The sequence below is a fragment of the Leptodactylus fuscus genome, chromosome 7 (assembly GCF_031893055.1).
Source record: "Leptodactylus fuscus isolate aLepFus1 chromosome 7, aLepFus1.hap2, whole genome shotgun sequence".
Taxonomy (NCBI): Eukaryota; Metazoa; Chordata; class Amphibia; order Anura; family Leptodactylidae; genus Leptodactylus; species Leptodactylus fuscus.
The window spans coordinates 66346300-66490478 of NC_134271.1; the positions used below are offsets into that span (position 1 = coordinate 66346300).

General features: G+C 42.7%; 5 protein-coding genes across 8 annotated transcripts; 2 read left to right on the forward strand and 3 right to left on the reverse strand.

Moving 5' to 3' along the window:
- Positions 1–16114: 16114 nt before the first annotated feature.
- PDCD5 (programmed cell death 5) lies at positions 16115–25314 on the reverse strand. The gene is made up of 6 exons (XM_075280622.1): positions 25152–25314; positions 24712–24752; positions 21747–21808; positions 19358–19449; positions 18896–18967; positions 16115–16573 (listed from the first exon to the last, which is right to left on the reverse strand). The coding sequence occupies exons 1-6, from the start codon at positions 25215–25217 to the stop codon at positions 16529–16531; spliced, it is 378 nt and encodes a 125-aa protein (XP_075136723.1). The 5' UTR covers positions 25218–25314; the 3' UTR covers positions 16115–16528.
- A 6197-nt stretch (positions 25315–31511) lies between these two features.
- DNAJA2 (DnaJ heat shock protein family (Hsp40) member A2) lies at positions 31512–46841 on the forward strand. Of its 2 annotated transcripts, XR_012717240.1 has the most exons (10): positions 31512–31689; positions 36867–36926; positions 39796–40016; positions 40106–40186; positions 42217–42350; positions 42753–42949; positions 43170–43314; positions 43406–43533; positions 44179–44710; positions 44741–46841. XR_012717240.1 is itself a non-coding variant. In XM_075282061.1 (9 exons), exons 1-9 carry the CDS (start codon positions 31612–31614, stop codon positions 44365–44367), a joined length of 1233 nt encoding a protein of 410 aa, XP_075138162.1. In that variant the 5' UTR covers positions 31512–31611; the 3' UTR covers positions 44368–46841. The 2 variants fall into 2 exon arrangements, 1 of the variants encoding a protein (XP_075138162.1); XM_075282061.1 differs by having other exon boundaries at positions 44179–46841.
- Positions 46842–52848: 6007 nt separating this feature from the next.
- On the reverse strand, positions 52849–62621 carry LOC142213660 (borealin-2-like). Its single transcript, XM_075282063.1, has 10 exons — positions 62483–62621; positions 60374–60502; positions 58933–58976; positions 58783–58843; positions 58628–58713; positions 58217–58284; positions 55751–55837; positions 55559–55676; positions 54347–54433; positions 52849–52911 (listed from the first exon to the last, which is right to left on the reverse strand). Exons 1-10 carry the CDS (start codon positions 62619–62621, stop codon positions 52849–52851), a joined length of 882 nt encoding a protein of 293 aa, XP_075138164.1.
- An 11588-nt stretch (positions 62622–74209) lies between these two features.
- On the reverse strand, positions 74210–87108 carry GPT2 (glutamic--pyruvic transaminase 2). Its single transcript, XM_075282056.1, has 11 exons — positions 86840–87108; positions 83763–83852; positions 83570–83678; positions 83162–83295; positions 82531–82774; positions 80943–81022; positions 80187–80323; positions 77446–77620; positions 77198–77353; positions 75069–75181; positions 74210–74588 (listed from the first exon to the last, which is right to left on the reverse strand). The coding sequence occupies exons 1-11, from the start codon at positions 87059–87061 to the stop codon at positions 74498–74500; spliced, it is 1551 nt and encodes a 516-aa protein (XP_075138157.1). The 5' UTR covers positions 87062–87108; the 3' UTR covers positions 74210–74497.
- A 6321-nt stretch (positions 87109–93429) lies between these two features.
- On the forward strand, positions 93430–113942 carry C7H16orf87 (chromosome 7 C16orf87 homolog). 3 transcript variants are annotated; one of them, XM_075282064.1, is made up of 5 exons: positions 93430–93550; positions 106047–106143; positions 107168–107350; positions 108512–108625; positions 113447–113942. In XM_075282064.1, the coding sequence occupies exons 1-5, from the start codon at positions 93485–93487 to the stop codon at positions 113563–113565; spliced, it is 579 nt and encodes a 192-aa protein (XP_075138165.1). In that variant the 5' UTR covers positions 93430–93484; the 3' UTR covers positions 113566–113942. The 3 variants fall into 3 exon arrangements, with proteins under 3 accessions (XP_075138165.1, XP_075138167.1, XP_075138168.1); XM_075282066.1 differs by having other exon boundaries at positions 108515–108625; XM_075282067.1 differs by lacking the exon at positions 108512–108625.
- Positions 113943–144179: the final 30237 nt, after the last annotated feature.

Sequence of the window (144179 nt, forward strand, 5' to 3'; positions counted from 1 at the left end):
GCAGCATCATTCTAGAGACCAGGAATGGCATATAGCATCCCAAATGTAATCACTACCGGTATTGCTAGCATAGCATCTTTTAGATACCATTCATTAACTCTTTAAAGACTGCCAATTTGTGCATTTTTTTTTTCTTTCCCCTAACGACCTTCCAAGAACTTTTTTTTTTTTTTTCGGTTCACAGAGTCAAATGATGGTTTGTAGGTTAACCCCTTAGCGACCTTTGACGTACTATTACCTCATGGGCGCTAGGTACTTAGCGCACCATGAGGTAATACTACGGCAAGGCAATTCCGCCCGCTCACCAGCTGAGCGGGTGGAATCGGAACTGGGTGATAGCTGTTACCAACAGCTATCACCCTTTTCCATAACCTCTGGTCGGTGCTTTTACCGATCGGAGGCTTTAACTCTTAGTTTGCGATGGTCAAACATGACCTCCGCAAACAAAGGGTTGCATAATCTTTTAATTCATAATCTTTTAAATTATTAGAACACAACTGGCTGCAGTAGGAAGGGAATATTTAAACTGTGCGAACGGATATCAGGGGACACCCCAGATTTACAGCTTATGAGGGAAGATATTGCAGAAGTGACCCCCAGAGTGACTCCCCCAATCATAGGAGCTACTGGGACATAGTAGGAAATTTGGTGTTTGCAATGTTCTCCGCACAGCTTACATATTCCCTCTTCACCATCCGCTGTGCAGTCACTTCTGGGACTGATACTGACTACACCCCCTGATTAATTATTTGAGGGGTGTAGTTTTCAAAATGGGGTCACCTCTTGGGGAATTCCAGTTTACTGGCACCTCCAGGGCTCTGCAAAAACAACATGGCCCCCAGAAAGTCCCTCTAAATCTGTACCCCAAAAGCTAAAAAGCGCAGGGCTCCTTCCCTTCTGAGCCCTGCTGTGTGCCCAAGCAGCAGTTTACACCCACATATATAATTTTTTGCCCCTCGGGATGGCCCCTTAATAGTTTTAGGAGTGCAGGTCTCTGACAACACAAAATGTGTGCAAAGTATTGGGCACCGAAATGGCATATTTATTTAAAAATTTCAATTTTCAGGAAGCATTTTTAGTCTCAAAATCATAATACCCCTTGATACATTCCTTGACGGGTGTAGTTTCTAAAATGGGGTCACTTTTGAGGCGTTTCCATTGTATTGATACTTTAGGGGCTCTGCAAATGCGACATGGCAACGCCGCACCAGAAAACTATTCCAGCAACATCTGCCCTCCAAAAACCAAATAGCGCTCTTTCTATTCCCCCTACGCCCAACAGCAGCACAACTGGGGTATTCCTGCCCCTATGAGCTGTTAGGACAGGTGGAATTTTTAATTACCTAACAGCTTTGACCTCTATAAGAGGCCGGAAAAACAACTCCCCCTTGTGTTTTTTTTCTGTCCTCTGGGACAGGACAGGTGGTAGGGGGAGAGGTGTTCTGGCCTCTTACAGGGGTCGGGGCTCCCTCTCCCCCCCTGGATTACCTTACCTTCGGCACCTTTTGCTTTTTTCTTCCTTGTCCCGCGCTGTCCCTGCTGTCGCTTCCTGCTCCGGCGTGCGTGCGCGTGGAGCCGAAGGGGGGGAACCTGAGTGGTGCCGGCCGCTGGGTGGAACTTTTCTGTTGCGCATGCGCGGTAGGTTGCGGCCCGGAGTAGGCCGTGGCCGGGATTATTTGAGTTTCGGCGGTCTCCTAGGCCACTAATTGGACTTTAGAGCATATCCCCCCCCCCCCCCCTAAGACTACAACGGGGGGGACCCCATTTTTGTAGTGTGTTTGTGAGGGGTGGGGCTTCTGGATTCTGGCCCCTCCCCTTCCTACTGACAGTGCTATTTAAACCCCCCCACCTCATCCTTGCTTGTCGCTTCGGTTACAGGCACCTACTCAAGCACCCTGTGTCAGAGTAGTGATTGCGGATTGCTATTGCTTTGTTGAAACAAAGTTCCTGCTACGTATAGGTCTGGTGGAGGGGGAGGGAGTGGGTGGTTCACCTGCTGATTTAAGGATATTGATTGTCTGTTTCTTCCTTTTCTAGAATGTCATCTTCATCCTCTTCCGCCCTCCCTCCTAGGAGAAAGAGTGCGTCAAAGAGGAAGCATCTGGCCTGTGCCAAATGCAGGATCCCGCTACCAGATTCCTGTGAATACAGGTTTTGCCAGGGGTGGAGAGCTCCTCCCTCTGAAGCCACCCCCATTCGAGAGGTAGTGTTGTGGGTCAAAGACTTCGTGTTCCACTCCATGAGAAAGGTGGAGGACACAGTTTCCCACCTGGCGAAGAGGCCCCCGCCTAGAGTCATCTGAGCCCTCTTCCCCCCCCAGGAAAAGCTTCATATCAGGGAGGTGGACTCCTCTTCCGAAGACGCAGAGGATGCGGAGAAGGAAATATTCCCTCTGGAGAGGATGCCTAGGCTATTTAAAATCATTAAGCCTAGAGATTGAGAGGCTGGCGAGGGGCCGAGCCACAGGTCACAGACCTTCAGGGGCAGCTCGGACCTAATCCGTACCATGGAGGGGGAATAGAGACGTCCCGAGAGGGCGTTCATCCCTTCCAAGAGATTTAGAACGCTATTCCCTACCGCTGAATCCCAGCAGGGGGCCCCCAGCAGGGGGCCAGCAAGCTGTCCTGGACTGGCTTAGCGCCGAGCAGTGGATTGGGCAGGCTGCTGGAGCAGCGCTGCTCCAACGGCCTCCCCTCACGCTCAGGCAGAGAGCAGGTCCTCTCCCTGTCTGCGAATGCCGCTAAGCTCCGCCCCCTCCTCCCGTGGGGGGCTTTCTGTCGTTCGCCTCGGGCGGCGAAAGGGGCAGGTTCACCCCTGCCCTTACTAAACTCTCCCCTCTACAATTTATTCTGAATGCAGCGGCCAGGCTCATCTATCAGGCTAGACACTACAGCGATGCCTCCGGTCTGTGTCGGTCTCTACATTGGCTGCCTATTCATTATAGAATAAAATATAAACTTATCACCCTCATCCACAAGGCTCTCCATAATGCCGTACCTCCATACATTTCCTCCCTCATCTCTGTCTACCGCCCAACCCGTGTTCTCCGTTCACTCAATGACCTAACACATCCTCTATTATCAGAACCTCCCACGCTCGTATACAAGACTTGTTCCGAGTTGCACCACTTCTCTGGAATGCTCTACCCTGGACAATCAGATTAACTCCCAATTTCTACAGTTTCAAACGCAAACTAAAGACACATCTTTTCAGAGAGGCCTATCACAATTTCTAACGTAAACCCTTCCGTACTATAATTAGAATCCCCAAAATTTAACCTTCCTCTTTCCCCGCTCCCACATTACCCCACATGATATGATGCCTTTTCAGGCTAACTTTATTTGTCCAAGCTCCACCCACATGTTACAGGACACCACTAGTGATGGCTCATAAAGTTTTGTTTTGTGTAATGACAGTCACCTCTATTACAAAATTGTCTGAATACTGTATAAGCAATGCCGCCCCTGCTACCTCTTGTGTCACTGTTATGGTCAGCAGGGTTTATTAAAAAAAAACAAAAAAAAAAAAAAAAAAAAACTAAACCCTACGGAGCCCACTGGGCTTCTGACTGCTAACACCTAAGTGTGAATACTGTCTGACAGTTGAAGTCACTGCTAGCTAAATTAAATCAGCAGCTGTGCTCTGTTGCCATTCACAGAGTCCTGTGCAGTCAGAGCAGCCGCTTCAAATAAACACTGGCTAGCCAGAACTCCTGGACTAGCCAGAGACCAACAAACCCGGTGTGCTTCTAGTTCCACCCAACCCCCTAGAGCAACTACAGTCAGCAACCTGTCAGTGTGAATACTGACTGATACAGCAAAGACCTAATGAACTTTCACACAACTCACACACACAAGGCAGCATGCTGCCCAACTACCAATGGCATTGCTGTCTCTGGGGAAATTACTAACTAGGGCCACTAAATATTTTACAGGCTGGAACCCAAGCACCACACACACATCAATTCAGGTTATCAGATTTAGTATGAAATTTGATTTTGATTGTGATCTTAGAGCGCCGGGTGTCCAGACCAGCCCCCCCTTATATAGGCAAGGGGCGGTCACCAGCAAATAGCCCAGCTGCCCAATCCGAGCGTCCATTGGTCGATACACCAGTCCATCAAAGACTCGACCACACCCAGCTGTTGCAAGGCAGGTTAACCCCTGCAACCCTGGACTGTGCAGAGGAACAGGCAGCGACGCCCATCTTATGGCCGCAGCTTCTGCACAATCCTAACAGTCACCCCCTCTACCTCATAGATTGTAAGCGAGCAGGGCCCTCAGTCCCATTGTCTGAAATGACGTTCTTTGTTATGTATCTGTCTGTATTTGAACCCTACAAATTGTACAGTGCTCGGAATATGTTGGCGCTATATAAATAAAATTTATTATTATTATTATATTAACCGGTTAAGGACCAGGCCCAAAAGTATGTTAAAGACCAGGCCTCTTTTTTCAAAACTGACATGTGTCACTTTAAATGGCAATAACTTTGAGACGCTTTAACTTACACAAATGAATTTGAGATTGTTTTCTTGTAACACATTATACTTCATGTTAGTGGTAAACACTAATCAATATTTTTGCATTTATTTATAAAAAAACTAGGAAATTTGATGGAAATTTGAAAAAAATTGCAATTTTCAAAATGTGAAATTATCTGCTTTTCAGGCAGATAGTCATACCATCCAAATACATGAATAAATATTATCTCCCATATCTCTGCTTTATATTGGCATCATATTTTGATTGTCTTTTAATTTATTTTGGACGTCACAAGGCTTACAAGTGTAACAGCAATTTTCCAGATTTACAAGAAAATTCTCCAAACCAATTTTTTAGGGACCACTTCAGTTCTGAAAGTAATTATAAAGGCCTGTATAATAGAAACCCCCATAAATTACCCCATTTTCAAAACTGCACCCCTCAAATTATTCAAAACAGCATTTGGGATGTTTGTTAACCCTTTAAGCATTTCATAAGAATAAAAATAATATGGCAGTGAAATTTAGACATTTCATTTTTTTTCACTAATACATTCATTTAGACCCAAAATTAACACATTCACAAAGGGTTGAAGGAGAAAATGCATCTGACAGTTTATTGTGCAATTTCTCCCGTGCACAGAAATACCCCACATGTGGGTGTAAACTGATTTTTGGGCACACGGCAGTGCATGGAAGGGAAGGAGCGACACTGGGTGTTTGAACAGCAGATTTTGCTGGAATAATTTTCAGCGCCATGCCTTATTTGCAGAGACCCTAGAGTACCAAAACAATGGAAACCCCCCAAAAGTGACCCCATTTTAGAATCCACACCCCTCACAGAATTCATCAAGAGGTATAGTCAGCATTTAGACCCTACAGTTGTTTCACAGATTTTACTAACATTGGGATGTGTAAATGAAAAATTACTAAAATGTCACTTTATCTCCAAAGTTTTCATTTTCACAAGGGGATAAAGGAGTAAAAGCCCCCCACAGTTTGTTAAACAATTTCTCCTGAACACGGCAATACCCCATATGTGGCTATAATCTGCTGTATGGGAACATGGCGGGGCTCAGAATGGAAGGAGCGCTATTTGGCTTTTGGATGGCAGATTTTGCTGGAATAATTTTAGGTGCCATGTCGCATTAGCAGAGCCCCTAGAGTACCAATACAGTGGAAACCCCCTAAAAGTGACCCCATTTGGGAAACTATACCCCCCACAGAACATATTAAAGGGTAGAGTGAGCATTTTGACCCTACAGCTGTTTCACAGATTTTATTAACATTGGGCCATGAAAATGAAAAATTACTTTTTTTCCAACAAACTGTCAATTTAGCCCCAAATTTTTAATTTTCACAAGAGGATAAAGGAGAAAAAGCTCCCTAAAGTTCGTTACACAAATTCTGCTGAACACAGAAATGCCCCATATGTGGTCATAATCTGCTGTATGGGAACATGGCGGGGCTCAGAATGGAAAGAGGGCTATTTGGCTTTTGGAGGGCAGATTTTGCTGGAATATTTTTCAGGTCCCATGTCGCATTTGCAGAGCCCCTAAAGTACCAATACAGTGGAAACCCCCTATAAGTGACCCCATTTTGGAAACTACACCCCTCATAGAATTTGTCTAGGGGTAGAGTGAGTATTTTGGCCTCACAGGTGTTTCACAGATTTTATTAACATTGGGACGTGAAAATGAAAAATTACTTTTTTTCCCAATAAATCGTCCATTTAGCGCCATAGTTTTAATTTTGCAAATAGTTTAAGAATTAAAAGCCCCCCACAGTTTGTTACACAATTTCTTCTGAACACGGCAATACCCCATATGTGGCCAAAATCTGCTGTATGGGTACATGCCGGGGCTCAGAATGGAAAGAGCGCTATTTGGATTTTGGAGGGCATATGTTGCTGGAATAGTTTTGAGGTGCCATGTCGCATTTGCAGAGCCCCTAAAGTATCAATACAATGGAAACCCCTCAAAAGTGACCCCATTTTAGAAACTACACCTGTCAAGGAATGTATCAAGGGGTATTATCATTTTGAGCCTAAAATGCTTCCCAAAAATTAATGTACAAAATGAAAATTGAAATTTTTAAAAATATGCCATTTCGGTGCCCAATACGTTGCACCCACTTTGTGTTGTCAGAGACCTGCACTCCTAAAACTATTAAGTGGGCCATCCCGGGGGTCAAAAAATTATATATGTGGGTGTAAACTGCTGCTTGGGCACACAGCAGGGCTCAGAAGGGAAGGACCACTGTGCGTTTTAGCTTTTGGGGTACAGATTTAGAGGGACCCTCTGGGCGCCATGATGTTTTTGTAGAGCCCTGGAGGTTCCAGTAAACTGGAATTCACCAAGAAGTGACCCCATTTTGTAGGGGCAATTTTAGGGTCTCTGCAAATGTGACGTGGTGTCCAAAAACGAAGAATCTAAATCTTCACTCCAAAAGCACATATTGCTCCTTCACATCTGCACCCTGCTGGGTACCCAAATAGCAGTGTATGCCCACATGTATGACACTGGTGTACCCCGGATAACGTACTTAATGCCATATGTGGGTAGAAATGGCTGTTTGGGCACAGCCGGGGACAGAAGGAAAGGAGCGCTATATTGGTTTTTGGAGCACACCATGCCACTTTTGCAAAGCCCCTGAATTGCCAATAAAGTGGAATCCGCAGACATGTCACCCTATTTTGGACACTACCCCACTGATGGGATTTATCAAGTGGTGTAGCGAGAATTTTTAACCCTTGAGTGTTGCATTTATTTAGTTTCCAGAAATGAAATCGCAACTGATAGAGAAGTTAAAAATGAAAATTTTACAGATTTGCCATTTCAGTGTGCAACATGTTGTGCCCGACTTATGTCAGCAGAGACACTCCAAAAACTGTTAAACGGGTATCCCAGGCACAACAGCTTTTAGAGCGTTCATCTCTGATACAAGGTGGGCACAACATATTACGCACTGAAAGGACGTATTCCTGGAAAAATGGTCATTTTCACCTCTCACAATCCACTACAGTTATAGTTATATATATAAAGTTATAGCAACACTTGGGGGTTAAAAATGCTGTCTGTACCCCTGGATAAATCCTTCAGGGGTGTAGTTTCCAAAATAAGGTAATTTATCAGGGGATTCCAAATTACTGGCGTTTCAGCTCTACAAAAGTGTCATGGCATCCAAAAACCAAACCGTCTGTGCTCCAAAAACCAAATGACCCTTCTTCCCTTCTGTGTCCGGCTGTGCCCTAGTATCAGTTTATACCCACATATGACATTATGTCCGTTATCCGGGGGTACACCAGTGTCATACATGTGTCATACATGTGTCATACATGTGTCATAAACTGCAGTTTGGACGTACAGCAGGGTGCAGAAGGGAAGGAGCGCTATGCGGCTTTTGGAGCACAGATTCAGATGTTTGGTATCTGGACGCCATGTCATGTTTGTAGAGCCTGTAAGGTACCAGAAAAGTGGATTCCATGGGGTACCAGGAGTGACCCCATTTTGAAAACTGCACCCCTCAAAGAATTTATCAGGGGGTGTAGTGAGTATTAGTATCCCGGACGTGACTGCACAGCGGATGGCGAAGAGGGAATATATAAGCTGTGCGGAGGACATTGCAAACACCAAATTCCCTACTATGTCCCCGTAGCTCCTATGATTGGGGGAGTCACTCTGGGGGTCACTTTAGGGGTCACTTCTGGTGTCTGTTCCCTCATAAGCTGTAAATCTGGGGTGTCCCCTGATATCCGCTCACACAGCTTATATATTCCCTACATGACGCACCCAGTTGTGTTCTAATAATTTGGCGATTTTTGAGGGTTTTTGTCTTCACATTGTGAGATGCTATATTTTCTTTATGTTTCTGGTGACGTGGCCATATAAGGGCTTATTCTTTGCGGGATGAGATGCATTTCGTAATGACACCATTTTTGGGTGTCTACATCTTATTGAATACATTTTATTAACCCTTTTTTGCTGGATTTAAAAAAAAAAATCAATCCTGGCATTGAGTTTTACTTTTTTAATTTTGCGCCATGCAGCGTACAGTATAAGTAACATGTTCCCTTTATTCTGCGGGTCGGTACGGTTACGGCGATACCTCATTTATAGTATTTTTTTATGTGTTACTAGTTCTGCAGAGGAAAAACACATTTGGGGACATAAATCAATGTTTTTTGCATCGCATCTTCTAAGAGGTGTAACATTTTTATTTTTCGGTTGACAGAGTTGGTTGAGGGCTTATTTTTTGCGGGACAACCTGCGCTTTTTATTGGTACTGTTGTCGGATGCATATGACTTTTTGATCACTTTTTATAGCATATTTTGTATGGTGAGATGGCGAAAAATCATTACTTCCGGCGAGTTTTTTCCGGTTTTTTTTTTCCGGCGTTCGCCGTGTACATTAAATATTATTTCAGTTTTATTGTACAGATTGTTACGGACGCGACAATACCAAATATGCATTGTTTTTATTACTTTTGAGTTCTTTTTTTATATAATTCATTTTCTATTGAGAAAAAGGGATTTTTGGGCTTTATAACTTTATTAATTTTTTTCATACACTTCATTTTATTTTTTTACATTTTTTTTTACTTTTTCATGTGTCCATTTAGGACACTTCAATCAGCAATACTTTGCTGATATAGAATGCCATGTGAGACACAGCCTGCAGGTGTCCCACATGGCATTCCGTAGCAGGATGTCAGGCTGTGTAGACGCACAGCCTGACATCAGAAGGTCCTGGCAGGATCACCAGGTATGTGGGGGCTCCGGGCAGTCTGGGGTCACTGGCCAGACCCCAGACTACCTTTTACTGCTATCGGCACCCTCCGATCTCGCCGCGGGGGGTGCCGATCTGATTTAATTGTCGGCGGATGCCTTTCGATCGCGCCGTGATGTTTCACGGCGCGATCGAAAAGGTTAAAACTTCCAGTCGGACTCAGTTCCGACTGGACGTTATGGAGGAAGGGGTTAGGTGTTAGTAACACCTAACCCCTGTCCCCCCCGCACCCCTCCCCCCGCCAGAAAGGTACCTAAAGGCCGGACGTATTTCGGCAATAGTCCGGTCTTTAGGTACCAGCACATGAGGCCGTAAATTTACGTACGGCGGTCCTCATGTGGTTAATGTCTACATTCAACAATGGTACGTTGCCTAGCAACCATTGTTTAGTGACCATTGCTTAGCAACCATGGTCCATTGTCCATATTCAACAATGGTCCATTGTGAATCAACAAGGGTCCATTGTCCAAATACCTAACAATGGCCCGTTACTAGGCGACAGTGTTCCATTGTCTACATTCAACAATGGTCCGCTCCCTAGAGGTGCCAAAGCATCCAAACCAACTCTGTCAAGATGGATCAAGGAAGCCATTATCTGCTCCCTACGTGCTCAAGATCTTCCGGTACCAGGCTTTGCCCGTGCCCATGCCACCCGAGCAGTGGCAACATCTTGGGCCGAAAGGCTGTCCCTTTCCTTAGAGCAGCTGTGTGCCGCGGCATCCTGGAGTTTGCATCTAACATTTGTCAAGCATTATAGACTGGATTGGCGAACGACGGATTCTACAGCGTTTGGACACTCTGTGTTGGCATCAGCCTGCCAGGATCACCCATCCTAGGGTAAAAGCTATACTTGCTAAATCCCCAGTTGTGCTGCTGTTGGGCGTAGGAGGAATGAAAGATTATGAATGATAATCTGTTTTCCCTTAGCCCAAACAACAGCACAAGGCTCCCTCCCTATGCTGTATTTTGTACTATGTTGTACTATTTTATATTATTTCTATGAAATATACGCTGTACTTTATACTTGCTACTAACATAAGGGGGAGTTGGTCTTCCGGCCTCTTATAGAGGTCAAAGCTGTTAGGTAATTAAAAATTCCACCTGTCCTAACAGCTCATAGGGGCAGGAATACCCCAGTTGTGCTGCTGTTTGGGCTCAGGGAAAACAGATTATCATTCATAATCTTTCATTCTGAGCCCCACCATGTACCCATACAGCAGATTATGATCACATGTAGGGTATTGCTGTGTTCAGGAGAAATTGTGTAACAAACTGTCGGGGGCTTTTAATTCTTTGCAAAAAATTTAAAATATGCCAAACTACTTGCAAAAATTTAAAATATGGTGCTAAATGGACAATTTTTATTGGAAAAAAAGGAATTTTTAATTTTTACGTCCCGATGTTAATAAAATCTGTGAAACAGCTGTGAGGTCAAAATGCTGACTCTACCCCTAGATAAATTCTATGAGGGGTGTAGTTTCCAAAATGGGTCCATTACCCCACATGATATGATGCCTTTTCAGGCTAACTTTATTTGTCCAAGCTCCACCCACATGTTACAGGACACCACTTCAGCTGTATTGATAATCTAGGTGGCTCTACAAATGCAATATGGCCCCTAAAAAAATATTGCAGCAAAATCTGTCCTTCAAAAGCCAAATAGCGCTCTGTCCATTCTGAGCCCCGCCATGTTCCCATACAGCAGATTATGACCACATATGGGGTATTGCAGTCTTCAGGAGAAATTGCTTAAACTGTGGGGGGCTTTTACTCCTTTAACCCCTTGTAAAAAAAAAAAAAAAAAAGAAAACTTTGGGGATAAAGTGACATTTTAGTTATTTTTCATTTACATATTCCAATGTTCGTAAAATCTGTGAAACAGCTGTAGGGTCTAAATGCTGACTATCCCCCTTGATGAATTCTGTGAGGCGTGTAGTTTATAAAATGGAGTCACTTTTGGGGGGCTTCCATTGTTTTGGTACTTCAGGGCACTGCAAATGAGACATGGCGAATTAAAGCTATTCCAGCAAAATCTGCTGTTTAAAAGCCCAGTGTCCCTCCTTCCCTTTCGTGCACTGCCGTGTGCCCAAAACTGAGTTTATAGCCATGTGTGAGGGATTTCTGTGCACGGGAGAAATTGCACAATAAACTGCCAGATGCATTTTCTACTTTAACCCTTTGTAAATGTGTTAATTTTAGGTCTAAATTAGTGAAAAAAAGTTAAATGTCTAAATTTCACCTCCATATTATTTTTATTCTTATGAAATGCTTAAAGGGTTAAGAAATATCCCAAATACTGTTTTGCATTATTTGAGGGGTGTAGTTTTGAAAATGTGGTGATTTGGGGGTGTTTCTATTATATAGGCCTTTAGTAATTATCCTTTCAGAACTGAAGGGGTCCCTAAACCATTAGTTTGGGGAATTTTCTTGTAAATCTGGAAAATCGCTGATAGGGTGCATGCACACTACGTAACGCCGGGCGTGTATGAGAGCCGTACACGCCGGCGTTACAGCAGGGCTGCCGAACACTTCCCATTCACTTCAATGGGAGCGCTCGCAAACGCCGCTGTTACGAGCGCTCCCATTGAAGTGAATGGGAAGTGTTCGGCAGCCCTGCTGTAACGCCGGCGTGTACGGCTCTCATACACGCCCGGCGTTACGTAGTGTGCATGCACCCTTAGGGTGCGTTCACATTACTGATACGCTGCCTGATTCTGAATGTTAAACACCTTCAGAATCAGCGGCGTATAAAGCAGTTCCCATTCATTTCAATGGGAGCCGGCATACGAGCGCTCCCCATTGAAATGAATGGGCTGCTTTTTTCACTACGAGAGCTCCCATTGAAGTGAATGGAAAGTACTCGCGTGTACGGCTCAGCATGAGCAGAGCTTACCGTACACGCGAGCACTTTCCATTCACTTCAAAGGGAGCGCTCCTAGTGAAAAAAGCAGCCCATTCATTTCAATGGGGAGCGCTCGTATGCCGGCTCCCATTGAAATGAATGGGAACTGCTTTATACGCGCTGATTCTGAACGTGTTTTAACCCCTTCCCGACATGCGCCGTAATAGTACGGCGCGTGTCGGGTCTGTAACTATGGCGACCGCCCGGGAGCCGGGCGGCCGTCATAGCCGCCGGGTGTCTACTGCTTTAAGCAGTAGACAACCGGCTCTAATGCCTCCGATCGGTCCGGGCATTAACCCCTCCGGCGCTGCTGTCAAAGGCGCCGGAGGCGCCATTTTCCCGGCGGCACATGGGCGCCGCCATTTTGGCAGGGATCGCCGGCTCCTGGAGCATGCTCCAGGGCTGACCCCCCGTTGCCATGACAGCCGGGAGCCTTGTTAAAGGCTCCCAGCCGGTCTGCAAATTCTCTCTTTTACAGGCTGGTGTATACAGCCTGCAAAAGAGATGATGATTTTTTGCAATGCATTGCAATGCATTAGCATTGTAATGCATTGCATTAGTGATCAGACCCCCTGGGGTTCAACACCCCTAGGGGGTCTAATAAATGCAAAAAAAAAAAAAAAAGTTAAAAATATAAAAAAATATAAAAAGTATTAAAAGTTCAAATCACCCCCCTTTCCCTAGAACACATATAAAAGTAGTTAAAAACTGTGAAACATATACATGTTAGGTATCCCCGCGTCCGAAATCGCCCGCTCTACAAATCTATAAAAATATTTTTCCTGTTCGGTAAACGCCGTAGCAGGAAAAATAGTCAAAAGTGCCAAACCGCCGTTTTTTCACTGTTTTAATTCTGATAAAAATTTGAATAAAAAGTGATCAAAGCAATAACATTTCCCGAAAATGGTAGAACTAAAAAGTACACCCGACCCCGCAAAAAAAAGACGCCCTATGCATCCCCGTACACCTATGTATAAAAAAGTTACGGCCGTCGGAATATGGCGACTTTTAGAAAAAAAATTTTTTAACACCGTTTTGGAATTTTTTTTTAGGGGTCAAAATGTAAATAAAACCATATAAATTTGGTATCCCTGGAACCGTACCGAAACACACAATATAGGGGACATGTCATTTTGGCTGCACAGTGAACGCCGTAAAACCAAAGCCCGTAAGAAAGTCGCAGAAATGCATTTTTTCTTCAAATCCACCCCATTCTGAATTTTTTTTCCTGCTTCCGAGTACATTATATAGAATAATTAATGGTGGCATCATGAAGAAAAAATTGTCCCGCAAAAATTAAGACCTCATATGACTCTGGGAGCGGAGAAATAAAAAAAGTTATGGGGTTTAGAAGGAGGGGAGTCAAAAACGAAAAACGAAAATCAAAAAATGCCATCGGCGGGAAGGGGTTAAAGTTCAGATTCAGGCAGCGTATCAGTAGTGTGAATGCACCCTTACACTTGTAAGCCTTGTGACGTCCAAAATAAATTAAAAGACAATCAAAAGATGATGCCAATATAAAGCAGAGATATGGAAGATAATATTTATTCATGTATTTGGGTGGTATGACTGCCTGAAAAGCAGAGAATTTCACATTTTGAAAATTGCAATTTTTTCTAAATTTCCATCAAATTTCCTATTTTTTTTTTATAAATAAATACAAAAATATTGATTAGTGTTTACCACTAACATGAAGTACAATGTGTTACGAGAAAAAACAATCTCAAAATCACTTTTGTAAGTTAAAGTGTCTCAAAGTTATTGCAATTTAAAGTGACATCAGATTTGAAAAAAACAGGCCTGGTCCTTAACGTACATTTGGGCTGTCTCTAAGGGCTTAAATTGTACTTTGTAATGGCATCATTCATTATCTTGGGTTTAATTTTTATGGCGTTTACTCTGGTATAATTGATAAATTACATATATTCTGTAGGTCACGACTATACCAAATTTATATAGTAATTTTAATACTACAGGATAAACTGATTAACCTATAAATTAAACTCCCTGTACCCACCTAACTTCTGATTTACATAAATTTAAAAAAAAATAAATAAATAAAAATCGATAATTACCCATATCCCTGGAGTCTGACAATCCAGTGACATTCCGTTTTACAACTTCCGAAATGGAATGTCACCATCACTCTTCCCCCTCCCCTACATTACTTACCAAACCTTCCTGTGTCCAGAGAATGGGTCCTCACCCTCTTTCCATCTTCTAACACTGGACGGAATAGCTTAGCCTGGCAGACGGTGGGAAGGGCTAGTAAATGCGTGGGATCGCTAGTGAGTGGGAGGGGCTAGTCTTAGTGACACAGGCAGAGTAGGAGGGGCAAGGCTATTGAGCCAGCGGGTTTTGTAACTGGGGGGGGGGGGGGGGAGAGTTAGTGCAGCAGCTTACACGGGAAGCAGCACAGCATGTAGATACAGCATGTAAACAAAGGGGGGAGGGAAAATGCAGCAGCAACCAGACACACTCAGAAATCACTCCGATAACTGCTTAAAGGTATATCGCTGTACTTATTAAACCCATAAGTAACATTCCTATAAAAAAAAAAAAAAAAATCTGCCCAGAAGACCTCTTTAAGGCTGAGGCCCCACATTGCGGAAACGCAGCTTTTTTTGTTGCAGATATTGGTGCTTTTTTTTGAGCCAAAGTCAGGAGTGGTTTGAGAAGAAGGGAGAAGTATAAGAACTTTTATAGAGTTCCCATTCCTTTTATAGCCATTTTTGGCTTTGACTCAAAAAACCGGGCCAGAAACGCCACATTAAAGCACTGCGGGAACACATTGTGGTTCTTCCCGCAGCGCTTTGAACAGAAAGTTCACTGAGTTTTCCTCAGCGGACTCTCTGTTACAATTATATCTACGGGAAAGCTGACGGCGTTTCCGTAGATATAATTGACATGCTGCGATTTTCAAAACCATGACCGTTTGTCCGCACTCCATTTTTTTTTTTCCTGCAAAGTGGGCATAGGATTCACATGTATCCGATGCACTTTGCAAGTACTGTAAAACGCCGCAATTTTTCCCCTGGCGTTTCCGGCCCGTGGGGCCCCGGCCTAAAACCTGTAACTTTTTTTTTTTAATTTTTTTTTTATTGATATCAATTTGAAGAATGTTTGACCACATTTTGTACATATTTTGTTTTTGAAAAATATTTCCATTCTTTAAATTTATTTTTAAGCCCCCCCAGAGTATAAGCAGAGCCCCAGGAAAGATGATGAAACATAAAAAAAAAAAAAATTACTAACCTCTCCTGTGCTCCAAAGCACATCCCTGCTGTCTTGAGTGCTTATCCCTGATGTAAGATACCATTAATAGGACTTCACGGCTCACATAAGCGTCAGATATAATGATGCCGACATGACCCCTGAAAACTAATTAGCGGTCACTGACATCAAGCAGAAGCACTGAAGAGAACAGAGCTGCTCCGGAGCACAGGAGTGGTGAGTAATGTTTATGTTTGATCACCTCTCTTGGGGCTCCGCTTATACTCTGGGGTCTGAAGAAACTCCACAATATAATAGCTAGTGCGTTAGGGAGATAGCTCCCTCTTCTGGATGGTTTTCTTCCGTTTTGGCTTCCATTCCACTTATCCACACTAAACCCGACACACTGAAGAAGGTCTTGATGACCGAAATGTTTGTGTATGGATATAATAAATTTTGCACCTAGGAAGTATATACATTGAGTGACGGAAATTCTTTTTCTATGTATCATGGCTGTGAGAGGCCTTTCCTGTGCACCAGAAAATTAGACCGATTGACGGCTCATTACTACCAAGAACAACAACAATGTTATGTGGTTTGGAAGGCAAAGAGTCAGAAGCTAAAATTTAAAAAATGCCTATGGTGGAAAGGGGTAAAAGGGGTCAGACGAGAGATTCCCTTCATGCAGCATTTCCTATGGTTGCATACCCTACAAATTTCCAGAATAATACAGCACAAAATTTTTTTATTTTGCAAGTTTGAGAGGAGCAAGGATGCCACAGTCAGAAATCACTGTCACATCTATCCCCTCTGGTACACAACAATTTCAGGGTTCTTAGAGTTGATACAATTTATCTTCGTAAACAGTCCAAATAATTTAATTTTTAAAAAGAGATAATACTTTAGTAAGTGCAGGGGATGTAACATTGGGTGCTGTGATAACAGTGATTCGGTTAGTCCTTATAGCAGCCCAAAATTAACACATTATACAATTGGTCAATTATGGGGAATAAAAAAACAAACCAAAAAACACATCATCGTTGGGGTCTCCCACAGAGACAAGTTTCATTTAGTTCAGTGCTTTCCAACGTAAATCAAGTGCCTCGGGTGTAGACGCAGAATTTGTACCAAGCCAGTCATCCTCAGTCGTCATCCTCATCTGAATCCATCACTCTCCTCCTGTTAAACTGCGGTGAGAAAAAAAAAAGCCACTATCAGACTGGCTTTAATGCCCTGCCCCCTACATTACCTCTCCTTGAGCATAAAGTCATTTCACCCCAGCCTGTGCACAAGAGAACAGCAGACAGATATTTACACATTTTCTGATATATGTTGCCCCATGGGGTACAAGAGCGTCTAGGTAAAAATTTACGTTCTATAGACATTGGAGAGAACTTGTGAGATATTAGAACATTTCTCCTCCCTCATCACAGTTGTCAAACATTAGTGTTGAGTGAGTAGTACTCGATCGAACACCTCACCAGCATAGCAATGCGTGTAATCGGCCAAACACCAAGTAGTTAAACGCATTGAATATTTGAAGCGTTTAACCCCTTGGTGTTCGGCCGATTACATGCATTCCTATGCCGGCGAGGTATTCAATCAAATACTACTCGCTCAACACTATCAGACATTAGATCAGGATACGGAACATTAGAAAAAGTTTCACTTTTTTCTTTATGTAGATTGTGAGCCCCATATAGGGATCACAATGTACAATTTTTTTTTTTTTCCTATCAGTAAGTCTTTATAGAATGGGAGGAAATCCACACAAGCATGGGGAGAACATACAAACTCCTTGCAGATGTTGTTCCTAGCAAGATTCAAACTCAGGACTCCAGCACTGCAAGGCTAACCACTGAGCCACTGTGTTGCCCCCGAAAAAGTTTCACATTATCCCAAATGTAACCAATGTGAGCAGCTTGCTAAGAAAACCTCCAGGGAAGACAAATTCAGGAGGGTAGATTTACCAACTCTGACCAATTTTTGAAACCGTGACTACACAGTCTAAAAAGGTTTCATATCTTTATGTTGGCTTTCTAATTTGTCAATTCTGTTGCCATGCCCCTTGTCAGACAAGACACAGTGGCCTTAAGTTACAGTGTATATGTAGACAGGTAGACTGAAAATAAGGGCGGGTTTACACATGCACCCGGTCTCTGCTTTGTGGTTTTCAGTCTTCTGCCCAAGAAAATGGCCAGGAGACGGAAACCCGGCAGTCAGTTTTCAAACCAATTCACTTGAATGGATTTGCAAAGTGACTGCCCGTGAGTGTCTTGTGCCTCTCCGCTGCAGAACCATTTTTTTTTTTTTTTTTTAAACCAGACACAAAGTCCTGCATGTTCGACTGTGTCTGGTTAAAAGAAAAAACAGGTTTCGCTGCAGAGGCGCACAAGACGCTCACGGGCAGTCACTTTGCAAATCCATTCAAGTGAATTGGTTTGAAAACTGACTGCCGGGTTTCCGTCTCCTGTCCAGTTTCTTGGGCAGAAGACTGAAACCCACAAAGCGGAGACCGGGTGCATGTGTAAAGCCGCCCTAAGCCAGAATTATCATAGTGGCCGATACTGGAGAGAAGGGCAGAGTAACAGGAAACATATTGACCCAGATTTACTTGACAGTTTAATTGACAGTACATATTTAGATATTTTGCAAACACGCCAGATTATCAGTGACTGATACATCTTCAGGACTGTTTAGTCTGCATTTATACCGTCTTTTAGTTAGCTTACTTTGTACTACATCTTTTCTACACTATTTTGGGTTAAATGTGCCACACTCCCTTTTTGATGATCTATACCCATATGTCTAGTATATCGACAACTTCTAGCTCAAGCTAGATTCACCACATTGTGTCAAAGATGCTCCATGTTTACACCAGTGTCTAATCTTATCCACAAAAGTAAATCGGGGCAATGCAAGGACAAGCGATTTGCTGCAGATGATCTTTATCCCGTATAGAAGAAGCAAGGAGTTGGACAGCTGATCAGCAGCACTATAGGGGACGTTTACACTTGTGCCCTGTGTCAGTCCGCCGGGTTTCCGTTCTAAGCCCCGGAGACACTGCATAAGGGACGGCTTCTCGGAGGTCAGTTTTAAAACCCATTCACTTGAATGGGGTTTTAAGACAAATCGCCGGTGTCTGCATGCAGCCTCTCCGCACGGAAACATTTTTTTTTTTTTTTTGGCCGCGACAGTTTTGGAAATCGCATGTCTGCAGCGCATATTTTTTTGCATGGTAGTCGCTGGAAACCCATCCACCTTGCTGCGATTGTAAAACACCTTTTTTATGTGGAGTTTATGCCACGTGGGACCCGGCCTTAGGCTAGATTAAGAGGTTGTTTAAAAAAAAAAAAAAAAAAACCCAGGAGGGGCTACAAAAGGAATGGGAAATATAAAGGAAGTTCTTAGCCTTCTCCTTTCTGCTCAGTCCTAAAATCTACACCATGACGGACTAACAAACCTAACCCCCAATGGGTCTACTCAAAGCATTCAGCTAAACCACTTACCGTTACAGTTGTCTTTTTTTCTGTCTGTTGACTCACTTTCTCCAAAATCTCTATTAGTCCTTGTTCAGAAAGCTGAAAAGTAAAATAGTAGTGTGATATGCCAGCTATGCATATTAACAATAAATAGGCCCCTCCCAAGTTTCCACAATTCAACCAGCTACAACTGACAGAAAAGGCATTCCTAATTTATTCAGTGAGATCACACAAGGACAATAAGACTTTAAAAAAGTAGAAATCCATATTCATGTCTTATTACAATCTGTTAACAGCTAACCTTATTGTTAAAGAGCAAAAGCTAACTGAAAAAGTAAAGCCATCAAAAATGTGATATATTCCATAAATGCTGGATTTCCCACATCTACATTATCAATGTTGATAATCTAGAGGGTTGTAGTACCATTGGTTGGTAGGATTCTCAAGGTAAGTAAACTAGAAGGGGATAACATGGAAACACACACCCACCTTGCCACCTAGTTGCCCAAATCTTGCCATCTGTATAAGGTAGTTTTCCACAGCTTTGGCTTTTTCAGGCTTTACTAGCGCCAAGTTATTTACTGTGTAATAGAAAGTTATACGACATTCATTACAGGGATCTGAATTATTAACATAAGAAAACTCACATTCCCAATACTTGTGACCAGACAAATAATCTTTATGTTGTATTAATCCATATTGTAAAGAGAATCTATCTTGGGGGGTAAAATTACGGTTTTTGTTTGTTTTTTTTAATCAAGAAATAAAAATAGGGGTGGAGCCTTTTCTAAGCATGCGTCTTTTATTCAAACTTGCTTGACTCGCCACAAGGGTTAGGATCTGAGCTTCCCTTAGACCTCTCCCATCATGCTTGACCCCATACACCGTACAGTCAGAAGATCTCACCAGTTGTCACTATATGTTGAATTTATATACTAGTTGTAAATAAAATACATGTGTAACTGTTGTACTATAATACTATATACAGTAAACAGGGCAGTCTTAAGTTTTTGAGATGTTAAAGGCGTATATCTGGGACTTAGGTCATCGATGAATGACCCATGAGGATCAGCTGTCTGAAGTCAGACATGGCCTGATCGCAGCCTAGTTTCATTTAAGTAAATGAGCAGAGTTGTAATACCAAGCACTACAGCTGCACAAATGCACTGTGCTGTACTTGGCAAGTACTGAAGAGACTGCAGCGCTCAAACAATACTGCAGCCTCTTCAAACTGCTGATCGGCCAGGGGCCTGGGTGTCAGACCCCTGCTGATTTTTAACTGATTAATAAGCCCTTGAAAACCCTTTTTTTGTAATCTGTTTATATTATAGAAGAAAAAAAACAAACAAAAAAAACCCCAACACATTCATACCCCCATGATGGGCCCTCTATAACCTGTTTAAGAGACAGTATCCCTAAAGATTCTTTTTCTTTCAAAATAGCCATATGAGGGCTGCTTGTTTGCATTAGGAGTTATATTTATTATTAGAGGGGTTGTCCCATCACAAGGATCCTATCTATACGGCTAGTTTATGTGGATTTAAGACTTTTCCTAAATACATTACTTTATCAAAACTGCTTTGTTTGGCCGCTATCTTAATTTATTCACTTCATTGTTTACACTCAATTTCTATGGCACTTGGGATTATCTGCTCAAATGTCAAGTGATGTAGCTGCCTGCTCTCAGGGGGGAGGGAGGGGCTGGGAGCAGCTCCGCTACTTAAATGACACAGATAGGTGAGAGCTCAGGATTTCTGAGCTCTTATCAGTCGGTTTAATTGAATTTGGATGATAAGGGCTGAGATAGGGAGTTACCTCTGTATGTAATGCAAACTGACTCAAATCCAGCTCTGCTACATCAGTTTCACACTGTGGTAATTAATTTACAACCAATCCCGTGCAAGTGAAACCCCCCACACTTATGCGCCGAGAGAAGCAGGAAATGAAGAGAGTACAACAGCCTGCAGGTTAGCGAACAAGCGTCATGGGAATACCCCTTTAATTAATATATTAATTTTACCATTTTGGGTACCGAACACATCGATTAACATTTGTTTTTTGTTCAGCGGGATGGGTGGCTAATTTTTTAATGCCTTTATTTTAAGATATAAGTAACTGTAATTTTATTCTAAACTTATGGGTTTTTTTAAAGCACTTAATTGTATAGATGCTTGGAACAGACATTTCTTTTGTGCAGTATATTGCAAAGTATTACTCCTGACTTTACTTATTGCATTCACTCTCCACTGTATGCAAGCTGTCTCGGTTTATAATAAGTTCTTTAGAGGGGGAGGCGAGGAAAAGGATAGAAAGAGAGATATGAGGCCATTGACATCATTACATTTGTCAGTTCTATCAAGAGAAGGCTGGATAACAATTCCTGACAATCCAACTGTGTTGGAAAAACACAAGGTCTCTCTATATTGCTGAGGTCTCTCAGTTTGACATGCTCTCCTTTTTCTCCTTCTCACTTCTCCATGCAGTTCTCTTGTATAGATTTGATCAATAATAGAAAGAGCCAAATACGTAAAGAAACGGGGACTTTTGTAATTTAAAGTATATTACAAACTTTATTATCTTCAGCTGAACTCTACATTTATAGAAAAAAAAAAAACAACCTTTTTTCTTAAGCTTTAATTTTAAAATGATTGAACCAGCACCCTCAGGTCACGCAGTCTCCTCTCCTGCTTTGACCAGTAGTTACCTGTGGTATGGGGGTCTAGCAGAGAAAAGAAGAGTGAAGGCAGAGCAACCCAGGGCCAGTGCTATTTCCAATCACATTACCATGAGTGAGGATTTATTAAAACCCCCCACAAAAACAAAAAAACAGCAAGCAAGTAAAATAAAACTTTCCTGTGAGGGTTAAGCAGATACTTACATCTAGCCCGGGCAGCCTGGCTCAGTACCTGAGATAAGATGCTATTCCTCATATCTTCCTCTCTGTAATAAGAGAGCAATAATTCAAAGGGACATCAATTATAATCCCCTTGTCAGCTAGCTACAGTTAATTTTTACAATCTTTTGCTCTTTTTATATACTTTAATAGTGGCACATTCTATTAACACACAAGGCTTGACTACGTTAAAGGGGTTGTCCAGGCAAAATTCGGCGACCCCTTCAAATTTTAAATCAGCCAGGGGCAGTATAAAAAACAACAACAAAAAAAAACAAAAACAGTCACCTGTCCTTGATGCTTCAGTGTCCCGGTTCTTCTGCCCTGGCGCCTACTCCTGGGTCTCTTCCAGTATTCCACTGAAGTTGATGATTTTCTCAAAAGGACACTGGAGCATCGGGAATATGTGAATTTTTTTTTTCTTTAAAGTCCCCAGTTGACTTAAAACGTAAAAGCATTGCCCATTTTTGCCTGGACAACTCTTTTAACTGCTCTACCTAGCCCTATAAATACCTTAAAGTGAATCAAGCACCACCAAAATCAGTTCTAAAATACCAATATAGATTTAGGCTGGGCCCCACATTACAGAAAAATACCTGCAGCAGAAATGCTGCCATTTCCTTAACAGTCACGATTTTGGAAATCGCAGCACATCCATAATACCTACTACAGTTTATAAAGGCCTCCCTCTCCCAGGGAAAACAGACAAGATCAGTTAAAGGGTTTGTCCAAGAATCTTAGTACTTGGACATGAGCCCAGGAAAGGTGAAACAGAAAACAAAGTCATACTCACCTGTCCATCTTGTGCCGAAAAAAATTAAGAGGGTTTTTTTTTTTTTTTTTTACGTTTCACCTTCCCTGACTTCCTGCCCAAGTACTAAAATTTCTTGACAACCCCTTTAATAAAGTATATTGTGAAATTTATTAACGTAACAAGTACTGTTAGTTGTTTGAAAGTTTAGACACACTTGAAAAACAGTGCAGTCCAGGATTTAAGGATCTCAACAATATTGTTTATGGTAGAAGCTTAAATGACATAAGGACATTTCATTCCATTATTATCTGCTAATTACATTATCACTTCCTGTTTACTGGGCACTAATACAATAATTGCAATTTAAAAATGTGCAAATGGAATAACCTGAATTAAAACCTAATAATAAAATGGTCACTGTGCATAGTAAGTGACATTCTGATCATACCTAAAGATAGTCCAGGAGATGCTCCATTTCCCTGAAAAATATATTTTTATAAATATGCGAATTAAACTCAAGTGCAATGGGGCTTTGTCTTCAGGCTTGCATTTCAATCCCTGTACACCTGATTGACAGCCTCTTCCTATCTTACAACTATGAAGCTGCTTGTTGAATTCCTATAGGTGCACCTCACACTTCTCAGCAGGGGCCATTTGAAGGATTTACCACACCCCATTACACATGAACTTCATTTGCATATTTCCAAGAATATTTTTTTTTTCTAGGAAATTGTGTATATTATAATGCACCTTACAATAAACTATGGGTACGTTCAAGTGGCGGGGGGAGGGGAGAAGAGAGAAGAGAAAAAAAAAAAAGCTAGCGGGGAAAAAAAAGCAAGCGGATCCCATTGAAATGGGTGGGAGCCTTTTCCGTATCAAAATCCACCTGCAAAAAACTCCATGTGGACTAGCCTTATAATTGTTTTGACAACAAGTTTCTTAGTGGCAGACTCCCTTTAAAAGGTAGATATACCAGGTGTGCTACTATAGAGGTGTCTACAGTCGCCATAACAGTAGATAGCAGCATCCTAATACATGAATAGCATGTAAGGGACTGTGCCCCACATGGCATAAATACTGCGGTTTGTCTGCGGCAAAAATGCCTAAGGGAAAAAAATAAAAACTACAGCCACAGCAAAGTGGGTTGGATTCTAGCAAAACCCATCCCATTTGCAGGAAAATAAGCAGCAGATATGCTGTAACTTCCAAATCTGTTGCCATTTTGGAAATCACAGCATGTCAATTATGCTTACAGAAATGCTGATGGTTTCCCTATCATTATAATTGAAGCAGAAAGTCCAAAACTTTCTGTGCAAGACACTGTGGGAGGAACCGTGATGCGTTGCCAGCATGTTTTTTCCAACAGCGCTTTTTTTTTTTTTACAGAAGGACAGTACATGGGGCTTTAGCCTCAAGGGGAGTGCTGTGTATACATGAGTCCCCCTGCGAACTTCCGGTTGGCACATGCGCAATGGAAGGGCGGCAAGAAGACTTCCTGTTCCTTAGTGAATTAACCAGGGCTGGGTATGTACTTCAGGGTATGGTCCTCGGGTTACGACGAGCCTGCTGCAGAACCTCATTTTCTGAATGCTATACAGTGTATAGCATTCGGCAAATGAAGGCTGATTGTGTAGCAGGCTCGTCCTTGCTACGAGCAGGTAAGTATGCTGTTACCAGTTGACTTTTTCTCATTGAAATGAATAGACCAGCGTTGATTGGCCAGTTGCCAGTGATTTGGCCAATCAACGCTGGTTCTGCCAGAGGCTCGTCTGAGGAGGCGGAGTCTAACATCGGACTATTCATTCCAATGAGAAAAACTCTTGCCTGCCCGTGGCAAGGACGTGCCTGCTGCAGAATCAGTGTTCATTTGCCGAATGCTATACATATATATAGCATTCGGCAAATAAATATATATACTGTATAGCATTTAGCAAATGAGGTTCTGCAGCAGGCTCGTCGTAACCACGAAACAGTATGCCTATACCCCTGCTAGACATGGCAAACTCTCAAAACCGGAAAGAGATCTTCGACCGGAAATAGGAAGGGCGGGACTTAATCCTTTGTTATTGTTGTCAAAGGGGGACTCATGTATACTCACACCTAAAAATACAATCAGCTGCACCTAGAATTACAAGGAGGGCTCAGTCAGCTGCTGAGATTGTAGTAGCACACAACTCCCTCATACAAGATTACCTTTGTTTGGCTTCTTGCTGAGCCTGTTCACCCCCTGCATCCTAAAGACAGAAAAAGGAGAATTGTAAGAAACAAGAGAATTGCCAAGTAACACATTGATCTGGAGTGAGGCCACAAGATAGGGAGTATATAGGTTTGTGAGGTGTAAACCAGGGAGTATACAACTGATGCAATCTAGACAATATATTGTAGGTGCAGTGTTAGCTTATACATAGATTTGTTCTTGGGAAGGAAAGGTTTGTAGACGGAGACTTGTAGATTTTAGGAGGAATGGCCCATGGGGGGGGGGGGGGAGAGAGAGAATTTTTCACCTAAGCACATTGACGGCTGCATATCATAGAATAAAATACTGCAGGACATTACAAACAGCGATACATTTTACTACATCCCCATTATAGTGGCCTAGAGCTGCACATGCTGGCTCGTGTCTGCCATCTCACCCCTTGTCTTCCCTGCAGCTCTGCCATCCGCTGCTTCCTTATCGCTTCCAACTCAGGGTCCGCCATCTCCGCCCGAAAATCGCTTCACATAAGCCTCCCACCCGTTACCGTCTGCGTCTTACGTCACCACGGCGCTGACCTCACCCGTACTATGAGAGCACGCTAAACGAGCCCTACAGACATTAATGGTAGATCGGAGATGCCGGCTCTCAGTGATTCAGCATCAGGGATCGATTCATAACCCTGTTTCCATAGAAACCCATATTTATAGCATGTACTATGGAGAATTCCAGATACTAGCGAATTTTCCAAAGAAGAAAACAATGATCAGAACGTAACACAAGTGAAGATTCCCTGGAGTTAGGCCAGAATATGCCAACCACAGAATGTTATCAAGGCAGTTTCCAAAATCCACAGTACTAAAACTCCTATATAAATATATAAATAAAATTATTTATACAAACACACATCTCTCTCTCTCTCTCTCCTAAATTTACATTATTATTTAATGATGGCTCTGCCCATTCTCATTAATTTTCCATGTGCCCGCACACAGTATAATCCTCCTACAGTCACCTGTAAATTATATGTTCCCCCACTATCTCTCCCCCAGTTTCATATACACCCTTCATCTGCCCCCAGTTTCATGTCCCCCCTCCATCTCTGCCGCCAGTTTCATGCCCCCTCCATCTCGGTCCCCAGATTCATGTCCCCTCCATCTATGCCCCCAGATTAATGTCCTCTCCATCTATGCCCCCAGATTAATGTCCTCTCCATCTCTGCCCCCAGATTCATGTCCCCCCATCTCTTCCCCCAGATTCATGTCCCCACATCTCTGCCCCCAGATTCATGTCCCCACATCTCTTCCCCCAGATTCATGTCCCCACATCTCTGCCCCCAGATTCATGTCCCCACATCTCTGCCCCCAGATTCATGTCCCCACATCTCTGCCCCCAGATTCATGTCCTCTCCATCTCTGCCCCCAGATTCATGTCCCCCTTATCTCTGCCCCCAGATTCATGTCCCCACATCTCTGCCCCCAGTGTCATGCCGTCCTCTCCTTCATCTGCCCCCAGTTTCACGTTCCACCACCACATTACACTTACCTTCTCCTTCGTTCCCCCGCTGCTCTCTGCGTGCCTCTCTCTCTCTCACTGGCGCACAGTTGTAGACGCGATGTGACGTCATCACATCGCGTCTACAAGCCAGTAGGCGGCGTTCAACGGCGAAGCAAGGAGCTGACCTGTGTCAGCTCCTTGCTTCAGCTGCGTATGTGTTCAACTCAGATCTGCGCCCAGATCTGAGTTGAAATCGGGACATACCTCCCTCCAACCAGGACCGTGGGATATGTCACCGGAATCGTGAATGTCCCGCGGAAATCGGGACGGTTGGGAGGTATGCATCCACACTGTCCCCATAACATGCAGAGCCACAGCACTCCTATAACAGTGTAAGGCTAGGTTCATACTAGCGACTCTGTTATTTTCCGTTCTCCATTCTGCTTGAAAAATGCAGAGAGAAAAGTGCTGCAAGCAGGACTTTTCTCTCCGATTTTTTCAGGTCCAAATCCGGCGGGTCTACGGGTTTACCGCAGGTAGCCTCTTTTTAAGCAGATTAGGTTTTTGTGTTTTGGATCCCCAAACAGACCTGAAGAAAGGAAAGCGGAATGCTAGTCTGAACCTAGCATCAGCAACGTCCCATATCATAAACACCCACAGTGCCTCCCTAACCTAGACAGCCACAATGCCCCATAACATAAACAGGGGTACTATATCTATTAAAGGGAGTCTGTCAGCAGGAAAATAAATATTAAAGGGGTTGTCCCATGAAAAGCATCCTATCTATACTGCTAGTTTATGTGGATTTAAGACTTTTCCTAAATACATTGATTTATCAAAACTGCTTTGTTTGGCCGCTATCTTAATTTATTCACTTCATTGTTTACACTCAATTTCTATGGCAACTTGGCTTATGTGCTCAGTTCCCAAGTGATGTAGTTGCAGGCTCTCAGGGAGGAGCAGCAGCTGTGAGCTGTTTATGTCTGACAAGTAACTGAGCTCCTCAGATAGGGGAGGGGGGAGGTGAAAGCTCTGGCATTTCTGATTCTGGTTTAATTGAATTTGGCTGATAAGGGCTGAGATAAGGAGTCTGTTACCTCTATATGTAATGCAAGCTGACTCAAATCCAGCTCTGCTACATCAGCTTCATACTGTGGTAATGCATTTGCAACCAATCTCTCACTACTGACTGCAAACATAGCAGATAGCAGAGCAAGTGAAACCCCGCCCAGCAATGTGCCGAGAAAACCAGGAAGTGAACAGAGCACAGAGCCTGCAGGTTGGTGAACAAGGGTTATGGGAATACCCCTTTAAACTAAAGACAGTATCTTATATGGTGGCTTCTACACTTTCTAATTATGTCTTTTTTTATTCTGCATTGCATTGCATTACAAATTAGCTGAAAAGGGCTTTAGGAGCATGTCCTCTCCTGCTAGGGCATTATTCTCTGCACCAGATAACCCTAATTGCAGAGTAAATGTGACAAAGTAGGAGATGTCACTCAAGCAATGGGGGCAGGATCAGAGAGTGAATTCTTGGTGGCAGAGGACATGCTACTAAAACGATTTTCACCTAATCTGCATAAGAATAAAATGCTGATTTTACTGAAAATTGAGCTGCCATGCAGAATAGGAAAGACATTCTTGGAAAGTGTAGAAGCAGCCCTACAAGGTCTGATACTGATTTTACTGCCAACAGACTTCCTTTAACAATAACAACCAAAGTGACCCCATAACAGTGACAGCGACAGTTCCCCCACAACATTGATAGTCATAACGCCCCATAACATAAACAAGCACAATACGTCTATTAACAGTGAGGCCCGGTTCACAACTGGACATGGGTTTCCATTCGGGGAGTCCGCTTGGGGACCCCCTGAATGGAAACCTATTCCACATAAAAAAGTGATTACCTAATGAAACCCGCAGACCCCATAGACTATAATGGGGTCCGTGTGGTTTCCACATGAAAAATGCGGAGAGAAAAGTGCTGATGCAGATGTGAACTGAGCCTGACTTCAACAGTGCCCACATAATATAAACTGCCATGGTGCTCCTATAACAAACAGTGACAGCAGTGTCGCCTTAACAAAAACAGTCACAGTGCGTCTATTAACAGTGACTTCCACAGTGCCCCACAACGTAGACTGCCATAGCACTCCTATAATAGAGACAGCTGTGCCCCACAACAAAATCAGTCACAGTGTATCTATTAAAGGGGCTCTATCAGCAAAATCATGCTGATAGAGCCCCACATATGCGTGAATAGCCTTTAAAAAGGCTATTCAGGCACCGTAAATGTTATATTAAACTACCCCCCCGTTTTAAAATAATAACCTAAAAAAGAATGTGCTCTACTTACCGAACATGCACGCTGGGCGGGCATTCAGGGTGTGTCTTCATCTTCATCCCCGCCTCTTCTTCCTCCGATGTCCTCCGGTCCCATCCTCCTCCGGCGCTCGATAGCGAACACTGATATAAAAAAAATAGCCTGGGCGCATGCGCAGTAGCCGTAGAAGAAGCCGCATGCTACTGCGCATGCGCCCAGGCTATTTTTTTTTATATCAGTGTCCGTTCGCGAGCAAGGTCAAGACATGCGGTTGTAGGGACACGGAATTTAGTAGAAGTCCACAGTCCTTTATTTTTCATGTTTTGTAGCCAGCATACTGTTTTGAGGGTATCTGTAACCAAAATACTGTTATGAGGATACCTATCTCTGACACGCTATTATGGGGTTCCAGTGAATGATATACTGTTATGTGGATACCTGTGTCTGACACACTATTATGGAGATCTAGTGGATGACACACTATTATGGGGTTCCTCCGGATGGCATACCGTTATTAGGGAACCTGTCTCTGACACACTATTATGAGGATCTAGTGAATGACATATGGTTATGGGGATACCTTCCTCTGACAAGTTATTATGGGGATCTAGTGAATTACACACTGTTATGGGGTTCCTGTGGATGACATAATGGGGGTATATGTAACTTACACATTGTTATGGAGATACCTGTGTTAGACACACTATTATGGAGTTTCCGTGGATGACATACTGTTATGGGGATACCTGTGTCTGCCTTCATTTCTAAACTCCTGGAGAACTTTGTCTTTTCCTGCCCAATCCACTGTCTCTCTATTAACTCACTTCTGCACCTTTACAATCGGCTTTTTGTGCAATATACTCTACAGAAACGGCCCTTACAAACGTCTCCAATCAGTGGCGTAACTAGGGATGGCGGGGCCCCGTGGCGAACTTTTGACATGCCCCCCTGCCCCCCCCCCCCGACGACCTCGACTGACCCCCTCCTATGCATTCATGCGCGCTCTATTATGCCCCATAGTGGCCCCTGCACATAGTATTATCCCCCATAGTGGCCCCTGCACACAGTATTATCCCCCATAGTATCCCCTGCACACAGTATTATCCCCAATAATGGCCCCTGCACACAGTATTATCCCCAATAATGGCCCCTGCACACAGTATTATCCCCCATAGTATCCCCTGCACACAGTATTATCCCCAATAATGGCCCCTGCACACAGTATTATCCCCAATAATGGCCCCTACACACAGTATTATCCCCAATAATGGCCCCTGCACACAGTATTATCCCCCATAGTGGCTCCTGCACACAGTATTATGTCCCACTGTGGACACCCATAAACAATTATTATACTCTGGGGTCTGAAAAGACCCCAGAGTATAATAATCGGAGACCCGGGGCAATAAAAACATAAAAAACAACTGTTTCTTACCTGTCCCCCGGCTCCTACGCTGTCGTCCTCCGCTGCCGTCCTTCTTCAATGACGTCGGCCGTCACATGACCCGAGACGCAGGCCTGGTTCATGTGACATCAGACAACTAGGAAGGAGGCCTGGCAGGATCGTGGAGAGGTAAGTAACAGTGTTTTTTATGTTTCTTACCTCTCCCGGTCCGCCAATCATTATACTCGGGGGTCCGAAAAGAACCCCCGAGTATAATGATAGCAGCAGTAGCGGCTGTCACCAGGCCCCTAATGTCCCGGGCCCTGTGGCAGCTGCCTCTGCTGCTATGGCGGTAGTTACGCCACTGTCTCCAATGATCTCCTGACGGCTAAATCTAAAGGGAACTATTCACTACTTATTTTTCTGGATCTCTCAGCAGTATTGGACACTGTAGACCACCATCTCCTCCTCACTATGCTCCGCTCTATTGGCCTCAGGGACACCGCTCTCTCTTGATTTTCTATCTTCTCATTTAGTGTATCATTCACTGGTGCTATTTCTTCTCCTATTTCGCTTGCTGTTGGAGTTCCTCAGGAATTGGATGTAGGCCCCTCCTTTACTCTCTCCACAACCCCTATTGGACAATCCATTAGCAGATTTGGCTCTCAATATCATCTTTATGCTGATGACACCCAGCTATACTGTATATCTTATCCCGTGACATCACCCTTGCACTACTATAGAACACCAGTGACTGTATCTCTGCTTTCTCTAACATCATGTCCTCTCATCATCTGAAATTGAATCTTTCAAAAACCGAACCTCTTCTGTTCCCTCAATCCACTAACTGATCTAACGCTGGGTTCACACCAGCGTCTGGACTCCATTATCAGGTTTCCGTATTCTGCATGCAAATACAGCAGCTTCAAAACTGCCCTAAAATCACATCTGTTTAGGTAGGCTTATCCCATGACCTGATCACATTGTTCTACACCTCTGCACACTAATAGACCCCCCAATCGGAATACTGAACACGTTAAAAAGCAGTGAGCAATGAAAACACACAGACCCCCATAGACTATAATGGGGTCTATGTGTTTTTCACTCAGTGTCCACATGAATCATGCTGCTTGAAGTAATTTTCTCTCCACATGATTTGTGAGGACGCTGCGCGGAAAACACACAGACCCCATTATAGTCTATGGGGTCCGTGTGCTTTTATTGCTCACAGCTTTATAAAACGTTCAATATTCGGTTTGGGGGGGGTCCACAAGCGGACTCCCCTAACGTAATACCAAACACAGGTGTGAACCGGGCCTAAGTTATTATTTATTATTATAATAATTTTTATGTCTGACATATTATTATGGGGTTCCTATGGATGACATACTGTTATTAGGGTACCTGTGTCTGACACACTATTATGAGGCTCTAGTTCATATAGTACATATATCATCCACTTTCCTATCAGGGACATACAGGGGGTAAAGTACACTTTCCCCTCCATAACCCATATACACTCTACTGCGGGGAATCTAGAGCCGCAGGCAAGGGGTGGGCGGTGCTTGAGTGACGTCAACGCCTCACGTGGTGTCGTGACGTCGTGTTCCTCGTTTCCGGCCTCTTTCTGCCCTCGTTCCCCTGGTCTGTCTTCACCCGTCCCCGCAGCAGCTTCCCCAGATACCTGGCCATGTCTAACGTCGCCGACACTAAGCTGTATGACCTGCTCGGGGTTCAGCCCGGCGCCAGCGAAAATGAACTGAAGAAGGTGAGTGAGGGGTCGCCTAGGAAGACGAGGCCTAAATACCGGCCCCGGGGTGAAACAAGGGGGGGTGGCGCGGGGGTATCGGTATAGGCCTGTAGGAAGCAGCCGGAGTTGTGGCGAGGGTATATAAGCCGGCGGAGGGGATGGACGATGGCGGAGGTCATCCACAGGCCGCAGCTCCTCCTCTGTTGTTTAGGCTGATACTATTACTCAGCTGCTTCTGGCCTGTGCCCCGGGTAATGCACACATACGGCCATATTGTACCGGCGTCTGAGCTCCCTGCTCGTCCCCTCCATACTCTGCTCCCGCACCCCCAACTCTGTGAGAACTTCATCAACCCCAGGTCTTCAATGGAACTTATTACTGTTCCTTAAAACCTCCCTACATATTGTCTCAGACTGTACCCACTAAGCACATTCAGGTTTCCATATCTCTGAGTGTACCTCTAAATCTTTACCGCCCTTACATTGCATCCTAAGGCACATTTATTCCCCAAACATGGCGTCTACTGTACCCCAAATCTGAACTGACACCCTTTAATTCATGAGGGCTTCGCATATCTTTGTAGTATTACACTAAACTAATATGACCTATCAAATTTGACCTAATGTCACTAAATTGTACCCCAAATGGAAACCAATCTCGAAGTGTCTCCTTGCCCCACATAGTGCACCAAGTTATCAGTGTTCACACAGGCGGTTTATGTTAATTTCTGCGCAAGTGAATCTCTTGTGTCTGACCTTTGCTCTTTAACCCCCCCAAAACCTCATCATCTCCTTTACAGGCCCCCTGGCTCTAACTGGATCCACTTGTCAACAGATATTCTCTTTTACTGCTTCCTCTATACCATGTTGTATTATGTTACTAGATCTTGTCCAGAATTGCAGATCCTATCTTATGAGATGCAAACTGTTCCATTAGGGGGCCATATAGCTACTATATAGCCCCTACCCCATTCCAAACCAGAGTTGGTTATATTTGTGGAGTGTTGCAGTGATAAGGTGATTAGTCTATCACAGGGGGCAGCAAGCTTCACCACTCCAGCTGCTGTGAAACTACAACTCCCAACATACTTCGCTCACTTTCATGGGAGGTCCAAGAACAGCAAAACAAGTATTCATGCTGGGAGTTGTAGTTTTACAACAACTGGGGTGCCGAAGATGCCTACCCCTGATCTATCAGATCGATGGATATAGCAACCTCCTTCCTTAATTCATAGAGCAGGAGTGCTTAATATTGGGCAGCCCCCCGCCTAGGGCTTGGTGTATAATGAGGAACTGTACTGTGTAAATAAGTTCCCGAAACAGGTGACTTATTGGAGATAATGCCTTAGGCCTGGTTCACATCTGCGTCGGTCATTCCGTTCCCCTCATGAAAAATGCAGAGAGAAAAGTCCTGCAAGCAGCACTTTTCTCTCCATCTTTTAAGTGCAGGAACCACACGGACCCCATTATAGTTTATTAAGGTTACCACTTTTTTATTTTTGCGGATTGGGTTTCCGTTCGTGGGGGCGGATTCCCCAAATGGAAGCCCATGCGCAGGTGTGAACTGGGCCTTACAGTCTGATGACTTTGCTAGCGCTTATGGAGCCAGTTGCTCCCCTTCACTGGAATGGACAGTACTGGCATCAGCTGCTACACTTTTGACCCACCATAACTTGGTGGATGTTTAGCAAGATCCAAACATTAAAAAAAAAAGTTTTTCTTCATTAAAGTTTACAAAGGTAAACTGTTTAAGTGACAATGGTGGCGTTCTTAGAAGCATGATAAAAATATTGTTCCTTGTTTCTGACGCTGGATGCTGTAACTTTCTCATCACTCACCTGGGAATAAGACAATGATGTCACAGCAGGAAGGAAAACCCATGATGTCAGTGTTGGCTGCGAGCTCTGCAGGGGATTTAGTTGCATCTGTCGTATCCTAATTATACTCCACTTGTGCCTTTGGCATTAACATTTTGTGTCTGGGCTTCACAGTGACTGTCCTTATTCTCTTCAATATTGCATTTTGTGCTTATAATATTGGAATAATTTATTCCAAATAGTTGACAACTAACCATAGAACAATGGCTCCAAATAACATTGGCACAGTGCAAAAATATTTATATTTTAACATGTTATACACAAGTAAGACAAAAGATGATAAATGTGAAGGACTATGGCTGAATGAACAAACTATGATGACTTGTGAGGATTGGTCATCTTCAGGCATCTGATGAAACCTGTTTGTTGTATGTGGGAACATTGTGATGATATTTATATTCATTATCATATTGTACATGTAGGACTTTTGAGTCACACAGCAAGTACACTGGAATCGGCTGTATGACATTGCTAAGGCTGTGTTCACATCTGCGTTTGCCTCTCTGCTCTAAATCAGTTTTTGAAACAGTCTCAAAATCCTCAAAAACTGATTTCAGAGGGTTCATTTTAAAAACCATTGATTTCTATGGGTTGTAAAAACCATCCGCTGTTGCGTATTTGTGCCATTTCCATCTAGTATCCGCACTTTTGAACGGAGAAAGTCGGACTTGTAGTACAAAAAAAAAAATGATTCCGGACAGACTGCAACCCATTTTTTAAATAATTTCTTTAAATAAACATTGAGGTCTATGGAAAATGCGTTACAAATGGATTCGGGTATCCGTTGTGTAACAGTTTGGAATCATATTTGTACCAAACCGTTTTTGTCTTAAAATGGTTTACAAGCGGACGGATACCAGACGCAGATGTGAACCTAGCATAAGTCTGCAGCCAAGCTCCATGTTGTCCCCTTCAGGTGATGCTATGGTAGGTCTAGGATATCGCTAGGCGTGCCATCAGGAGCATTGACTGTAAATTGCAGTGTAACTAATGCCAACAGCACCTTACCTAAGGATATCAGATCAGATGCCTGGCACTCCTACATTGAGCAGGAAGGAGACCTCTCTGTATAGTGACCGCACCAGGTTACTGCAGCTTAATTCCCAATCAATTGTATGGGATCTGATTTGCAGTACGGTAATCTGTAATAGCCACTGCTGTGAACAAACCTATCTTTCTGCTTCATTCTGTGTATCAGCTGCTGGAATCCTGTGATGGACAGGGAGGAGTGCTGGGTGTTTGGCCCCACACACCTGACCTATCCTTATTTTGCCTGGAAAACCCTTTTCAGTTAGTGCATCAATAAGATGAGCTGCCAGTTATAACCACAATTATATAATTCCCATGTAATGGTGAGCACTGAGCAGCAAAGTGTGGATTATGGTCCAATGAGCTTGACAAATGCTTCCCAGCCATTCTGTAATGCAAATAATCCATCAGGTGATCTGGGAGGTATTTTTGCCCAGTGCTAGAGGCCCTACGATTATGTAGTGTAACCTGTGGTAGTTAGAGCTAGAGTTTTATTATAACAGGTTCTGCCTGTACCACAAGCTGATAAAAAACTGAATGTGTCACCCACACACTGACCTATTCATATTTGGACCAGGCAGTTACTCTAGAGTAGTGTTTCTTAAACTTTTCAAACCAAGTACCCCCTTGTGAAAAAAAAAAAGGTACAGTTGAGTACCCTTAGAAGAAATTTTTGTGTCTGTCTTGTGGTAGATCCTGCTCCAATCTCAAGTGAGAAACAACTGGCATGCCAAGCAAATCCTTTTACTTGTGGGGGCACCAGCGGCAAACACTTACTACAAGTTCTGAGGGTCTTCTAGCTTTCAACCAGCTTTTCATTCATCAGATCACAGACCGATATGTGAATGGAGTCATGTTGCAATTTTAGTCACAAAGTAATCCAGCAGCGGGCAATGCTTATGCAATTAGAAATTACAGTCGCAACACCCTCAGGGTTGCGATAAAGCTCCATCCACTTACATCGGTGAAGGAGACAGTGGGCAACACAGAAGTCTTTGGCTCTGTGATAAGAAGCTACCCCTAAGTCACAGTGTAGTCCTAGACATCCATTAGGGAATCTGGAAGATAGGGAGTTGAATTTTAGTATTCACTATATTCATATGAGCCTGACCATTGCCAGCATTTTGCATGCAGACATAACCTGTATAAATATACAACTCACCTTATATACATTACTGTATATTCCATGTTACATTCCAGAGCTGCGCTCACTATTCTGCAGGTGGAGCCACTGTGCACATACATATTATCTCTTACTGATCCTGTATTATATCATCTTCTCACTATTCTGCTGGTGAAATCGCTCTGTACTTACTTTGCATTATATTACTTATCCTGTGCAGATCTTGAGTTACATAATGTGTTATACTGCAGAGTTGTATTCACTGTTTTGCTGGTGGAGTTACTCAGGACATCCATTGCTAAGTTAAAGGGATATTCCCTTGAACATAACCATTGTTACATTTGTAGATAATTAAAAGTTAAATACTTTTGCAAATATTAGCAATTAAACATTTTGCAGAATTTGAAAGATTTTCTCTATAAATTTTTTTTGTGACAAGTTGTTGTCTTGATCGGTTTCCAGTGGATACGACCATGAATGTAGGACCTTTCTAAGGTCAGGAAGACCGCTATGATTTTCTTATTGTGGCCAGGATATCTTCTGATACATGTAGTCTCTATACCTGATAACCCAGATACAATAAGAAAATCATGGCTGGGTCCCAGATCATAGAAAGTTTCTGCATTGTTATATCCATTGACAACTGATCAAGACAATAGACCAGGGGTCCTCAAACTGCGGCCCGAGGGCCACATGCGGCCCGCCAAGCACTTCTGTCTAGCCCCGCCGACAATGCCGGCAGGCGTGCATTTATAATGAAGCTCCTGGGGAGCTCGGGCCAGGCCATGGAGCGCACTTCACTTTACCTATTGGAGGGCACTGCTCCCGATGTCTGTGCGACCTGCACTGCCTCCAGCCCACTGTTTTAAAAGTTTGAGGACCCCTGCAATAGACAGTCACCACTAAGGTAGTTAGAGCAAATCTTGACAACTTTGCAGAATTTGTAATTACTTATTTGTATAAATATTTAACTTTTAAGTATCTACAAATATAAATAAGGATGCTCATGGGAATACCCCTTTAAGGTGCCATGCCTGTGTATGTCATCAAAGTATCAGGTGTTTACCCAGAATATCTCCACATGGGAGTAAATTATTTCAATAGATCATTGTAGCTCTGTATATATTGTACAGTAACCCATATTTCTCTAATCTTCCTCATAAACAGGCATACCGCAAGTTGGCCAAGGAATATCACCCAGACAAGAACCCAAATGCTGGAGACAAGGTAACTGCACTGGGGTCCATTGGTATCTATCGGAGAGGTTTCCTGAATCACGATAAGCAGCGTATACTTGTCGGTTGCTCAGAGGGCATCTATTGTGCTCTCTGTAACAAAAGCATCATGTACTGTATAGTCCGCTGCTGATCTCATAAGAGATCAGTGGGGATATCACTGTTTCTCAACATAAGCAGGCCGCAGCTTTGGTGCATGTATAAAAAATGTTCACCCGTCTTCATTCTTTTCCCAAGCACCACCAGTTCAGTATCTTTAGAGTTTTCACTTCTTGTAATGAGCCATGCACTTAAAGGGGTTTTCCCATCTCAAGGATCCTACCTATACTGCTAGCTTATGTGGATTTAAGACTTTTCCTAAATACATTGCTTAAGCAAAACTGCTTTGTTTGGCTATTATCTGAGATTATTCATTTCATTGTTTACACTGCGTTTTCATAACCACGGGACCTGGGGATGATCTTATCTCTCCACCCAGGACAAGTGACATAGTTCCCTGTTCTCAGATAGGGGAGAGGGAGCTGAGTGCTCGGGAGCAGCTTGGATTTCTGAGCTGTTTATCTCCCAGTTTGCTAATTGAATTTTGCTGATAAGGGCTGAGACAGGGAGTCTGTTACCTGTATATGTAAGCACAGACCTAAAACTGAGTTTATTGCAAGCTGACACTTGGTCCTGTAGCATGTAAGTTTGGGATCCTCATCACCTATCAAATCCAGCTCTGCTGCATCAGCTTCATATTGTGCACTTTCCAGTGATACTGTGCTAATTTATTTACAACCATCCTTCATTACTGACTGCAAACATGTACTGCTATGAAGAGAGCTAGCAGAGCTGTCTTGGTCTGTGAGACAGCAAGTGAAACCTCGCCCACCAATTTACTGAGAAAACCAGGAAGTGAACAGAGCACACAGCCTGCAAGATGGTGAACAGGCGAGTTGGGAATACCCCTTTAAAGTGGTTATCCGGCTTTTACAGTCAATGATGATCTTGCCATTCCTACCAATTATTTGCTTGAAGGGACTGTGGTGTTTGCACAGGTGCTGTGGTCTCTTTAGCATTGGTTGAGACAGTGGTTCTTATTGCACTGTGCTTTTATGAATGTTTGCCAGCTTAGTAATACCAAGTGGACATCCCCTTCAAGAATACATGTCTTCTCATCACTACAGGCTAAAAATAGCTTTTGCAAACCTACAACAACATAGTTCAACACTGTACAAATGAGTGGATATACAGAATCTTACAATTCTAATAAAGAAACAATAAAATTTCACATCTGCTAATACACTCACCGGCAACTTTATTAGGTACACCATGCTAGTAACGGGTTGGACCCCCTTTTGCCTTCAGAACTGCCTCAATTCTTCGTGGCATAGATTCAACAAGGTGCTGGAAGCATTCCTCAGAGATTTTGGTCCATATTGACATGATGGCATCACACAGTTGCCGCAGATTTGTCGGCTGCACATCCATGATGCGAATCTCCCGTTCCACCACATCCCAAAGATGCTCTATTGGATTGAGATCTGGTGACTGTGGAGGCCATTGGAGTACAGTGAACTCATTGTCATGTTCAAGAAACCAGTCTGAGATGATTCCAGCTTTATGACATGGCGCATTATCCTGCTGAAAGTAGCCATCAGATGTTGGGTACATTGTGGTCATAAAGGGTTGGACATGGTCAGCAACAATACTCAGGTAGGCTTTGGCGTTGCAACGATGCTCAATTGGTACCAAGGGGCCCAAAGAGTGCCAAGAAAATATTCCCCACACCATGACACCACCACCACCAGCCTGAACCGTTGATACAAGGCAGGATGGATCCATGCTTTCATGTTGTTGACGCCAAATTCTGACCCTACCATCCGAATGTCGCAGCAGAAATCGAGGCTCATCAGACCAGGCAACGTTTTTCCAATCTTCAATTGTCCAATTTCGATGAGCTTGTGCAAATTGTAGCCTCAGTTTCCTGTTCTTAGCTGAAAGGAGTGGCACCCGGTGTGGTCTTCTGCTGCTGTAGCCCATCTGCCTCAAAGTTCGACGTACTGTGCGTTCAGAGATGCTCTTCTGGCTACCTTGGTTGTAACCGGTGGCTATTTGAGTCACTGTTGCCTTTCTATCAGCTCGAACCAGTCTGGCCATTCTCCTCTGACCTCTGGCATCAACAACGCATTTCCGCCCACATAACTGCCGCTCACTGGATGTTTTTTCTTTTTCGGACCATTCTCTGTAAACCCTAGAGATGGTTGTGCGTGAAAATCCCAGTAGATCAGCAGTTTCTGAAATACTCCGACCAGCCCTTCTGGCACCAACAACCATGCCACGTTCAAAGGCACTCAAATCACCTTTCTTCCCCATACTGATGCTCGGTTTGAACTGCAGGAGATTGTCTTGACCATGTCTACATGCCTAAATGCACTGAGTTGCCGCCATGTGATTGGCTGATTAGAAATTAAGTGTTAACGAGCAGTTGGACAGGTGTACCTAATAAAGTGGCCGGTGAGTGTAAATAATATTAAAAAGAGTGAAAGTGAAATGTTACTACACTACATGCAGTTACATTTGCTATCTACACTTAGACAGTGCTGAAAAATAATTTCATTGCTGTAATCCTGTATTAAATAAGACAAAAATGTCAACTGTATGTATACAAATGTACACATTAAGTATTGCTATAAATTCACATATGAGTAAATTCCAGAAAGACATACCATCAGCCAAAGTGTAGCAGTGATATTTGGTGAGAACATTAAGGAACGCCTAATTTATGTTTCACCCTGAAAGTCTCACAAAAATGTGTAAATGACTTTTGTCCTAGTTTTGGGTGATGAATCTTGACCTCATGCTGTTGCTTTGATTTACAGTTCAAGGAAATAAGCTTTGCCTATGAAGTCCTGTCTAACCCAGAGAAGAGGGAGTTGTATGACCGTTATGGAGAACAAGGCCTGCGAGAAGGGAGTGGAGGCAGTGGCATGGATGACATATTTTCACACATTTTCGGTGGTGGCCTGTTTGGGTTTATGGGTGGACAAAGCCGAAGTCGCAATGGTAGACGGAGAGGAGAGGACATGATGCACCCTTTAAAGTGAGTTTCACTCTGTATTTACATGCTATGGCTAGCCAAGTGAAGCCCCTTCCTCTTATATAACTGCTCTGTGCTCTTCTTCCTTGTAGAGTTTCATTAGAAGACTTATACAATGGAAAGACAACAAAACTTCAGCTAAGCAAGAATGTGCTGTGTAGTTCCTGCAATGGGTGAGTTTCTTCTTCCAATCTACTCCACGATTCAGCTTTTTCTTATAGCAGTGTTGCATGTAGAAAAGATTGTTGTAAGTAGACCATTTTTAAGAGTTTTGCTTGCTGTTAGCCAATGGGAACATCTGTATCTACAACTAGAGACAAAAACTTGTACAAAATTAATACTACTTACTGTTGCTTGTTTTTTTTTTCCTCCAATGTATCCAATATGAACCATCATTTGTGAGCTGAACACACCAGTAGTACAATTTTTTATTTATTTTTGTTTCAAACCGTGAATCTGTTGAGTGTTATAACCTAACAGAGAGTCCTACATGGATGCAGTCGTAGCACAATCCTTAGTGTAAGGCCACTAGCAGACCTTGTGCAAGGTCAGTGTATTATCAGAGTTTTTCCTGGATAGCATACTGACCCATTCATTTATATTGGCCCACACATGACCATGTATTACACGGAACAGTGTTTGGGACGATAGTCTGGGCTGCAAAAATCAGGACAGGTTCTATACCAGTCCAGTTTTGCAGCCATGCTTGTGCTGCTCCTATTCATTGAATGAATGGGCTGCGGAAGCACAGGAAAAGCACATGGATGACATCTGCGTGCCAACTGTGCTGTTTAATCCCTTCCCGCCGCGGACGTTTTTCGATTTTCTTCCAAACCTCATAACTTTTTTTATTTTTCCGTCTCAGAGCCATATGACGTCTTAATGTTTGTGGGACAAATTTTTCTTCATGATGCTAGCATTAATTCGTCTGTACAATGTACTGGGAAGTTGGGAAAAAATATTTGAAGAAAAAGTGCATTTATACGACATTCTTAAGGGGCTTAGTTTTTACGGCGTTCACTACGCAGCCAAAATGACGTCATCTATATTCTATGCTTCAGTACATTTCCGAGGATAACAAATTTATATGGTCTTATTTACATTTTAACTCCTTCACAAAAATCCACTACTGGAAAATTTCAAAAATTAAAATGGCCAGAATTTTTGGGTGCAGTTTTGGTTGTCTGTCTGCCCCTTCCATGAGCTTGAGGGCTGGCAGTGCTCCTATTAACCCCTTCCCGACGGAACAGGAGCACTGCAGATACCCTATATTCAGTAGACCGGGCACTTTCAGACACAGGGATACCTAATGTGAATGTGTTTCACAGTAATTCTTTTACTTTTATATGTATTGTAGGGAAAGCAGGGATTTTAGAATTTATTTATTTTTTTGTATTAGATTTGTTTAAAGCTGTCTTTTTTTTTACTATTTGATGGGAGATTCTATACATTACTATTGTGACTGGTCATAGACACCCCCCCCCCCCCAAAAAAAAAATAAATAAATAAAAATATAAATATAAATATATATATATATATATATATATATATATATATATATATATATATATATATATATATAATTTTTTTTTCTTTTTTTTTATTCTTGACTTGAGGGGGGCTTTTTCAGCACAAAAACTGTCCTGAAAGACTTGGCTTATACTCGAGTATATACGGTACTACAAATTGGGTAAAAAAGAATGTGTTTATGTAGATGGATATAATTATATTTTTCACTTTTTGTAAATAAAAAAAAATACCTTTAACAAAACTAAACCATAGAAATAAACATGGAGTATGTAAATGATTAACCCAATGTATCCAGGAAAAAAAAATTGAAAAGACATCAAATAGAGTTGGGTCAATTACACCACAAATCCTCAAAGTCTAGCCATTATTGTATCTCTCTATCTAATGTATGTATACATCCTTCTCCCCAAAGTTGAGTCACTGATGTTCTTGTTTAACACCTAAAAGTAAACGCCCTTCAACCTTGGAGGGTTGTCTTGGAGTGCAGGTTAAGACTACAGAATCTGGATGAGATATCCTATCCACTGCATACTCCTACTATGGTTGTGTTCCAATGAATGTCCTTATTGCCAAGCATCAAGCTATTCATTCTGACTTTAGTCTATACATTAGATGAAAGTGGATCAGTAACTTCTTTATCTGCATACTTTTAACACATCATTTCTTGCTTCAGACAAGGTGGTAAGACAGGAGCAGTTCAGAAATGTTCAGCTTGCAGAGGCCGAGGTGTACGTATAATGATCAGACAGCTGGCTCCCGGCATGGTACAGCAGATGCAGTCCGTCTGTTCCGACTGTAATGGGGAAGGTAAGAAAACTTTCTGCAGCCTGAGGTGAAAAGGGTTGAAGTCATTTCTGGGCCCTGGTGTCTGTGGGGAGCTCAATGATCTTTCTGCTACTAAAGACAGCAATAGTGGCACAGGAGATTTTTCACCTTATACTGCTGTGTAGGGAAATAGATATGAAAAGTGCGCCAAAAGGTAACTGATCCATTGTGAATTCTGGGGAGAATAATAGACACGTTGCATGACTCAAATTGTAAGTCTGCATGGGTTTTCATCGGTAGGTAAGCATTTACTTTTTAATCCAGCAGTGGACAGATGCATAAAAACTTGACTATAGCAACCAATATTTTCCCTGGTATTTTGTTGCCATCTATTTTTCTTTATGTAGATGATTTTCTTATATGATGTACATGGTTTGTTTTTAGGGGAAGTCATTAATGAAAAAGACCGCTGTAAAAAATGTGAAGGCAAAAAAGTTATCAAAGAAGTTAAAATTCTGGAGGTTCACGTAGATAAAGGCATGAAGCATGGGCAGAGAATCACATTTGCCGGAGAAGCAGATCAGGCCCCTGGAGTGGAGCCTGGGGATATTGTCTTGGTTCTGCAGGAGAAAGAACATGAGGTAAGATATTTCCTCAGCCTCACTGCCTGACTATTTCCTTTATCCATGCATGGTCTGTTCTCCTAGCCTTACTGCTGTCACATAAGTCACTTCTGAAACATTCTGGTCTCCTGGTTACCCTGCTACTTCCCTTACTGTATTTTCATTTTTTCCTTGTCCTATACATCCTTGTGCTGACTGTTGTAACCTGGAGATAAATCATGTATGTTGTTGTTTGCAGTCTTTTCAGAGGGATGGAAATGATCTGCACATGACACACAAGATTGGTCTCGTTGAGGCTTTGTGTGGTTTCCAGTTCACTTTTAAGCACCTTGATGCGCGCCAGATTGTTGTCAAATATCCACCAGGAAAAGTCATTGAGCCAGGTAATAACAGTGTCCTCCATGGTCAGATCGAGCATTGCTTACGCTTTTTGTATTTGATTTAGTGCTTAACGAGATGGTTTTCTTTGCCCAGGCTCTGTTCGTGTCGTTCGGGGTGAAGGCATGCCACAGTACCGCAATCCCTTTGAAAAAGGAGACCTTTTCATCAAGTTTGATGTCCAATTTCCAGAAAACAATTGGATCAACCCAGAAAAACTCACGGTAAGCTCAGCAACATGTTTGTGGGGGCACACTGTAGAGTGCATTGTACTGTCTGGGAGACCCTTCACTATTTGTATCACACAGTATCTGTTTTATAGTAGACATGGTATTAGTACAGGCTGTAATAACATTGCACGTTCACTATAAAGCAGATCCTGTGCAATGTAAACGGGGAGCATGAATTGTTCAAAAGTACCAAATGCAGAGACCTTTACCTTTCAGTACAAAGTTGTTTGTATTATTGAAAGCTCTTTAAAGTTCCATTTACATGACTGTAATTTGTGGGTCCGTAACTGTCCGAATTTGTGATCCGCAGAATATTAAGGTCAAATGGCTGTGTTGGCACTTTGCGATAATTTAGTGGGTTTTGGGTTGCAGTTTGGGCACTTGGTCTCTAAAAGGTTTGCCATCACTGGACAAAGCAATAGGAATTGTAAATGGGCAACAGCCTAGCGAGTACCAATCTTAGCATGCCACAGTTTGAGCATCAGGCGAATGTTTTACAACAGCTGGAAAACCAAAGGGTGGGGAACTGTTGTGTACTTTTGCCTTCCCTTATGGCTTCCTCTGCTCTGGTTGGCCCCATTATATTGCACTTGCACGCATTCAGAGTATGAAATCATAGAAATATCCATTTATCCACAGGAACTTGAAGATCTGCTTCCAGCCAGACCAGAAACCACCAATATTACTGGAGAAACAGAGGAAGTAGACCTTCAAGAATTTGACAGCACCCGTGGCTCAGCAGGAGGACAGAGACGCGAGGCATACAACGATAGTTCAGATGATGAGAGTAGCCACCATGGTCCTGGAGTGCAGTGTGCGCACCAGTAACCATTTCTATCCAGAATTGCACAACAAAAGGATTTTCTTTCAAATAATTATTTTTTTTGCCTGTTTTATTTTTGTTTTTTGGTTTCCGCAACCCAGCGAATCTCCCAAACAATTGTTCTGATATGACGGACATCTGTCGCTGTACGTGTAACTTTTAAATTGGTTCTATAGTATTTTCAGAGTGTATAATTTAAACCGTAAAACTAACCACAAGGCTTTACCTGCAGTTTTGACTGTTCTATAGCGAAAAAATAAAATCCTCCAAAAAAAACCCCCACAAAAGACGACGAGACATGAATCTGCCGCTCTTTGTACCGACCGCTTGATTTTTTTTTTTTTGTTTGTTTTTTTTTTGTTTTTTTATATATATCAGTCTGTGTAGATTTTACGTTTCCTCTCTTGCGTTCAGACCTGTAAATGTGTATGTTTTTGTTCTGGAGCTGTGTATTTGGCTGCACTTACATGACCTGCTACATATAGAATAAACAATTTCATGGTCTGTATCTCCGCTACTGCTAAACTGACTTCTCTCTACATTTGGCGGCAGCGTGACATGGTATAGGTGGCCTATTTGAATGGGGTATTGTAGTATAGCTATATGTTGGATGGTTGCAGTCTATAGGGTGCTCTGGAAGGTCATCAGTTTTTTTATATTTACAATAGCTTTCTGCTGTAGCTTTAGACTAAGGCCCCACTGGGCGGAAACACAGCAAAAAAAACGCTGTGTTTTCTGAAAAAAAACACACCTGTACATGCATTTTTCATCTCGTTTTTCAGTTTTGTGCTGCGGAAATTCATATGAGTTTTCTGTTGGGTTTTTGCTCAAGTTTCTCAGGCGCAATAAAGGTAATTGAAAGGCTGTGTTGAAAATCCTAAGGAATTATGGTCCTCTGCCCTTTCCTGGGCTGGAAACGCTGCGATTTGGCCGCGGCTGAAACGCTGTGTGAAAAATCGCGGCGTTTTACAGTACTTGCAAAGTGGATGGGATTCATGCGAATCCCATGCCCATTTTGCGGGAAAATATCACAGCGCAGACACAGCAGCATGTCAATTATGTCTATGGATATGCTGGCGGCTTTCTCATAGATATAATTGAAACAGTCTGCATTGGAAAACTCTGTGAACTTTCTGTTGAAAGCGCTGCGGGAAGAACCGCAATGCATTCACGCCACGGTTGTTCCCGCAGCGCTTTAACGTGGTGGTTCCGGCCCGTGGGGCCTTAGCCTCATCAAGCAAAACATTGTGTTTTTGTCTGCGGATTTTGATGCTTTTCCACGGTGTTTTTACAGAGTTTCTGCAACACATTTATCCTGCTGCGGTTTTCACACTCCATAGAAATCTATGGAGGGAAAAACTCGGCGTTTCTGCAACTATAATTGACATGCTGCATTTTTCAAAAACGCAGCTTTCCCGCAACGTTTTTTTCCCTCATTTTGGGGCTAGGATTAGACAAATTGCATACACTATGCTGGTACTGTAAATCATAGCGTTTTTTTCTGCTGCGTTTCTGCCCAGTGGGGCCTTAAAGAATATTATGCCCTCCCAAACAGAATTTCATGGCATATTTTTTAAATATGCCATAAACTTAAGGAATTGTCATCCATTGCAATTTTAAAATAAGAATGATTGCTTGTACAAGGAGCATGGGAATTTTCTGACGCATGTGTTACATGTAGATTTCACTCTATGCATTGCAAAAGGCTTTGGTTTAGTAAATCAGAATCTGGAGTGTGTGAACCCACCCTTTTAGTTCAAATATAGAAGAAATCCTCTGCTGTAGTATTAACCTTTTTTTACCTTGCTAAATGTGAAATCTGCAGCAATATTTCAGTAGTTTGGGTAGAGCTGCAAAGTCACATGTTGACTTTTATCACGCATCTAGTCATGTGAAAAAAAAATTCAATGTATCTCTTTGATGTTGCAAGCATTATGCTGCAGTGTGACATTTGCACAAAATTCAAACGTGGACCATAAGCCTCAAGTGTGTGACATGTGACGACTCCCATGCAACTTTAGTTGTTTCTTGGTTTTGGTGCTGGTCTTGGTTTTGTAAACTGGGTCTGGTCACTTACAATTTGGCAGCATATTTGGAGCTGTCATATCCACTGAGCAAGTTGTTAGCATAGAAGTTTGATCTTTCTTGGATTTTCATATTCATTTTGTTAATTGCCTTCAATGTGCTTAACCGTCCAGATCATTATAAAAATTCAATATCTTGCAACATTTTAATGTGACACATTGTGTCATAAATATTTTTGCAAAGAAATTCATTCCCTGCAGGACAGTGTGCATTCAGTGCTGCTGCAAGCCTGTTGTGATGATGGATGCTGTAGTGACAGAACAGTGGACTGACACTATTTGGATTATATCTTATACAGTAGGTTAGGTCTTACATCAGTCCCCAGTACAGAGTTTATGCGCTGCTCTTGCTGTTACCATGAACTGTTTCATAATATATAGATGATTCTAGCACAGACTTCTATTTGTGTATCTTTTTTTTTTTTTTTTTTCCCCAAAATAATCAAAAACAATACAAAGGAAAAATGGCAACAATAAGACAATACAATAAAGCTGTCCTTAATGTAAAACCTGGAGGGGGAAGGTAGGAAAGAGAGATCAGAGACCATGGAGAACACAGTATGTGTCCCATGGGCTCCAAATGGACTGGAAGGTCTCCATGGTGGTGTTCAGGGTAGCTGAGAGGACTCCTAACATCTTTAACATGAGCCACCAAAGCGGCGTCTTAGCTGCAGTGCAAATATACAAAAATAATTTAGAAGTCTTTTTACCTAGATGACTGGGGCCAGGTTGAGGAGATAGATTAGAGGAACACACTGGAGGAAGAGCATAGTGGTCATGGACTGGACTTCCAACCAAAAGAGATGAAAGTACAGCTCCACAAGATATGAAGCAATGTTCCCACATCCGAGAGGCATCTCTAGAAGGTGGAGGAAAATCGGGGTATAGTTCCAGTGCTTCACAATCAGAGAGTTTCATGGAAAGTTAATAAAGGCAGAAGATTTAGCAGCACAGGACCAAATAATCTGCCACTGAGCTGGTGAGATCTGCTTATGCAAGGCCTCGGTCCAACGAGCCATATACTGTACTTATGGGTTGGGGAGGATTGTTCCTCCGGAGAAGATAATAAATGTCTAAAATCGGAACCTTAGTGAAAGTGCCTGCACGACCAACCTCTCAAAAGTGCTAAAGATGGGAACCCGCGGAGCCCCAAACATGGTGGACAAAAAGTGAATTATCTGCTGACAGTGTAAGCATTCTGACCTAGGCACTGTGTATCTAAGCTGTAAACTCTGATTACCTTTTTTTAATATATATATATATATATATATATATAGCAGACTTTATTGGGGTGTGCATAATAAACAAAAATGAGCCACTTAATTCATGATCAATAACACTTCTATGAACAATACAAATTTTAATATGGTTGATATTTTCAAAAATGTTTAATTGTAGGTAAAGATGAACGAACAGTGAAATGTTCGAATTGAGTAGCCGCTCAATACTCGACTGTTCGATCGAACTGCATTATAGTCTATGGGGAAAAATACTCATTTAGGGGAAAACCAATGTTTGACTCAGGAGGGTCACCAAGTCCACTATCACACCTCAGCAAATGATGCCAACACCTCTGGAATGCAACTGGGACAGCAGGGGAAGCATGTCTGGGGGCATCTAACACACCAAAGTCACAGTTTTACCCCACCATCACAGCCCATCAACTACACACTTTCCACACTCAAACCCACTATGAAAGTGGAAAAATTCCTGGAAACCTTTTATCCTCCCCAATTGGATGGACAGAAACCCAAATTTTACTCTAATGAAACCTTAACAAGCACCCCTTTAAATCACGTTGCCCATGACAACCACAGATGGAATAGGCAATGGGAAATCCAACAGTACCCACCCTTAACTGTCATTGTGGATGTGTGTGTGTGTGATGTGGTAAGACCTTCCAAAATTAACTTTTCTGGCCCTTAACGTGAGCCGTTACAAATTAAGTTAGAGACCCATAAGCTGAGTTACCAGCAGAGATTGAGGCCCTTTAGGTGACTTCAGCCTCTTACCTGCAGAGTTTTAGGCCCTTTAACTTAGATGAGACTTGCACCAGCAGTATTTTTGGCCCTTGGAGTGAGTTGAGCCTCTAACCAGCAGAGTTTGGGGAAATCAGGGTGGATTGAGCCTAGAAGGATCAGAATTGTGCAACGCAGATGGAGGAATATGAGGAGGAATTGTAGAGGTTGAGCGCAGACATGACAATTCATGTTCGGGTGCTTGACACTGGTGGGCACGAAAAAGATGGGTCTAATCCAGTGGCTGTTCATTGTGATGAAAGTCAGCCGGTCGGCAACTCTCAGCTGACAGCCGGCTGCGCTTATCCGTGATGATACCACCGGCTGCGCTGAAAACCCTTTCAGATATCACACTGGCGGCAGGACAGGACAGCACCTCCATGGCGTATAGGGCAAGTTCAAGCCACAGGTACAACTTTGACACCCAATACGTGTAGGGTGCAGAGGGATCGGAGAGGACAGGGCTATGTTCGGACAGATATTCCTGCAACGTGTGCCTATACTTTTCCTGCCTGGTGACACTAGACCCCTCAGTGGTGGGAGTTTGGCGAGGGGGTGCCATTAACGTGTCCCAGAGCTTAGACAGTGTACCCCTTGTGGCTGTGGACCGGACGGCACTTGTTTGCCTCATGGAGGAACTGTCCTCTCTGCCGCCAACGAACGACACATGATGGAAACATCTCTATCATGTTCTGCACCAATTTCTTTTGGCAGTCATTAGTGCGATTGGCCCTCCCCTCTACCGGAATAAAAGACGAGATGTTATTTTATTACCGGGGGTCAAGGATTGCAAACATCCAGTATTGGTTGCTCTCCATTATTTTCACTACGTGCTTGTCACTTGAAAAGCACCCCAACATGAAGTCAGCCATGTGTGCCAGAGTATTACTTGGCATGACTTCGCTGCCCCCACGGGAAGGGTCACTCTCCATTTCCTCCTCTTCCTCCTCCCTTTTGCCCCATCCGCGCTGCAAGAATGGGACGCATTGAACTTCCCCAGTAGCCTCCTGTGTCACAATCATATCATCTGCCATGTCTTCATCCTCCTCCTCTGTCATTAAACGCTGTGAAGCGGACAGGTGTGTGGAACTACTCTCCTGCTGTGAAGGTTCTGCTGCTAGGGACAGGGAGAGAGACAGTTAAAGGACCAGAGAACAGCTCCTGGGAGCAGGGAAAGTTGGGATTACTCTGCTGGGAAGATTGGGCATTTTGGGAGGAAGGCTGACCAGAATGTTGTGTAGGAGGAGGAGTTGAGGTAGAGGCTGACTGGCTGATGGATAATGTGGTGGAAGCATTATCCGCCAGACATTGTAACACATGTTCCAGGTGCTCGGGCCTAGTTAGGTTTGTGCCCTGCACCCTACTTAATATGGCCAGCAAGCCAGGGACTGTGGAGAAGCGCAATGCTTGCTGCCCCTGAGGAGTAGGCATGGAATGCGTTGTGGCTTCACTGCGACCTTGCTCCCCAGCAGCATTCCCATGGCCTAGTCCACGTCCCTTACCGGTAGCCTTGCACATTTTTAGATAGTTTTGATGGTTTGGCGGGTACACACCGTGACAACCTGGATGAAGCGTCTATAGCCTGAGAATTAGAATGTATATCCCACTGATTTTTTTCTGGGTACACATCGAGACGACCTGGATGAAGCATATATAGCCTGATAATTAGAATGTATAGCCCACTGGTTTTTTGGGGGTACACACCGTGACAACCTGGATGAAGCGTATATAGCCTGAGAATTAGAATGAATAGCCCACTGCTTTTTGGGGGGTACACACTGTGATAACGTGGATGAAGCATATATAGTGTATATGGGCTGAGAATTTCAGTGTATACCCCTTAGTTTCGGGGGGACACGACACACTGTTGAACTCTGGATTAAGCGTATATGGAGTATACGGGCATACAATTTCAGTGTATCCTACTTAGCTTAATCCCCACCGCAGAAAGCTGGGTGGCGCAGATACAAGCTTGTTTGAGCTTCTCCCTTTAGTGTAGCTCGAAGAGCTGTTGTTGTTCTTCTTCTTTGCTATTCCTGCCTAGCAGAATCTAAAACCTAACTAGCCCTCAGCAGATGTCTCTCTAACTAAGTGCAAGCACAAATGAATCGGAGATGATACCGCCTGTTTGTTTGAATCAGAGGTCACATGTCCTCGGCAGCCAATGGCTTTTTCCATGCCTCCGTTGTCGTAGTTCCTGTCCCACCTCCCCTGCGCTGTTATTGATGCAGAAAAAGCGCCAGGGAAGGTGGGAGGGGAATCGATTCGTAAGTGCATTTTCAACGCAGTGTTTGTATGGAATCGAACATGTACTCGATTGAACGCTGTTCGCTCATCTTGAATTGTAAGTAAAAAAATAAATTGTAGGGATTTAAAAATTTAGTAAACCTGGCAACTGCCAGACCATAGAAAGTTCCTGCATTCATTGTCTAACCATCATAAACCTATTGGGCCAAATTGTCACAACTAAGATGGTTAGAAAAAAAATCTTATTCTCTAAAAATGTGAATAGTTAAAAATTTGCAATTTTTTTTTTTTTTTTAAATGTTCTCCCCTTTCCTTGGAACTCCAACAAACATGGAGCATTATTGTTCCTTAGGGCTAGTTCACATGGGGCCAAAGGGGCGGATTTTGACTGCGAAATCCACATCATAAGCCGCCCCTTTACAATGGTGGTCTATGGAGACCACTAGTGTTCTTTTTCCCCGCTATCGGCAACTGATGATAGCGGAAAAAAAGAAGCGAGCTGCCCTTTCTTCAGGCGGAATTCATTTGAACGAACCCTTAGTAAGCATTTACAGCAATACTGATAGCGTCAGGCATGGTAACACAGTGACCGCTGCAGGAGGTCCATGTCCTCTCTTCAGCTTGCCCATTCTTGCTGACATTATGGCTAGATGTATGAAGAGGAATTACCATTAGAAACCTCAGTGCACATTGCTTTCAATACAGAATGGAGTTGTTCCTTTGGGTATATACTCAAGATTCTTGGGCATAGTGTTACACACAGTGCAATGCATCTGGTTGCTGTTAGAACCAGTTGCAGAGGTTGATAGATTATAAAACTATTAAAAGATATCCCCCCCCCCATGCCTTCTTTTTTACTTATCTGATTATGTACTATGCTTGAATGTGTGAGTCACTTGCCACCTGCAAGAACCTTAATGAACAGGAATCGCTAATATATATTTCAGCTGTAATGTCTGCAGAATTGTGAATATAGCTCTGGAATATAATACAGGATGTATATAACTTACGTTCACGGTGCATACCTAGTAGGTATTTTACATTAGTATTTTGTAAGTTGAACCTACAGAGAGAAAAGCGTAATGGAAAAATTGATTTGCATCTCATGTTTTGGACCCACTCCTGGTTTTGGCTTGCAAATACCAATGCAGAATATACTGCCTTATGAAATTGTCCTCACCTAGTTAAGTAAGGCAATATATTGACAAATTATATTTATCCTGCACAGACTGAAATGGTGCTCAAAGAGGTGGATAAACCCTTGATTGTTTAGAAATATTAACCTAGAATTAATATTGTCCAGCACGTTACAGCTGGACAGACCCAAATTGTCCTAGTGACTGCAAGTAACCATCTACAGATCGGCAGCGGGCCTGTTGGAGGCCCCTGATGACATCTTAAAGGGTTCTCTCTCAGCCAGGTTATATGCAGTGTCTGCTTCTCACTTCCTGTATTTCTCTCCCCTTCCTCCTGAACAGGACAAACACCACTTCTGCAGGTCAGATAATCTGCAGATTCTTGTATGGAATGGACTCCATGTTATCTGTGTGTTTAGAGAGATAACAGACTCCACTTTATCAGCTAAGTGCAATCACTTGTCCTATAGGTCTGTGGTTATAGCAACACTGTAAGCAATGGGAGGAATAAATTCACATAGAACAGAATTTCTAAAGCAATATGCTTAGAAAAAGGCTTCAATTTACATAAGCTACCGGTAAGATAGAATCAGTGGTAACTTCTATACAAACATCACTCTGTATGTACAGGTCACTGCTATGCCCCATGATTGGTGAAAGGACAACAAATGGGTCTTCACAAGGTTCAGGATTGGTAGAAATTCTGACTGGGAACAGAGAACCTGTTTTAAATTCATATAACCCTTTGAACTACTGCAGGATGTAGCGGCACCAGCTCTGGCTGCAGGATTATAGTTTATTGACATTTTAAAGGGCAATTGATTCTCTATATATAGTAGAGGTTGGCTGTTGTATGTGAGGGGACTCATACAAGTGAGTGAGGCAATGACAAATCTAGTCAGTTTTATTAGCATTACAGTCATTTACATAATTAAGACAATTTAAAATCACTCCGTCGAACCTCCTGCCATCCGTTGACCGATCCCTGAGCGTTGTATCATTTAGCCATTACCCCCTACAAGATGTTGCGTTGATGCTTTGGCACAGAGGCTGGTGAGCTGACCCTGAGGAGACAAGAAGCAGTTTATGTACATGAACCAAGGCAATGCTATAGTTCAAGCTTTATCACTTAGAGACTCTGCTAGTGGTTAAAATGCTACATCCCTGAAACACGCTGCTCTGGCTTTAATGTGGGCTCATACAAGCTCATCTTAGATTTGCTATTTGGGAGATTATCCACAAACACTACAGCCAGGTCTTACAGATTAGATACAAGAAGCAAGACATAGAAGGGGAGACCAATGTTGATAATGCCAATCTTCAGAAACCTGCCCCATTGTGCCTTGTAGCCAGCTGGCACACTAAACAGAACATTCTGGCCGGTGTATTTGTAAGGAGAGTACTTCCCCACCCCACAGGTTGATAGTTAAAGTCTTGCTGTATATGGCTGAATTTTACATAAATTCAGAATAAGCCCATGCAAAAACCATGTGTTAAAAAAAAAAAAAAAAAGTATGCATTTATCAAATTCAGATTTTTGCTCAAACTGAGCTGAAGTATTGATTGAGTATAACCGGAGTCATCATGTTAGCCATTGGTTTGCAAGATGAAAGTGCCAACCAAAACTGCTTTTGGTGTCAGTGTGGCTGAAAATAAATATGAAAGTGTAACTGAGGTTACATTGGATAGCACATACAAGTAAACAATTTTAAGCAGAATTTTGCTGCATTTACAGTAGAATAATAGATCTGCCCCTTGGTGTCAATGTCAAGATCTGTACATCTAAGAAAGCTTTTGTAGTTAGGAGAAATATAAATATATATATTTTAAGCAAGGCAGCTTTTACCATAGGGCCAGTGGTGCATAAGCACTGGGCCCTATGGTAGTGGGAGCCCCCTTTGGACATCCCTACATTTTCTGTCCAGGGCAGTGGGTCCAATCAGCACCAACTCATCGGTACCCTAAGGATGCCAATGAGTTGCAGACAGTAATGGAGGGGGCCTGGCCCTTATGCATGACAGAGCACATTACAGCATATGGCTAGGTTTCTGACAAGTGCCAGATAGAAATATTGCCTTAAAGCCCCCTACCCCTTGAATGTGCTTTTTGGTAATCGAACACTTTTGAGTGTATGAATTCTCTTTGTACAAGGAGACGGAGTAACTTTAGCCTGGAAAAAAGGGTTTTGCCAAAAAGCTCTATTAGTGCTATTAATAGGTTAATAACTGCACCCAAATACCTCTTGCAGTGCTTTGAGTGATTTCTGGGAGCTCCTGGCATCTTCTGCATTTGTTTACATGGATATTTTCCTGCTCCATTTGCCTACAACTACCTTGATTTATTGTTCTTCACACAGAGCTGACTTATACTACCTCCTACTCCCACTCTGTACAGAGGCAGGGGGGTGGGGGTGTTTTGCTTAGAGTAAAAATATCATTGTATCTCAAACAACCCCTTTAAGGAACTCTGTTCCCTTGCCTTAGCATCAAGACAGCTTACCACAAGTGTGTGTATGTGTTTCACTGTGTCTTTTCTTAGCAGCTCCACATCCAGAGACTCCAGGTCATCATACGCTGAAGATAAAGTCTGGCAAGGGAGAGCAAATTACAAATTGGGAACAGGACTATATATATATATATATATATATATATATATATATATATATATATATATATATATATATATATATATATATATATATATATATATGAGAGATATACACAGTATAGTGGACAATGCTCTGGTCTCTTCAGGCTAGTTCACACGGGGACATGGAGGATTTTGACAGCGGAATCCACGTCATAATCCTCCTCCATACAGTGTTAGTCTATGTAAACTGCTAGCTTTTTTTTCTGCTAGCAGAGAAAAAGCAGCGACATGACCTTTCTTCAGGCATTTTACATCTGAAGAAAGCAATAGACGCAGTGGTAAACTCTTCCCATTCACATGTTTTTTTTTGCAAAAACGAGTCACTTTTTTTTACAAAAACCGTACAGTAAAAAACGCGATGCATTTTTTGCAGCCCGTTCTCTTAAAGGATGGGAAAACTGCCTGGAAGCGGTTTTTACAAAAACACGTCACAAAAAGCGTGCCAAGGTAAAAAAAACAACCAAAAAACCCACTTCCTAATTATGAAGAGGTTTTTTCCAGTGCCAGAATAAGCCACACGTTATTTATGTGTGAACTACACCTTACTCTTCCAAAAAAGCTATTGCATGGAAGCAAGAGTGTAGAGAATTGGTGAAAGTACAATGGGGTAGCAAGATGTGAAGTGCTGTGGTGTCCCCCTTTCTGCTACACAAACCCCTACAGTTACGCTATGTTCACACTAGCGGTCGGCAGTCCGTTCTCAGGTTTCCGTCTTCTGCATGCAGAAGAGGGAAACCTGTCATGTCGAGTATGGCCATGAGCGCTTTATGCTCTCCGCGGCAAAACTTTTTTTTTTTTTTTTTTTTTTTTTTTATTTTAAACCGGACACAGAGTACTGCATGTCCAACTCAGTGTCAATTTAAAAAAAAGAAAAAAAAAAAAGTTTTGCCGCAGAGCGCATAAAACACGGCTGGACACCTTTCAATTCCATTCAAATGAATGGGTTTGAAAGTCCTGCAGCTTTCCATCTCCTGCTCGGTTTTGTGCAGGAAATTAAAACCTGCAAAACAGACTCCCGGGTGCAGATGTGAATGAGCCCTTAGCGACATGCTAGGTAGTTACCTGGCCATCTACCAATGGTATATGTACAAATGGAAGGCCTTCGTTTAATGGCAGGTTGTCACTTAGTGATGAAAAGGCTCGGTTTCTTGAGGATCGTGTGGGAGGACCTGTTGCATTTCTACCAAAAGAAAAATCCCACATCAGGAAAGTTAATAAGCAGCCATATTGCTCAGGGCATGAAGCCAGTGGTACCTTGAGGTTCTGGATATAGTTCTGCAGGATGAAGTCGACATCATCATCTTCTTGGGAGCTTTATTTAGCGGAGTTGCAGATATCGACCTAAGTTTGAACATAACTTCAGTGTAAAATTTAGTCACCCCCTCCATATCCAACACCAAAAGGTTCAACCTCCCACAAAAAAAAAAAAAAAAGTGACTGGGAAACAAAACACAGACATCCAATACCACACACAGCTAGGGACATTTCCCAAGCATGACAGTTATGGAGCATTAATCGATACACAAGTCTAAATTTCGATTTGTAGACACCACTGCCCCCCCCCCCCCCCCTTCATATGTACAGCTACCATTAAGCCAGAATTATATTTATTTAATACAGATTTCTGTTAAAGTCTATTGGTTGTTTAAAAGAAATTGGGATTTGCAGCTCTAGTGATATGCGTACATATTGTGAGTAATTTGAAATCTAAAGAACAGAACACTCACAGATTTTAGGTACACTGAATATTTGGCACTAGTTATACCCTGCTGCACTATTGATCGTGCTGGGCAAGTAAAGCACCATTATACATGGCACAGTTACCCAGATGCCTTCCCATTGCAGATTTTGCACAAGGATCTACGACATCTACCATATTTTTCGGACTATAAGACGCACCCAGGTTTTAGAGGAGAAAAATAGGGAAAAAAATTTTCAGCCAAAAAAAAAATGGTAAAATATTTAATGTATGGGAGTTGTAGTTTTGGAACAGCTGCAAGGCCACATTGACAGGTGACCCTGCAGCTGTACGGGGATGTATAGGGCGTTTTTTTTTTTGTGGGGACAGGTGTACTTTTTAGTTATACCATTTTAGGAAATGTTTATTGCTTAGATCACTTTTTATTTAATTCAGAGGCAAAACAGAGAAAAACCCGGCGGTTTAGCACTTTTGACGTTCACTGTACATAAAAATATTAGTAGACAGGGCATTTTCAGACACAGGGATACCTAATGTATATGTTTCACAGTAATGTTATACTTTTATATGTATTCTAGGGAAAGGTGAACTTTTATTTATTTTATTTTTTATTATATTTTTTTAAGTGTTTTTTTTTTTTTTTACTATTTTATTATCCCCCGCCTAGGGGGCTTGAACCTGCAATCATTTGATTGCAAGTCCCATAGACGGCAATACAAGTGTATTGCCGTCTATGGGAGATTCTATACATTACTATCGCGGAGTGTCATAGACCAGCCGCGATAGTAATATATATCTATGACAGGCCTGGGAGCCTTCATTAGGCTCCCGGCTGTCATCGGAACAGGTCGGCTCCTGCGGCCTCGCCGTGCAGGAGCCGGCCTGCATCACTAAAGGTATGGGGCCGGTGGGGACCGGCCTCGGGGCTAAATGACTGCCGGGACCTGTGGAGGAGGAGCGGATTTACAGCATGGCCGCGCTACTGCCACCGCTGGTTTTCTTCAGTGGCAGGAGCGTGACAATCTGCAGGCCCCGGCAGCTAAGAGTCCCCGGCATCTGCTGTAATAGACCGGCGGATGCCGGGGAGTGTCTTAGCTGCCGGGGCCTGCTGTATTGTCACGCTCCTGCCGCTGAAGAAAACCAGCGGTGGCAGTAGCGCGGCCATGCTGTAAGTCCACATTCGGACTATAAGACGCACCCGCATTTTCCTCCGAAATTTTTGCGTCTTATAGTCCGAAAAATACGGTAGGTTATACATCTGGACAGTACAGCTCAAGATAACCTTCACCAATGAGGTCAGTAATTGTGCAATAACTATGCAAACAAGTGATACAACCAAGCTGGAGGACAAGATTAGAGGGGTCTTCTAACTCATCTTCCACCCAAAGGCATAAAGCAAGAAAATCTGCATATTCCGTCAAGGAGCCAACAGACCCCCAATATCTTCTGCCAATCTGTAATCCTCCACTTCAGCAAACATCCGCATTGTTCGCTCAAATGAAGATTCTCTGTTGGATCCCTGGCTGAACAAGGGTTAATATGTACATTTTAAGCCTCTGAAGACTAGGAGTGACCACCGAAGCTACAGAAGGAGATTTACCAAGAGTATGAGAAACCAGATCATGAAATCTAATACTCACATCTAGTCTATGTTCTCACTATAGTAATTCTATTTTCTGTACAATATTATTGGGGCCGCCATCTTGGCTGAATTTTCTCTTCGCCTACTATCATTTAGTGATAATCTTTACTATAGAGATGGGTGAACTTCAAGATTGGTTGTGGGTCAAATAAGTTCAGTACAGTATTCCTCCCCCGCCCCCCTCCCAGTGCACCAACTGACTCATTTGCCTAAGACTTCAAAGTCATCTTTTCCTCCAAATCTCTCTACAATAATGACATATGCAACAATATATGTAGTGTACTCTAATAGCAGATACCATTAAATAGTTTAGGATACATGGTTACACCAAGCAAAGGACCCCAGATGTTGCACTGCTGACTTTTGATCTAGGGGTTACCTGGTTAAAGAGGAGGTTTTCTTTCCAGCATCATTAGTCAGTGAGACAAGAGATTTACTTTTCGTAACCTATGAGGGAAAGAAGAAGAGTATATTGTAAGGTAGTAGTCACAACTTAGCATTGTAGGTCTGAAACGTCACCAACATTGCCAGAATATGTAGGTGGTAAAGATATTAACATAGGAGTTCCTCAGTGATGTAAGAAGTTATACAGAACTATCACTCATCAAAAGGATCAAGGAGAAACTATATTGCAGCATCAACCCATATATCAATATGTATACAAGGTGCTGGCCCCAGGAGCTTCACGCTCCTCATCCACATATATACACACAGATACAGCCATCAAGATTTGAAGGGAGAATTAGTAATTACATTTTTGCCTTCCCTCAACAGCCAAGTCTATGCTCACCATTTGGACAGTCCTGTTTTTCTGTGTTGTGGACATCCCTTTAGAGCCAACAGGATCATGATATTCCATAGATGTGGTCACCTTAACTGAGAGTAGAGTCTGCTGGTCAGCCATTCATCACAACAAGAGTCATTCGGCTTATGGTGCGCACTTACCTTTCTTGCTGTTCTTTCGTACAAGTTTGACCTCTTGCAGCTCTTCATCTAGACAGTCAACCTACAATAAATGAACCTGCATAGTTCAGGCCCAACACCAAGAATGCAGAAAAACCTATTTTCAGTAAACATTTCCCCCCGACCCCTCACCTTTACAGCAGGAGCAGATTCTGCCTTGTTCATATCCATCAACTCTAAAAATACAGAAACAAGGAGTTTAAGTTGATCTTCACCATTGATCAGTACAAAATAACTTAGGACCCAAGCAGGAGCCGACATGCCATTGGTGCAGGGCCCCCTTACCTTAATAGCAGCTTTCTATTGTCCATTAGGGGAGAGGAAAACAAATAAAAATTTCCAGAATGAGATGGAATTTGAGAAAAAGTGCATTGTGAAACTTTTAAAGGGATTCTACCATTTAAAACTTTTCTTTTTCTAGTTGACACGTCAGAATACCCTTAAGGAAGGCTATTCTTCTCCTAACTTTAGAGGTCTTCTTTGCCCTGCCGTTCGGTTTAAAATCCGTTTTTTGTCGGTATGCAAATGAGTTCTCGCGGCACTGAGGGCGGGCCCCAGCACTGAAAAAGCACTGGGGCGTCCCCAATGCTGTAAGAGAACTCTCTCCAGCACTGCCTCCATCTTCTTCTGGAATGTCCTCTTCATGCGTCTTCTTACGGCGCTCTGGGGGGGTTGTCACACTTGTACACCTGCACAGTCGGCTCTGCCATCGGGCCACAGGAAGAGCCCAGTGCACATGCGGGTGGCCATTTTTTAGTGTCTGCTTACACAAGCATGCGCAGTACGCTCCTGTAGTTCTATGGAGTACAGAGCATACTGCACATGCTCACGTAAGCGGCCACAAAAAAAAAAAAAAAAAAAAAAAAAAAAAAAGTGTCACTTTTGGGTGAATGTAGTACTGAATATACTGTGCATACCCACCAGTGTCATAATCCTCCACCTGGAAGCGCTACACCCAGGCTTCAGAGCAGGGCAACGCTGTACAGGTATCTGGGAGGACGAGGACATCGGTGGGCATATGCAGGAATGCATTGGTGAATCCCTTGAAAGAGCTTTGAGAACTGCTTTAAGAAAAGCAGTTTTCAATTCATTCAATTCAGCATAATGATAAAACAAAGTCCTCTGGAACAGAGCAGTGGTCATATAGATATATTCAGAAACCATCTCAGAAGACCTACAAAGGTGCTGTGAGTGGGTGTTGATTTCCCCCCCCCCTTCTTAGTGTTGTAATTTGGATGTAGTTTGGGGAAGGGAGGGGGGCACTAATCCACTTAAAAAGCGATTACCCGTGGGCCCAATAGAATCATCCGGGTTTCTGTCCTCAAAAACACAGAAAAGTCATGTTTGCAGGACTTCTCTCTCCATTTTTTTTTTTTTTTTTTTTTTTTTTTTTTAAAGCAGAATGGGGACCAGAGTACCCAAGGGCAGATGTGAACTTACCCTTAACATGTTAAAGTTAAAAGAGCCTTGCAGTGAAAAATAGAGAGTACTTGTGTACACACACAAGACTGGACAGGATGGAGGCTGGAACCTGGCGGTCAAAGGTTTAATTTTATACACAGATTTTACTCACTGTAATACTCGCCAACCTTCATCTGTCTTATGGACATTGGCATCTTCAAGAGTTCCACCTCCAGAATCTGGTCTGGGATCGTGGTGAGAACCTCCAGTTCCTTTTTGACCTCCGTCATACGTTCCTTTTCTGGATAAATCAGGAACAAACATGAAACCATTTAGATAGAAAGGCAAGGACATCCATGGAGCGCAACATGACAGCATAGACAATTGAGGGCCACATAGCTGCATTTAAAAATATAAATACCCTCCTGGCACATGTTCACACCATATGCCAATCAACCCCATATGCTTCAGTCTTACAGATAAAACATCTACATGCCAACAAAACAACCTTATTCAAATGAATGGAACTGATATTTTGATCTCAGTCTGCCATTTGCAAATTCACCATAATACTTAGTGGAGAGTTCATACTGATGTATCTATTACACTGTAATAGAATGCAGGCTGATACAACAGCACACTATCAGAACAAGAGAGTAGTTGTTGGATTTAGTTCACAAAGCATTACACAGGGGAACAAAAAGATAAATAAAAAAAATTTCTGTTGAGTTAAATTTTTGAGCTGTTTAATACTGAAATTGACATGCTGAACTCAAATCTGCAGTTACTTTATTCTATCACGTCAAGTTTTTTTTCTCTACAGCGTATCTTGATGTGACCACGCTAGGCTATTTGGTAACACATGCGACAAGGTGGTGGGAGGTTGTGCACCCGTCTCCCGCACGCGTGGTGACATAACTGTCCCGACTGACTGGGAGAAGACGCTGAGAGGTGAGTACTCAGTGTCGGGCTGTGGGGAGCGCCATGGTTACTATACTGTGCGGGCAGGGGTGCGATAGGCAGTATACTGTGTGTGTAGTGGGGGCTGCAATGTAGCACTGTGTGTGTAGTGGGGGCTGCAATGTAGCACTGTGTGTGTAGTGGGGGCTGCAATGTAGCACTGTGTGTGTAGTGGGGGCTGCAATGTAGCACTGTGTGTGTAGTGGGGGCTGCAATGTAGCACTGTGTGTGTAGTGGGGGCTGCAATGTAGCACTGTGTGTGTAGTGGGGGCTGCAATGTAGCACTGTGTGTGTAGTGGGGGCTGCAATGGGGAATGTGATTGTGATGGAGCAATGGGCAGGCTTTGTGCCCTGCGCTCCAGACATCCTGTGTCCTGTTCTAGTCTACTACCACAGAATAGAACAGAGCAGGCCTCGCACACGGATCTGTTTTCACGGTCGTGTGAGAGAAACCTTAAGTATATTAGTCCGGCCCTCTGAAACCATTCCAATTTCTAATGTGGCCTCATGGGAAAATTGCCCACCCCTGATCTAGATAGCTGTCGTTTTCCAAATTTTGTTGCGAGTTCTTGTTTGTAGACAAACAGTTAACAGAATTTATTCTTTTATAGACATAAGTACTTTTTTGCTTTCCATTCGATCATGTCTGCGGCTTCATCATCTCGTCGTAAGTGCCTCAACAGCCCTGATTAGTTTTGTTACATCTGTGGCAGTTTCACCATTCCAAGTCAAAACTTTACTACTTCTAAAACAATGGACCAAACTGAGCAATAAATAGCAGTTGTAGGAAGAAAATAACTGTAGCATATTCAGATTAATTTCTGCTTCATTGTCATGTAAGTGTATATTTTGTAAGCTTTTCACAAAAAAAGGGAGGGTATCCTGCATCTTAAAAACTTGACGTGCTAGAGAAAAAACAGGGGTCATTTTTGGAACCAAGAGCTAAAAGCAAGTCTGAAACAAGTGTCAGATCTAAGTCAACAAAAATTGTGTTCCCCAGTGTTATCTACCCTGGAAGCAATTGTGACAAAACATCAGCTTTGACAAGTGTTACATCTACATAGGTTTGAGCCACTCACTGACAGCAAGCATAGATAGTATACAAAAAAATATATATATTGGTTGCAAGTCTCAGAGACACACTAGACTTCTCATAGAACAACTGTAATGCTATGGCACAAAGCTACAAACTATAGAAAGTCATTGTAGTCTACTAGTATCTCCCTACTGTATAGGAAACTACAGCTCCCATCATAGTCCTGGATTATGAACAGGAGAAGTCAGCCTGGTCTGGGTTGGAGAAGACCTGAGTAATACTTACTCTGCTGTATAAAGTCCTGCATGAAGAGTCTGATCTTCTCATTCTTTTGCTCCTGCAGAGGATCTGTCATTCCCAGCCCAGAATCACCACTTCCCTGAGCCCGGGACCCCATCTTTTTTCTTGTTCTCCTAGGGGGCATTTTCCTAGTAAAGTCACTTCCACCTACTGCAAACAGAAATGGGTCACAGGTCATCCAGCCATGCTTCACTATATAAGGAGGAGGTGAGGCTGCAGTGTTGCACCTGTGGCTGCTTGCATGGGGGGCGGAGTCTTCACACACCACCTCACTTATACTAAGTATCTCATGCCTCAGTGAGACTTAAAGTTTGGTGAATTTGGTTGTAACTGCTGCCGGCTTGACCAGAAATTGCCCTGCTGTGACTTCTAGGCAATTAAATTACTAAGCATTATCAATAAAATAAAAAATAATAGGAAACTCCTGTTTTTGTCTATTTGAGGGATCTGTGAAAATGACTGAACCACAGATGCCAAAGGGCAGCGAAAAAACTGATCATTTAATCGTTTTTTCATAGTCGTTTTTACAGCTATGTGAATGAGGCCATACAGTAAAGGACTTCACACTACAAAGGTTTTTTTTTTAAATATAAATCTGGAGATATGTTTTACTGAAGTGTAAGAACTGATGGCCACGGAATAATAACCAGTCTCTCTTTGCATGTAAAGACCTCTCAGATGGCATATGAGAAAGAAAGAAGCTTCAGCCACTAACTAGCACATGCAATCACTTTATAAAGATTCCTTGTAATCTCCAGCTATTGCAAAACTACAACTCCCAGCATGGCCTGACAGCTACAAGAAGCTGAGATACACAGAGCTGTTTTCAGGGTCCACTCATGGCAATGCTGCCTGTGAAATGGGAGTGTGACTATGTCCATCTGTGAAGTGCCAGTCACTAATGCGAGTATCAGTGGCATAGCTATAGGGGGTCACTGAAGTTGCACTTGTGATTGGGTACCACACTGCTGATGTCTACTCGATTCAATGGCATGTTTTCCTATACAGTGCTGATACAATGCACAGAAGACTGTGTTTCTCTTCTGTTCTCCACCCAGCATCCCTGTCTCTTTCTCTCAGAGCCAGTATAGAAATAGAAGGGACATGCTGCCACACACCGCATCTGTTCCGTATACGGAGAAAATGTAAGTATACAATTTAAAAGTGTGGCCTGGACAGTATGTGTATTTCCTGTGTGGGGAAGTGGGAGAACTATTACCTGGGGGACACTATCAGGGCACTGTTATGTGGGGGAGGCAAATGCATATGTAGAGCGCACCAGGGGGGTCAATATTCCTTTGCCGGGTGAGAAGGGGAACACTGTTGCTTTGCTGGGGTAGTGTTATCCTGTGGAAGCCACAAAGGGGCACAATTCATTTTCAGAGGCTTAAAGGAGTTGTCCCATCACAAGAATCCTATCTATACTGCTTGTTAATGTGAATGTAAGACTTTTCCCTAAATACACTGCTTCAGCAAAACGGCTTTGTTTGTCCACTATCTTACTTTATTCAATTCTTTTTTGACACATCCCTTGACTTATCTGGTCAAAAGTCAAGTGATGTATCTGCCTGCTGCCAGGGGGGAGGGAGGAGGGGCTAAGTGCACGGGAGCGAGCCTGGAGGGGAGGGGGGGGGGTAGTTTACACTTTGGGGGAAGGGGCCGCCAATACAGACCCGGAATCCGCTGTAATAGAAAGGCGGATGCCGGGGAGGGTTAGACGCAGGTGCCTGCGACATCGCTACGCTCCTGCCCTGCATGAAGCCAGCAGCGGTAGGAGCGATGCTGCTATTCCGGAGGGGGGGGGGGGGGGGGGGCGGAGGAGCGGAATAGCAGCATCGCTCCTGCTGCTGCTGGCTTCATGCAGGGCAGGAGCGTAGCGATGTCACAGGCACCTGTGCCGGCGTCTAACCCTCCCCGGCATCCGCCTCTCTATTACAGCGGATGCCGGGTCTGTATTGGCATTGTGAAGGCTGGAGAACTGACTGGTCTCACCATCTATGAGCGCACACACAGGGCCAGCGGCATAGAAGTGACGTCATCTTGCCGCTGGCTTTGCATATGTAACCCCGCCCACCAATGACGCAACAAAGCAGGAAGAAAGAAGATTTTACAGCAGCGAAGACTGGTGAGTATGCAACGTGGGAATACCCCTTTAAATAGGGCCTAGTGCTACATCAATGTATTAGTACAGAGACTGTCACATTGTAATCCTGAAGGTGTTGCAACTGTGACTACTAGTCGCACAGAAATGAAACAGTGCTTTATTTTTTTTTTTGCAACTAGAAGTCAAACTTGTAAGATCTCGTAGGTCGCAGTGCGACTCTATTTACTTACATTAGTGATGAAATCACAGGACGACATAGTGATTTTTGTATGGCCAAGGTTGCAATGTAGCACTCGCCTTAGGCTAAGGCCCCACATTATGGAACACAGGTAAAAAAAAACCCCACTTTTTTTGTGTTTTCTCTGCGTTTTTTCTTCTCTTATTAAATCTAAAAATTTACATGCTACTTTTTGAAAATTGTCCCAGTATGCAATGGTGCACACTGTATGGTAGTTGAGCAGCACGGCATTGTCATTACTTGTAGCCATGCTTTCTTCATACAGCTGATCTGCAGTGGTCCTGGCAGTGGCCCTTAGAAACAATTCCACTGGTGGGCCCTGGACATCCCAGTGTGGCACTGATTAGAACCATATAGCTGATAGTCATGTTTGATTTTGGAATTTACTACCTATGTAGTCTGCTGATAATTAACAGAGCAAAACTATGCCACACAGGTAGGGGGCAGCAGTGAGCTCAGCAAAACAGCAGCAGTACCACCTAAGAAACTTTGTGTTTGCACAATATTCTCCAATAATGTATATCATGTAGGTTTTATCATAGTCTCAAGTCTGTTGCAGACTTGAACACAACCTGCAGTGCAGTTTTGAGATCTGATGCTATTTGTCCATCATCTCTTGCACTCCAGCATTGTTGAATAGTATTAGTGCCTAATATATGAACCATAAAGAAAAGCATAAGAGGGTGAACATTCAGCACCTACTAGGACATATGGACGTCAAAAACCGGTGTGTGGGGTGGGGATGGAATGCTAGGGGGCCTTCTCCATTTGCTACACAAATTTTTGCTTGACTTCTTACACAGAGATCCATTGATGTGTAGTCCATCAATGTGTGATATGATATATCCCCTGCAGATAGGCAGTCTGGTGATCATTGGTTCATCAGGGGTGTAGTGATAGGGGGTGCACTTCTTTGCATAATTTAATAGACCCCACTCGGCCTATTTACTTGGAATTTTTCTGTAGACCCCACAGTTTCTGAGCAATAACTACAGTTAGTTTCAGCACCCACTATGCTGCCAGGGGCGTAACTACCGTGGTAGCAGCAGTAGCAGCTGCCACAGGGCCCGGGCCATTAGGGGGCCCGGTGACAGCCGCTACCGCTGCGTTTTTTTTTTTTTTTAAAAGTCCGTTACGGGCCCTATTCACTTGCCGATCCTGGCTGGGCCGGGATCGGCAAGTGACACCGCGGGGCCCACAGAGGCTATCATTATACTCGGGGGTCTTTGCAGACCCCCGAGTATAATGATCGGCGCACCGGGAGGGGTAAGGTAACATAAAAAACTGTGTTACTTACCTCTCCACGATCCTGCCAGGCCTCCGTCATTCGTGTCTGACGTCACATGACCCAGGCCAGCTTCCCGGGTCATGTGACGTCTGACGTCATTAAAGCTGGACAAGAGCGGACAGGACAGCCGACAGGAACAGGTAAGCAACTGTCTCTGTTCTTTTAATGGTTTTAATCCCCCGGGTCTCCGATTATTATACTCTGGGGTCTTTTCAGACCCCAGAGTATAATAAATGTTTATAGGTGTCCACAGTGGGACATATGGGGACACTATGGGGGATAATACTGTGTGTGCAGGGGCACTATAGGGGTTAATACTGTGTGTACATTGGACACTATAGGGGTTAATAATACTATGTGTGCAGGGGACACTATAGGGGTTAATAATACTGTGTGCATTGGACACTATAGGGGTTAATACTGTGTGTGCATTGGACACTATAGGGGTTAATAATACTGTGTGCATTGGACACTATAGGGGTTAATACTGTGTGTGCAGGGGACACTATAGGGGTAAATACTGTGTGTGCAGGGGACACTATAGGGGTTAATACTGTGTGTGCATTGGACACTATAGGGGTTAATACTGTGTGTGCATTGGACACTATAGGGGTTAATAATACTGTGTGCATTGGACACTATAGGGGTTAATACTGTGTGTGCATTGGACACTATAGGGGTTAATACTGTGTGTACATTGGACACTATAGGGGTAAATACTGTGTGTGCAGGGGACACTATAGGGGTTAATACTGTGTGTGCATTGGACACTATAGGGGTTAATACTGTGTGTGCATTGGACACTATAGGGGTTAATAATACTGTGTGCATTGGACACTATAGGGGTTAATACTGTGTGTGCATTGGACACTATAGGGGATAATACTGTGTGTGCAGGGGACACTATAGGGGTAAATACTGTGTGTGCAGGGGACACTATAGGGGTTAATACTGTGTGTGCATTGGACACTATAGGGGTTAATACTGTGTGTGCATTGGACACTATAGGGGTTAATACTGTGTGTGCAGGGGACACTATTGGGGATAATACTGTGTGCAGGGCTTACTAAGGGACATAATAGAGTGCGGAGGAGGGGGTCAGTCGAGGTCTTCGGCATCGGTTTGGGGAGGGGGGGCCCCATGTCAAAAGTTCGCCACGGGGCCCCGCCATTCCTAGTTACGCCACTGTATGCTGCCTATGCTCTCTAATGTCAGGTGGCTGATCCCTCTTTCTGTTCCAGCCAAGGACCACCCACTTGACAGTAGAAAGCCCAAATAACAGCCCCAATTGATCAGGAATGATCAAGACATTCCAAATACGCTGAATCAATGGAGCAGCTCCTATAGAAAGATGCACAGTATTGTAGTTGAAGAAGGTAGTGAACGGTCTTCTTTAAGGCCAGGACCCCACGGGATGTAAACGCCGCGATTTGCCAGCAGCGGAGACGCTGCGGGAAAAATCGCAGCGTTGTACAGTGCAAGCAAAGGGGATGGGATTCATGTGAATCCCATGCCCACTGTGGAAAAAAACGCAGCGCGGGCACGCTGTGATTTTTAAAGCCGTTGCGGCTTTGCAAATCGCAGCATGTCAATTATATCTACGGAAATGTCGGCGGCTTTCCCGTAGATATGTTACCAGAAAGTCCGTAGAGGAAAACTCTCTGTGAGCTTTCTCTTAAAAGTGCTGCGGAAAGAACCGCAATGCGTTCACGCCACGGTTCTTTCCGCAGCGCTTTAACACTGCGATTACAGCCCGTGGGGCCTTAGCCTAAAACTAATGCGTGATGAGAGGAAAGTGAGGTAAAGGCCCTACTAACAACCCAATCATTGAGAAGACGTGTGTTTAGGAACACTCCCATGTAACCATGTTTCTTTACTGGCTGACGCCCAATAGTGTATGTCAGCCAGGGGTAAACCTGGGCTTTCTGCCGCCTGAAGCGGCGTCAGAAAGCTGCGCCCCCCCGGAGGAGGGTCGGAGCTGAGGGGACGGGGGTCGCACAAAAGGGGTGGGGCCGAGTGGAAGGGGGTGGTTCAAGCGGAAATGGGCGTGGCCTAGCGGAGCGAGCAGCGTTCGCAGGCAGGGAGAGGACCTGCTCTCTGCCTGAGTGTGAGGGGCGGCCACTGGAGCAGCGCAGTGTCCAGCAGGGCCGCCCCAATACACCGCTCACTTCCCGTGTTGGGCTGCAGACACGGTGGCGCTAAGCCAGTCCAGGACAGCTTGTCCTGGACTGGCTTAGGTCAGCAAAAATGCCGCCCTCCCGTGGCCCTGGCATAGCGCTGCCTGAAGCGGTCGCCTCATGGGAGGTGCGGCGCTGATGTCAGCATAAAAGTGTTTGCTGGCTCCCAATATACACTGATGTTCAGCCCCTCTAATATAGCTTTTACGTTTCCTTCCTTTTCTGGAATGAGGTGATGTTTAGCTACAGCTAGCCAATGACTTCAGATACATACTGTTGTGCAAATGTCAGGAAGTGGTTGCAGCATGCAGTCTTTTAAGTACAGATGTGTGTAGTGCTATGAGTTGTATTGAGCAGGATGCTTCTGTTGGATTCCAACCCAAATATGTGCCCCAGCCCAGATATAAGGAACACGGAGGATGGGAGTAGTAGTGGTGGATGACGTGCCACCAGCTAGATCAAGCACACTCAACCATGCTCCCTAGCTCCGCTCCTGGGCTGGACACCGCTGCTGATGATGGTGGTAGTAGTTTCCCACAGGATGCTTCCAGTTGGAGAAGGGACCGCTCCTCTCTGAGCCAGTGTAATGATTTTCAGAAGGGCCCTGATGGTAAAGCAAGAACGACTCAGGCATCTGGTTGTGTATTGAAACAGAATAATGCTTTACTCAGCAACTGTAGAAGTACAACAAGCAGCTTCCAGAATGGGATTAGTAGTCTCTCAGTGTCCAACTACCCAGGCTTGGTTTTAGGAGGGTGCCCAGGGATGATTAAGGCTCCAAGGATAACTCCACTCCAACTACGAATTGTCTCATGTGCCACTCCCAGCTGTGCATGCTGGGGACTGTAGTGCAGGGTAGTCCTGACAGGTGTATGGTTACCTTTACCTAAGGTGCTCAGTCAACTTCTCCTGTCACAGAGCTCCACTGCTCCTCCTGGCAGAGAGTCCACACACCTGACATCCAAACACCCTTTTCTCAGGGCTGTCTCCAGATGAGCCTTGGGCTATTCCCTCCTCCTAGAGACTGTATGGACGGCCACTGAAGTCCAGTCTCAGTGCTAGCATGCACTCATCTTCACTGTCTAGACAAGAACTGCACAAGATCTCAACTGCAACTAGACTCAGCCTTCAAAGGTCGTCCGTGAGACAAAAGTCTCCTCAAACCCTGCCCAGTGGCCTGTGATAGGCCAGGGCTGTACCAAGGGAAAGGTATTAATGCTGGGGAAAAAACAATAGGAAAGCTGTATAACAGTGTATATTTAATGCATAGAACACAGAAGACAGGACATACCGACATAACCCAAAGGCGCAGAAAGAAACAATTACAGGGGCTGTCCAGCCTCAAGGATCCTATCTATATACTGGTAGCTTATTTAAATTGGAGACTTTTCCTAAATACATTGATTTAGAAAAGCTGCTTTGTTTTCCTGCTATGTGAGCTTATTCCTTCAATTGTTTACATAGTATATATACTATATACTGCTCTCACTGTTATCTACAGCACTGCAGAACAATCAGCTTAGCTAATTGCAGTTTGTTTCTGTTTTTTCTCTATGTAAACACACAGATAACACAGAGTCACTTCTCTACAAGCATCTGCATAACTATTGTGTGTCCTTTCAGCAAACTGGGGGGGGGGAGGGATACAGGAAGTGAGAAGAAGGAACTGTAAGCAAACATCTGAACCTGTGAGATGGGGGGGGGGGGGGAACTCCTTAAAGTCACACTCTGGGATGCTGCACATGGTCAAGAAAAAAAGAACTTCAGCACGCATATTCCCCATATTCAGGAAGGTAGAGAATTCCCTGTGCTTACTAGATATGAAATCGGGGGTGCATTGCTTCAGGGCACCTCATTGGAATATACTGGAGGGGTTGGAATTTTTGTTTAATCAGTTGCTACTTATTGTGTTATTGCAATTGGCAGTAGCCGATACTTTTTACTCACCTGTCCATGCTCTTGTCTTGCCTGTTTTCCAGTGCAGCCTCTAGGTGGCGTTACAGTTACGTCACCACACTGAAGAACGCCAGGACGCTATGTACTGTGTACTCTATTTCTTCAGCATCGGCTACAATGCACCCCGGAGGCGGTAGTGTAGGGTGGCCAGGATAGGAGCGTGGACATGTGAGTATTTATCCGCCACTAATCTGCGTGGGGGGAAAAAGGGGGTTCTAAACTTAGTGTGCCTGTGTTGTTTAAAAATAAGGGTCATACACTGTGAGTGGGCTTTTTTTTTTTTTTTTAAAAGGGGGTCAAATATTGTAGGGGTGGCATAAGAAAGGGGTCATATTCCGTGCCATATAATGTGGGATTATATACTATGGGGAACTTAAAAAGAGGGGCTGGCCCAGAAAAAGCAGGGCATGTATTGTGTGGTGGCCCAAAAAAGGGGTTTAATATATGTGGACCAAAAAAAAAGGGGGGTGTTATACTATGTGGGGGCAAAATAAGTTTTTTTTTTTAGTCAGGTAAGTATCTTTATGAACACGCATGGAGGCCTGGTGTTTCCTAGGTATGGAATAAACAGATTATGCATGTAGTTTACATTGGAGAGAGCACATATTCCACATATACAGGCATGAAGTAAATTCCCTGTGCATCCTACATACGAAATGTACAGGTAATAAGTGTAGCTCATAGTAGAATGAACATGTATTCCAGATATACGGGGCAGCAAGTATCTCTCCTTAGGCAGGAGATTGCCAAGTCCATGAGGGGTCAGTTCTGAGAATATTTGTTGGGTGAATCTCACAAGATTTGTTTAGTGAGGTTCATCCAATGGTTTTGTTCAGACTAAACACATCTGAAACAGAACTGACTGGCCTCAGCTTTCATGTGGACCTCAGGGCTTTTGGGGACTGAGGCAAAAAGCATGACAGGACAGGCTGCGGCAGTGGGCACCGGAGCACCGGGGACAGGGGAGAAAGTTTGGTTGTTTTTTTAAACCACACATATATTATGGGCTTATTTCACTATGGACTACACATATAACCTGCTCATTTCATATCTAGGAAGCACAGGGAATTCACTACGTCTGTACGTGTGGAAATTACATTATATTTACTCATTTCCTGTATGAGGAATGCGGGTTTATTTCACCATGAACCGCACATTACCTTTTCATACCACAGCTACAAAGCACAGGGAATCTTCTACATGCATGTATAAGTGGAATATGTGTTTATCCCAGTATTACCTACACATACAACCTGTTCATGAGGAATATGTGTTCTTTCCACTATAATCTACAGTCCATGTCGAAGAATCACAAAAAAAACTTAAAGAGATTCTACTAGAGATGAGCGAACACTGTTCGGATCAGCCGATCCGAACAGCACGCTCCCATAGAAATGAATGGAAGCACCTGTGACGCTGACTTTGCCGGTGGCCGGCCGGCGTCACAGGTGCTTCCATTAATTTCTATAGGAGCGTGCTGTTCGGATCGGCTGATCCAAACAGTGTTCACTCATCTCTAGATTCTACCATTAAAAACTTTTTTCTCTCGTTGACATGTCAGAACGTCCTTAAGAAAGGCTATTCTTCTCCTACCTCTACCTCCTTCTCCGAACTCATTTGCATACAGACGAAAAACGGAATTTTAACCGAACGGTGGGGCGAAGAAGACATCTAAAGGTAGGAGAAGAAAAGCCTTTCTTAAGGCTATTACAACGTGTCAACAAAAAAAGTTTTTAATGGTAGAATCCCTTTAAACGTGCCTTGTTGTTTTATCAATGAGTAACATTTTTCACAGTTTTTAAGTGTCTTCTGTATTTTTGTATTTTCAAAACTTTTTGAAATAAAAATGTATAAGTAGTATCCAGGAGCTGATAGTTCACTGACATATTGCAGCAGTTCCTAAAAGAAGCACCTGTATTCTCAGATGGGCCCCCAAAAGCCATACCAAATAGTAACAGTTCAGTAAAGCAGCAGAATTCATGGCCACATGTCGGGTTTACTCACCATTTGTTTGCTGGAGAAAGGTTCTCTCATTCCCATAGGTTCTTAAAGAGGACCTTTCATCAGATCGGGCACATGCAGTTCTATATACTGCTGGAAAGCTGACAGTGCACTAAATTCAGCGCACTATCGGCTTTCCCGATCTGTAAAGCGCTATTGGTCCCGTTACCGTAGCGCTTTAGTGTCAGAAGGGCGTTTCTGACAGTTAGCCAGGGACGCCCTTCTGCCCAGCAGCGCCTATCGTGCTGTACTGTGGAGCGGGGAGGAACTCCCCCCTCCCGCTCCTGATAATACTCATCTATGGACGAGCTGTGTGAGCAGAGGGAGGGGGCGTTCCTCCCCGCTCCACAGTACAGCGCGATAGGCGCTGCTGGGCAGAAGGACGTCCCTGGCTAAGTGTGAGAAACGCCCTTCTGACTGTAAAGCACTACGGTAACAGGACCGATAGCGCTTTACACCGGGCACAGATCGGGAAAGCCGACAGTGCGCTGAATTCAGTGCACTGTCAGCTTTCCAGCAGTATATAACACTGCCTGTGCCCGATCTGATGAAAGGTCCTCTTTAAACACATGATTACATGAAAAATACACTGCAGTAATTCAGTAGTGCAATCTATTGTGCCTGAGGAGTTATCTGATTACATAGGGGTTTAGGGAGAGAGCCCCCTTCCTTAAACCATTAAAAGGGGTTCTCCAGGAACTATTAGTTGCATTTGTGGGGATTGGTTAACTATTTAAGAAGTCCTGTGAGCACAGGGATCTTGTTACCATTATCACTATGTGGAGTCATGTAGTAGCTTTTCTCCATTGTGGGGTTTTCTTTGTTCTGCATTACCACTGTAGGCAGTATATTTATTCATCGGTTTTGTTTTGATCGTGGATGTTGTAGAGTATTGGAAAGTCCCCTGATGATTGGTGCATCACTGTACCAGGAAACGCACAGGACTAGTGACAAGTAGGGTTAAATTAGGGTTCAGTTTGGTACTGCCCTTGTCAGGGCGGGAGTCATTATCTGGGTTTGCGGGTGAGCATTTGAGTGGGAAGAATACGGACTGTTGTTCTTTTCTTCCTCCTGTGATGCCCCCTCACTGTGTTTACTCCCGTCAACAAATATTGGTAAAGATACTTTCTTGTGACTGCCGGATTACAGACCTTTTTATGGTGGCGATTCTATGATGGTTTATTTATATGTAGGGACCCTTGTATATTTTAACATAACTATTGCATGTTAAGTTTTATTATTATTTGCATTAGTGCTCTCTACTATGTTAAAAAAAATCTGTTGCAATTGGTGTACATTTCTAACTATATGGTGTGACATCTACACTATCGCTCATTTTTTGCTTATAGTAGATTTGAGATCATATGACCCAAGATCAGCCTGGGATCAAAACTTAAACCAGTAAAAACTTTAAAATAAAACTCTCTCCCCCTTGAGGCACAGACATGGCATGGAACACTGGGTGAATAAAAATTTTTTGATTCACTCAGGAGAGTTGCTTCTATCTTTTGGACTATAGGTGATATAGGCAGGCTGTGGCTGAACATCCTGAGCAGACTCAGCTCAGGTATTCTGAATAGACAAAAAAGGGACATGTCCCATTTTTAAGGATCCATCAAAAAATTCAAGTCTATGAGGGATCTGTGAAAACGGCCAAACCACGAATGTGTTTCTATGCATGTAGCCTAACATTGTGATGGATGTTAATATATTATATTGCCCTTTCATCCTACTTTTGACTGTCCAAAGTCCAGAATATTTGACAATGTGGCACAAATTGGGTTGAACAAGTGGCAGATAAAAGGAATTTTAATGTAGGTTTCCTTCATCATGTAATTTTTTTTTACAAAAAATAATATGGCCAACCAGCACCAGAACATTTTAGAAACTATTTTATTAATCATAAAAAGTATAAAAAAAAAAAAAGTAACCAGAGCTGATAGTTCACTGACATTGCAGCAGTTCATAAAACAAGCTGCTGGTATTCTCAGAAGGGCCCCAAAAAGGAGAACGTACCAACTAGTAACAGTCTAGTAAAGCAGCAGAAGTCAAGGTCACACGGTTTTCTTGCAGGAGAAAGATTCTGTATAACACATGTGAGCCCTGACTTGTGCTAATCCCCTGTACCCTGAACATAGTTTGTTTCCTCCCCTGTTGCCATGAAAAAGGTCCCTGATATAGTAGAGTAAGGTGAATGGGGTGATTTACATTCAGTGTTGTTGGCCTTTACTGATGCTCAGGAGAATTCATCTAAGAAACGAACATGAAAATCCTTCACGCTCTGTAACAAAAGTGTCAGCTTTTCCACCGGCGGAAGAATAGTCATTCTGTAATAGAAAGAAGAGGCTTGTTACTGAATGTGCCATTTACACCTGCCCTCATTTCACTGTTAACCGTACAGTTAATCTGTGCTTCATTACTCTCGGTTATCTGGAATTTCAGCCTGGGGAGAGGCTGACTGTGAGATAGGTGAATAAAATCTGCTGTTACCTGCCGTCAGTCAGTTAGGTAGAGGATAGCTGTAGGGCAGACAATATATATATAAAATATGTTGTTACCTGTTACTAGCCATATAAAGCTAGGGAGAAAGTAACTAAAAGAAGACATGATGTGCTAAAAATCCCACCACATAATCATCAATTCATGTCACCTATCTCCAGCACAAGCCCACCCATATACCCATACATGTGTATGACTGAGAGCAGAGGTTACACACACACACACACACACACACACACACACACACACACACACACACACACCTTATTGCCATCTTTAAGAGCTGATAACTTGGGAAAAATACTTACCTGAAATGATAAGTTCCATCTCTCTGTCCAAAGCCACTTCCAGGAACAACACAGATCCCAGTCTCCTCCAGTAACCTCATGCAGTAAAACATGTCAGGGGCCATCTGCAAAAGCTGGGGACAAATATAAAAAAGATTAATAAAATAAAAAGGGTAGTCCCATCTGGGCAAATATGCTCACCTCGTGTGTGGGCATCTGTGCAGTAAGATTGGACCTGTGATTAGGGCATAACTTGTGCAAGTGGCAAAACCCATTTAGTCTTCCCTTTAAATCAGATATAACATATCACTGGGTGTCTTTTTCCTGGTATTAAAAGGAGTTTGTCACCAAGAAATGTGATAGCAAACCATCCAAAGTGTATCGTAGAGGATATTATGCTGGGCAAAAATCCTACCTTTAGATAGTCTAACAGATGCATCATTTCCCTGAAAAAGCTTTTTATAGATGTGCAATGGGGGTAGGTCTGTACCTCCCAGGGCTAAGTATTCATATGAAATACCAGTCTTAATAAACCTGCTCCAAATTTTTTTTTTTTTTTTTAATAGTTAACTAGATGTTACATGTATAATTATGCTAATTCTCCTATGAGAGTGATGTTGATTGTAAGGGGATGTTTGGTTTTGGCTTAACAGCGCCTAATTTTGGAACATGAACCACAATTTCTCTATCTCTTCAGAGAACCTCCATAACTACTTTCCTGTTTATTTCTAAATCTGTTTTTGGTGCAACCTCAGTTCTAAATGAACTTTCATCAGCTTTTTATCTGAGAGATGGTTTTAAAGAGGACCTTTCATGGATTTGGGCACATGCGGTGTTATATATCGCTGGAAAGCCGACAGTGCGCTGAATTCAGTGCACTGTCTGCTTTCCCGATCTGTGCCTCAAGTGAAAAGCTATCGGTGCCAGTACTGTAGTTCTTCACAGAAGGGTGTTCCTGACAGTCAGTCAGGAACGTCCTTCTGCACAGCAGCGCATATAGCGCTGTACTGTGGGGCGTTCCTCCCCGGTCTTAGAGCACAGCGCTATAGGCGCTGCTGTGTAGAAGGACATTCCTAACAGACTGTCAGGAATGCCCTTCTGACTGTGAAGAGCTACGGTAGCGGTACCGATAGCTCTTTACCCAGGGCACAGATCGGGAAAGCTGACAGTGCGCTGAATTCAGTGCACTGTTGGCTTTTTAGCGATATATAACACCACATGTGCCCAAATCCATGAAAGGTCCTCTTTAAATCGTTTTCTAATAACATATGCAATACCCCAAGGTGACCACTTGGTGACACTGCAGTCTTTGGTGCCTGCTGCAGCCACTTATTAAAGGGGCTCTATCAGCAAACTTTTGCTGTATGAACCCCACATATATGTGAATAGCCTTTAAAAAGGCTATTCAGGCTCTGCTAATCTTATTTTAAACCCCCGTCCCATTTTAAAATAAAACTATAAAAACATATATGTAAATCATACCTGAAAGTGCACGGTGGGCAGTGATTCACGATCCGACGTCATCTTCTGGCACGCCTACCTCTTCTTTATGCTTGCAGCGACGCCCTCTGGTCCTGGCTCTTCCACGCCTTCAGCATTCTCTTCTTCCGACGTGATGGCTTCAAATCCCGCGCCTGCGTAGTAGTGCTTCCCTCCGGAGCGCTACGGCGCAGGCTTCGGCGCCATTTTTAGCAATGGCAGTTCGCGAGCATACTGCACAGTATGCTCGTGAAGTTGTAAGGGGAACTGAGCATCATGAGCGCTGAAGCCTGCGCAGTAGCTCTCCGGAGGGAAGCACTACTACGCAGGCGCGGGATTTAAAGTCATCACGCCGAAAGAAGAGGACGCTGAAGGTGTGGAAGAGCCAGGACCTGCAGGCGTCACTGCAAGAAGAGGTAGGCGTGCAAGAAAATGACGTTGGATCATGCACAACCGCCCAGCATGCACATTCAGGTATGATTTAAGATTTACATACATGTTTTTATAGTTTTATTTTAAAACGGGACGGGGGTTTAAAATAAGATTACCGATGCCTGAATAGCCTTTTTAAAGGCTATTCACGCATATGTGGGGCTCATACAGCAAAATTTTGCTGATAGAGCCCCTTTAATCTAGATCTGAAAGATGAGAAAGCAAAGTTTAGAACATACCTCAGCCTCTTTTACAGCTTTGAGAGGAATAAAGATCTGTGGAAAGGCATACATGGCACCTTGCAGAGGATTACACTGAATGCCAGGAACTTGGTTAAACAATTCCTCCGTCAATTTAGCCTTGTGAGCCAAGTTAGAGAGAACAGCTTCCTTTTCCTGTAAAGATAGCCAGACATTGTCACTAGTCACATGACTGGCTGATACATGCATCCCAATAAGCATATAATGGGTATATACATGAGATATACCTGGATGAACTGTGGGTATGACTCCTCATCAGGCTGTGGAGGGTTCACAACCACATCCATGGCTGCCTGGCCAGACACAGGAGGGCACAAGCGCACAGAGAGCATCTTCACCAACTGCGCTTTAATATCAGGGTGCAGGTTTAACACCTCCATGTACCCGCCACGGTATCCGCACCTGAAACGCAAAACAATCCACTGTAGAAAAATACAATTTGACAGCTAATTTACACGGTCTATAGGAAGATTATGCAAATATGTTTCCCAAGATGTAAATAGGGAAACACTGCCTCTTTATGCTGCCCTCTATGGGAAGCAGCTCCCTTGAGCATCATGCCCGACTTTTCAACAAGCCTTTAATTGCAATGATGCGGGATTTTGCCAAGTCAGTATCATCCCAACTGTGGACGGCGCCGTTTCTATCTGATTGGATATCATCAGCATAGTCTAGGGAGAACTGACTTGGCAGAGGTGAGAGACTTCTAGATCAGATTATGGGGATATTGTCACTCCTTAGGGAGAAAGCCCGCATCATTGCAATTAAAGGCTTGTTGGAAAGTCTGGCATGATGTTCAAGGGAGCTGCTTCCCATAGATGGCAGCATAAAGAGGCAGTGTTTCCCTATTTACATCCTGGGAAACATATTTGCATATTCTTCCCATAATCTCCCACAGTGGAGCGAAAATGGCTTTATAAGATTCCACACACCTACATAGTGGTCTCTCCCTAAGGAGTGACAATATCCCCATAATCTGGTCATATCTATAGTCTATGACAGTGGTCTCTACCTGTGTCCTTCCAGTTGCTGCAAAACTTTCACCATGCCCTCACAGCCTCAGACTATGAATAAACATTGCAGGTGAAATAAACCACTTCTTTTCACATTAAAAATGGAGGGAAGGGTACCTTATAAGGAAACTATACACATGACACTAAGTTCACACTTGCACTCGGTTTCACAGAAATCTAATCCATTTAAAAAGTGGTTACCCGCAGACCCTATAGACCAGAGGTTCCCAAACTTTTTTTTCTCGTAGACCACTTTCAAAATTTTACTGGTTTCGGTGGACCACCTGCTGCTACATTTCTACCATGTTCCCAAAGCTCGTCAAAAAATGTCCAACGTAGACCCCCGTCGAGTCTCCCGTGGACCCATGGGGTCCACCTGGACTACTTTGGGAATCACTGCTATAGACTATAATGGGGTCCAACAGGTTTTCACCTGAAAAATGCAAAGACTTGCAGGACTTTACATTCACATTTTTCAATCGGAATGGTGGATGGAATCCCCAAACAGAAGCCAAGCGCTGGTTCGAAACCAGCCTTAGTGTGCTTGGACACAGCAATTATTTTTGTGGTTTTTTTTCCCTACTCCAAGGCAAATAACTTCTACTGATCAAAACATGCAAAACTTGTCTGGTTTATTATATATTTGTGTGTGTGTGTGTATGTGTATATATATATATATATATATATATATATACACTCACCGGCCACTTTATTAGGTACACCTGTCCAACTGCTCGTTAACACTTAATTTCTAATCAGCCAATCACATGGCGGCAACTCAGTGTATTTAGGCATGTAGACATGGTCAAGACAATCTCCTGCAGTTCAAACCGAGCATCAGTATGGGGAAGAAAGGTGATTTGAGTGCCTTTGAACGTGGCATGGTTGTTGGTGCCAGAAGGGCTGGTCTGAGTATTTCAGAAACTGCTGATCTACTGGGATTTTCACGCACAACCATCTCTAGGGTTTACAGAGAATGGTCCGAAAAAGAAAAAACATCCAGTGAGCGGCAGTTATGTGGGCGGAAATGCGTTGTTGATGCCAGAGGAGAATGGCCAGACTGGTTCGAGCTGATAGAAAGGCAACAGTGACTCAAATAGCCACCCGTTACAACCAAGGTAGCCAGAAGAGCATCTCTGAATGCACAGTACGTCGAACTTTGAGGCAGATGGGCTACAGCAGCAGAAGACCACACCGGGTGCCACTCCTTTCAGCTAAGAACAGGAAACTGAGGCTACAATTTGCACAAGCTCATCGAAATTGGACAATTGAAGATTGGAAAAACGTTGCCTGGTCTGATGAGTCTCGATTTCTGCTGCGACATTCGGATGGTAGGGTCAGAATTTGGCGTCAACAACATGAAAGCATGGATCCATCCTGCCTTGTATCAACGGTTCAGGCTGGTGGTGTCATGGTGTGGGGAATATTTTCTTGGCACTCTTTGGGCCCCTTGGTACCAATTGAGCATCGTTGCAACGCCAAAGCCTACCTGAGTATTGTTGCTGACCATGTCCATCCCTTTATGACCACAATGTACCCAACATCTGATGGCTACTTTCAGCAGGATAATGCGCCATGTCATAAAGCTGGAATCATCTCAGACTGGTTTCTTGAACATGACAATGAGTTCACTGTACTCCAATGGCCTCCACAGTCACCAGATCTCAATCCAATAGAGCATCTTTGGGATGTGGTGGAACGGGAGATTCGCATCATGGATGTGTAGCCGACAAATCTGCGGCAACTGTGTGATGCCATCATGTCAATATGGACCAAAATCTCTGAGGAATGCTTCCAGCACCTTGTTGAATCTATGCCACGAAGAATTGAGGCAGTTCTGAAGGCAAAAGGGGGTCCAACCCGTTACTAGCATGGTGTACCTAATAAAGTGGCCGGTGAGTGTATATATTATATATATATATTTTATCATCCTACTGGTCAGAGCTAGAACTTACTCTCCCATGTAACCTTTAGAGGTTGAGTGAAAAGAAGCGAGCTCCACATTGCTGCTATATTCTGGGCCCATCTCATATAAAACTTTCTTGAAGGAATGGAATTGGCAATCCGGAGAATAGACATTGTCCTGGTAAACCTAGAAATGCACACAATGAAAACAGATGAGTAGTCACCCTTGGATGGATGATCATCTTTTGGTCTTTAAACCCCATGCGTCACCAATCAGACCCTATACTAAATAGAATATGCAATATCTGTTTTGTCTGCAGTGTTTCATTAAAAGGGTTGGTCAAAATTTTACTGTTATACCCTATTCATAGGATAGAGGATAATATGCTGACTGGTGGGGATCCAGTCTCTGGAAACCCCACAAATCAAAAGAACAAAGGTCCAGTCAGAATGGAGAGATATGCCGATCTTATACTCTACTGCTCCATTCATTCTCTAATAACACTGCTTGAGATAACAGAGTCTAGAGCTCACTTATCTCCTGTAGTTCTATACAGATTGAATGGAGCTGTACTGCACATACTCTGCCTGACATTTACAAAAGGGAACCGAAACGCCCATTCTTGTAACAAGTGGGAGTCACAGTGGACAGACACTCACCGATAAACATGTTTATCCCTTATCTTGTGGTTGAGAGGGCCAAAATTTGGGCCAATCACTTTGATGCATTGCTATAAACAGTGTGGTATGTGCAATGTCACATTTTGTTCTAATTTAACAATGTGTCATGACAAAAATATTCCCACCTCATCTGCCAGAAGGAACAACCCCTCCTTCCAGGCAAAATGAATGACTTCTTCTATGCAACGCCTGCTCTGCACCTGTCCTGTACAACAAAGAAACAGCGATTTACTACAATGTAAACTGTAATAGTTATATATACACAATGACCAGCCATAATGTTAACCACGAGAAGCCGCTGAAGTAACACTGGTTAACGTTTGTGACAGAGGAAGCTTTGTTACTGTTAGACACAAGGGCATAAGTGCTATTTTTACCCATTCACCTCCTCCCCAAAGTTACATATCCAGAGGATAGCTATTACTCTTCTTAGCAACGTCATAGACTGCCGTGTAAGCCAGGGGATGTATTAAAAAGAACAACCCCATGGGTACTTACTTTCTTAAAGGGGTTGACCCATTATAGACACTTATTCCCTAGTCACATGGTAAGAGATAAGTGTCTGTTCACTGGGGGGCTTGAAGGTCCCCTAAGGCCTCTTTGTGAATGGAGAACCAATGTGCTTTTGTGACCCACGCTCCATTCACCTCTATGGGGCTTCCGAGACTCTAATGCACCCGCAGCTCTGTAGAAGTGAATGGAGAGCAAGTCACAAAAGAACACTTGTGGTCCATTCACAAGGAGGCTCTCATTGTCAGTGTTTGTTGATGGGGCTGCCGAAGTGACATCACGTTGATGTCATGTGACTGCTGTAGCCAATCACCAGCTTCAGAGTTGTACTTGCAGTGATCATGTGCCATTATTATGATGTCAGCGCTAATAGGGCAGAGAGACGCTGAGACTGAGCGCTGGAGAAGTAGCCATTCAGAAGGCAAATAAACTAATTAAGCTTGTATAGATCCAGAGGAAAGGGCAGCCTTATACCCAACTTTACTGATGGGATAGATAGAGAAAGGCAGTCATATAGCAGAACAATGCATCATCCCCTGCTCACACAAACACAACTGGATGCAGGAGGAATAGTTGTTTTTCCCCTTCCTCCAAGATTACACTGAAATTGCCTCTAATTCATAATTGGCTAAGCCAAGGCAAATTACTGTTGCATTATAGTGGATGTGATTTAAGCAAATCCCATCCACATGCTACCAAAAAAACACCTGAAGCACAAAGTAACTCTAGATTCACACTAGCGTTGCTTCTCCATTGTTAACAATTTTGCAGTGTCCCTGCAGCTACTCAGCAGTGCTTTCTGTGTGTCTCTTTACCCGTAAAGTGGTGGTGATAGTGGGGATAATATCTTATGGTGGTAAGACTGAAAATTGTTGTTGGACACATTCACAACCATTTAGACCCCGAAAGATCATGTGCAAGGGAATTTTGGGTTCTAACTAGAGATGAGCGAGTACTGTTCGGATCAGCCGATCCGAACAGCACGCTCGCATAGAAATGAATGGACGTAGCCGGCACGCGGGGGGTTAAGCGGCCGGCCGACGTCAAAGCAGAAGTACCAGGTGCTTCCATTCATTTCTATGGAGCGTGCTGTTCGGATCGGCTGATCCGAACAGTACTCACTCATCTCTAGTTCTAATGTTATGGCGGATTGGTGCATATACACAGTTGACTAGAAAGCCTGTATACCTCCAGATCATTCACCTGTGGGGTTTCCTGGGTTTATAATACAAAGCACTTTGGGATTGGAGTATTGCTTGGCATCATATAAGGCTCTTCTCAGTTCACCGACATCCAGTGCCCAGCAGTGGTCCTCATCCAGATAATAATTCACCTGCACGGCATTAAGCTCAGATATTGCTGCTGAGTATAAGGGATACTGGGGAATGGGAATCATAACCCCTGTACGAGACTTTCCTTCCCCTGATACAAGGATCTTCAGGATGCTCTGAAATACACACAGAACACTTACTGTACATGTGACTATAATACCTGTGATATTCAGGATATAATCTCTCCTGTGACATATGATCATAAAGCTTAATCATGTGTTATCTACACACATTAGAGATGATGAATCGCTCTTTACATTCCCATGCATGAATGGGTCATCAGATGGTGCATCATATAGTGGTTATATCCAAACCTAGATAAGAGGTCATCGCTCTATAGACATACTGCTTTAGAATCCTCAAAGAACACACATGGGAAAAAAAAAAAAGGGGAAGAGAATCTGTAGCACTCCAAAAGTCTGATGAAAATGGTTTTATTCACACATGTTTAATATCACTCTCTCTTATCTATATTAATCACCTGGTAAGTGAACAGAACTTACTGCAATGCCATCACTAGCTCCAGTGGTGAGAAATATATTGTCTGGATCTGCAGGAACACCTCCATCCCTCTGCTCTATATACTGAGCAACATCTTCACGGATACAGGCGATCCCCTGGCTGGCACTGTAGGATCCTAGAAATAAAGAAAAAGTTAAGACCGAGATAGAAACCCCAGACAGCTGGATATTTTTGCAATTGTATAAATAAATGTAAAGCTATACAGGTAATATATGCTAAGCACTAGTGTAGGGGAGCCTCCATTCATCCTCACTAGTACATCTGCAGTCTGGCGGAGATGAATGGGGCAGTGGTCTAGCAGCATTGCATCACTGCTTTATGCATAGATCTATTTGAGAGAAAATGTGTAAAATCCTGTACAACATGTTTTTGGAAGCAGTGTAACTCACCAAGGCTTTGTCCTCCACATGACTCCAAAATGCGCCTGGCTCTGTCTTTAGCATCTTGTGGAAACTGAGGGCTATCTAACAGATCAGGGTATGTGCAAAGAGCGACAACCTGCGGTATGAACAGTCAGAGATCAACACAAATACATCCCAAAGGGAGTGCCGAAATGTAAAGAGTGAAAATAGTGCGGCTTACCTGCCGAAGAAATGTGATTGGCTGCTGTCCCATGGCATGGGCATCACCAATATTTGCCTTGATCACCTCACTGAACGGTTTCTTGATTCCCTATAAAACAGAGGAAATACATCACTATTCTATTGTATTCCCCCTACTAGTCCAGACTCTACAGGATACCATTTCTTTATCACAGGGGCCTCCCATATCTTCCTAATATCTAGAACTTCTAAACATTGTTCATCCTGAGCTTTCTAGTTCCTTAAAACAATGTAAGCACTAATGTGACAGGACACTATGGATGAAACTCTTCATAACAATACATTTTTCTTTCTTTTCTGTCTGTGGAAAGTTGGGTGTCAAGCCATACAGTCAGAACTGAGACTAAACCTCCCCTCCTCATTGTGGATTGTGGATCTGGTACCTGCGGGGTTTGAGCGCTCAGGAGTTGCCATGGTAACTGGAGTTGGTACAAAGAGCCTATTGTGGAGATTTGTACAAATATTTGACTTTTCTCAAATCACATTCTCCTAAAAATACTTTTCTAAATTTATACAAATGTTCACATTTCAGTCATTTTCAAAAGTTATATATTGGAAATTTTGCGATAAACACATTATTCTACAGCAGATACTAATGATATTGGTGCCAGCAATGTACACAGTGTTCATGGGAATTTACCTTTCAGGATATTTTTGGAGCATGAGAGGAAACACAAATACCCTGGGAAAACTCACACAAACACAGGGACAATATACAAACCCCATACAGATGACGGCCTTGGTCGGATTCGAGCCAAGTAACAAAGCTAACCACTCAGCCACCATGATGCTAAAACTAGGTAAATGCAACCTCACATTTGACCAAAACCAGACATAGGATATCAGCCCAAACACCTCATTGTAACCATCAAGCAAAGTAATGGAGCGGCAATGACTTGGGCTTGTTTTGGAGCCACAGGACCTGGCCAACTTGCAGTCATTGGGGGGAATTTATGAAGACTGGCATTAATAATGTCTGTGACTGGGGTGAGGCGCACCTGAAGTAACAAGCTCCGCCCTCTTAATAAATCAGGGGCAGTGCCCTGCACCCGAATGGAAAGCTACAGTAGTCAGGACCTTGGCTATATAAAAAGTAAAGAAGCAAAGTTGTGTAATGGCCCGGACGAAGCTCAGAACTGAAACCAATTGGAATGCAGTCACGAGTAACCCTTAAAGGACACTAAGTAGTTTGGTTGTTCAGCATCAGTCATATTTTCCATCTGCACCTTCCAAATTTCATAGCTATTTTTCTGTTCACATAGCCAATTCAGGACTTATTCTTTGTGTGGCAAATTGTACGTTTAATTAACAAAAAATAGTTAAAGTTAAAATATTGGTAAGGGAACTACCAGATCATGTCGGTGACATTGAGAGCCAATGAGATACACCCATAGCTAATCAGAAAAATGCCGCAGCCACAAGAAAAATGGCCACTTACACAGTAAGCTGTGTAAACAATAATTTTCTTGTGGCCTGTGGGCACGCGCAGTCGGCACTGCCCAAGGCATAGAAGATTGAAAACCAGGATGGAAGAAGACACAAGAAGAGGGCGTTCCAGAAGAAGATGGAGGCGTCGTTGGAGATGTCTCTTGCAGCATTGGGGACCGCCCCCAGTGCTGCGAGAGAACTCATTTGTATACAGACGGAAACCAGGATTTCTACTGAACGGCGGTGCGGAGAAGACATCTAAAGATAGGAGAAGAATAGCCTTTCATAAGTCTATTCCTACGTGTGATCGAGAAAAAAAAATAGAATTTTAATGATAGAAACTCCCCATTGCAGATGTGAGGGACCTTCTGCTTTGGGGAGTAGTCAAAGTGTTACCAATACATTTTCACATGATTTTAGGTGCATTCATAGCAGATAGGCAGCACGGTGGCTCAGTGGTTAGCACTACTTCCTTGTAGCACTGGGGTTCAGAAAAAAACCTCCAACTTTTTAGGAAAATCAAGGAGTTTAATAAATGAGAACAACTCCCTCTCAAACTAATAGGACAAGTATCCTAGGAACCTACTACTGCAGATTCCACCAATGTAGAGTTACTACGTCATATCAATCTTCTGCCTTTTTCAACATTGGATTTACCCGACTCTCCCTACTAGGTCAGATCCTATTACTCTGTAAAGGCCAGGCCCCATGTGTCTACTGAATCCCATCCCCACTTTGTGGGAAAATACGCACACCGTTGCAGTTTTGGAAATTGCAGCAAGTGCAGGACTTTGTCCTCCAACGATTTTCGGCAGAGTAATGCAGATGTGAATGTAGCCTTATATAACTCACCACCCTTTAAGGTACTGTATGTATAATACTGTGGATTTTTATGTTTTCCTTTGTACTTTTCTTGCAATGGTGGCTAATGCATCCAAGACCATTAGACCTCTATAAGTAAACTGTTTGTACCGTATCATAACGTTTTAAAAACTCTAATAAAAAAAACAAAACAGGCTGCGGTAAATGCTGGAGTGTCTCCAGGGAACAAGCTGGAGCCTGTCACTGAGGACGCCTATTAGGAATGTCTCTGATCTCTATATCCACTACAGATGGAGTAATGTCTGGCTGAGAGCAAGTACAGGGGAAAGGGATGTGTATTATTGACAATTCCTTAATATAATGTCAGTGTGAGCATTGTGCACGGTTTACCCTGACTGTAGATCCCAGGCATACATGTGTGTGACCCCACTACATGGGGAATGCAGTGTAAGCACCAGAAATACCATCCTGCTGAGGGAATGCAGCACCAGGGGCGGCCATCACACATGCCACTCAGGACACAGTGGCTGATGCAATGGGTCCTGGCAGGGGGCTCAGCTCTGCTACATCTGGTGGCATGGCTCTGGTGCTGGGATATGAAGGCACGCTGAAGCTGAGACATGAGAGTCATGCTGGGATCTGTAGTCCCACGGCTGTTACCAACAATAATAAGAGAGTTTAGCGCATTTGCTGAGACTGGTAGTACTACAGGTCACACACAAACCATGCCGGGACAATCTGCCCAGTGCCTTATACTCGGCCATTCTTAGCAGCCGGCTCATGCTGGTACCTCACACATGGTCTCACCTGCTGCAGCTCCTTCTCTATCTCCCCGGCTTTCACCACAATGGGTCCCCGCACCGCGTACTCCACAGCACGGACCTGCGGGTTCATGGACTGCAGGGTGAGGATCCTTTCCCGGGGAGGAAGAACAGCGGTGGCCTCGGCGGCGGAGCTGCTGTAGGGCCGGGAGACATGATGGCTCCTCCATAGTAAACTCCGGAGCCCTGAGCGCAGTCTGCATCCCATGTCCTGTCAGCGGGAACACCAGCTCATCCGCGCCCTCTCACAGTCTCCAGGACGTCACGGCCAAGCAATTAGTCATGTGACCAGTGTACCATACACATCTGCCGGCTAAGCATCAGAGGGTTCGCAGTGCCCCCTAGTGGCAACATAGAGGAAATACAGTGCCAGGGAATAATCTAGTGCCACAAGCATGGTCTCCAGTTATTCTTCTCACACTGGATTCTATGGGGCTGCCTAACCGGTTTCAATAAGTCACTGCTCCTACCTACAACAAAGTAAAAAGTATAATAGTAATGCAAGAGTGGAACTACCAGGGAAGCTGCTATTATGGGGCTCATAGTATACACAGGGCCGCACCTTCAACAAGGCGAGGCGGCCGCCTGAGGCGGCACTTTCACTTTTTTTTTTTAAAACTTTTTTCTATGGAGGCTGCCTAACCGGTTTCTATATGTAGAGGCTGCAGGGGCCGCTGTGGAGCATAATAGAGGTTGTAGGGGGCGCTGTGGGACATAATAAATATTTATATATATACCGCTCAAATATTTATACATACTGCTCAAAAAAATATAGAGAACCCTCCAATAACACATCATAGATCTGAATGAATGAAATATTCTCATTGAATACTTTGTTCTGTACAAAGTTGAATGTGATGACAACAAAATCACACAAAAATCAGGGGGCCACACGGTGGCTCAGTGGTTAGCACTGCAGCCTTGCAGCGCTGGAGTCCTGGTGTTCAAATCCCACCAAGGTAAAAAAAAACATCTGCAAGGAGTTTGTATGTTCTCCCTGTGTTTGCATGGATTTCCATCCCATATTCCAAAAAGACATACTGATAGGGAAAAATGTACATTGTGAGCTCCATGTGGGGCTCACAATCTACATAAAAAAAAAAAAATCACAAAAATCATCAATGGAAATCAAATTTATCAACCAATAGAGGCCTGGATTTGGAGTCACCACCAAAATTAAAGTGGAAAAACACACTACAGGCTAATCCAACTCTGATGTAATGTCCTTAAAACATGTCAAAATGAGGCTCAGTCGTGTGTGTGGCCTCTACGTGCCTGTATGACCTCCCTACAATGTCTGGGCATGCTCCTGATGAGGTTGCAGATGGTCTCCTGAGGGATCTCCTCCCAGACCTGGACTAAAGCATCTGCTAACTCCTTGGAAATTTTACAGAGTCAAGTCACAGCTGAAAGAAGCGATCCAAAGGGAAGAGGCAGGAAATGTGGGGAGACGTCTCCTGTAAGTAACAAAATATTACTGTACTGTATTCATATTGTAATGTCACCACTAGCAACCCCCCCGTTTTCTGCTACCGGAGGCGGACAATTAAAAGATTACATTCTCCCTCCGTTATTCAGTCCGGGGGTAGGGGGGGCGCCTTTTGATCGTCCACCTCAGGCAGCAGAGAGGCTAGGTTCACCACTGAGAATATGTGTAAGTGAATTGCCAGTTTTAACCAGTGGTGTAACTAAACTCTTGTGGGCAGTAATCCAAACTTTTAGTTTGGATCGTTGCCCCTTAGTGACTGTTATGAGTGCTGCAGCGGTATCTTGTATACAGCATGTAAATAATACTGGGAGCTACGTCCAGAGGGAAACAGCTGATCTGCAGGGTCCTAACAGTCTAAGAGATCAGTGTGTATCCAATACCCAGGGCCCTTGCTGATCAACTGTTTGAAAGGACCGTGGCTCTTTTGCAAGTGCTATGACCCCTTCACTTTTTACATTGCACTGTATCTCCTTCATAGTGACTGTGCAATGCAAGTATAGCCTGCAATAATATTACATGTCTGCTATAAAACAGATGGGGTGTGATGTAAATAGTGAAGGGGCCACACACAATATAATATGCTCCACAGCAGTCCCCATATAGTATATGCTCCACAGTGACCTCACACAGTATGATATGCTCCACAATGGCCCACCGCACGATATAATATGCTCCACAGTGGCCCCCACTGTCACGACCTGAATTCTGGTAATAAAATTGTGTATTTTTCTGGTGGGGCTTTGATCCGGGGTACTGTGGTCTTTGGGTGGCTTCCTTTCCATTAGTCCATTCTGTTTGTGTATTTGGTATTGGCCTTCAGAGTATGCTTGACGTTCTCTGGAGCGAACCTCAGGTGTTGGTCATTGTCATTATCCTATGGGACGATTCTGGGGCCTTTATTAGGAGGAGGGCTGGCTTCACTAGTTGCTGGTTTTTGTTGTATCCTACATAGAATTTGTGGCTCAGGGAGGAGGAGTGTTTTTGGAACTTCAGCTGACTTGGAAGTGGTGTGAGTGTTGCTTTGTGTGCGAGTTTGTTTTGTCCTTCCACTCTGCCCTGTCCTTCAGTTCTGGTTGCCTGCCACGGTCTTGGTGTTTGTGAGGAAGTTTGGGTTCCAGTTTGTTTTGCCCCAGTCCTGTGTTAACCCTTTCCTCACCTCTACACTGTCCTTCTCCTCATTCTCTTGTTGTGTATTGTGTTGTGCTGCATGTCTGTTGTCCAGCACTTCCCATCCTGTTTTGTCTGCAGCTGCACCTTGGTTTCTGCAGGGGTGACCACCTTAGTATCTCCAGTCCCTCTTTTGTAGCTCTTGCCCTATCTGTTGGCTAGGCCTACGTGTTAGAGAGCCAGGAGTTGTCGGGGCCAAGGCTAGCTTGGGAACAGCTGACCACCACCCGCAGGCAGGGCCTAGCTAGTCGCCGTAGCATCAGGGAAAGTTTCCCTCCCCTGTTCCCTTAGCGGTGCAGTCTGCAGTCCGGATTCTGGGTCTAGACATAGACACGAACGTGACACCCACACAGTACAAGATGCTCCATAGTGTCCCATACAATATGCTCTGCAGTGGCCCCCACATAATACAATATGGTCTGCAGTAACCTCCACATAGTACAGTATGCTTCGCAGTAGCCCCCACACCGTACAATATGTTCTGCAGTTTCCCCCACAAAATACAATATGCTCTGCATGCCCCCACACAGTATAATATGCTCCAAAGTGGCCCTCATACAGTATAATATGCTCCCCACAGTGACCCCAAACAGTATAAAATGATGCTGGAGCAGCTTGCGAACCCCATGAAATTCATTGAATATTCGTGAGGTTTGGCACTCTGATTAGTTTTGGTGCAATTATTATATACCTGGGTCACCTTAAGTGATAGAAAATAACAAACATTTTCACTCACTTTATCTCACGTCTCCTGATCATCCTCATTCCATCCGGTTCCTTGCAGCAGCATCCTCGATCCTCTTCTGCCTGCAACTGTGGTGATGGACCCCAGAGGTCACTGCTGGAACTTATGATTGCGCCTCAGAAGTCATGTGGGGCATGCTGACGTCATTATGCCACTGCTTCCCATGTGACTGCTAAGGCCCAATCACAGATCTTAGTAATTACCCCTGGCGCGCATGACCTCAGTCACAGGCAGTAAGAGCTGTGAGGTGGATGCTGGGAACTGTCAGCATTTCATTAACAATATGTATATAGCAGGGGTCCTCAAACTTTTTAAAAGGTGGGCCAGGTCACTGTCCCTCAGACCATTGGAGGGCCGGAATATAGTTTAAAGGGATTCTACTAGAGATGAGCGAGTACTGTTCGGAGCAGCCGATCCGAACAGCACGCTCGCATAGAAATGAATGGACGTAGCCGGCACGCGAGGGGTTAAGCGGCCGGCCGACGTCAAAGCGGAAGTACCAGGTGCTTCCATTCATTTCTATGGCGCGTGCTCTTCAGATCGACTGATCCGAACAGTACTCGCTCATCTCTAGATTCTACCATTAAAATCACATTTTTTCTCGATAACACATAGGAATAGCCTTAAGAAAGCCTCTTCTTCTACCTTTCGATTTCTTCTTTGCCCCGCCGTTTGGTTAAAATTCCGTTTTCTGTCGGTATGCAAATAAGTTATCTTGCAGCACTGGGGGCATCCCCAATGCTGCGAGAGAACTCTCCAGCGTCACCTCCAACTTCTTCTGGAACGTCGTCTTTATGCGTCTTCTTCTGGTGCAGGCAGAGCCGACTGAGCATGCCCACAGGCCACAAGAAAATGGCCGCTTACTTACTGTGCAAGCGGCCATTTTTCTTGTGGCTGCGGGCATGTGCAGTCGGCTCTGAGCGAGTACAAGTTTCACCGCCTGCGCTGGAAGAAGACGCATGAAGATGACGTTCCAGAAGAGGATAGAAGTGGCGCTGGAGAGTTCTCTCGCAGCATTGGGGACGCTCCCAGTGCTGCAAGAGAACTCAATTGCATACCGACAGAAAACGGAATTTTAACTGAACGGTGGCGCGGAGAAGAATAGCCTTTCTTAAGGCTATTGTGACGTGTCAACGACAAAAACAGTTTTTAATGGTAGAATCCCTTTAAAGCTGACCCAGCGGAATGCACACACCAAACACAAGTGTGAATGCCCCCTGAGGTGTTATTAATCCTACAGTAAGATATTATAGTGCTTACTTCAGGGGGCACAGATAGGGTCTGGGATCCAGGAAGTCAGCAGGCACTAAACCAAACTAGTGAGGTGGCTTTGCCCACTGTAATTTGGGCTGCCTCAGTTCAGGTCACGTTGCTATGGTGACCTGACTGATGAAGTGACGCGGAGGGGTACAATTGACTATACCGGGCCAGGCCATGGAGACAGCGTGCTTCACTTTACTGATTGGAGGGCACCACTCCTGATGTCTGCGCGATCTGCTCTGTCTCCGGTGTCCGCCTGTGTCCTTCTTTCACATCACAAGTATGCGATGTAAGGAGGATACCGGAGGCAGATCACCGGTATCCTCCTTACATCACATAATTTGTACTCTAAGTATTAGACCCCCCCCCCCCAGGGGTCTTGAATCCATCATTAATGCAGTGCATTGAAATGCTAATCTATTGCAGTGCATTACAAATCACCAGCATTTGTATCTCAAGCTGCATATCTTCGGACCTCTGTAGTTGCGATGTAACCTATATCTGTGACGAAATTCAAGACAGCCGAAAACAGAAGGGAGTCATGCTGGAGCCCAGGAGAGCTGATTACCACTAGTTTTTATGTTTGCCACCTCCCATGAGCCTCTGATTATTATACTCTGGAGTCTGAAAAGACCCCAGAGTATAATAATATTTTGTGAGTGGTGTACCCCACAAATTTCGGGTTCTGCTGAAGACATAAGTTTTGCAATATTTGCAACGAACATTGTAGGGTCCATGATGGGACAATATACTGTGTGGAGGGGCCATTTTGTGACATTAAACTGTCTGGAGGGGCCACTATGTGACATTACACTGTGTAACAGGGCCACTATGGGTCATTATACTGTGTGGAGGGGCCACTATATGACATTATACTGTGTGACAGGGCCACTATGGGTCATTATACTGTGTGGAGGGGCCACTATATGACATTATACTGTGTGACAGGGCCACTATGGGTCATTATACTGTGTGGAGGGGCCACTATATGACATTATACTGTGTGACAGGGCCACTATGGGTCATTATACTGTGTGGAGGGGCCACTATATGACATTATACTGTGTGACAGGGCCACTATGGGACATTATACTGTGTGGAGGGGCCGCTATGGGACCTAACAGGGTGTGTAAATGGGGCATTATACTGTGAGGGGGCCAGAAAAGGGGGCACTATGGGGCCCACTCTTTGCAAGTAACAACCCTGGCCTTATGGGCAATAAATGTAACTACGCCTAACTTGCATAGCCACATTTTATAAAGTTAAACAATTACTAATGGCATTTAAAGACAACAGTAAAGCTAATGTGGTTGTCTGCAAAATTTATTTTACAGTTTTACACCCCTGTATTAGATCAAGCATGTCCTGCTAAGAATACTAGGTAAGGTATATGCAATACCTCACTGGTATTAAAGAGGAATGAGCTCCAGCGTCCCCTTTTGGAAAGCAGCTCCCTATAGAAAGGAAAAACCTTAGGCCATAAGGTCTTATTTGCATATTACAAACAGAATAAAAGCCAACAAACTTCCTGGATGTCAATGATTTCCAGAATGGATACATTTGTAAGGTCTGTGGTGAGCACTAAGCCAGAGTGCAGACTATAATACATGTATCTGTCAATAGATCACAGGGGTCCTTAGCAAATCTGTTCTGCAAAAGGCATCAGCGCTGTCCACACCAGATCCGGACTACAGGTTCCAGTTTTCCTGAGGTTACGAAATGAAAGCTGAACGCTGATTGGTTGCTATTAGCAACCTTGATACTCTTGGTCAGACCAGCCTTAGAACACCTAAGTAGGTTTGATTGACTTGCATAACGCCACGCCCATTTCACCCGCCTACCCTGACTAATTCAACCCTGATTGGAGAATTTACGTCATCACTAGAGCGCGTCCACGAGAGATGTGAATCGTCTATGCAGTGAAGGGGAATCGGGGGCGAGCGTCGTGGACGCGCCCTGCGAGAGGGAGCATGTCCGCGGCCAGAGCCAAGAAAGTGAAGATGGCCACCAAGTCCTGCCCGCAGTGCGACCAACAGGTGAGGGCTGCCCGCAGCTCCAGAGCGGCACTCTGCCCGGCTACAGCTGACTGACTGTGCTTGCCAGGCTGCAGAGGGCTGGGCGCCGCTGTAATAGCTGTGTGTTATTATATATCCGGTTCTAATGGGCGGATAGCCGGTATTCTGGATCACAGCAGCATGGGGTTATTATATTCTCTCTGGATTGTACTGTGTATAGTGTTACCTGCATTGCTGGGGCCCTGGGCTCGTATCTACACTGTATATAGGAGGTGCTGTTATTATATATACATGTTATATTTATTCTATACTTTTGTATCCATCTATATAATATTATTTGGGTAATTTGTTCTTTGTCTTATTTTCTTTTACCTCCATCATAATATAAGGAATATGTATTTGTCATGGGATATTTTTATGATACATTTATAGCGATAGCAATAATACCATTCTATATAATATTTAAATTTTTCCTAAAAATATTCAGTGTCATGAAATATCAGAAAACAACATACAGGAAATACCAGACTGCAGGGGGTTAAATATCATCACTCATTGTACTGGCTGAGAACATTGGTGAGGGGGATCATTGATATATTGGGGGGCTGCATTGCTTTATTTCTAGGGGTGAATGTGGTCTGTAGAGGGACTATTGGAGAAAAGGTAGAGTCATTGGATGTCTATATATTGTGCATTGGCCACGGCCCATTCACTGATCCTTTAATGTATTTAGGATAAATTTTATTTTTTTTAATTTGAGGTCACTTTGTGTGATATCTGGTGGATGTAATACATGTTTATGGAGTATCTCCTGTATATAGTGTTCTGCTTGTACATGTTAGTGAAGAGCTGAGTGGCCTCATTCATGTGCTATGGGGGTTGAGATCAAGTTTCAGGTCTCTGCACTGTGAGAACAGTTAATAATTACTGTAAAGGGTATTTGCCTGGAGGAGTTGCACAGTAAAGAGAGGGAAGTGAGACCAGTGTGGGGAGGGAGGGGTTAATGCTAGTCTTTTTACAATGGGTTGAGCTGTCTATAGGAGAAGCATGTCTGGGCCTCCTGCTATACAAGGGCTATTAACTATATTTAGTATATGTGCATTGTGTGTATGTAGATTATTCACCGTGCAAACTCTTTTAGTCGAACACCTTAATTTGCACAGAAAAATGGTCTTTTTCAGGGGTGGTCTATTCAAAGAAAAAAATATACTGAATTCTGGTTAAAGTGTCCAATGGAATCAGCAAGCATGTACAACTCCCCAAAATGATGAAAGAGCCTGAAATCCTGTATTTTATGCTTCAGCATATTACACAGAACCAGGATAAGGTTGCGTTCACACGACTGAGTTTTACCAGTGAAACTCTGTCCGTGTTTTGGCTTTATTTACCCGCCTGGCTCTTGGCATTATCTATGCTGCTAGAAGTCCTTACCTCCCTGTGACATACACTGATTATAGTATGGAACAATATGTTGCTGGAAGGCAGGGACTCCTAGCAGTATAGATAACTATATTTGTAGGAGTCCCTCTCCTGGCTTAGACTAAGACTAATAAAATAGTCATGTAACAAGTCACACACAAGTGGATAATCCACACTTATAGCCTTTCTTACTTTCCAGGTAAAGTGCACATTACCTAGTTCAAGATGGCCTCATCATTCTTGGTTCTCAGTGTGGCTTTCCCCTCGTTCCTTGTTGCCATCATGGCTCCTCTCTTGTTTCCAGACCTCATCATGATGTCACTTTAAATATTGCTTCTCAGCTTGGCTGCCCCTTTCATTTTTGGTTCCAAGCATGGCTCATTCCTATATCCTAATAAGACTTCCCTTGCCATTTACCCCCAAAATCTGCTCTTTAAAGCCTGGGAACATCCCAAGAATGCCCATTTTGGTGAGGGGTGTACTAAAAACCCATACCTTTTTGTGACTCAGTTCCTAAGTTCCTTTCAGTTTCCTAGATTTCCCTGGCAAAATTGGGACTTTTGATCTGTATGCGGGCCACCTCTGTGAAAGATTTCATTGACTGACATAAATGTTAGCTCCAGTGTGATGCTGGTGACTTTTCTTCCCTGATGTTCTTTCCAAGCCTTTTGTTCTTTTTAGCTCGAGTTCGAAGATGCATCACAACATAGCCATGTCCATATGTTTACAATTTATATTAGTCCAATGTGTGGTATTTTTAAAGGGGTTTCTACTGAAAACGTTCCTTAAAGTGGTGTGGATAGAGGAGTGGTCTGCTTATAGAGAAGTAGCTTCCATAGAGTTTAATGGGAGGTGATTGTAAGTATGTGTAATTCCTGAAAAACCTCTTTAGGCTAAGGCCAAAAAAAAAAAGGTCTGCAGCAGAAAAGTTGCAGATACAGCTGCATGTTTGTTTTTTGTGTGATATTTTGGTTATTCCTGTGATCTCTGATTTAGCTCTTTGTGTTGGAAATCCTCTTTGTGTCTATACATAACCTCTCCTATTGACTGATGGTTTTGTCACCTTCTCGAGATGTGGCTTCAGTGCTGAAAACGTAACAAGAATGAAAATGCCTTGATATTTTTTTCTGCTTTGTGTGTGTGTTTTGGTTTTTTTTTGTTTTTTTTTTGTTATTTCCTATTGAAATCGATGGGACTGTTACATGGCCATTTTTGATAATCCTGTCCTAATCTTTTCTGAGTGCTGATTACCAGTAGAAGCCCCCTCTTTATGTAAACCTGTAATCTTCAGCTGTAATTTTGCCATAACCTGTAGTAAAATACCACTGTGGGGAAGATTCATCTAGACCGGTGTCTTATATGCCAGTCTTGATGGGATTCAGATTCATGATGAGGTGCAGGTACATTCTCCATTGGGTTGCACACATCTACAGAAATCTACACCAGCCCATATCTAATGTAGATTTCTGTCAAAATTTATGCCATAAAAATAAGTTTCATGTGAGGCCCAAGCTTCTCCCACACGTTGCCCACTTTTAGAAGAGTGGCAAAGCTGGGTCCTTTTAGTCAAATATTCCACAGTCAGGAATACTGAGATATTAGCAATGACGTGTGTGGCGTAATTCCATTTTTTCAGAAAGCAATGAATACATTGAACTGGAAACTTCAGGCCAGATCTGGAGACATATTCAAAACAAGCAGAATGGCTACCGTACAAGATGGTAACCAAGAATGGAGTGGGAGATGCGATGGTGGCTGCTATTTATACTCAACCCGGCTTTCTGATTGGTGGAGAACTTTTCAGTTAACTGGACAGTAATGCTGCCCTCTGGTGGAAACTCGAGCAAGAATAATGTCATCACAAAGTCCTTAGACCATCATCTCTCAAGAATCTAATGTCAGAGACCTGTCCCAATCTGTGCTGACTATCGGTAGAAGCCCACTCTGTATGTAAACCTGTCAGGTCATGCTAGGAGTGGAGGTGTTTGTTCCCCCCCGCAGGTTAAAGGTCACTGGTATAAGAATATGTGACACTTCTATCCTTCCAGTACTGTTGATGTAGGTTGTGCATAGACAGGTGTCTCTTACACATGAGACAATTCTCACATGCTTTATACATTAAGGCCTTATGCACATGACACTTGTTTTTTTCAGACCTGATGTCTGTGAAAAATGACTCTGTCCATACAATTTTTTTCATATGACTGTGAATAATGTGCATGGGATGGCATTTTTTTAAATGGCCATTATAAAACCCATGTATATAGATAGCACATATCTTTGTCCATTTTGATGGACAAATATGGTGCATGGCTTTTTTTTTTTATTTTTTAAGACACTGTATAAAAAAAACACGAGTGGACACATTGGATTCAGTGTGTTCTCAAAATGGACTTTTGACTGATGTTGCAGACGTCTGTCACATGTGCTTACCTTTTCTAATTTCCACTAACTGGTTTCCACTCCCCCCCCCCCCCCCCCAAAAAAAAAAAAAAAAAAAAAAAAAAAGATACTGGACATTGTAGTTCAGAACTCTCCACAATACAAACACAAATTGGGGTAGAAACTTACTAACCCAGCTATGCCAGTTTTTCGTTGCATGTGGGTGTAAATGTGGCGCATGTTTTAATACCTTTCTAAAAATTCAGAACTTTGAAAAATGCAAAAAGTAATTTTAGTTTTATTTTCTGACACCTGTAACTTTTATGTTTCCGGGCACAGAGGACTCTGATGACGCTATTAGCACTGGATCTCTGCCAGCGGAGACCTGGCGGTTATGTCGCCCAGAACAGATACCGTATTTGAAGTGCAGTATTGCTTAAGTGTAGAAATGCTAGGAAAAGTCTCGTGCATATTAATACGTTTAAGACTTTTTTTTTTGTTTGAATGCGTAACAATGCTTTTACAGATGTTATTGCTATCCTTTCACCCACATCACATGCTACTATGGTGACAATACTGATCCAGGGATCCAGCCTGAAGAGCTGCACTCATTATTCTGCTGGTAGAACCACTATGTACACATATTACATTACTTATCCTGCACTGATCCCGAATTACAGTCTATATTACATTTCAGAGCAGCGCTCATTATTCTGCTGGTCAGGTCACAGCTGCTGTATTGTATATTATGTAACTCCGGATCAGTACAAGAGAAGGAATGTATGAAGGCAAAGACTGAACCACAAAAATGGCTGCAGCTTAGGATCAGTACAGGGTAAGGCTCCATGCACAGAACTCTATGATGGTAGCTGTATGCCAACAGTGTTTTCTTGGGCCCTTACACTTGAATGAAGGATCCTGGATCCCAACACAGACAGGAATAGGACCTGCTGTGTATTTAAAAGCCCAGGTTTATGGCCCCCAGAAGGACCTATGAAAACTTTTATGTGCATAGGGCAATAGAAATGAAAGGGCCTATGTACGTTCTATAATTACAAATCATATCTGGAAAATAAATAGGGTCGTGTGCTTGGAGCCTTAGTAATATATTTCACCAATGGTATAGTTTCAAGCAGGACTGTTCTCTCTGCCGATTTCATTATTAAATTGGTGGAAACCTGGCGGAGCCCATTATAATCTATGGGGTCTGTGGGTTTGCATGGGTAAACGCATTTGAAGCAGATAGGGTTTCTATCTTTTGGGTCCCCAAGTGGATCCGAAGATTGGAAACTTAGGCTCCGTTCCCACGGAGTAACGCACCGCGCATTCAGACACGTATACACGTGTTAGAGTGTGAGCGCTCAAAACTGATCCCATTCACTTCAATGTGTGCCGGCTTACGGGCGCTACACATTGAAATCAATGGGAGGCTGTTTAACCCATTGATTTCATTGTGTAACGCGCGGAGCCTAACTCTTCTGTGAACCTAGCGTAACCTCATGCTACATTTTCATGTGTTCCTGCTGTGCTACTTTGTATTATTTTCAGTGATAACATACTTTGTTCGGTTATCCTAATTGTTTAATTATATTCATATTGCTCAGGGCTGTGGAGTCGGTAAGCCACAGTTGCGAATCCGACTCCTGGATTTTATCAGGTTCCGACTCCGACTCCTTCATAAATGGTCAATTCGTAACAATAAATTTACTGTTGTAATTTTCTATTAACATCGTGCTTATTCAGTTTCTCACCATCATATAAGTAATCAGACCACTTAGAGCAAAAACTATATTTATTAGAATACAATTAGAATATAGCAAATAACTTTTATAAACTTTTCTAAACTCTTGTAAGTAAATATGCAATAAACACTGTTATGCAGTTAATAAGAAGACATCTATAAATTTGTCCTCAGAAAAAGTATTGCCTCTGTCAGATCCTCCTTCATGGATGCCCTTAAATCTGATCTAATTATTTTGAGAGCAGAGAACAACCTCTCTACACTAACTTGGGTTGGTGGCAAAGCAGTAACCACTCGGGCAACAGAACAGTAGAACAGTGACACACAAGAAGTAAGAAATGTCTCTATCTCCAGCAGAATTGCTTATCACTGTTGTTCATAGTTTGATAGAACATATATATTTGAGTAACATTTATAAAATTCATATGAAAATTCAATTATGAAATATTAATACTTTATTTTAAAGCTGGAGTCGGTACATTTCTACCGACTCTGACTCCAACCAAAACTAACTCCGACTCCACAGCTCTGGCTATTTTTATATTATACTATTTTGTTATTGTATTTTTTATTATAGGATGTAACTCATTATCAGTACAGAATAATATAATGGATGTACACAGTGACTCTACTAGCAGAATAGTGAGTGCAGTCTTGTAGTATAGTAGTACAGGATGTAACTCAGGATCAGTGCAGAATAATGTAATGGATGTACACAATGACCCAGTTGGAGATGCATACATTGAATACTGCATTTCTCTGGCCTCATTTTCTCCTAGTTTTTTCTAAACTTCAGATTATACCATTAACTATAAATGGAAAGCGCTGTCTGATTGCAGCATGTGGAAAAGCTACAGACTCTTTATGCATGGTCTTACCCCTACGTGTTTATTTTCACAGATCATGGCCATGTCATGGTTTTTTCCATTTATTTATTTTTTCCTAAAGCTTTTGCAAAGTTCTAATATTTTCGCCATTACTTCAGAAAACTTCACAAAAGCGGCAGCAGAACTACACTGTAGGCCATTTAGCTGGTACAGTTTCTGTAGGAATTGTTCATGGTGACACATCAGATTTTTGTCACTTAGGGCAATGTGGTTGGCACTGTTAGACATGCTAGTCTAGTTATGGGCTGTGGAGGGCAGCACATGGCACAGGGGTTTTTATCTTTAGTGTTCTTTTGTATTCCTGTGTCATGCTCTTCCCCTTTAGGCCCTGCTCTATGTACAACACAATATCTGGGTTGTTACTTTTAAGACGTTTTACTCTCTTATAAAGAACCTCTTATGTTTGTATACTAGAATCCCTGTTCATATAGTTGAGTATTACAATAAAAATAAATAATCCTTCTCAGATATTTAATCTATATCTAGTCTCCTTTAGTACTTGGACCCTAGTAATGATGTGTTTGTACACAGATGCTACAGAGTGCCTCCCGAGGGGGGTTGCAGCATCGAGCCCGGCTTCTCTCCACGTTCCTGGCTCAAATGCAGGAACTTACTGCATTTTTTCCAGAGCTCTGGAATTTGTTCCATCCACTGAGTTTGTTTTCCAAGATCTGTGTTTAGTCATGATCCTCGGCCTGCATTCCAAGAAATGACACTTTGTGCTGTGCAGCTAGCTATGGCTCCATACACAGCACTATAGTTGTTTTCTATATATATTGTCTGCAGTTCTGGATGGTATACAGTCCCATTAATTTCTATGGCACCATACACACTTCAGTAGTTTTTGATGATCAATGGCTGGGCTGTAGAGATTATTTGCAGTTTATGGAGCAGGTCCGTATTTGCGGCAATTTATGGAGCAGGTCCGTATTTACGGCACAGATCCAGATGCTAATGTAGGGAATTGGACAAGTTTTTTTTTTTTTTTTTGCAGATCTGTGATTGCAGATGACATACTGATGGAATATGGACAGTAAAAACCACTACGGTCATGTCCATGTAGCCTAAATGATAGAGAAGACACCAGTTTTTCCTGCAGAACTTATAAAAGCACCAACTCTCCATGCTCTTTGGTACAAATGTTATATTTTGTTATAACATAGGGTATTGCAGTAAAGGGCAGAAACTTGCAAGGATGAGTGTGGAAAATGCCAGCTTCTATTTGTGGGTGAAAATTAGGTGTCTGCAGTGAAATTCTATTAATCTGGCACCTAGTATTTCAGAATTCTCACCAATCTGGAATTTGTGATGAGGAAATGACTTGATAGTCTGGCCGACTGATCTCTGTCTGTTGTACTGGCTGTTCCGTTCATAGGGATGATTGTTTGTACTTCTAGTAGTCGCACGTGTCTACTGTAAGACCTAAAGAAAAGATCTTTTATAGAAGTCTTGTGACTGGAAGCCTTTGCTCTCTGGCCCATTTACTGAGCTGCTTTTAATCTCCACCCAGGTCATTGTGCAGCTGTTGTGCCATATTATTGTTTTCTGGGCTGTGTCTGTCTTTCTAATCGTTGTAGGACCACATGTTGCAGAATACCCACCATCTGCAAAGTAAACCTACGTTAAAGAATCCTTCCTCCTTATAAAGAACTTGCCTCCCATGATAAATAGGAAATTTTATTTCTGCAGATTTTTAGTCTACCTTATCACTACATAAGTGGATAAATTTGCCATTCAGAAACCTAAGAAAGCTAGGTGACAACACCTGTGGGGAGGTGTTCATGCTAAACATCCAGTCACCTCCCAGAGATGATACCTGCAGACTATGTGCTGTCCTTGACCTGAACCAGTGAAGAAACTCTATACACTGCAGTCGCAGCCGGGTTTGGCCCCTTGGGAACACAGCATGAGCACACAATATGCAATAGTTAGCAATTCTTCTAAGAGGTTTGGTCTGGGCCTGGGGGGAATGCTTCATCTTATTAATGCCTCTCTTCCTTAACTATTCAGCTGCTCAGATGCCTAGCCATAAGCACAGGGCATTTTAGCTTGTATTAAAGTAAATATATTTGTTTTTATTCTATTATAATAATAATAGGGGTCATAAATAAATGTTAGAATCCAAGGAGTGATCCTACAGATGAGCTCATGCATGCATACGTTCTAAGCTGTACTTTTCCAAAAATGGGAATGGGAGGGGGCTGAGGGAAGGACTAGAAATATTTAGCTGTGAGTGAATGTTACATATGTTAAAAGGGTTGTCTGGGATTAAAATTTGATATCTACACTGAGCTAAACACCCTCCTCCGCCTAACTTCTAACTAACTTTACAAAAAATGGACATTTACCTGTTTCCGGGGTGATCATGTGACCACCCAGGCATATTTTCCGGTGATATTGGTATTTGAGTGCACTTATTAACCTATTTATAGCACTAACTGAACTTTTTTTTTTTTAATTTAAGATTTTTTTTTTATTTTTTTTTTTGCCTGCAAAACTTCAAGTGTTTGTTAAAGCATAATTAAACTTTTGGAAAACTTTTGATTTTTCTGGTAATATTTGTGTCATTACTAATAGTTTTTAATATACTTTATTAACACATTTTGGCTTCTTTCTGTGAAACCCTGCATTTTTCATTATTTCCCTTGTTTCTGTGTTGAGGTGTTTCTACCTCTCACTGACTGTTACTGTGTATGGAGTAGGGGCTGTGTAAGAGGTAGAGAAAAAGGACGGGAGGGCCACTTCAAACAGGAATGTCTGAAACCGACATTTGCAGTGCTATCTAAATTATTTCCAGAGATATCACTGTTTGGGATTATGATATTTACATGCAGTTGTATAATATTTTATAATTATATATATATATATATATATATATACATACAGTGCCTACAAGTAGTATTCAACCCCCTGCAGATTTAGCAGGTTTGATAATATGCAAATAAGTTAGAGCCTTCAAACTTCAAACAAGAGCAGGATTTATTAACAGATGCATAAATCTTACAAACCAAAAAGTTATGTTGCTCAGTTAAATTTTAATAAATTTTAAACATAAAAGTGTGGGTTAATTATTATTCAACCCCTAGGTTCAATATTTTGTGGAATAACCCTTGTTTGCAATTACAGCTAATAATCATCTTTTATAAGACCTGATCAGGCCGGCACAGGTCTCTGGAGTTATCTTGGCCCACTCCTGCATGCAGATCTTCTCCAAGTTATCTAGGTTCTTTGGGTGTCTTATGTGGACTTTAATCTTCAGCTCCTTCCACAAGTTTTAAATTGGGTTAAGGTCAGGAGACTGACTAGGCCACTGCAACACCTTGATTTTTTTCCCTCTTGAACCAGGCTTTGGTTTTCTTGGCTGTGTGCTTTGGGTCGTTGTCTTGTTGGAAGATGAAATGACGACCCATCTTAAGATCCTTGATGGAGGAGCGGAGGTTCTTGGCCAAAATCTCCAGGTAGGCCGTGCTATCCATCTTCCCATGGATGCGGACCAGATGGCCAGGCCCCTTGGCTGAAAAGCAGCCCCACAGCATGATGCTGCCACCACCATGCTTGACTGTAGGGATGGTATTCTTGGGGTCGTATGCAGTGCCATCCAGTCTCCAAACGTCACGTGTGTGGTTGGCACCAAAGATCTCGATCTTGGTCTCATCAGACCAGAGAACCTTGAACCAGTCTGTCTCAGAGTCCTCCAAGTGATCATGAGCAAACTGTAGACGAGCCTTGACATGACTCTTTGAAAGTAAAGGTACCTTATGGGCTCGTCTGGAACGGAGACCATTGCGGTGGAGTACATTACTTATGGTATTGACTGAAACCAATGTCCCCACTGCCATGAGATCTTCCCGGAGCTTTTTCCTTGTTGTCCTTGGGTTAGCCTTGACTCTTCGGACAAGCCTGGCTTCGGCACGGGAGGAAACTTTCAAAGGCTGTCCAGGCCGTGGAAGGCTAACAGTAGTTCCATAAGCCTTCCACTTCCGGATGATGCTCCCAACAGTGGAGACAGGTAGGCCCAACTCCTTGGAATGGGTTTTGTACCCCTTGCCAGCCTTGTGACCCTCCACGATCTTGTCTCTGATGGCCTTGGAATGCTCCTTTGTCTTCCCCATGTTGACCATGTATGAGTGCTGTTCACAAGTTTGGGGAGGGTCTTAAATAGTCAGAAAAGGCTGGAAAAAGAGATAATTAATCCAAACATGTGAAGCTCATTGTTCTTTGTGCCTGAACTACTTCTTAATACTTTAGGGGAACCAAACAGAATTCTGGTGGTTTGAGGGGTTGAATAATAAATGACCCTCTGAATAAACTTTTCACAATTTAAAAAAAAAAAATTAAACAAAGAAATAACATTCTTTTTTGCTGCAGAGCATTTCACACTTCCAGGCTGATCTACAGTCCAAATGTCACAATGCCAAGTTAATTCCGAATGTGTAAACCTGCTAAATCTGCAGGGGGTTGAATACTACATGTAGGCACTGTGTGTATATATAAATTAATAATTATTAGAGATGAGCGAACACCGTTCGATCGAATAGGTATTCGATCGAATAACAGGCCATTCGAGGTATTCGTTCCCAATCGAATACCACGAGGCATACGCAGTAAAAATTCGTATCCCCTCCCACCTTCCCTGGCGCGTTTTTTGCAACAATAACTGTGCCAGGGAGGTGGGACAGGAACTACAACAATGGAGGCAGTGAAAAAAATTTAAAAAACCCATTGGCTGTCGAAAACATGTGACCTCCCATTTATAAGAACGGCCGCCGCTATATTCGCCAGATTTGCGGTCAGAGATAGGGAGAGAAACATATCTGCTGAGGGTTAGATAGGCATTAGCTTCACATAGGCAGGGAAAAACCGAAGAACAACAACAGCTCTTCTCAGAGCTATACACTGCAGGGACAGGAGTCCAGCTTTCCACGGACGGTGGAAAACAGGGATACAGAACAGTTACTTCTTGCTATATACGTGACAAACAGCTTTTCTCAGGGGTGTATAGATCATGAAAAGGGCGTTAGTATACATCAAAAAGTGCGTAAGGCTAGCGCAAGGGGACGGGGGCGTGGAAATGCAGATGTGGAGCAAGGTTGCGCTCAACCAACAGCGTCTACTGTGTCTACTGCTCTGCAGCACCAAGCATTGCGCTTCCCCACAGTGGCTTGATGGCCACATTAAGTAGGCTGCAGGGTACAACCCTAACCAGGCCCAAGCACCAGGAAGAGGTGTTACAATGAATGGCGGACAATGCTTCCAGCACATTTTCCACCAGCCAGTCAGCCTCTACCTCAACTCCTCCTCCTTCCTCACAACATGCCCAATCTTCCCAGCAACCTAATCCCACCTCCCAGGAGCTGTTTTCGGGTCCATTCACTGTCCCACCATGTCCTGAATCACCAGAGGTAACAGATGAGTTGCTGTGTCCTGATGCACAAACACTGGAGCATCTGTTATCTCCTGTTGTTGTTGACCAGCAAACTGCCCTCAGTGACGATGATGACGAGACACAATTGCCATCAGGGCAGCCTGTTGCCATGTGCGGTGTGCAAGAGGAGGAGGAGCCGTCAGAGGAATTGGAAGAGGAGGTGGTGGACGATGAGGACACTGACCCGACCTGGACAGGGCTGATGTCAAGCGGGGAGAGCAGTGTAGATGTGGAGGGAAGTGCAGCACCAAAGAGGGTGGCTACAGGCAGAGGACAGCCACTTCACCAAACCCAGGCCACAGCCAGCAGGGCCCAAAATGTTCCCTCTTGTAGCCAGCCTAGAAAAACTCTCACATCGAGGCCACGGTCTTCGGTGGTGTGGAATTTTTTAATGTATGTGTGGCGGACAAATCTACTGCGGTTTGCATTATATATAATAGATGGATAGCACAGAAGTGCCATTCAGTATATAATAATGGTAGTAAGTGTCTACTGACTCTAAACACTATATACAGATGGCTTGGGGTGTAGTACTCTGTGATCTTACAATGTATTACACACAAATGCCTGGCTATGCCAACTCTGCAGACATTTTGCACATCTTGTTCAGTTGTGCTGGGAGTGGTAGTTCTCCATGTGTTATTGTTTATTTATGTTTTTCAGGTTCCAGTTGCCTGCAAGTCTTGTCCTTGTGGATACATCTTCATCAGCAGAAAACTTCTACATGGGAGACAGACAGAGAGGGTGCCCCCAACCTCAGGTATGTGTCAGGTGGCCTGTCTTCTACCTCAGTGCAGAATTATCTACATTTACCATGAAGATCCATACAGCATTGCACCTTTCATCTAGAGAGAATAAGCCACTTGGCAAGAATGCAGGTGTTGGAATTATAATTCTCTACTTAACTGGAAAGTGCCAACATGAACCCTGTCATAGCAGATAGTTAAAAAGTAAGTTTTAATAAATACTTTTAAAAATTACCTTAAGGGCTAGTTCACACGGGGACATGGACGCTGATTTTGACAGCGGATTTCGCGGCCAAATCAGCGTCCATACAATGTCCACACTATGTGAACTGCTCCCGCCGCGACCATCGCGGTCGCGGCTTTCACCTCCGCTGTCGGCTCAAATGAATGAGCCGACATGGAGGGCGCTGCGGCTGGGCGGAAGCCGCGGCTCATCGCGAGCGGCTTCCGCCCGAAAGATAGGTCATGTCGCTTCTTTTTCTGCTAGCGAGCTAGCAGAAAAAAAAAGCGAGCAGTTCACATAGGGATACATTGTATGGACGCTGATTTGGGCGCAAAATCCGCTGTCAAAATCAGCGTCCATGTCCCCGTGTGAACTAGCCCTTAAAGACTCAACGAAATCAGAGCAAATATCTTAACAATTAGTCAGTAAGTAGTTGTCAGTGGGAACAAAAACTTATGTCTTCACGGTGTCCTACGTGTAGGGAAAATGGAGATGTGTCCCTCAGTGATCACTAATCCCGGATCCAAGAAGCCCGCCCTAACAAGGGCAGTACTACAACCCTATTGATTCTTCAACTGACGCGTTTCGACTCTAATCGGGTGCTCATCAGGAGATTTTTAGAGCCTAGAGCGGTCTGGTAAACAATAGCAGACTTCCAAGGCTTAACCCCGGTATACAGAGGAACTGATGTAGGTCTAGCAGTGGCAATTACATCGGTTGATCAGCCTGACCCAATGGCTGGTTATGTATTTCAGCCCATTAGTTACAATTCAAAGTTGGGTACCCCTTATGATCCCTTTCTTGTCCACCTACAGAAAACCGGTCTGATCCCAAGAGGCGGCGAACAGAGAGAATCAAGAGAGAAAGAATAAATTCTACGGTCAGTAAAGACTTGGAAAACAGAAGAAGGTCCCGATCCAATAGCCAGTCAGATCCAATACGTCGTGGAAGGGGCCGGCCAAAGACAGCTGCCACCAAGAAACAAGAGGAAGAGAAAGGTAAACAATTAACTTAAAAGGAAAACTCAAAATGTTTTGTTGTAGCAAATGAATCCTTCACCTTCATGCCATAATGATTTTTATTTTTCCTCCATAACAAATTATTTCTTTCATTTATAGTGTTGACCTTTTAGACTTGAAAACCCTTTAGACAATAAATACATTTCAGACAGAAAGTAATTTAAGTATTCTGCAGCTGTGTGTTTTTGTTTTTTTTTAAATACATTTTTAAACAAACCAACATTAATTGCCCGCAACCTCTCGGTACTTGTCCAGATTAAAAAAGTTCAGGTAGATTTATTAAAAACTTTCAGCCCTTTTCCGAACATATATCTTCACCTCCAGAGCTGCCTTCAAGATTCTGCATTCAAGTTGTAGAATGTCACATCACTGCTGCCCCCTGCCAGTTCAAGATCTGTATAGAACAAGCTTTGCTGTTGTACTGTACATTTACACCAAAGTGTTCTAGGTGCTTTTTTTTAAAAAAAAATTTTTATCTCCATGTCTTTTATAGATTTCATTTAAGGAAACTCTTTCCCTAAAGGGTTTTTGACCAGGGACTCTACTGACTGTAAGGGTAATATAGGAAGGAAGCTGGTTTTGAATGCAGCTTTGGATGTAATCTAATGAGAAATCACCATAAGTGCAGCTTTAGGGGGCAAAAGTGGAGGTGCAATGAATGAAAAATATTAACTATGATAGGGAAGCAGAGTGGTTTTAATACCAATGCTTCCAGGTAATTTCTTGCAAATTGATGATATTTTTGAGCAAGTGCTCGAATAGCAATTGGTGCATTTTGGTGGCTTTCAGCGCTGGATACGTGCAGGTAAGGGCATCCACAGGATAATCCAGCCTCCTAATGTTACCCTGAACTCCTTGCAGCCTGACACTCGCTATAAGTAAACCAGTTACCCACTTATCGCGACAAATGTCTGTCCCTTTCCTACTTTTGGATAGAGTAGGGCATTCACCAAAGACTCTGTTCTTCCTGTAATTAGATTTGTAGTTCAGATGTTTTCCATTTGTTACCTCCCCGTCCTGCATTGGGGTTTCCTTGTAGTCCTAACCTTTGTTTAATCCCGTTACTGCCATCACCACCACATGTCACCTTCTCCTCCCGTCACGCTGCTTTAACCCTAACCCATTAGTCTTACTCGGCAGCAGGGAGGAGCAGTAAGGACTCCGGAGCTGAAGGGGCAGCAGCAAGATATACCGAAGATGTGAGAGCACAAAGGGGAGACCGGGGAAGCAGGAGGCAACAATGGATTGGAGAAGGTAATGTAACTGCTTGTGAGCAATTGTACCAAGTTGGCAATTGCTTGGTTAAGCACTTGTTTTTATGTTGTTTTTTTGTTTTTTTTCTCAAGGAATCAAGTAATTGTCTTACTCAAGTTGAACACAGTCTTTTTTTGTTGTCAACATCTCTTACCATCTGCCATCGCTGCTTTTTTTTTTTAACAGAAAAAATGGCTAGGGTGGCAGTACGGTGAAGCCGAACATCAGTGCTGACTCTATGTCTATATCATATAGACTATTAGCTGGTGAAAAATCACCAGTGACCACAGGTAGCACAAGGACAAATAATCCCCTCCATATTGCGATGTCCCTTCAAACAACTCCTCACATCTCTTCTTCTAAGACCCTATGAGGGTCGATATTGGGATCCAGTAGAAACCCCTGAATCTTTGAGTAGAAATGGGCAAGAGCAAGTTTAAAAATAAATAAATAAATAAATCACTGTTGTTGTACATATTTATCATCTTGTACTGTTGATATTAACAGGTGTCTTGTCTTTGTTATGGAGTGTTCATACTGTGCAGTTATGTGATGTTTATGTTCTTGTGTTTAGCTGTTTGTTTCTTACAGGTTTATTTATACATTTCTTAAATGTCTTATAAGATGTTATAAAGCATAAGCATGTGTGGGGTCATTGTGTGATATGTGTATATATTTTTTGGTATGATAACATGATACCATATGATCATTCTTTCATTTAGCTGTCAGTGGGAGGTGCTTCTATATGTTTGCTTACAGAGTTTTTGTTAGATTTCGTTTGTAAGTTATATCATACCTTATACTACCAACCCATCTAGGTCTGTTTTCAGAATTCTCCTGGTCTCTCGTTTGGCATTGGCAAAGCATATATCGTATAAGCCGAGTTTTTCAGCACAGTTTTTGTGTTGAAAAAGCCTCCCTCAGCTTATACTCTAGTCAAGCAAAAAAAAATAAAAAAATTTTTTTAATCCATGACCAGCTGCAATAATAATGTATAGAATCTCCAATAAAATAGTGGAAAAAAAAAACCATTAAAAAATATAAAGAAAAAATAAAATAAGTTCTAAATCCCTCCTTTTCCTAGAATACATATAAAAGTAGAAAATTACTGTGAAACACATACACATTAGGTATCCCTGTGTCTGAAAGTGCTCGGTCTACTGAATATAGGGTATCTGCTCCTGTTTTGTCGGGAAGGGGTTAATAGGAGCACTGCAGATATCCTATACTCAGCCAGGCTGAGTTCGAAATGGGGGGAAAAAATCCCAGTCCTCAAGCTCAGGGAAGGGGCAGACAGAAAACCAAAACACCCCCCTCCCCTTCCCCAGCACCCAGCAACTACTGCACCCAAAAACTCTGGCCACTTTAATTTTTGAAATTTTCCAGTGGCTGCTGCATCCCCCCCCCCCTCAGCTTATACTCGAGTTAAAAAGTTTTCCCAGATTTTTGGTGATAAAATTAGGGGCCTCGGCTTATATTCAGGTCGGCTTATACTCAAGTATATACGGTATCTGGTGAGATATAGGTAAAGAACAGCCATCAGCAGAATTCAACTGAGATATGATCATTGCCAGGTTCACCTTATTCTCAGGATCAGATGTCCAATAGCAACCACTGTAAATTTTAAAGGGGTTGTCCAGGATAAACTGATAATTATCCCCTAAACTCCCTCCCTCCACCTAACTTCTAATTTTACGTCAATTAAAAAAAATGTATAATTACCCATATCCCTGGAGCGGTCATGTGATAATCCGGTGACGTTCACTGCTTCCGAAATGGAACGTTACCATTACTGTCCCCCCCCCCCCCCCCCCCTATTCCCTGCATTGCATATGAAGCCTTCCTGTTACCGGAGAGGGCCTAGTAATGGGTGGGATTGCTAGTCAGTCAGTGAGGGTGGCTGGGGCTAGGCTTAGCAAGATAGAGGGTTTTGTGACCGGAGTGAGAAAGGAGGAGGGGGTGGACTGAGTGAGAAGGAGTTAATGCAGCAGCTACACCCAGAAATCACTCCAAAATCTGCTAAAGGTATATGGATGTACTTATTAACCCATCAATTGCACTAACACACCTTTAAAAAAAAAAAAAAAATCTCCCCGGAAAACCCCTTTTAAAGGTGCTGTGCTATTAAAACATAACTAAACTTTCAGACTGGTTTTGACTTTCTGCCAGTTTTTGTCATTAATGGTTTTAGTAATGTACATTATTAGTATCAAATTTTGGAACCTTTCAGTGAAATTTTGCATCTCTTCATTCTTTCCCTTGCTTCTTGATAGAGAGAAGCTGGGACAGCTCTCAATGAGCAGAGTACGATCTTGTTTGAAATGAGGGGAGGGTCACTCAAAACAGTCATATCTCTGCATTTTTCATATGACACTACGGTTGCAGTGCTATCTATACAATTTCCAGAGATATCACCGGTTGAAAACACAGTCAGGATTAGGATATTTATATCTCCCCTTTCATTTGAAACCAAAAGCAAGCTTCTGTGTAACAGTGCATAGCAGAGAACAGCTCTCAATATAGAAAGAATAGGGGCAACATGGTGGCTCAGTGGTTAGCATTGCAGCACTGGAGTCCTGGATTCGAATCCCGACAGGAACAACATCTTCAAGGAGTTTGTATGTTCTCCCCGTGTTTGTGTGGATTTCCTCCCATTCTACAAAGACATACTGATAGGAAAAAAGAATGTACATTGTAATCCCTATATGGGGCTCACAATCTACATTAAAAAAAAAAAAAAGAAAAAAAAGAAATGGTGGATTCCACGGAAAGGAGACACAATTTAATAAAGTACAAAATATATTAATGACACATTTTGCCAGGAAATCAAAAGTTGTCTAAAAATCTAGTTACATTTTAAGGATGTAACTTTAAGGACCCCCAGCGATGAGAACAGGGGGCTGAAAGTTTTGCAAGTAAGCGCACCGGCGCACATGGTTCTTTATTCTTCTCCTTGTGGGTATTGAGGGGGGGGAGGTCTGGTGGTCAAACCCCACTGATCTGGCACTTATCCTCTTACCAATGGATCCTTTTTTTTACCTCCCCTCCCCCCCCCCCAATCCCCTCTGAGTGGCCCTAACTTTCTACACGGTCAGTGATTCAGTTTATTTTTGGGGATGTGTGTCCACAACTCTTCCAGTATGTTTTCTTACACTCTCATTCTATTGCCTCCATTGCCTCTTATCCTCACAGGAAACATTATGACACAGGAGTTGGGAGAAGCTTCCATAAAGGATGCTCAGAGCTATTGTTATAAGTATCCGACAGCTGTAAAGAAACTTAACAGAAACCATATGTTGCTGACCATGGGACAGGACTGTTCAAATGCAGGACACACAGCTATAAGTGGCCAATGCACACATAGGAGAAAGTGAGGGAGAAGAGACTTGTATGTTAAAAAATTTGAAAGCCAATATATATATATAGATCCTTTATCACAGAGCCAGCAAAAAAAGTGTATAAAGGTCTCTATTAGTTATATAGACTGAATTCTGATGTTCCATAAAACTTAACTTTTATTAAATAAACTTTTAATACATTTAATGAACGTTCAGTTTTATTTTTATGGGACATCAGAATTTAGTCTATAGAACTATTATAAAACTTTCAAAACTGGTTTCAATGCCAATTTCCTGTAATCTTTATCCTGTAATAATTCCAATTCCTTGACATGTGGAACTATTCCTGTAGTCCTCACAGTTCTTGAGTGATAAGTTCTGTTAGTTTTGGTGCCACATATAGTTTTGTGCGCAAACATATACATAAAGAAATACTACTGCTTATTCCTTTTATTTGGGAGAGGGGATGGGGAGAAGGAAGCTGCTGGATTAGGCACACTAAAGGCTGCACCTGCTGTATTCTATATACTATGTGAGTGAGGGAACCCTTCTGACACTGCGCTTTGAGTCTCTTGTGAGAAAAGCGCATTATAGATGGTTGTTGTTGAAACTGCTGAGTTTCAAGATAAGGGTAAGTTCACAAGTTTTGTTTTGGGTACGGGTATCTGCAACTGGATGCTGGTGCAGTGCACTCTGGATTAGGCGCAAGTGAATGGGCCTAGTTGGGAGGGAGTTTCATCAGGCGGATGTCGTGACGCGAGTTTGCCTGAAGGAATGAACATCTCTCTTCTTTTTCCGGGTGCCGGAACAAACCGCTCTCGGAAAAAAGAACTGACCGGCTCTCATCGATTTCAATGGGAGCCGTCTTTTTGGTCAGGATTTTGAGGCAGATACAGCCTCAAAATCCTGACTAAAAAACTCGGTGTGAACCTCCCCTAATAGTTACAGAATGACGCTAGGTGCACACCTGCGTTCAGGTTTCTATTCATGGGGTCTGCTCAGGAACCCCACGAATGGAAACCTAATTCGCTTAAAAAAAGCAGTTACCCATGGACTCCATAAACTATAATGGGGTCCGCCGGGTATCCGCCTGAAAAATGTGAAGAGAAAAATCTTGCTTACAGGACTTTTCTCTCTGCATTTTGTGTTAAGCAGAATAATGTATGGAAATCTGGAATGGGCAACGAGTGCAGGTGTGGATCCAGCCTGAGGCAACAAATCAATTAACAGCCTCCTCCCCCCGCTCCCCTCCCCATAGAGTTTGTGTTTGAGCTGAGTACAGACACCAACACAGACTGAGTGAAGATAAGGAGGGAGAGAGGGAGAGCAGCCTAAGTGGAGAAGGAAACCTATTTCTTTAATAATATTTTATAAACTTTCTTCATGTGTGATATTCATTTATAAAAAGTTGTTTTATATTTGGAGATATGCTTTTAATGTCTGTATTCAACTCTCCTAATTTTTTTTTTTTGTTTTCTTGTAGAGAAACAGGAGAAGGAGGTGGACATGTATGCCAACCTCTCGGACGAAAAGGCTTTTGTGTTTTCAGTGGCGTTGGCAGAGATTAACAGAAAAATAATCAATCAGCGGCTCATACTATGACCATAGGGAGGACTGCCCCCAGCACCGCTTATGAATCCATGTGACTGTCAGTACCAAAATCCAGACCTCTGTGTCTCCAAGAAACGATACAGGGGTGACCCTGCACTAAAGACTTCTATGTACTTTTGTGTTTTGTTTTGGTTTTTTTTTTTGGTTTTTTTTGTAGGGCAATATTCTAATATTTTATACATCAGCTGTTTTCATTTTCTTTCTTTTACAACATGGTGATTTTATTCTGTTTTAGAGGACTTGTCCTGGCCAGCAGCCTGAATACACATATTTAAATGCTTGATATAAATAAAAAGATATATATATTGCAATTTTATAAATTAAAAAGTGTCTCACAAATGTACAGTTTATATACCCTTTATATATTAAACAGGTGCTCTCATCACAGTAAAGCCTTGATTTTTATTTAAGGTCTAGAAATTTAGGCTGAAAACAATTGCATTACTAATGTATAATCTGAATGTTTGAAGCAAAGTTTAATTCACCGTAGTTTCACACTATCATTTGTCTCTCTTGATTGGGCCTGCATCGAGACTCAAAAGACAGAGCCCGTCTGCTAAAAAAGTTACTCGCAGACCCTGTAGACTATAATGGGTTCTATCCGATTTCAGTATAAAACCAGCGTCCTCCCTGCAGGGCTTTTCTCTCCGATTTTAGACTGAATCTGCAGAGGAATCTCCTATGGAGACTCCAATGTAGATGAGAACCTTGTCTTAGTATTATGTATTTAAATAATACTGTCCTCTGTGGACAAGAATAAAACTACTATAATAATACGCTCTATATACAGTAAATACACCTCCTATGCACAATAATATAACTATTACATTACCAAAGAAATTAGGAAATTAAAAATCCAGATTTTCATAAGCTTTCAATGGATTTTATGGATTTCAAAATCTATCAACCATCTATGGATATCAGGACCACCTGAAACATGGAAGCAGTGACCATGGTGTCTGTATATGCTTGATGGATTTTAAACGTTTGCAAAAGAGCACTGCCTTTTCATAGAAATTATGATGCTTGATTTTTCTTTTCCTACTTGCTGCAAACCAGGCAGGGCTTTTTGGGGGACTAAATGGACTAGTGGTTTATTCTTTCAAATACCCCTATACTAGTGCTGTCCATGGCTGGGATTAGAAAAACAAACAAACCCTTTTTATACTTAACCGACTTCTGTTTTCCTGGCACCTGCACAACTTTTCAATGAAGTGAAGCCAAGGTATACTTTCCTTGCTTCTGTAAAATGCTGTGCTGGTGCCAGGAGTACAAGAGAGGAATCTGGAGAGACCCATAAGAATCTATGGGTGGCTTAGTATCCCAAATAGACCTGACAAGTTCCCATTAAATTGCCAGTCCACCAGAGGTTAAAGGGGTTTTCCCATCTCAAGCATCCTACCTATACTGCTAGCTTATGTGGATTTAAGACTTTTCCTAAATACATTGCTTCAGCAAAACTGCTTTGTTTGGATGCTATCTGAGATTATTGACTTCATTGTTTACACTTTGTTTCCATAACCACAGACCTGGGGATGATATTCTCTCCTCCCAGGACAAGTAAGGTAGCACCCTGCTCTCAGGAGGGGAGGGAGAGCTGAATGCTCCGTGTTTGTGTTTCTGAGCCGTTTATCTCCCTCTTCCAGTTATCAGTCTGCTAATTGAATTTGGCTGAGACAGGGAGTCTGTTACCTCTGTATGTAACACATACCTAAAACTGATTGCAAGCTGACTCTTGGTCCTGTAGCATGTAAGTTTGGGATTCTCATCACCTATCAAATCCAGCTCTGCTACATCAGCTTCATATTGTGCATCTTCCAGTGATACTGTGTTAATTTATTTACAACCATCCCTCATTGCTGACTGCAAACATGAACTTCTATGAAGAGAGCTAGCAGAGCTGGCTTTGTCTGTGAGATAGCAAGTGAAACCCCGCCCGCCAATTTACTGAGAAAACCAGGAAGTGAATAGAGCACATAGCCTGCAAGATGGTGAACAGGCGAGGTGGGAATACCCCTTTAACTTTATCTTCCACTATAATAATGCCTCTATATGCAAGAATATATCTCCTATAATACTGACCCTTATGCACAAGAATAGAACAATAAATTCATGTCCATAGGGTCAGATATCAACAGATAGAAGTATGTCAGGCCTAAATGAAAAAGCATTTTTTAATTGTTCTAATCAAGAGAACGAGATGTGTTTCTACATAGCTATGGGGCACTCTGTTTAATTTGCACTTTGCTTGGTTACTGAAATTTTCAATAATTGATATAATTAACATTTTGTTCCCACCACATGTAGTTAAAATGTCTCTATTATGATACAAGGTTTCGCAGTGTTACAATATTTGTCATGCACTGCACCAAATAACCATTATCTACCACTAGGTGGCACTGCTGTTATAAGAACAGAACATGTTGCAATGTTCAAGGTCAGCAGCTAAAGATTTAGAGGCCATTGTTATTTAAATATATCAATCCATTACTTTCCCCCACTTCTAGTCGGCACGCCATCTTCTAATGTCAACTCCTTTAAATTGCCTTCCTCTGAGGGTTGTTCATTCAGGCAGCCTATGCCAGCTAGTGAAAACGTGTAAAATAGATTCATTTAAATGTTGAAGGGTACAATTCCCACGAGCTGAAAACACTCGCAATGATGGGAATTGGACTTTACCCAGGTAATCTCACCCTACATTATACAGCACAGACAATGGCACATTCTTCATAATTTGGGTTTTCAGGGAGGTACATTTTATGCTTTAGATAGATCATCCACTCAATAAGAAGACACACAAAATGGAGAATGTTCTGGGGAAACACTATGGTCACTAAAAGACAGAAGGTACCTCCAAAGAAAGTAGGGGAGCTCCTAAATTGGGGCAGTTTAGAAAGAAAACAATTGATTGAAGAGCAATTCCCCAGATGTTCTTTTTTGTCTTCAAAGTCTTCACCTCTAGAAAATCTGTCCTTCTAGTAATAGGAAATGGTGCAGATGGTTACTGTATATGGAAAGTAACTGTGTAATGACCTCCAACACTTAAAGAGCTGTCCAGCGTATACTAATAAAGCTCATTCACTGTAAGGAATATGTCTTATATCGGTGCCTTTCTGTTTTCAAGGTCTTCACTTGCTGTGAACATTTTATTGACATCCAGAAAATGAAAACCTGGATGGTCATGTGATGATTTCATGAGATGTATGGCTTATGGTATATCATTTCTATTATGACAAACTAAGGTTGGGTTCACACAGGGTTTTTTGGTGCGGAAGCTAAGACAGAGGCTACCTCAGGTTCTGGACCAAAAAACGGGTAGCTGCGACTTGATGCTGCTGCAGTGCACCAACATCCAGTCATGCACTCCGCTCCGGATTAGGCCCAATGAATGAGCCTAGTCAGGAGGAGGGAGTGTCTTCAGGCGGATTCGCCTCGCGAAGGATGAGCATGTCACTTCTTTTTACTGGGAGCCGGAAGAAATGGCTCCAGGAAAAAAGAACTGACCGGCTCCCATTGATTTCAATGGGAGCTGTCTTTTTGTTCAGGGTTTTGAGGCAAATTCGGCCTCAAAATCCTGACCAAAAAACTACGTGTGAAGTCAGCCTAAATCTTTTAGCACCAGGAAGCATTACAAGCATTAAGTCTATGTTTTACAGATGTAGCAGTGCTCACTTTATTGCTAATCAATTTTTATGCACCTTTAATTAAAGTGAACAGGGTCGTGGCAGGCGGGCTTTGACCCGAGAGTGACGTGGCTCCCTGAGTCACTCCCGGTGCCAAAATCCGCTCCACCTGCCCCCATGTGAACTATCCCTAATGGTCCCACTCATGAGTGAACCTAGCCTTTTTGCCGCCTGAGGCGGATGACAGAAAGCCCCCCCAATCACAACCCCCGCCGCCCCCTCCACGGCAAAAAGGCTAGGTTCACCCCTGACTACACAGCATGTAGTCCAGAAATTGTTTCAATTTTTGGACCCCACGCTGTGTAGTGATTAACCCCCTCCCCCCACCGGTGTCCGCTTACCTGCAGCTCCCTGTTCTTCTTGGTCCGATCCTCTGTCTGGTCCTCAGAGCGCCCCCCCCCGAGATAAAGCAGCGCTGCGTCCACAGGGCCTCCCCAATCCACCGCTCGCTTCCCATGCCGGGCTGCCGAGACGGTGACGCTAGACTGGCTTAGGTCAGTAAAAAAACTGGGACCATGAGAGGTGCGGCGCTGGTCCCACTTTAAGGGACCTCTGGCAATGTGGATAACACTGTCATATTGTAGCAGAAAGTACATTTTACCACATTTGTGCTAGATGCTGGAGATCACATATTCACTACATCAACACCACGTACCTGAAATTATGGAATGATGCGCATTGGCTGGAACTATTTTTATATCATACAGATGATATATACTTTTGGCTGGGGCTTGTAGGGAATGACCTTTAATATTAATCTTTGCAGCAGGCAGCCAGGTCCATCTCCCAGAGATGCCTAATGGGTGTGGACTTCAGTTGCCATCACTAGGATTACTTTTATATCCATGATCATTTCTAGGTTTAGCAGATCTCCAGGCACTCCCAACTGGATGCTCACTTTTCTCCATTGTGTCCTGGTGTAGGAACTTGTACTGGAAATCTCTGTGTATGCTGGTGTCAAACTCTAGATGTGTCCATGGATGGTACCGAAGACCAAATGTAAGTGATATATTTTGAGAGAAATGCCTGATAAAATTCAATGTTTTTTTTGTAATTCTAGTTGGTCTATTACTTACTATGGACCTATACTGCAGAATATGTTCTGCTCACGCAACTGCACATCTTATCACAATGTATCTGAACTGTGCTTGCAGCCTCTGATCATAGACTTTGGCAAAGAATTGATACAATGTCCTGGATTTACTAATAGACAGAGTAAACTTCTGTAAAACTTGCCAGATTTATGACAGTAGCTAATACTGGATGAGCAATCTGGCGTATCTTTAGATTTTCTAGTTTTAGTTGGTATACTTTGAGCCAGAATTTTACAGCACAAACTTGGTGCATTGTAGCCATGTCCCCTAGGCTGAATTTTTTTCAGTAGAAGGTATAGGCCATTGACATAAAAAAGCATGAGCACATCATCAATACAGATGGAAGTGCTCATTCCATTGACAGTCAAGTGGTAAAAGCAGATTACCCGATCACTAACTGCTTATAGATCCTTGGACTCCTGCTCCTTCCTTGTTCCGGCTCTTACAGGGTTCCTATAATAGGAGAAGACAGATGGGGCGGGGGTTCCATGGAGCTATGACCAGTACGTGATATCTGCACTTTCTGTTCTCTCCCAATAAAGCAGTGGGAAGGGATAAAGCATAAGTAGACATTGTGCTGTATGAAGGATTAGGGGATGCTATATGAGGTCATAAGGAGGCACTGTACTATTTGGGGGGATAAAAGGGCACTTTATTATATAGGGGCATTGGAAACCATTATATGGGGGAATAAAGTGGCACAAAGTACTTATTATATGGGGGTATTGTACTGTAAGGGGATATACAGCAAGGGGTCATTATATGGGGGGGCCGCATTAAGTGGCATTGACATAAGGGGACAATAAGGGGTTACTATATGAAGGTATAAAGGACCATTATATGGGGGTGTTGTACTGTATTGGGCATAAAGGGGCATTTATATGAAGGGTAGAAGGGGCATTGTACTGTATGGAACTTTTTACTTTACAGGCCATTATACATGTGTGGTTACGTGAATTATAGCTACAAATTTTACCCACAGTTTTCAACCTTTGTAATGCAAAGGTCGAAAGTTACAGAAGACCTACAGCATTCCAGTAGGTCGCTACGGAAAAATGTATCCAATTTCGGATGTTTTTTTTTCTTTGGCGCAATTTTTGGAAAAAAACACTGCTGTTACATGAGTTGTGATGCAAATGGAGCCATCCTTGGGAGTGGGGGTGAGGCATGTCAAAGGTGGGGCTGAAGAAAGCCAAGCACCTTGATGAAAGGGTCTAAAATTACTGCTATGCTATATCTGTAATACCGACCTCCGCTCACAAGAATATTGCAGCTATAATTATATCCCTAGGGTCAAGAGTATAGCTCTTATGATACTGCCCCATTTACTAGAACATAACATACTGAGCTGAATAGGTAGCAGAATTCTTGTACATTCCTAGAACTGAAATGTATGAGGTTTCTTTAATATGACTAATGTTGCTTTTGCTTTGGAAAACCTTTTTTTTTTTCTTCTTTCTTATATCTGCATTATTTTACATGCAAGATTATTTGTTCATTATAACAGCAGTTTATGTAGCCTGCAGGAGACCTGACCTGCTGCCTTAGTGTGGGCTGGATTATGCCTTTTGTTTATATAAATAAATAAAAACCCTTATGAAAGATTAATATTATAAATCGGATTAAGCAGAATTATTTATGTCCCTGATTTCTAGTCAAAAGTCTTAAAGAGGCTCTATCATTGGGAAAAGTCATTTTTAGCTAAGCACATACTTGTAAAGCCTCTAGAAAGGCTAATCCACACATACCTTTTGTATGTAAATCACCTCAATATTTTTTTAATAAGTCCGGTTTTATTCATATGCTAATTAGCCTTCTTTGTGCATTCCGGAAGTGTCTGTGTATGAGAGCAGAGAGGTGAGTCGTCATCATCATCAGCTTCTCTGCTCTCATACACATAGTGCATACAGTGCACACCGACACTTTCGGGTGCACGGAGAAGGCTAATTAGCATATGAATAAAAATGGACTTATTAAAAAACTATTGAGGCGATTTACATACAAAAGGTATGATAATGCTATATACAGTAGTGTTCAAAAATAACAATGAGTTTAAAAAAAGCAAATGAAGTAGAAAATCATTTTTATAACTTTTATTTGTGTAAATGCAAATGTACTGGAAATTGAGGTCAGGGGATTAGGCTGGCCACTCCATTACTTTAGTCCTTTGTCTCTAACCAAGATGTTGTTCGCTTACTGGTGTGTTTTGGGCAGTGGCGTAACTACCGCCATAGCAGCAGAGGCAGCTGCCACAGGGCCCAGGACATTAGGGGCCCGGTGACAGCCACTACTGCTGCTATCATTATACTCGGGGGTCTTTTCTATCCCCCAAGTATAATAATCGGCGGACCGGTAAAGGTAAGAAACATAAAAAACACTGTTACTAACCTCTCCACGAACCGGGCAGGCTTCGGCCTAGTCATCTGACATCTCATGACCCTTGCCTGCGTCCTGGGTCATGTGACGTTTGACATAATTGAAAATGGACTACTTTGGAGGCCGACAGCGTAGGAGCCGGGAGATAGATGAGTAACAGAGTTTTTTTTATGGTTTTCTCCCCCTGGGTCTCCAATTATTATACTCTGGGGTCTGAAAAGTATAATAATTGTTTATGGGTGTCCACAGTGGGACGTAATACTGTGTGCAGGAGCCACTATGGGGTACAATACTGTGTGCAGGGACCACTATGGAGGATAATACTGTGTGCAGGGGCCACTATGGGGGATAATACTGTGTGGAGGGGCCACTATGGGGGATAATACTGTGTGGAGGGGCCACTGAGGGACATAATACTGTGTGCAAAGGCCACTAAGGGACATAATACTGTGTGCAGGGGTCACTATCGGGTATAATACTGTGTGCAGGGGCCACTATGGGGCATAATATAGCGCGTAGGAGGGGGTCGGCCGAGATCTTAGGCGTCAGTGTTGGTCAGGGGTGGGGTGGGGGCTCAGGGCCATGTCAAAAGTTCGCCATGGGGCCCCACCATTCCTAGTTACGCCACTGGTTAATGTTGTGTTGAAACATTCATTTCAAGGGTTTTTTTTTTTTTTTGTTGCTCAGCATACATGATCTTCTCAAGTGTTTTAATATGTTCAAAATGATCCATGATCCCTCATATGCCATAAATAGACGTATCACCATGGTATGAGAGAGATACCCCATATCATGACTTTTGCATCAACATGCTTTACAGTCTTCCCAGTGTACTGGAGCCACTACACCCAAAAAGAACAATTTTGCTTTCAAGGGTCCACCAAATATTGCACGTTTTTTCTTTGGGACAGTCAATGTGTTCTTTGGCAAATCTGAATCTATTTAGGACATGGTTTTTGTTTTTTGTTTTTTTTTCAACAATGGGACTTTGTGGGGCGTTCTTGCTGGTACTTGGCTTGGCATTCTTTTCTGATTGTTGAAGTATTCACAAGTTCCTTTAGATCTTCTTTCATCTTCTTGGAGATCATTGGCAAAGCCTTTCCCATTTGACGGTAGTTTCCTGCTTGTTTGAGGTTTTGGTTGCCATTTCAAGACATTTGGGATCATTTTGTTGAGTGGCCTATATTTTCCTACACTTCTCTATATGTTTTTCACTCCCTTTTTATCAAACTACTTTTTTTTTTTTTTTATTAGATCAGTGGCTGTAGTGAACCATTTTCCACAGTATTTCAGAAGGAAATGTACAATAACCAACATGTGCCACACTTGCCACCCTCCTACCCTAAATAAGGGTCATAATTGACCCCTGTTATTCCACAAGGAATAACCACTCCTCGTTGGTGTCGACCATCTTCAATTACGTCAGGGACATCACACAACTAGGCCCAAAGCCTGCCTGGAGCCCAGAGAGGTGAGTAATACAGTTTTTATGTTCCCTCACCAACCTTGGGCCTCCGATCATTATATTGGGGGGTCTGAAAAGACCCCCAAGTATAATAATAGTGTTTTTGGGGCCCGCCTGCCAGGATCGGTAAGTAAATAGGGCCCATTACCTTCTGGAGTAACTCCAGCCGGTAACAGCCTATTAAAAAAACCCCCACAGCGGTAGCATCTGTTGCTGGGCCCCTAATGTCCCTGGCCCTGTGGCAGCTGCTACCGCTGCTACCCCAGTAGTTACGCCCTTGATTGGAGGGGTTGTCTGGATTGGAGGGCCCACTGCTCCAATATCCTAATTGACAGCCTTATAGCATTAATCTTAGTAGCACGTGAGCTGAGAATTTTGGATAAACTTTTCTAAGTGTAAAACCTGAGATACAGCTATTTGACATGACCATCCTACTTTTGGCAACTGCTACTGTTCTATATGCTGGCAATAGGAATGTGTATGGATTTTCTCTTGCAACAGCTTAGAGCAGGGGCAGATCCAGGGCCGGGTGAGCCAGGGGCGGCAGCCCGGGCAATTTTTTATTTCTTTTTTTCTTTGAACCAGCGCAGGAGAGCTGCCGCTCTCCGTGCAATGGTTCAGATGTCTACATATCAGCGTAGGCGGCGTCATCACGCCGCCTACGCTGATACGTAGACGTCTGCCGAGAGAAGAGGATCGCGGAGGCAGCGGGAGCAGCAGCAGCGCGATCGGTAAGTATAATATATTTTTTTGTTTTATTTACCAACCTCCCCGAACCTGATCACTGCTGCCCCTGCTTCCCCTTGTACTATAGGCTGCGGAGGCCGGCAGTGAATAGGCCCAGGCCAGGCCGCGATCCCACTGCCGCTATTATTATACTCGGGGGTCTTTTCAGACCGCCAAGTATAATAATTGGAGCCCCAGGGGAGGTGAGGGAACATAATAAACAATGTTACTTACCTCTCCGGGATCCGATGTTAATCCTAGCTGCCTGGCTTACCATATAGGCCCAAAGCCTGTGCTAGCAGTACCATATAGGCCCGAAGCCTGCTAGGATTAAAGGGATTCTACCACTAAAGCAACATTTTTTCTAATTACCACGTTGGAATAGCCTTAAGAAAGGCAACTCATCACTTACCTTTAGACGTGGTCTCTGCAGCGCCGTTCCTTAGAAATACCGGTTTTAACTGGCATGCAAATGAGTTTTCCGCAGCAATGAGGGCGGGCCCCAGCGCTCAAACGGCGATGGGAGCGTCCCCACTGCTGCCCGAGAGCTCACTCCAGCGCCGCCTCCATCTTCAGCTGTAACCCCGCCTCTTCTGTCTTCTTTTGTTGGTCCAACTTCCGACGCATGCACAATACGCTCCTGTATTGAATTACAAGAGCAAGAGCAGCCTCCCAAAAATGGCCGCCGGCCATTGTAGTCAAATACAGGAGCGTACTGCGCAGGCATCGGAAGTTGGACCGAGGCGTCGGAAGTTGGACTGGTAAGTAGGGTCCCGCAAAGCCTGGATCTGCCACTGGCTTAGAGGGTTGCTAGGAAGATATTTAGAGCCTCTATTCCATTAAAAAAAAAGTCAGGTAGGTTAATGAAGTATATTACAAATATACAATATGTTTACCAAACACCACTCTACATAATTGGTCAAAAAAAAAGTGTAACATACATTTTAAGTACTGAACATTAAGCTCTACTACACATGTCTATCACTATTGCCACTATAAACTTCCTGGCAACCTGTTTTACCCTCATACTCATCAATAAATATATGTGAATTGCATTTCCATTCTGGAATATTCAGGGATTGTGAAGAAGATCATTGTGTTTTCTAGACCCCCCACATGAGATTTCTGACCGCCTGTCTTGTCACATTTACTGCTCTCTCCAGCATGTAGTGACAGTATCTCCTCTGCAGAAAGCTATATTCCGCTTGGCAAGAGATAAGACCATGACAAGGCGGTGACGCCTGGAGCACCGTCTGATAAAACAAAATTCCAAACACAAGATCCAATCCGACTGGATGCTTCTTGTTTTTTCTTTTCTTGTTCTTCGTGGTTTTGTTTTTTTAACATTCGCAGAGAACTTTCGGCTACTTGGTTGGTCTGCATAAGAAGAAAATGGGAACATTGTACCAGGACTCCACTCTCCACAGATCTATCCGGTTGGCCACGGGAGGATTCAGCGTCTCCAATTATATCAAGAAGTTTGCGGTAACTGTTCAGTTTGCTTTATACCCCTATGTCTACAAGCCCAGCACCAGATAAATAACAATCTATTGGCTGCAGACCCCAGCCAATGAATTATATTATGACACCATGCCAGATTTTCTATGCCGATAAGAGAGCTGAACTTGTCTAATGCTGTGGGGTTTAGAGAATGTCATAGGCTTTCTGCAATCTTTTGTAAAATCGCAGGTAACTGTGTGAAATAGCTATAAAGTAAAGACCAGTATTCACAGTTGCTACATTCAACAAGCAGAATTACATGTATCGGTGTATATCTGAAATTCTCAGATTATGTTTCTTGCTATTTTTTTGGATGGTCCAGCAGTTATGGGTGAACTACAACAACCAGTAGATGTTGCTATAGTTAAATCATAATGTAAATGGTAATATTCACCTACTTGCATCATTTCCAAGGACATATGAGATTGTTTGATGTATTGTGTTTTATGTATTGCTCACAAATTATTTTATTAGTTTTGGCCTAACATACAAAGGGGTCCTCTGGTAGAAAGTAAATCAGTTTTACTTAGTGTTGCCCCTTCCGTCATCACCTGCACAGTAGTAAGGATAACGATAGGCATGAAAAACACTGAGCATAATTCTCAGAATCACCCCCACCGATCATAAGATATATACACAGTATATTCTCATTGCTAGGATGAGATGGGATTACCCCTTTACAGGGAAACTGTCTGGTGTTTTTTCCATCCTAAACTGGCTCCAGCATGTATAACATATAGTACTAACCTTTCCTATGGTGCTCTCACTAAACTCTGTTGCTAAAAAGTCAAGTTATAAGATTTTCCAACCTATATCGGCCTATGTAAGAAGAAGGAAAGTATCATTTGCATTGCACATGGTCTGATTTAGAGCATTTTATTTCATGCCACACCTGACAGGTTCCCTTAAATGAATGTACTATAGTAAGTATATGCCTAAGATTGAGGTGAGGACATAGAATGGTACCGGACTCTTTTCATGTGGTGGCGCAGTACTTAGAACAGAGAAAATCAGTTCATTACAACTCTCAGATCCATCGAGGTCACAGACAAAGAGATAATAAATCCTTTTCGTCAAAGTCGTTTTATACCTTTTTGAATGGATTACTCACAAATGGATAGTTGATATTACTGAAAATAGCTAGTGACCAGCGACATTCAAGGAGAACTAATCCCTGGGGAAAGGACATTTCTCACATTATCCTTCCTCCCAAAATATTAGGAGACTGGAAAAATAGCTTGCCACATATGCCCCACCTCTATGTGAACCTCAGCTATTCAATAGTGTCGGTCCAAAATGCTTCCCAAATCAATAATTGGTCCATATAGAGGCTTTTAATGGGGTCAAAAACATACGTAAAAGTCCCTCTGCTGTATCGAGTATAGCACTATTCCAAATGGCTCAAGATAGGTAGAAGCCCCATTACAGATTTTGCATTGGGGCCCTGGGGCTAGGATCGGCTACTGTCCTCACTGCGAGTGCAGACTGATTTGCAGTTCCACAAAATATGGCTAACTATCTCTTTGTTGCTTCTTTGGTTTGTAGCCATAAAAGTATGTTTCTGCCCTTTCCACTCCAGTGCTATTATTATACTCTGGGGTCTCTCAGACCCCAGAGTATAATAATCGGAGGCCCAGAGAAGGTGAATAAAAGTAACAAACACTAATACTCACCTTGCCTCACCTTTCCTGGGCATCCTGGCTCCAGCTATTTGCAGCATCTTCGACAACATCTTCCTGGCGTCTATGCTGAGTCTGTGATTGGTCCTCAGCGGTTACGTGTGGGTGCACTGACATCATTACGCCGCTGCGCCCCATGTGACCATTGGGGCCTGATCACAGGCCTCAGTCACATGACTGAAGACGTCGGAGAGGTGAGTATATCTACTTATTATTTTCAGTCACCTCCTCTGCCTAGTACCTATTGAAAAGAGGCCTAGCGACATGCCGTGGCCCCTCTTCATTTTCAATATGTATAGCAGTTGTGGAACCAGGCTTTCCCCAACCGCTGTCATAGTGGTACCGAGCCCTGGCCATCTCCAGCTGGCTGTGGGCCCTGTACCTTGCCAGTTGCGGTCACACTTCCTGCGACCAGGATCGTTACGCCCCTGGGTATATACCATTTCTACACATACATCACTCAGGCCATGTAAGTAAATATATCTACATCCAGTAACTTACTGGTGATGTCTGATTGTGGTCACACATTTTCTTCTTTCTTCTTCATCTGATAGACAAACATATTTGGCTCCTCGCTTTCCTAGCACACTCCATATCTATTCACACCCTCTATATAAAAGTACCATCCTTAGTGCCCTGTAGCTATAGGGTGGTACAGAGCTAGTAGGTAGAGATGAGCGAACAGTGTTCTATCGAACTCATGTTCGATCGGATATTAGGCTGTTCGGCATGTTCGAATCGAATCGAACACCGCGTGGTAAAGTGCGCCATTACTTGATTCCCCTCCCACCTTCACTGGCGCCTTTTTTGCTCCAATAACAGCGCAGGGTAGGTGGGACAGGAACTACGACATCGGTGACGTTGAAAAAAGTAGGCAAAACCCATTGGCTGCCAAAAACATGTGACCTCTAATTTAAAAGAACAGCGCCGCCCAGCTTCGCGTCATTCTGAGCTTGCAATTCACCGGGGACGGAGGTTTCCGTCCAGTTAGCTAGGGCTTAGATTCTGGGTAGGCAGGGACAGGCTAGGATAGGAAGGAGAAGACAACCAACAGCTCTTATAAGAGCTAAATTCCAGGGAGAAGCTTGTCAGTGTAACGTGGCACTGACGGGCTCAATCGCCGCAACCCAGCTTTCCCCGGATCCTGAATGGAATACACTGACAGTGTATTCCCGTATACCCGATATATACCCCCGATACCCGTTCCAACGGTGTGCCCCCCCACCTTCACCCCAGAAATACCCTGCAAGTCCCCTAGCAATAGAATTGGGGCTATATACACCCACTATTTTTGCTACTGCCATATAGTGCCATTGTCTCACTGGGAATTCAAAGAATATATTGGGCTTACATATAACTTCAATTCCAGGGAGAAGCTTGTCAGTGTAACGTGGCACTGACGGGCTCAATCGCCGCAACCCAGCTTTCCCAGGATCCTGAATGGAACACACTGACAGTGTATTCCCGTATACCCCATATATACACCCCAAATCCCCGTTCCAACGGTGTGCCCCCCCACCTTCACCTCAGAAATACCCTGCAAGTCCCCTAGCAATAGAATTGGGGCTATATACACCCACAATTTTTGCTACTGGTATATAGTGCCATTGTCTGACTGGGAATTCAAAGAATATATTGGGGTTACGTGCACCCACAATTTTTGCTACTGGTATATAGTGCCATTGTCTCACTGGGAATTCAAAGAATATATAGGGGTTACGTGCACCCACAATTTTTGCTACTGGTATATAGTGCCAGTTTCTGACTGGGAATTCAAAGAATATATGGGGGTTACGTGCACCCACAATTTTTGCTACTGCTATATAGTGCCATTGTCTGACTGGGAATTCAAAGAATATATTGGGGTTACGTGCACCCACAATTTTTGCTACTGGTATATAGTGCCATTGTCTCACTGGGAATTCAAAGAATATATAGGGGTTACGTGCACCCACAATTTTTGCTACTGGTATATAGTGCCATTGTCTCACTGGGAATTCAAAGAATATATAGGGGTTACGTGCACCCACAATTTTTGCTACTGGTATATAGCGCCAGTTTCTGACTGGGAATTCAAAGAATATATGGGGGTTACGTGCACCCACAATTTTTGCTACTGCTATATAGTGCCATTGTCTGACTGGGAATTCAATGAATATATTGGGGTTACGTGCACCCACAATTTTTGCTACTGGTATATAGTGCCATTGTCTCACTGGGAATTCAAAGAATATATAGGGGTTACGTGCACCCACAATTTTTGCTACTGGTATATAGTGCCATTGTCTCACTGGGAATTCAAAGAATATATTGGGGTTACGTGCACCCACAATTTTTGCTACTGGTATATAGTGCCATTGTCTGACTGGTAATTCAAAGAATATATTGGGGTTACGTGCACCCACAATTTTTGCTACTGGTATATAGTGCCATTGTCTCACTGGGAATTCAAAGAATATATAGGGGTTACGTGCACCCACAATTTTTGCTACTGGTATATAGCGCCAGTTTCTGACTGGGAATTCAAAGAATATATGGGGGTTACGTGCACCCACAATTTTTGCTACTGCTATATAGTGCCATTGTCTGACTGGGAATTCAATGAATATATTGGGGTTACGTGCACCCACAATTTTTGCTACTGGTATATAGTGCCATTGTCTCACTGGGAATTCAAAGAATATATAGGGGTTACGTGCACCCACAATTTTTGCTACTGGTATATAGTGCCATTGTCTCACTGGGAATTCAAAGAATATATTGGGGTTACGTGCACCCACAATTTTTGCTACTGGTATATAGTGCCATTGTCTGACTGGTAATTCAAAGAATATATTGGGGTTACGTGCACCCACAATTTTTGCTACTGGTATATAGTGCCATTGTCTCACTGGGAATTCAAAGAATATATTGGGGTTATGTGCACCCACAATTTTTGCTACTGCTATATAGTGCCAGTTTCTGACTGGTAATTCAAAGAATATATTGGGGTTACGTGCACCCACAATTTTTGCTACTGGTATATAGTGCCATTGTCTAACTGGGAATTCAAAGAATATATGGGGGTTATGTGCACCCATAATTTTTGCTACTGGTATATAGTGCCATTGTCTCACTGGGAATTCAAAGAATATATTGGGGTTACGTGCACCCACAATTTTTGCTACTGGTATATAGTGCCATTGTCTCACTGGGAATTCAAAGAATGTATTGGGGTTATGTGCACCCACAATTTTTGCTACTGGTATATAGTGCCATTGTCTGACTGGGAATTCAAAGAATATATTGGGGTTATGTGCACCCACAATTTTTGCTACTGCTATATAGTGCCAGTTTCTGACTGGTAATTCAAAGAATATATTGGGGTTACGTGCACCCACAATTTTTGCTACTGGTATATAGTGCCATTGTCTCACTGGGAATTCAAAGAATATATTGGGGTTATGTGCACCCACAATTTTTGCTACTGCTATATGGTGCCAGTTTCTGACTGGTAATTCAAAGAATATATTGGGGTTACGTGCACCCACAATTTTTGCTACTGGTATATAGTGCCATTGTCTCACTGGGAATTCAAAGAATATATTGGGGTTATGTGCACCCACAATTTTTGCTACTGGTATATAGTGCCATTGTCTGACTGGGAATTCAAAGAATATATGGGGGTTACGTGCACCCACAATTTTTGCTACTGGTATATACTGCCATTGTCTCACTGGGAATTCAAAGAATATATTGGGGTTATGTGCACCCACAATTTTTGCTACTGCTATATAGTGCCAGTTTCTGACTGGTAATTCAAAGAATATATTGGGGTTACGTGCACCCACAATTTTTGCTACTGGTATATAGTGCCATTGTCTCACTGGGAATTCAAAGAATATATTGGGGTTACGTGCACCCACAATTTTTGCTACTGGTATATAGTGCCATTGTCTCACTGGGAATTCAAAGAATATATTGGGGTTACGTGCACCCACAATTTTTGCTACTGGTATATAGTGCCATTGTCTCACTGGGAATTCAAAGAATATATAGGGGTTACGTGCACCCACAATTTTTGCTACTGGTATATAGTGCCAGTTTCTGACTGGGAATTCAAAGAATATATTGGGGTTACGTGCACCCACAATTTTTGCTACTGCTATATAGTGCCATTGTCTGACTGGGAATTCAAAGAATATATTGGGGTTACGTGCACCCATAATTTTTGCTACTGGTATATAGTGCCATTGTCTCACTGGGAATTCAAAGAATATATTGGGGTTATGTGCACCCACAATTTTTGCTACTGGTATATAGTGCCATTGTCTGACTGGGAATTCAAAGAATATATGGGGGTTACGTGCACCCACAATTTTTGCTACTGGTATATAGTGCCATTGTCTCACTGGGAATTCAAAGAATATATTGGGGTTATGTGCACCCACAATTTTTGCTACTGCTATATAGTGCCAGTTTCTGACTGGTAATTCAAAGAATATATTGGGGTTACGTGCACCCACAATTTTTGCTACTGGTATATACTGCCATTGTCTGACTGGGAATTCAAAGAATATATTGGGGTTATGTGCACCCACAATTTTTGCTACTGCTATATAGTGCCAGTTTCTGACTGGTAATTCAAAGAATATATTGGGGTTACGTGCACCCACAATTTTTGCTACTGGTATATAGTGCCATTGTCTCACTGGGAATTCAAAGAATATATTGGGGTTACGTGCACCCACAATTTTTGCTACTGGTATATAGTGCCATTGTCTCACTGGGAATTCAAAGAATATATTGGGGTTACGTGCACCCACAATTTTTGCTACTGGTATATAGTGCCATTGTCTCACTGGGAATTCAAAGAATATATAGGGGTTACGTGCACCCACAATTTTTGCTACTGGTATATAGTGCCAGTTTCTGACTGGGAATTCAAAGAATATATTGGGGTTACGTGCACCCACAATTTTTGCTACTGCTATATAGTGCCATTGTCTGACTGGGAATTCAAAGAATATATTGGGGTTACGTGCACCCATAATTTTTGCTACAGGTATATAGTGCCATTGTCTCACTGGGAATTCAAAGAATATATTGGGGTTATGTGCACCCACAATTTTTGCTACTGGTATATAGTGCCATTGTCTGACTGGGAATTCAAAGAATATATGGGGGTTACGTGCACCCACAATTTTTGCTACTGGTATATAGTGCCATTGTCTCACTGGGAATTCAAAGAATATATTGGGGTTATGTGCATCCACAATTTTTGCTACTGGTATATAGTGCCACTGTCTGACTGGGAATTCAAAGAATATATTGGGGTTACGTGCACCCACAATTTTTGCTACTGGTATATAGTGCCATTGTCTCACTGGGAATTCAAAGAATATATTGGGGTTATGTGCACCCACAATTTTTGCTACTGGTATATAGTGCCATTGTCTGACTGGGAATTCAAAGAATATATTGGGGTTACGTGCACCCACAATTTTTGCTACTGGTATATAGTGCCATTGTCTGACTGGGAATTCAAAGAATATATGGGGGTTACGTGCACCCACAATTTTTGCTACTGGTATATAGTGCCATTGTCTCACTGGGAATTCAAAGAATATATTGGGGTTACGTGCACCCACAATTTTTGCTACTGGTATATAGTGCCATTGTCTGACTGGGAATTCAAAGAATATATTGGGGTTACGTGCACCCACAATTTTTGCTACTGGTATATAGTGCCATTGTCTCACTGGGAATTCAAAGAATATATTGGGGTTACGTGCACCCACAATTTTTGCTACTGGTATATAGTGCCATTGTCTCACTGGGAATTCAAAGAATATATTGGGGTTATGTGCACCCACAATTTTTGCTACTGGTATATAGTGCCATTGTCTGACTGGGAATTCAAAGAATATATTGGGGTTACGTGCACCCACAATTTTTGCTACTGGTATATAGTGCCATTGTCTGACTGGGAATTCAAAGAATATATAGGGGTTACGTGCACCCACAATTTTTGCTACTGGTATATAGTGCCATTGTCTCACTGGGAATTCAAAGAATATATAGGGGTTACGTGCACCCACAATTTTTGCTACTGGTATATAGCGCCAGTTTCTGACTGGGAATTCAAAGAATATATGGGGGTTACGTGCACCCACAATTTTTGCTACTGCTATATAGTGCCATTGTCTGACTGGGAATTCAATGAATATATTGGGGTTACGTGCACCCACAATTTTTGCTACTGGTATATAGTGCCATTGTCTCACTGGGAATTCAAAGAATATATAGGGGTTACGTGCACCCACAATTTTTGCTACTGGTATATAGTGCCATTGTCTCACTGGGAATTCAAAGAATATATTGGGGTTACGTGCACCCACAATTTTTGCTACTGGTATATAGTGCCATTGTCTGACTGGTAATTCAAAGAATATATTGGGGTTACGTGCACCCACAATTTTTGCTACTGGTATATAGTGCCATTGTCTCACTGGGAATTCAAAGAATATATAGGGGTTACGTGCACCCACAATTTTTGCTACTGGTATATAGCGCCAGTTTCTGACTGGGAATTCAAAGAATATATGGGGGTTACGTGCACCCACAATTTTTGCTACTGCTATATAGTGCCATTGTCTGACTGGGAATTCAATGAATATATTGGGGTTACGTGCACCCACAATTTTTGCTACTGGTATATAGTGCCATTGTCTCACTGGGAATTCAAAGAATATATAGGGGTTACGTGCACCCACAATTTTTGCTACTGGTATATAGTGCCATTGTCTCACTGGGAATTCAAAGAATATATTGGGGTTACGTGCACCCACAATTTTTGCTACTGGTATATAGTGCCATTGTCTGACTGGTAATTCAAAGAATATATTGGGGTTACGTGCACCCACAATTTTTGCTACTGGTATATAGTGCCATTGTCTCACTGGGAATTCAAAGAATATATTGGGGTTATGTGCACCCACAATTTTTGCTACTGCTATATAGTGCCAGTTTCTGACTGGTAATTCAAAGAATATATTGGGGTTACGTGCACCCACAATTTTTGCTACTGGTATATAGTGCCATTGTCTAACTGGGAATTCAAAGAATATATGGGGGTTATGTGCACCCATAATTTTTGCTACTGGTATATAGTGCCATTGTCTCACTGGGAATTCAAAGAATATATTGGGGTTACGTGCACCCACAATTTTTGCTACTGGTATATAGTGCCATTGTCTCACTGGGAATTCAAAGAATGTATTGGGGTTATGTGCACCCACAATTTTTGCTACTGGTATATAGTGCCATTGTCTGACTGGGAATTCAAAGAATATATTGGGGTTATGTGCACCCACAATTTTTGCTACTGCTATATAGTGCCAGTTTCTGACTGGTAATTCAAAGAATATATTGGGGTTACGTGCACCCACAATTTTTGCTACTGGTATATAGTGCCATTGTCTCACTGGGAATTCAAAGAATATATTGGGGTTATGTGCACCCACAATTTTTGCTACTGCTATATGGTGCCAGTTTCTGACTGGTAATTCAAAGAATATATTGGGGTTACGTGCACCCACAATTTTTGCTACTGGTATATAGTGCCATTGTCTCACTGGGAATTCAAAGAATATATTGGGGTTATGTGCACCCACAATTTTTGCTACTGGTATATAGTGCCATTGTCTGACTGGGAATTCAAAGAATATATGGGGGTTACGTGCACCCACAATTTTTGCTACTGGTATATACTGCCATTGTCTCACTGGGAATTCAAAGAATATATTGGGGTTATGTGCACCCACAATTTTTGCTACTGCTATATAGTGCCAGTTTCTGACTGGTAATTCAAAGAATATATTGGGGTTACGTGCACCCACAATTTTTGCTACTGGTATATAGTGCCATTGTCTCACTGGGAATTCAAAGAATATATTGGGGTTACGTGCACCCACAATTTTTGCTACTGGTATATAGTGCCATTGTCTCACTGGGAATTCAAAGAATATATTGGGGTTACGTGCACCCACAATTTTTGCTACTGGTATATAGTGCCATTGTCTCACTGGGAATTCAAAGAATATATAGGGGTTACGTGCACCCACAATTTTTGCTACTGGTATATAGTGCCAGTTTCTGACTGGGAATTCAAAGAATATATTGGGGTTACGTGCACCCACAATTTTTGCTACTGCTATATAGTGCCATTGTCTGACTGGGAATTCAAAGAATATATTGGGGTTACGTGCACCCATAATTTTTGCTACTGGTATATAGTGCCATTGTCTCACTGGGAATTCAAAGAATATATTGGGGTTATGTGCACCCACAATTTTTGCTACTGGTATATAGTGCCATTGTCTGACTGGGAATTCAAAGAATATATGGGGGTTACGTGCACCCACAATTTTTGCTACTGGTATATAGTGCCATTGTCTCACTGGGAATTCAAAGAATATATTGGGGTTATGTGCACCCACAATTTTTGCTACTGCTATATAGTGCCAGTTTCTGACTGGTAATTCAAAGAATATATTGGGGTTACGTGCACCCACAATTTTTGCTACTGGTATATACTGCCATTGTCTGACTGGGAATTCAAAGAATATATTGGGGTTATGTGCACCCACAATTTTTGCTACTGCTATATAGTGCCAGTTTCTGACTGGTAATTCAAAGAATATATTGGGGTTACGTGCACCCACAATTTTTGCTACTGGTATATAGTGCCATTGTCTCACTGGGAATTCAAAGAATATATTGGGGTTACGTGCACCCACAATTTTTGCTACTGGTATATAGTGCCATTGTCTCACTGGGAATTCAAAGAATATATTGGGGTTACGTGCACCCACAATTTTTGCTACTGGTATATAGTGCCATTGTCTCACTGGGAATTCAAAGAATATATAGGGGTTACGTGCACCCACAATTTTTGCTACTGGTATATAGTGCCAGTTTCTGACTGGGAATTCAAAGAATATATTGGGGTTACGTGCACCCACAATTTTTGCTACTGCTATATAGTGCCATTGTCTGACTGGGAATTCAAAGAATATATTGGGGTTACGTGCACCCATAATTTTTGCTACAGGTATATAGTGCCATTGTCTCACTGGGAATTCAAAGAATATATTGGGGTTATGTGCACCCACAATTTTTGCTACTGGTATATAGTGCCATTGTCTGACTGGGAATTCAAAGAATATATGGGGGTTACGTGCACCCACAATTTTTGCTACTGGTATATAGTGCCATTGTCTCACTGGGAATTCAAAGAATATATTGGGGTTATGTGCATCCACAATTTTTGCTACTGGTATATAGTGCCACTGTCTGACTGGGAATTCAAAGAATATATTGGGGTTACGTGCACCCACAATTTTTGCTACTGGTATATAGTGCCATTGTCTCACTGGGAATTCAAAGAATATATTGGGGTTATGTGCACCCACAATTTTTGCTACTGGTATATAGTGCCATTGTCTGACTGGGAATTCAAAGAATATATTGGGGTTACGTGCACCCACAATTTTTGCTACTGGTATATAGTGCCATTGTCTGACTGGGAATTCAAAGAATATATGGGGGTTACGTGCACCCACAATTTTTGCTACTGGTATATAGTGCCATTGTCTCACTGGGAATTCAAAGAATATATTGGGGTTACGTGCACCCACAATTTTTGCTACTGGTATATAGTGCCATTGTCTGACTGGGAATTCAAAGAATATATTGGGGTTACGTGCACCCACAATTTTTGCTACTGGTATATAGTGCCATTGTCTCACTGGGAATTCAAAGAATATATTGGGGTTACGTGCACCCACAATTTTTGCTACTGGTATATAGTGCCATTGTCTCACTGGGAATTCAAAGAATATATTGGGGTTATGTGCACCCACAATTTTTGCTACTGGTATATAGTGCCATTGTCTGACTGGGAATTCAAAGAATATATTGGGGTTACGTGCACCCACAATTTTTGCTACTGGTATATAGTGCCATTGTCTCACTGGGAATTCAAAGAATATATTGGGGTTACGTGCACCCACAATTTTTGCTACTGGTATATAGTGCCATTGTCTCACTGGGAATTCAAAGAATATATTGGGGTTATGTGCACCCACAATTTTTGCTACTGGTATATAGTGCCATTGTCTGACTGGGAATTCAAAGAATATATTGGGGTTATGTGCACCCACAATTTTTGCTACTGCTATATAGTGCCAGTTTCTGACTGGTAATTCAAAGAATATATTGGGGTTACGTGCACCCACAATTTTTGCTACTGGTATATAGTGCCATTGTCTCACTGGGAATTCAAAGAATATATTGGGGTTATGTGCACCCACAATTTTTGCTACTGCTATATAGTGCCAGTTTCTGACTGGTAATTCAAAGAATATATTGGGGTTACGTGCACCCACAATTTTTGCTACTGGTATATAGTGCCATTGTCTCACTGGGAATTCAAAGAATATATTGGGGTTATGTGCACCCACAATTTTTGCTACTGGTATATAGTGCCATTGTTTGACTGGGAATTCACAGAATATATGGGGTTACGTGCACCCACAATTTTTGCTACTGGTATATAGTGCCATTGTCTGACTGGGAATTCAAAGAATATATTGGGGTTATGTGCACCCACAATTTTTGCTACTGCTATATAGTGCCAGTTTCTGACTGGTAATTCAAAGAATATATTGGGGTTACGTGCACCCACAATTTTTGCTACTGGTATATAGTGCCATTGTCTCACTGGGAATTCAAAGAATATATTGGGGTTACGTGCACCCACAATTTTTGCTACTGGTATATAGTGCCATTGTCTGACTGGGAATTCAAAGAATATATTGGGGTTACGTGCACCCACAATTTTTGCTACTGGTATATAGTGCCATTGTCTGACTGGGAATTCAAAGAATATATTGGGGTTATGTGCACCCACAATTTTTGCTACTGCTATATAGTGCCAGTTTCTGACTGGTAATTCAAAGAATATATTGGGGTTACGTGCACCCACAATTTTTGCTACTGGTATATAGTGCCATTGTCTCACTGGGAATTCAAAGAATATATTGGGGTTATGTGCACCCACAATTTTTGCTACTGCTATATGGTGCCAGTTTCTGACTGGTAATTCAAAGAATATATTGGGGTTACGTGCACCCACAATTTTTGCTACTGGTATATAGTGCCATTGTCTCACTGGGAATTCAAAGAATATATTGGGGTTATGTGCACCCACAATTTTTGCTACTGGTATATAGTGCCATTGTCTGACTGGGAATTCAAAGAATATATGGGGGTTACGTGCACCCACAATTTTTGCTACTGGTATATACTGCCATTGTCTGACTGGGAATTCAAAGAATATATTGGGGTTATGTGCACCCACAATTTTTGCTACTGCTATATAGTGCCAGTTTCTGACTGGTAATTCAAAGAATATATTGGGGTTACGTGCACCCACAATTTTTGCTACTGGTATATAGTGCCATTGTCTCACTGGGAATTCAAAGAATATATTGGGGTTACGTGCACCCACAATTTTTGCTACTGGTATATAGTGCCATTGTCTCACTGGGAATTCAAAGAATATATTGGGGTTACGTGCACCCACAATTTTTGCTACTGGTATATAGTGCCATTGTCTCACTGGGAATTCAAAGAATATATAGGGGTTACGTGCACCCACAATTTTTGCTACTGGTATATAGTGCCAGTTTCTGACTGGGAATTCAAAGAATATATTGGGGTTACGTGCACCCACAATTTTTGCTACTGCTATATAGTGCCATTGTCTGACTGGGAATTCAAAGAATATATTGGGGTTACGTGCACCCATAATTTTTGCTACTGGTATATAGTGCCATTGTCTCACTGGGAATTCAAAGAATATATTGGGGTTATGTGCACCCACAATTTTTGCTACTGGTATATAGTGCCATTGTCTGACTGGGAATTCAAAGAATATATGGGGGTTACGTGCACCCACAATTTTTGCTACTGGTATATAGTGCCATTGTCTCACTGGGAATTCAAAGAATATATTGGGGTTATGTGCACCCACAATTTTTGCTACTGCTATATAGTGCCAGTTTCTGACTGGTAATTCAAAGAATATATTGGGGTTACGTGCACCCACAATTTTTGCTACTGGTATATACTGCCATTGTCTGACTGGGAATTCAAAGAATATATTGGGGTTATGTGCACCCACAATTTTTGCTACTGCTATATAGTGCCAGTTTCTGACTGGTAATTCAAAGAATATATTGGGGTTACGTGCACCCACAATTTTTGCTACTGGTATATAGTGCCATTGTCTCACTGGGAATTCAAAGAATATATTGGGGTTACGTGCACCCACAATTTTTGCTACTGGTATATAGTGCCATTGTCTCACTGGGAATTCAAAGAATATATTGGGGTTACGTGCACCCACAATTTTTGCTACTGGTATATAGTGCCATTGTCTCACTGGGAATTCAAAGAATATATAGGGGTTACGTGCACCCACAATTTTTGCTACTGGTATATAGTGCCAGTTTCTGACTGGGAATTCAAAGAATATATTGGGGTTACGTGCACCCACAATTTTTGCTACTGCTATATAGTGCCATTGTCTGACTGGGAATTCAAAGAATATATTGGGGTTACGTGCACCCATAATTTTTGCTACTGGTATATAGTGCCATTGTCTCACTGGGAATTCAAAGAATATATTGGGGTTATGTGCACCCACAATTTTTGCTACTGGTATATAGTGCCATTGTCTGACTGGGAATTCAAAGAATATATGGGGGTTACGTGCACCCACAATTTTTGCTACTGGTATATAGTGCCATTGTCTCACTGGGAATTCAAAGAATATATTGGGGTTATGTGCATCCACAATTTTTGCTACTGGTATATAGTGCCACTGTCTGACTGGGAATTCAAAGAATATATTGGGGTTACGTGCACCCACAATTTTTGCTACTGGTATATAGTGCCATTGTCTCACTGGGAATTCAAAGAATATATTGGGGTTATGTGCACCCACAATTTTTGCTACTGGTATATAGTGCCATTGTCTGACTGGGAATTCAAAGAATATATTGGGGTTACGTGCACCCACAATTTTTGCTACTGGTATATAGTGCCATTGTCTGACTGGGAATTCAAAGAATATATGGGGGTTACGTGCACCCACAATTTTTGCTACTGGTATATAGTGCCATTGTCTCACTGGGAATTCAAAGAATATATTGGGGTTACGTGCACCCACAATTTTTGCTACTGGTATATAGTGCCATTGTCTGACTGGGAATTCAAAGAATATATTGGGGTTACGTGCACCCACAATTTTTGCTACTGGTATATAGTGCCATTGTCTCACTGGGAATTCAAAGAATATATTGGGGTTATGTGCACCCACAATTTTTGCTACTGGTATATAGTGCCATTGTCTCACTGGGAATTCAAAGAATATATTGGGGTTATGTGCACCCACAATTTTTGCTACTGGTATATAGTGCCATTGTCTGACTGGGAATTCAAAGAATATATTGGGGTTACGTGCACCCACAATTTTTGCTACTGGTATATAGTGCCATTGTCTCACTGGGAATTCAAAGAATATATTGAGGTTACGTGCACCCACAATTTTTGCTACTGGTATATAGTGCCATTGTCTCACTGGGAATTCAAAGAATATATTGGGGTTATGTGCACCCACAATTTTTGCTACTGGTATATAGTGCCATTGTCTGACTGGGAATTCAAAGAATATATTGGGGTTATGTGCACCCACAATTTTTGCTACTGCTATATAGTGCCAGTTTCTGACTGGTAATTCAAAGAATATATTGGGGTTACGTGCACCCACAATTTTTGCTACTGGTATATAGTGCCATTGTCTCACTGGGAATTCAAAGAATATATTGGGGTTATGTGCACCCACAATTTTTGCTACTGCTATATAGTGCCAGTTTCTGACTGGTAATTCAAAGAATATATTGGGGTTACGTGCACCCACAATTTTTGCTACTGGTATATAGTGCCATTGTCTCACTGGGAATTCAAAGAATATATTGGGGTTATGTGCACCCACAATTTTTGCTACTGGTATATAGTGCCATTGTTTGACTGGGAATTCACAGAATATATGGGGTTACGTGCACCCACAATTTTTGCTACTGGTATATAGTGCCATTGTCTGACTGGGAATTCAAAGAATATATTGGGGTTATGTGCACCCACAATTTTTGCTACTGCTATATAGTGCCAGTTTCTGACTGGTAATTCAAAGAATATATTGGGGTTACGTGCACCCACAATTTTTGCTACTGGTATATAGTGCCATTGTCTCACTGGGAATTCAAAGAATATATTGGGGTTACGTGCACCCACAATTTTTGCTACTGGTATATAGTGCCATTGTCTGACTGGGAATTCAAAGAATATATTGGGGTTACGTGCACCCACAATTTTTGCTACTGGTATATAGTGCCATTGTCTCACTGGGAATTCAAAGATTATATAGGGGTTACGTGCACCCACAATTTTTGCTACTGGTATATAGTGCCAGTTTCTGACTGGGAATTCAAAGAATATATTGGGGTTACGTGCACCCACAATTTTTGCTACTGCTATATAGTGCCATTGTCTGACTGGGAATTCAAAGAATATATTGGGGTTACGTGCACCCACAATTTTTGCTACTGGTATATAGTGCCATTGTCTCACTGGGAATTCAAAGAATATATTGGGGTTATGTGCACCCACAATTTTTGCTACTGGTATATAGTGCCATTGTCTGACTGGGAATTCAAAGAATATATGGGGGTTACGTGCACCCACAATTTTTGCTACTGGTATATAGTGCCATTGTCTCACTGGGAATTCAAAGAATATATTGGGGTTATGTGCACCCACAATTTTTGCTACTGGTATATAGTGCCATTGTCTGACTGGGAATTCAAAGAATATATTGGGGGTTACGTGCACCCACAATTTTTGCTACTGGTATATAGTGCCATTGTCTGACTGGGAATTCAAAGAATATATTGGGGTTACGTGCACCCACAATTTTTGCTACTGGTATATAGTGCCATTGTCTCACTGGGAATTCAAAGAATATATTGGGGTTATGTGCACCCACAATTTTTGCTACTGGTATATAGTGCCATTGTCTGACTGGGAATTCAAAGAATATATTGGGGTTATGTGCACCCACAATTTTTGCTACTGCTATATAGTGCCAGTTTCTGACTGGTAATTCAAAGAATATATTGGGGTTACGTGCACCCACAATTTTTGCTACTGGTATATAGTGCCATTGTCTCACTGGGAATTCAAAGAATATATTGGGGTTATGTGCACCCACAATTTTTGCTACTGCTATATAGTGCCAGTTTCTGACTGGTAATTCAAAGAATATATTGGGGTTACGTGCACCCACAATTTTTGCTACTGGTATATAGTGCCATTGTCTCACTGGGAATTCAAAGAATATATTGGGGTTACGTGCACCCACAATTTTTGCTACTGGTATATAGTGCCATTGTCTGACTGGGAATTCAAAGAATATATTGGGGTTACGTGCACCCACAATTTTTGCTACTGGTATATAGTGCCATTGTCTCACTGGGAATTCAAAGAATATATTGGGGTTATGTGCACCCACAATTTTTGCTACTGCTATATAGTGCCAGTTTCTGACTGGTAATTCAAAGAATATATTGGGGTTACGTGCACCCACAATTTTTGCTACTGGTATATAGTGCCATTGTCTCACTGGGAATTCAAAGAATATATTGGGGTTACGTGCACCCACAATTTTTGCTACTGGTATATAGTGCCATTGTCTGACTGGGAATTCAAAGAATATATTGGGGTTACGTGCACCCACAATTTTTGCTACTGGTATATAGTGCCATTGTCTCACTGGGAATTCAAAGATTATATAGGGGTTACGTGCACCCACAATTTTTGCTACTGGTATATAGTGCCAGTTTCTGACTGGGAATTCAAAGAATATATTGGGGTTACGTGCACCCACAATTTTTGCTACTGCTATATAGTGCCATTGTCTGACTGGGAATTCAAAGAATATATTGGGGTTACGTGCACCCACAATTTTTGCTACTGGTATATAGTGCCATTGTCTCACTGGGAATTCAAAGAATATATTGGGGTTATGTGCACCCACAATTTTTGCTACTGGTATATAGTGCCATTGTCTGACTGGGAATTCAAAGAATATATGGGGGTTACGTGCACCCACAATTTTTGCTACTGGTATATAGTGCCATTGTCTCACTGGGAATTCAAAGAATATATTGGGGTTATGTGCACCCACAATTTTTGCTACTGGTATATAGTGCCATTGTCTGACTGGGAATTCAAAGAATATATTGGGGGTTACGTGCACCCACAATTTTTGCTACTGGTATATAGTGCCATTGTCTGACTGGGAATTCAAAGAATATATTGGGGTTACGTGCACCCACAATTTTTGCTACTGGTATATAGTGCCATTGTCTCACTGGGAATTCAAAGAATATATTGGGGTTATGTGCACCCACAATTTTTGCTACTGGTATATAGTGCCATTTTCTGACTGGGAATTCAAAGAATATATTGGGGTTATGTGCACCCACAATTTTTGCTACTGCTATATAGTGCCAGTTTCTGACTGGTAATTCAAAGAATATATTGGGGTTACGTGCACCCACAATTTTTGCTACTGGTATATAGTGCCATTGTCTCACTGGGAATTCAAAGAATATATTGGGGTCATGTGCACCCACAATTTTTGCTACTGGTATATAGTGCCATTGTCTGACTGGGAATTCAAAGAATATATGGGGGTTACGTGCACCCACAATTTTTGCTACTGGTATATAGTGCCATTGTCTCACTGGGAATTCAAAGAATATATTGGGGTTATGTGCACCCACAATTTTTGCTACTGGTATATAGTGCCATTGTCTGACTGGGAATTCAAAGAATATATTGGGGTTACGTGCACCCACAATTTTTGCTACTGGTATATAGTGCCATTTTCTGACTGGGAATTCAAAGAATATATTGGGGTTATGTGCACCCACAATTTTTGCTACTGCTATATAGTGCCAGTTTCTGACTGGTAATTCAAAGAATATATTGGGGTTACGTGCACCCACAATTTTTGCTACTGGTATATAGTGCCATTGTCTCACTGGGAATTCAAAGAATATATTGGGGTTACGTGCACCCACAATTTTTGCTACTGGTATATAGTGCCATTGTCTGACTGGGAATTCAAAGAATATATGGGGGTTATGTGCACCCACAATTTTTGCTACTGGTATATAGTGCCAGTTTCTGAGTGGAAATTCCCCAAATAATTTGGGGATTCATTCACCCTACATCTTAGGCTCTTGCCATATTCACCCAGGTTGTCAGTGCTGCACCAGCTCGTTCCCAGACAGCTCACCCCGAAAAACATGTTACCTATATAGAGGATTTGGACAATGAAGACAACATGTTCTAAATCTAATGTCTGCACCTTCTCCAGAATTAAAATAAAGGCAGCGTTTAACTTTCAAATAGCACTGCACAAAGGAAGATCTTATCAGCTTGTCTCATGACATGCTACTGAAAAGTGTCATTTGTGTATTTTAATGTAAATATAGTTGTATAAGCTTTTTGGGTTTTAGGCACTGCCAAGTTATTTATTACCACCCGCCCCCTTATAATGATGATGATGCCAAAGTCACTGTGGGTGTTCAGAGCTCACAGCTTTGGTTGACATTTGTCTTGCTCTCTGTCGGTACCAGCTGTCTTTTTGGATACCGTAAAGTTATGTTGACTTTATTAACAGCTATAGAAGCTTTAGCCAGGTTGTGACGGTGTGTAACCCTAACAACACTAAGTGGGATACACATTAATAGTCAGTCTATGTACGCTAAACGTATCACTGAAGTAATTTTTTTTCCCTCTCCCCTAATATAAGATAGGAACAGACATTAGACCTAGACCGGGGTTCGAGGCTTGTAAAAATCCAGTATTATTTGTTCTTCATGATGTGAAATATGTGTTGAAA

Coding starts and splice junctions, on each gene's coding strand:
- C7H16orf87 (XM_075282064.1), top strand. CDS start 93,485: ATGTCCGCGGCCAGAGCCAAGAAAGTGAAGATGGCCACCAAGTCCTGC. Junction 106,144..107,167: donor GAGGGTGCCCCCAACCTCAG/GTATGTGTCAGG, acceptor GTCCACCTACAG/AAAACCGGTCTGATCCCAAG. Junction 108,626..113,446: donor GCAACAATGGATTGGAGAAG/GTAATGTAACTG, acceptor GTTTTCTTGTAG/AGAAACAGGAGAAGGAGGTG.
- LOC142213660 (XM_075282063.1), bottom strand. CDS start 62,621: ATGCCCCCTAGGAGAACAAGAAAAAAGATGGGGTCCCGGGCTCAGGGA. Junction 58,285..58,627: donor AAAACAGGACTGTCCAAATG/GTGAGCATAGAC, acceptor TTTCCCTCATAG/GTTACGAAAAGTAAATCTCT. Junction 52,912..54,346: donor AACACATACACACACTTGTG/GTAAGCTGTCTT, acceptor TTGTCTCCTCAG/GGTCAGCTCACCAGCCTCTG.
- PDCD5 (XM_075280622.1), bottom strand. CDS start 25,217: ATGGCGGACCCTGAGTTGGAAGCGATAAGGAAGCAGCGGATGGCAGAG. Junction 24,753..25,151: donor AGCTGCAGGGAAGACAAGGG/GTGAGATGGCAG, acceptor TTCTGTCTTTAG/GATGCAGGGGGTGAACAGGC. Junction 21,809..24,711: donor CAGCAAGAAGCCAAACAAAG/GTAATCTTGTAT, acceptor CTCTTATTACAG/AGAGGAAGATATGAGGAATA.
- DNAJA2 (XM_075282061.1), top strand. CDS start 31,612: ATGTCTAACGTCGCCGACACTAAGCTGTATGACCTGCTCGGGGTTCAG. Junction 36,927..39,795: donor ACCCAAATGCTGGAGACAAG/GTAACTGCACTG, acceptor TTTGATTTACAG/TTCAAGGAAATAAGCTTTGC. Junction 43,534..44,178: donor TCAACCCAGAAAAACTCACG/GTAAGCTCAGCA, acceptor ATTTATCCACAG/GAACTTGAAGATCTGCTTCC.
- GPT2 (XM_075282056.1), bottom strand. CDS start 87,061: ATGGGATGCAGACTGCGCTCAGGGCTCCGGAGTTTACTATGGAGGAGC. Junction 83,853..86,839: donor TAGAGAAGGAGCTGCAGCAG/GTGAGACCATGT, acceptor TCTGTTTTATAG/GGAATCAAGAAACCGTTCAG. Junction 82,775..83,161: donor GAGCTAGTGATGGCATTGCA/GTAAGTTCTGTT, acceptor TGTGTATTTCAG/AGCATCCTGAAGATCCTTGT.